We start from the raw sequence: 144,179 nt of genomic DNA on the forward strand, positions 1-144,179 counted from the left end.
TAACCGTTCTTCTGCATGTCCTCCAGCAGACCTGCGCACTGATTTCTCGTGGGTATGTAACCAGGTGTGCAACTGTGACCGCTGCAGCAATTGGGCAACCATGTACTTGACAAAATATATATATTTTTTTCATACTGTGTTTTGTCAAATACATGGTTGCCCAATTTTTTTTAATGCAAGAATTAATGTAGTGTGTGTGGGGAACCCTTGTCTCCATTCTGATGAAAGTTTTGCCAAAGTTCTGGACCTCACCTTAATTTCTTTCTCACTAAGTGTTTATGGACTGCAAAAATTCACAAAGGTAGATGGATACAAATTGGCCGTCACCAAGCATGGGAGGAATTTACAGGGGAGCGGGGTGGTATCCAGAGGTGCCCGTCTCTTTTCTGGTCTCCTGCTGAGATGTGCTGACCTCAGGCCTGTGGTCTTCCAGGCTGAGTCCTGTCCAGCTGTCCAGCCTGCCCCACCCAAGCCTCTTCTTTCCTTCCTCCTTCTTGGCCTGTGCATTTCAGTTTGTTCTCGCTTTCTGGAAGGTTTGTGTTCCAGGAATGAGTTTGCCAACATCTTAATCTTTGTCTCCTGGGACTGAAGTTTCTCCTGGGACTTTGCTGCACTCAAATCAGCAGGGTTGGAAGGTGATAGGCCCATTATCAAGGGGCTGTTTGTTATGTCTGGTTGGGAGCTAACGAGCCGCTGGGACTGGGCTGATTTACAATTAGATTTGGGTAGTGGCAGAAAGATCCCTGTGGTCAGGCCTACTTTCCGCTTTGCTGTGACAATGACAGACGCCACCATGACTTCTTTCTTCTTTGGTTGAGCAGCAGGCCTGCAGTCACATACACAACACTGGCTGCAAAGGCCTCATTAGCCCAGAGCTCAGGGACCGTTAGTGCTCAGAGTCCAGAGGGAGTTGCAAACTCCCATTGGCTTTCCATGCAATGCTGAGTCTCCCTGTCCTGGGGGTCTGGTTCCCACTCCTTAGTTTCCTTCTCTTCCTCCTGTTCTACCCTCTTCTTTGGGGAGCCTGCCTTTATCTCAAGCACCCTCCTGTGTCCACCCTTCAACTCCCTCATGCTGGTATATCTGTCAGCAATTTCCAGAGAACCAGAAACAATAGGAGATATCTGTATCTGTATCTCTATTTAGATAGATACAGCTTGTAATATCACTCAGTTTGAGTCTGAAGGCCTGAGAAACCGGAGAGTAGAGGAGGTAACCACTAGTCCACAGCCAAAGGCCTGAGCACTGAGGGACTGCTGGTGGCAGTCTCAGAGTCGAAGGCCTGAGAACCAGGAGCTCCGATGTCCGAGGGCAAAAAAGACGGATGCTCTTCCTCTACCTTTCCATCTTCTTCAGGCCCTGACAGACAGCATGATGCCTGCCCACACTGGTGAGGCTGTTCTCTACACTCAATCTACCGAGAAACCCAATTTCTCCCAGGAATGACCTCACAGACACAACCAAAAACAAAGTTTTACTAGCTGTCTGGGCATCCCTGAGCCCAGTCAAGTTGACATAAAATATTAACCATCACAATTGGTAAGTATCTTTTTATCCTCAGGTATTTCTAAGGCCAGCCACCAGAGAGAGACCCACAGAGCTCGTGGGAAAGCAGACTGTTGCCCCTTAAAGCACCACTTTGATTTGCGATTATCCTGAAATACTCTTCCCCACCAAGCTTGGGGTTGGTTGAAGTGGGTAAGAGAGTCAGAGAACGCTGGAGACTTCTTTTTTAAAATACTAAGAAAAGTTTAAGGCCAGATTTATCGAGGCATATCGAGGCATGCAAGTAAAATGTATCCTTGTTGGACCTACAGAGGAATGAGTTTTGATGAGTGTATACAGTTGTGTAATTACCACCATGATTGAAATATAAGACATTTCTATCTCTCTAAAGTGTCAGTATAGACTACTCCTTCTTCTAGCTTATAGAGACCCAGAGGGGACTTCAGTGTCCCCAGAGCACTCAGGTTTCTCTGTGGAGCCAGATATTTTGGGGGGAACCCAGTGTCCTTGGAGCAAGCCAGTATCTCTGGTGGATCCTAGTGTCCCTGGTGGATCCCACTGTCTCTGGTGGATCCAGGTGTCCCTAGGACCATGGTATTCCACGGTGGATCCAAATGTTTCCAGGGGATCCTGTTGTTCCTGGTGGTTCCTGGGTCTGTTTCTTATAGCACAGATGCCCCCTAAGAAGGTGACACTAGCGGGTCCTGAATGTTTGGCTGTGGGGATAATCTCCCTTCTAGATGGGAGGCACTGGGGGAGTGCGAGGTGAGGATGGCATGTTTGGTGCTGAGCACAGAACTTAGCCCCAAGGACGAGGTTCTGGTTGGAGTGCCTGGGACTGAGACCTGGGTCCAGAGGAGAAACTGAGAGAAGCACCAATCTCAGGTGTGAACCAGAGCTGGGTGTGGAGGTGGGGGACCAAAGCCAGAAATCACGGTGTAGAACTCAGCATCCAACGTGGAATCCAGTAGGCTCTTCATGCTGGGCCAGTCTTACCATGTCAGCAGTGTCACCTGGCTGAGGGATTATGGGCTCGGATTGAGAGAGAGGGCACAAACGCCACAGGCCCCGGGGGCACCGCACATGGGCTCAGCTCAGGTTGTGTGCACGCGTGTGTATGTGTGTGATGGAAGACTGTGACGACATTTGTACCTGTGAGGCATCTTAGCGAACCCACACTCTCAGCTGTGGAGAAGCATGGAGCCTCTTCTCTTTCCTACACAGGGGAGCCCCCCCCCCCCAATCGCTGCCTCACCAGCAAGCCAGTGCTGCAGCCACAGAGCATGTGCTGGGGGCTGACATCCCGGCCCACGCTCAGCTCACGCGCCGTCCCCGCCGGCTGGGGCAACCGCACATTCTTAGACGCTCTATGTCATGGAAAGAAAGGTGAAGTGCTCCGTCTGCTCTGCGCTCCCAAACATTAGCACTCCGGCAACAAAGGGGGGGGGCGTGGTGCTGAGAGACTTTCTTCTCTTGGCGGGCAGGGAGTCTTTCAGATCCCGGAAACCATGGTGATATTAAGTTTGAGGAATTTTTCAAATCATCGTCCCGCAGAAGCATCTGCTAACCACCCTTCTGCACGTGATTCTGGTGGAGACTCAGCCGGAGGAGAGGGGCACAGCAGGTTGTGTTTTCATGGAACTGTGAGCTGGAGGAGACGGGAGCACGCTTCCTTTCCCATACCTGTTTGCTTTAATTGATGGCCACGTTCAAATACCCAGCCCCTGCTATGTGCCAGGTGTTAGAGAGAGCGCAGGGAGCAAACTCAGCAAGGCCTCTGCCCTTGTGAACCCGTGATCTCACAGATGTGGGCTTCCACCTGGAGCAAGGCCCTGAGGGAGGTGCTGGGAGGGCTCCAGTTGGCCAGTACTGATCAGTTGCTTCTATGGTCCCAATTAATGACTTGTTGTGCCTGTGCCCTTTATGAAATAACCATCGTAGCCTGTTTAGGCTGCTCTAACCCAAATATCATAAACTGAGTGGCTTATAAACAACAAATATTGATTTCCCGCAGTTCTGGAGACCAGATGTCCGAGATCATCGTACTGGTCAACTTGGTTCCTGCTGAGGTCACACTTTGTGGTTCATAGGTGGAAGGGTCCAGGGAGCCCTGTGAGGACTCTTCCATAAGATCACCAAACCCATTCATAAGGCCTCTACCCCCTGTGACCTAAGCACCTCCCAAAGGCCCTAGCTCCTAACACCATCACTTTGGGAGTTAGGTTTCAATACAAGAATTTTGGGGTGGGTCTGTGGGAAACAGACCCAGGAACCACCAGGACACAAACATTAAGATCATAGCAATGACTTTGTAGCTCTGGCCATCACGAAGCGAAGCCTGTTTGCCCGTCCCTGAATCTGGGCTGACCTTGCGACTGGCGTCGGCTGACAGAAAGTGAGGACGTGAGGGGGGTACTTTGTCTGCTCTGCCAGGGCCTCTGCCAGCACCAGTGGGCTACTGAGGTCACTCCACTGGCAGCTGTCGCTCTCCTGGCATTGCTGGTGATCTCAGCAGTGTTGGAGGGACTGCAACTCCTGTCCAAGGTTAGCAGCAGTTTCCTGATCCCGAGGTGACAATTCTTAGCTCCCTCTTGCTCTTTGAAGCCTTCCAACACCTTTATAATCAGTCCCTTGCTTTAATTTACTCTGTTCTTGAAATAATTTAAGTGGCTTCTGGAAGAGACCTGACAAAGCCCCTCAAAGGGAGAAAGCACTCAATCAGTGGGAGCTCAGATAGGTGGGGCAGGTTCCAACCCGTGAGCACCTGTCATGGATCGTGGAGCTCTGGGTTCTGATACTTTTACTGCAACATGGGAAGTTTGTCTTCTGATGGGGAAATGCTGGGCCTGGATGGAATGGAATGGAGAAGAGAGCCCCAGGGTGAACGGGGCAGGGCTAGCCTGTCTCTCTCACTCAGAGATCATTCCTCACCTAGAGAGAGGTTAAGGCTTGTTCTTAACTCCCACCTGGTCCATCTGTTCGAGGATTGGGAGGCCACACATGAAAATGAAAGTCCAGCCCTGGCCAGTTGGCTCAGTGGTAGAGCATCAGCCTGGTGTGCAGGAGTCCCGGGTTCGATTCCCGGCCAGGGCACACAGGAGAAGCACCCATCTGCTTCTCCACCCCTCCCCCTCTCCTTCCTCTCTGTCTCTCTCTTCCCCTCCCGTAGCCAAGGCTCCACTGAAACAAAGTTGGCCCGGGCACTGGGGATGGCTCTGTGGCCTCTACCTCAGGCGCTAGAATGGCTCTGGTTGCAACAGAGTGATGCCCCAGATAGGCAGAGCATCGCCTCCTGGTGGGTATGCTGGGTGGATCCCAGTCGGGCGCATGCAGGAGTCTGACTGCCTCCCTGTTTCCAACTTCAGAAAAAAAAGAAAAAAAAAAAAGAAAGTCCATCTTACTGGCTGGCTACATCCTTGTTGGGTTGTTCAGTCTTGGCCACCTGTTGAGGTGGTGGCTAGCAACCAGGAGGTGGGCAGCATGTGTGTGTGGTTGGCTCAGAGGGTCGGTTTGGAGCAGGGCAGGGACGGTGTGGAAAAAGAGACAGAGCCCATGTGTTTTGAAGGTTTAAATCCATCCCAGTGTATTTTTCTAGTGCATTCTAACTTTTTATGCATTCTAGCCATTCTAGTGCATCTTTTTCCCTTCATTTTAGCATGTAGATCTGTTGATGAGGGAGATATATGAGTGACTAGTGTGTCTTTCAACTTCGCGCTAGTGGTTGTGATGCTAGATTTTGGCTAAGTTTCATGATTTTAGCCTTATTGTGGATTATCTTGGTGTACACAGAGATGAAATGAGGCCCCAGCCCCAGACCTCAGCATTTTGAAATAATTGTCTTCCTCATTCTGCACATCATAATCATGTGGGGAAATTTAAAATATAGTCACACTTAGGCCTAACTCCAGAGACTTTGATTCAATAAGTCAGGCATGGGGTCTGGACTTCAGCATTTAAAGAAACCTATACCTGGGAAATTTTAATGTCCTGTTGGGTAAAAAACCAACCTGTTCAGCTTTAACCCTCATTCTCATTTTAAAAATGGGTGCCTGATGCAGTTTCCCTTGTTTCTGCCTAGAGAGATAGTACTCTTCCTGGAAGAACAGTTTCACCTTCCTTTAATGTTTCAAGCTTCCTAAAATACCTCACCTCCATAAACTCTGCCAAAAGCCCCATGGTGACAATTACAGCAGTACACTATAAAAAGTTATGTGGCTGTACACTCTCTCTCTCTTTCTCTCACAATATCTTCTTGGGCTGTACTCACCTCTTCCATTAAAGGAAACCCTCTATAGCTTCTCTCCGGCATATTCGAATTGCCAGTGTCGCTACTCTCATGCTTTGGGGCCATTCAGTAAAACAAGGGTGACTTGAGCACAAGCACTGTGGTGCCATGATAATTGACTAATAACTGAGCCGGCTACTAGGTGACTAGCAGGTAGGCAGTATATACAACGTGGATACACTGGACAAAAGGGTGACTTATACCTTGGGTGGGAAGGAGCTGGATAGTTCTAGATTTCATCGCAGTACTCAGAATAGTGCACAATTTAAAACACATGAATTGTTTATTTCTGGAATTTTCCATTTAATACTTTTGGACCACAGTTGACCAGGGTCACTGCAGCTGTGGAAAGTGACACTGCAGATAGAGGGGGAACTATTGTAATTTGTTCAGTTGTCTTTATGAGCCCTGCTTGGCTGTGTCATATACTTTCTTGTTCCAGTGTCAGCAGCTCTGACAATGTTGGCCCAAAGCAGGACTCTAAACATTCTTTAAACATTCTTATTACTTCTCTCCACCTGTTTGAAAATCCCATACACTCTTTGTAGAATCTTTTTTTTAATGTTTTAGTGCAAGGAGTAGCAAAATGTTTCTATAAAGGGCCAGATAGTATATATTTCAGGCTGTGTGAGCTACATGTTATATTAGTTTTTTATACTGAGTAATCACTTGTCACAAACTTAGCAGCTTTAAACAACACACATTTATTATCTCACAGATTCAGTTGATCATGGTCTGGGCATGGCTTAGCTGAGCTGTATCCTCAAGGTTTCACAAGGTTATAGTGTAGTGGGTTGCTGGGCTGCATTCTCATCTGGAGGCTGCACGTGGAAAGAAGTCACATCCAAGTGAACATGATTGTTGCAGAATTCAGTTCCTTGTGGTTGTAAGACTGAGGCCCTCAACTCCTGAGATCACCTGCTATTCCTTGCCATGTGGCTCTCTCCATCGGCAATTCACATAATAGCAGTTTTCTTCTTCAAGACCAGAAAGAGAGTCTCTCTCTAGGCAGCTAAGACAGTGTGACATAAAATGACATAATCAAGGGAGTGATATTTCATTACTTTTTGCCAACCACTGATCTTTAGAGTGATGCTTTTGGCCTGCACCAAGGGATTTCTATAAAGATATTATTTGCTGCCCCATTTAATATTCTCTTTATGATAAATCTTGGAATAAGTTATTTTTCTGGTAATTGTGTTTTGTTTTTTTTTTTGAGCAACTGGCTATTTTTAAATTCATGAACACTATGACTTGCAAAAAAATTATTGAAGTAAAATATACTAGCAAGAAATGTGCTGAATACTGAGTTTTGGATTTGACTAGGTTTTCTTCTTCACTTCGGTTGCTAATAACCTCAGAAGCACGGTATAACCATCCATACCAAATACAAAGTACTCCATAGTATACATTTTCTGTATTTGTTTCATTTCTGGCTCCATTTAATGTTCCTATCTTGATTTTTCTTCTTGCATACTGATATAATTCATGTCATCTTGCTGCACTGTGTGTTTAAATCTTAAATCTTTTCTTTATAAGTTAAGAAAAATGTTGTATAAAAAGAATAAAGAACTGTCCTTTCGTGTATGATGTATTATAATAAGAATAACCCCTATCTTCAGGTTGAGGTAAATAGTAATTTAGTGGAAGGACATTCAAGTTCTCCTTTTATGATATTTAACCCAAGGAGAGAGTTGAAAAATTCTTGTACAGGGACTATTGCTGATTTCTTCTCATTTATTCCAAGCTTTGCTGTGGAGGAGAAGACTGACACCAGTTCCTGGACCTTGCAGGCTGTACCCGGCTGCACCAAGGTGGGGCTGGGCCTGGGCGGGGATTCTGGCTCAGTGTCTGACCCATGACATCACAAGCTACATCCTACAAGGGTGCCTTTGTGCCTGGAGCCTCACTGGTGATTTCACTCCATCAATTCTTGCCGCCTGAGGAAGGCAGCTGTAAAATGGTTCTCTAGTGAAATCATCAGACCCAAACTGCAGCTGTCAGCCTCCCTCTGCACAGCCCGGACCCAGCCTCATCTCCTGGGGCGGAGGTGCCAAGGGGTGAGGGGACCGCCTCCGTCAGCAGTGCTGATGCTGGGCTTGTTGGCCCAAGAGGCCTGGCTTAGCTTAGCTCAGGTGTCCTCCCCAGAGAAACCTGGCCTGTCTCATGGATCGGGATAATGAAACAAAGGGCAAAAGACTGAGGCTGCCCTTTTTCCAAGCCGGGGATGCCCTAGACTCTTGGGATTTTTCTTGGGGGTGATGTGCACATTACTGAAATGTGTCTTAAAGAGTCTAGCGCAGTGCTTGGCACATAGTATAAATGAACACCAAAAGAACCTGTTTAGAGAACCATATTTCTTTTATCTAGCAAATGTATACTGATTTGCTTAGAAAGGCAGTATAGCATAATGATTAGGAGCAAGAGGTCTGAAACCTGGCTTCTTGGTTCAAATCTAACCTCTGACACTAACTGGTTGTGTGACCCTGGGCACATTTCCTGACTTTTCTCTGTTTCCTTACATATAAAATGGGGATTAGAACAGATGCTATATCTCTGTTATGTCCCTGCTCTTCCCTGGTTTTCTCTCCCTGGGATAAGCCAGCTGCCATGTCATGGAGATATACTCAAGCGACTGAATGAAGGCATGCAAGTGGTGAAAACTCTGAGGCCTCCTGCTGACAGCCCTGTGAGAGAGCCGTCTTGAAACCCAGTCCCCCAACTGCAGCCTTTGGATGATCACAGCCCAAGATCTCACAAAAGACCCCAAGCTGGAATTACACCATTCACATACTCCTGGTGTCCTGAATTCCAGAAACTGTGTGAGGTAGTAAATGTTGTTTTAAGCCACCAAGTTTGGGGTAATTTGATGTGGTAATAGATAACTAATGCAGACTGTTTTCTGTGTGTAAGACAGACACGGGTTCTGCCATCATGGTGTTAAATTCTAGCAAAGCATAGAAATGAGGAAGCTAAGGAGCACAGTACAATGCGGATGGGGTGTGAGGAGAGCATTTAGAAGAGGTGCTGGAAAAGGCTTGAGGGTGGTGGTCAGCAGGGGGCGATCTACAGTCAATAACATCTAAGTGGTATCTCAAAGGATAAGCATAGCAAGTCAGGCAGGCAAAGGGAATGGGGAAGGGCATTTCAGGAGAAGGAACAGCATAGGCAAAGGCTTGAAGGTAAGAGATGGCAAACAGGAGCAGGGGCTAGAAAGGGGTCAGGTGATACTGGCTTTTGGGCTCCATGATAAAGGAGTTTGGACTTGGAAAGGTTTTAGGCAGCATAGAATTTGCATTTTAGAAATAATAACCTGACTATGGCATGGAGACTAGATTAGAGTAGGGCTAGAAAAACAATGAAAGCTAACAATTTATTTCTATTTATTTGTTTTATGATGACACGACATCACATTATCATATAGACATACATAGATTTATTTTTTTTAAAAAGCAGAAGTCACTGTGAATACACTGAATATACTTACTTTATTTAAAATAATTTTATGATGTGAGGATTTTCTCATGTTCTTATCATTATATAAAGTATAAGATGATGGCATAGGTATTTAAATGTACCACAGTTATTTTAACCAATTTCTTATTGATGGATGGTTAGGTTATTTTTTTTTCACTGTTGTAAATATTGCTCGGGTTGATGTGAGAAGGGTCTGCAAGAATCTTGCACAGTGAGTTTTATCATCTGGTGGTCTTGAGTAAGGGTTGGAAGGGCATGTAGAAGCAGGAGCACGTACAAGAGGTGGTAGACTGAGCCTCAACATCCCGGTGTGTTGGTGGCATCATCTCTGGTAATTTCTGAGATGTTCCTGCCTCACTGGAACCATAGAATTTGGAGGCAGAATTTCTGGAACATTCTGCCTCACTGGGGCCATATACCTTGAGTTTTTGTTTAGAAATATTATCACCCTTCCATGCCATGAACTTCACACTTCAGCAGCATTGACTTGCTTTTCACGTGCCACACCTGCCCCGCTGTTCTCACTTTCCCATCTCTACTTACGCCGAGCGCTCAGCCTGAGATGCCTCCCCCTCCATTTTACCCGTCTACCTCCTTCTTACCATTCTTTGACTTATCTGACACAGAAGGTTTTCCTCCAGAAGGTTTTCCTATTCTTGCCCCACCCCAGGCTGGGTGGGGATCCTTTCCTCCATGCATCCAGAGTGGCCTGTGATGACTTCTTTCACTGAACTAGCATTTTTGGTTCTTACCTACTCAGCCATAGGCTCTTCAAGGGCAAATGATCATGAATTAAACAAACAAACAAACAAACAAACAAACAAGCAAACTCTATTACTTTATATAATGACTAGAATACTTTAGACGTTAAGCAAAATTTTAGTGAGAGTATAAATAAATCAATAGCCCCAGTGAAAAAAGGTCAGTACAGTTGAAATGTCCTAGGGCTAGGGTTTTGCTGGACAAATGTAGCACCTTTGGGCAAGGAAATTGAAATTACTAAGAGGGTTGAAGTGGTAAAACATGGGTATATGCTAGATAGGAGGGAAGTGAAGACAGGAAGGGCTGGTAGGCTAAACAAAGAAGAATCAAGGACCAGAGGACTCTGTGGATTTGAAGGACAGGTGGGTGGTGAGTAATGCCAAGGCTGATAGGTAGCCCTTCTTAAACTCAATTATGCATAAGCATCATCTAGGGAACTTGTTAAAAATGCTGATTTCTGAGAACCTCTCTTAGGAATTCTGAGCCAGGAGGTGGGGCCTAGGGTGTGCATATTTAGGAAACACTTCAGAAAGTTTTCATTCCAAGGGTCTGTGCACCACCCTTGGATAATTTCTGAAATGTAAGGTTTGGTGCAGAAAGCGAGTTCTCTCGCTTTAGAGGTGGAGTCATCCTTCCTGAAGCCCAGGTCCAGATGTGGCCACAGCAATGCATGACTAAATCAGAAGTGCAGTAGAGATAAGTGGAGAAAGGGTCTTGGTATGGAAGAGTTCACCCATGTGACAGTCACCCAGGTTGGTGGTGGAAGGGAATAGAGGGAGGAAGAACTCAGTACCATGTACCAAAGTCTTTTGTGATAAAAGGGGAGTTACCACAGGCACATTCGATGATCCCCATGACTGGGTAGAAACTTTACAAGCTAATCACTACAGTTCTTAGGTGTGAGTGCCCAACTGCACTGTGGTGAGAAGCTTGTCTGTGACTTTTTTTCTTACCACCATTCCCAAGGCTCCATGCTTGCCAGGGGAGGGATGAATCAGGTGACTTCAAAGTGGTTCTAGAGGCTGAAATAGCATCATCATGGGCACAGATAATAAAGAACTTCCAAAGGCCACTTGGCTTTGAGATTAGAGAAGAGGTTCTAGAAGCACCTATGGATCCCAGCATTCAAACAGTGGTATCAACTGGAATCACCCTTGGTCAATAAATCCAAGTATCTCTAGTTGGGCTTCACTGGAGATTTGAGGTGCCTCCCAAAGACTTCTCCCAGCCAGCAGCTGAGAGCAGCAGGATAATAAGACAGGCTCCATCCTGGAGACATGGGACTCCTCTGATGGTCAACTTGCCCTGGAAGCTGCCCTGATAACTTTGCCAAATGGTGCTTAGATGGCTCGGCATTCTAGGACACTTCTACACACCCTCCTTCTTCTCTCCTTCACTCAGGGTCAGACCTGCACTGTGGCCTCACAGTGCTCCCCGCCTTAGCTCATTCCTTTCATGTTTTCTCTTAAAACTATTTCCCTTAATAAGCTTCTTGCGTGTTCAACCCAATTTTGGCGACTGCCTTTTGGAGGACTCCGACAAACACAGCAAATAAAGTAAGAGAACTGTGGTGGGGTAGGACAGTGATGTCTTACTCTGAATCCTGCCTCGGGGGGGGGGCGCCTTTGAAGAACTTCAGGAAAGATAACCAGATCACAGGTGATTAAGAGAGACACTGTTGGCCAGTGAGAATTTACGGAACAGTGATGACGTGTTGGACAGAATGCATTCATTTTCTCGGTAAACCACAGCTTGACAAACCAGAACCTGACACTCAGTGAGGTTCAGCAACTGAACCCCGATCCTGCAGCTAGCAAAGAGGAGCTCCCAGGATGAAAACCCAAGCCCCTCTGGGTACCCGCCTCATGCACTTCCTACCACATCATGCTGCCTGCAGGGACGAGGGGATTCCCAGGATGGAGACACAGCCAGGAGACTGGTCTAGTATCTGTCTTTGGTGGCACCCAGGCCTTTTGGGTCCACTGATGTCTACAAATATCTTTAGAGAAAATTCTCATTTTAGGCCGCTCCTGTTTGAAGTGACTATTGAGCATTTAAAACCAGTTTTTCTAATGTTCTTAACTCAGAGTTAACAGACCTTGTAATGGACGAGATCAAAGTCATGATCAAATGGCCGACTGGTACAAACATTAGGACCTCCTGAAGTTAAAGGCTCTCTTGAATCACATCTAACTAGACAGGTCAGCTTGCTTTGTAAAATATATCCTGAATCTGTCTGCTGTTCTTTGTTCCACTGCTCGCATGCTTGTCCACACACTATCTCCTCTCCCTGGTAGCTGCTGCAGCCTCCTACTGGTTCTCCTTGTTGCCTTTGGCCCCTTCCAGCCCATTCTCCACATACAACCATGGTGATTGCTCTAAAAGTCAAATCAGATCATACTTCTCCTACTTTAAACCCTCATGTGGCTTCTCATTACACTTAGAAGATCTGCACTCCCTCCCATAGCCACAGTGGTCCTCTGAGACCACTGTCTGAGACCTGCCTCTCGCTGCCCGGCCCTCTCTGATCGAAACACCTTTGGCTGCCCCGTCCCATTTGTGTGTCTCTGGAACAGACTGAGTTCTTCCTTACTCCACCGGCCCTTCTGTTGGCCTGCATGCTCACTCCCCTCTTTGCAAGTCTCCTGTCTCCTTACAAGTCAGAGTCTCTATGACCACACGGTCTAAAGCCCACTCCCCTCCATCCCCAGTTGCTTTTTCACACAATCCTGCTTTATTTTCCTCAGACCACTCACCATACCGGAAGTTACGCGATTTACTTGTTCATGTGTTTATTGTCTGTCTTTCCCAAAAGAACGTTGACGCCATGAGAGTAGCTGGCTGACTGCTTTGTTTTGATTCTGTATCCTCAACACTGAGCACAGTGTAGGCATTCAGTACGGATTTATTGACTGGAGTAAAGATCAATCAGGGATGGAAGTAGAGCAGGTCTAAATGAAAATGTAAGTCAACTAAGAAAATGTGAGTCAAGCATTTGTGTTATGTGCAACAATGTATTTTCAATCCATTAGCTCTTAGAAGAAACCTACTTTCTCTTGCCATAAAATTGGACTTACAGGAAAAGTGCATTAAGAAGATTTGAAGGCTTGATTCAGGATGCGAAGGATTTGTTGCCTATGTCTCCGGTTTTCATCAGGGAAATTAGAGCAGAATTGAAGTAGCCGTTGGTGGAGATCTACTCAGGGCTAGCACTGTGCTGAGGACATAAAAATAACAATAGATTGCACTTTGTGGGCTTCTATGGTCATACTAGCCCTGGTAAACATTTGACATCCCTATGTAAAGTAATCCTCACAATGAATGACCTTATGAAGTTGGCGCTATCACGGAACTTATTGTGTAGAACAGGGGTCCCCAAACTATGGCCCGCGGGCCGCATGCGGCCCCCTGAGGCTATTTATCTGGCCCCCGCCGCACTTCTAGAAGGGGCACCTCTTTCATTGGTGGTCAGTGAGAGGAGCACATTGACCATCTCATTAGCCAAAAGCAGGCCCATATTTCCCATTGAAATACTGGTCAGTTTGTTGATTTAAATTTACTTGTTATTTATTTTAAATATTGTATTTGTTCCCATTTTGTTTTTTTTTACTTTAAAATAAGATATGTGCAGTGTGCATAAGGATTTGTTCATAGTTTTTTTTATAGTCTGGCCCTCCAAGGGTCTGAGGGACAGTGAACTGGCCCCCTGTGTAAAAAGTTTGGGGACCCCTGGTGTAGAAGAACTGAGGTCGCAAGATGAGAACTGGCCTGAGAAACCACAGCCAGTAATGACTGGCTCTGAGGTTTTGATCCTATTCTCTTTAATTTCAACGCTCATTGTTATACTGTGTATATAACCCGTATAGCTACCAAAAATTGTTCGTTCACAGGGTGAGGCTCAGTAGTAAGTCTTTAGGTAAAGCTATAGATATCAGCTAGGATCAGAACTCAAAGTTTCTGCTTCTCACATTGGGCCACATAGCCTAATGACTAGACTTGACCATCCTCTACCTTTAGCTTCTGGTTTGTTCTCTTAGGAGCAGATGTCAATATGACTATGTGATTAATTCATCTGTTGCCAACCAACCAAAAACCTGGGAGGGATTTGGCCGATTCATCGGGTGTGATGCTACTCAGCATCGCCATAATATGAGCTGTTTGCAAGGATACCTCAGGTGTTCATTGTAAGCCCATGAATTGTCTGATGTTCACAGTAGTTCTATGGGTCCTGGAGTCAAACAAACTAGGTTCGAATTCTGACTCTATTACTCATCAGCTGTGAGACAAATCCTTTTGAGGCCTCCTTTCCATATCTGTGTGTGCATAAAACATAAGTTACTGCTTTCATAGTTTGTGATTCATTGTGATCATGCGCTCCACAGGGTGCCTAGAACCAGTCCTTGTAGCGTTAGCTATTGGTGATATTTTAATTATCTTTACTGTACCAAACTTGAGGACTGTCCTGGGCCAGAATGTAGAAGAAGACTAGGGACAGGATGTTGGGGAAGGTATTTGTTGTCTTAACTACACAAAGGGGCTTTAGATTAATAAGACCAAAGATCTCAATTGCTTATGGTTTCTACATCTATACAATAGCAATGGTAATACTCTCATGGGTATGAAATTTAAATGAAAACATCTATACAGATAATGAATATAATGGCTAATGTTTATTGAGTCCTTAGTATGCTCGAAGCATTGTTCTAAGAATTTTTTCTTTCTTTCTTTGTATTTTTCTGAAGCTGGAAACGGGGAGGCAGTCAGACAGACTCCTGCATGCACCCGACCAGGATCCACCTGGCACGCCCACCAGGGGGCGATGTTCTGCCCATCTGGGGTATTGCTCTGTTGCAACCAGAGCCATTCTAGCACCTGAGGCAGAGGCCACAGAGCCATCATCATCGCCCGGGCTAACTTTGCTCCACGCCATCATCAGCACCTGGGCCAACTTTGCTCCAATGGAGCCTTGGCTGCGGGAGGGGAAGAGAGAGACAGAGAGGAAGGAGAGGGGGAGGGGTGGAGAAGCAGATGGGCACTTCTCCTGTGTGCCCTGGCCGGAAATCGAACCCGGGACTCCTGCACGCCAGGCCGACGCTCTACCACTGAGCCAACCGGCCAGGGCCTGTTCTAAGAATTTAACATACATTAACTCACAAGTCTACAGAAAACACTCTGGAGTAGGTGCTGTTATGACTCCATTTTAAACATGAGGGACTGGAGGTATGTGCATGTCTGGGATATCACAGGAATTAATTAATATTTATTAGATACTGAGATCTTTCAACAGAAGAGATTTTTCATTTTCTCCAGGGCCCAGTCCACTACCTACTACACAATCGGTGCTCACTGATTTTTATTGTTGAACAAATGAGACAGAGCAGAGGTTGACAAAATTTTTTTCTGTGAAGGGCCCCATAGAAAATATCTTGGGCTCTGTTTTCCATGTGGTCTCGGTCGCATTTTCTCAACTCTCCCATTCTAGTGCAAAAGCAGCCACAGACAAGACAGAAATACATGAGGATGGCTGTGTTCTAATACAGCGTCTCTGAAACAGGTGGCAGCACAGATCTGGCTGCAAGCCATAGTTTGCCTAGCCCTCGTGTCAGTGCTGATGCTGAGAGACAGAACCATTCATTAAATGCATACTCTGTGCCAGGTGCCGTTCTAATACAGTACTTCAAACATTATCTCCCGAGACACCAGCGAGGAAAGTGGGCTCACTTGTCCAGGTCTGTGAGACCACAATGTGTAAACTAAGGGGACAATGTGAAAGATTTTTTAACATTATTTCAATAAAAGTACAAGTTAACTCTAGATCCTACTACTCATAGTCTGACCAACAAACCAATAACAGCTTTAGCATCTGGGAGCTTGTTGGAAATGCAGACTTTTGGGGTCCTCCCAAACCTCACAAATCAGAATTGACATTTTCACAAAAAGTTCTAATGCACATTAAAATTTGAGAAGCAAAACCACAAAACAAGAACCCAAACAATGTTCAATTGCCTGAAACGTCCAATTTTTGGGAATAACTTGGTTAATAATAATAATATGGCTAAACTTTTCATTTATCTTGTGGGTGTAAATCTACTTTCAGAAGGTCAAGAGAGGCAGGAACACTTCTCTTGTGAGAAAAGGTAAGCTTAGATGCCAAATAGAAACTTTATTGTCTAACAAACTTTGAAGACTACTTGGAAAGTGTAGCCAGTGATATAATGATCTTTAACTTAAAGGTAATTTAAAGACATTAGAAGTTATGCAAGGTGAGCTAGTCAGTTTCACAAACTGGGGTTAGAACTTGGTTGTTTACCCAGAGATTAAAACCCAGGTTGAAATTTCTCCCAAGCTCTAAATGGAGCCAAGAATATTGATTGACTTCTTTCTTTGATAGGAACAGAATGGTAGTCCCTGCAAGAGCCTCTTTTTGCTGTGGCTTAATGTGATTGACAATCAGCTTAGCCCACAAAGGGCAGTGAGGAATCACTCTGCTAACAAGCTCCTTGCCCTCCGGTCTCTGTTAGAATGTTGACTGACAGGGGCACAATTAAAAGGGGATTGATTTATTGAACTGGAATGCTCCAGTCCCCCCACCCCCCAATCTCAGCATCTCTCTACTTCATGCAATCACCATTTCCAAACAAGAGTCAGCCTACACAAATGAAACCCTCCTCATCACCAGGGAGCCAAAGACGCTCTTAGTTTAGCAAAGGTAGCTCAGCTTTAGAAGCTCATAAAGAAAAACCGCATAAAAGAAGTCCTTTCCTGCACCAGACCCTGGATAAGGATCTGGAATCCAGCAAAGACTGGTGATCTAAACAAAAAGCAAGCAGTGGTAATGAAAATGGCTAACCTTGACTGCAGGGGGGAAATGGGTTAAGAAGAGTAAATGGGCAAGGAGCCCTATTTTTGTCTCTTATATAATGAAACTGTAAATTTCTGTTCGAAATCAAAGGGTCATCAAGTATCTGGAATGTTGATGGGGATGCCGGTGGGATTCAAGGGAAGAAAAGTCTGTGGATTTGAATTCAATGCTCCCTTTGAACTGTTTCACTGAACTGAGGCGGTCAAATCTCAGCTATGCGTATGCAAATAATTATTTATAATTGTTGGGATTTGAGGAGCATGCCATAAATAGCACCTCTCTTTTTTTTTTTACGGGAGCTATGAACTGATGAAGTAAAACAAAAGACTTGGCAGCTGGAGATCAAATAGTACTATCTTTGTTCCTGATAAAGTGGAACATGTAGTTTGTATTTGTGGACTGGCAGAGTTCTTGCTACTGAGCCCCCAGCCTGAAAAGACTTACTGCCCTGGGTCAAAGTGGCTCTGAACGGGCTCTTGGGACACGTACTGAACATGCTCTTTGCAGACCGGCTCACTCCCAAGAGGAAGTGTAAAGAAAGGGGTGGGCCAAACCTTCTCAATTTCTCTCTCCAAATTTATCAAAATAAAAATACTGTTACTGGAAAGGGGTCAGGGCCTGGATCGGGTTTGCCTAAGGCTGGTTGGTCGATGTGTGGACTCTTGACTTCATGCAGGAAAGATTTCACAACACGAGCCCAGGTGACTTTGAGAGTAGGGTTATAAAAGCTGGGGACAGTGAAACAAGGGAGGCCCTAGGACAGAAAGGCAGCAGGAGAGGGACTGGGCGGGGCTGCTGGCTCTCTAGAAATATTGTGGGAAAGAGGTGAGTTGGGGTGGGGTTGCTCTCAGCTCACTGGGGAGTCCAAGAAAAGGGGGCCTTGGAGACAGGTTCAGGGGTCCAGTCCAGGACGAGTGGCCGCCACCCACTGCACCCCTGGTTGCATGTCTTGTGGGAACTGTTAGGAGTTTAGGAGAAAGAAAATTCAGTAGAAAAAAAATGATTCGGGCGAGTGTGCTCCATGGAGGTTGCACTCTGACTTCTTTGTCTTGAGGGGTTTTATCTGCTTTCCAAAAGTGAGGGTTTCAGCGGATTTTAGGGAGATCTCACTAGAATATTCACCAGCTTCTCCAGGAGTGCTGTTTCAAGGTTGTGGTCCCCTCTGGTTAGGCAGGGGTCTAAACCACATGACCAGAGATACACCAGGGGGGGAAAGGCCACCTTGGGGTTGAGGTCTGGCGGCAGTTTTGCCCATTGCTAGGTGCCCTGGGCTTTCCTCCTGGTGACCTTCTGCATCTGGCCATAAATTGCTCAGCCAACTTGTTCAGTTATCGGTCTCAGTTTCCCCATTCCCCTTGTTAAGGAATCTCCCTAGCTTTCTACTCTCCTGCCTCAGTACTGTCACTCTTTCTTCTCTGAGCATCAGTGAGTGAGGGGACAGAGACAGACCAAGGGTGACATGGAACCTCTTCCACATGGAAGGAATCATCATGGGTGAGGACGAAGTGCCCTCCACCCCGACACAAACAGCTCTCAAATTAATGAATAATAATAACAGAAATAATAATAATAATGAGAAAAGTTACACTTTACTAAGTATTTACCCTGTGCTGGCTCTGGACAGAATACTCTACCTCCTCTAATCTTCACAACCCACTGAAATAATTTTGTTATTATTTCTCTGCAATGGATGAGAAAACAGAGACTACGAGAGGTTGTGTAAGTTGTTCAAGGACACATAGCTAAGAGGTAGGAGAAGTAAAGTACACGCTCATCTTTACCTGGTTCCAGAGCCTGAACTATGGAGCAGGCTCTGTTCTCTCTCTCTTTTTTTTTTTTTTTTTGTATTTTTCTGAAGCTGGAAACAGGGAGAGACAGTCAGACTCCCGCATGCGCCCGACCGGGATCCACCCGGCACGCCCACCAGGGGCGACGCTCTGCCCACCAGGTGGCGATGCTCTGCCCCTCCAGGGCGTCGCTCTGCGGCGACCAGAGCCACTCTAGCACCCGGGGCAGAGGCCACAGAGCCATCCCCAGCGCCCGGGCCATCTTTGCTCCAATGGAGCCTCGGCTGCGGGAGGGGAAGAGAGAGACAGAGAGGAAGGAGGGGGGGAGGGGTGGGCAAGCAAATGGGCGCTTCTCCTATGTGCCCTGGCCGGGAATCAAACCCTGGTCCCCCACCCGCCAGGCTGACGCTGTACCGCTGAGCCAACTGGCCAGGGCCAAGGCTCTGTTCTCTTTGTTTGATCAATAACATGAATGAAGGAGGTGAAATTCGAGGACAATGAGTTGATCAGCACAGGATGGATAATCTATGAGTGTTGCAGATTCAACCTCCTTTCCCCCAGATCAAGGGCTGGTCCCCAGGACTCTTCACCTGGATGTTCTGCCCTACTGTCAGGCCAAGAAATGTCCCACAGGTGGTCTCTGGATCTGGTCCTGTGTCAGAGTGAGCTGTGTAAAGATCACCAGGTGTCCACTTGTCCACTTGGCCAACCCCTTTGGTTGGTCTTTGATTTCATTCTTGATTATCGGAGCAACTGTTCTGATTGGCCTTCCAGATGGCCAGTGGCCTAAACACCTCTGTTCCCAAAGTTAAGCAGGATAAATCCATCTCAGCCCAAGCTAGAAATCAGACTCATGGCTTTGGGAAAACCACAGCTGACTGAGGCCGACACTCAGCTTTCCCTCTCCTGGTGGGAATCTCGCCATCTCCTGAGCATCTGGCCACCACATTTCTAGACACACCTCTCACCACTGGCTATTAAACAAAACCCAGAGCCCCTGATACCTCATTTTCCCTCACTTGTTCTTCACACCTTGCAATTTAGTTTTAATCCTTGGAGCAGCCACAGTTATCTGTATTGGCTTTTCCTCTCTCCAGGAGAGGACCCCTTCCCTTCCCCCAATATTTGTTTTCTACCCATCAGCTCTGTCACCTCACTCTCTTCCCTCATTGGCTGTCACGCCGGCTCTCGCATTGACTTGTATTATCTTAATCTCTTTCTTTGGAAACTCCTGTCACTTCCAATTTTCCCCAGTTTTCTTCCTCTAGCTCAGCCTTTTCTTTTTTCCAGGCCCCCTTTGCCTTCTCAGTTTTCTTTTCAAAGGTGCTGCAGTTCTTTTTCTCCTTATTTGGTCCAATGTGACCTGACAGGGTGACTGAAGCAGCCATACTGGGGATAGAAATATGCACGAGTTTTCCATAGTTGCGTCTTTTTCTTTTTCTTTTCTTTTTTTTTTTAGTGCAGTATTTGCAATCAATTTATGTAGTTAGCTGAAAGGTTAAGAATTTTCCACTTAGGCCCTGGCCAGTTGGCTCAGTAGTAGCACAGAGGCTCAGAGTGTGAATGTCCTGGGTTTGATTCCCAGCCAGGGCACACAGGGGAAGCAACCATCTGCTTCTCCACTCTTCTCCCTCCCCCTTCTCTCTCTCTCTCTCTCTTTCACTTTCCCTCCCTCCCTCCCTCCCTCCCTCTCCCTCTCTCTCTCTTCCCTTCCCACAGACATGGCTTGAATGGTTTGAACAAGTTGGCTCTGGGTGCTGAGGATGGGTCCATGGCCTTGCCTCAGGTGCTGAAATAGCTCAGTTGCTGAGCAACAGAGCAATGGCCCCAAATGGGCAAAGCATCACCCTGTAGGGGGCTTGCTGGGTGGATCCTGATCAGGGTGCATGTGGCAGTCTATCTCTCTGCCTCCCCTTCTCTCGCTTAAAAAAAAAAGAAGAATTTTCCACTTAAAAATCAACCTTCCCAAATGAAAATTTTTGTGTTTCCCTCACTCCACATTGTAGTTAGTTCTCCACATGAACAGAGACTGTCGTAGGAGGACTTCCTGAGGGACATCTGCTGAGTCCGTCACTCTACCCAAGTCTTATGAACATTGGTCTCACAGACAGTGGAGCACATGGCTTTATTTGCCTTCTCTGGAGTTCTGTCTCAGAGAAGTGTTGTCAAAATGAGATGCTTCCAATGGTGCTGCAGGTGGGGATGAGACTAAGGTGGTGTCAGGCTAGAAGTCTGTTTGTATTTGAATCTCTCCAGGATAGATCTCTGTGGAAATAAATGTTCAAAGGAAAAAAACAAAGCAAGGAAGCCCTGAATTATTTGCTGAGAGTCTGACTTCAAACCTTGTTGCAAATTCAAGTAGATCCAGACTCTCCCCCATGGAGGTTTCTTTTTCTAAAGTCAAGTAGCCCTGAGGAGTCTGGAGTGGGTGCTGTTGGTATTACCACCCAGCTCCCTGTTACTAGGGGTGAGCCCATACCATACTCCAGCTGCTCCAGGTGTTGCTTGCCAAGGGCTCACAGCTGCCCCTTTTCTAGAAATTTCTTATCACCCATGGGAGACTCTTCACTTGGGAGAATACCAGTTCTCCAAACTGCCCCCTGCAGCCTCTATCCAACAAGTCACCAACAAGGGATATAAAAGGCTGACTCTCATTTCAAAGTGACATCCACTCTGAGCTACATTTCGTGCTCCAGAGCTCCCTCTGGGATTGGGCTTAAGCTGAGATCACATCTTGCTTAGTTCTTCCCCTCCCTATCTTGCTTTCCTCACTTCCTTATTAAATCATGTGTACTCACATCCTTGTCTCAGGCCCTGCTTCCAGATAGAAAACAGACTACCATGTCATATCAACAAAAGTTCTGCCCCGTCCATGCCCAAACCTGAACCTGGGGTCTTACCACTTCAGGGGGAAGGGTGATCGTTCACATGGAGAGAAGCCAAGGAGACCACTGTGCAGACATTTCCCCCATCTTTGGACCGGAACTGGTGTGGACTCGTCTCATCTTCCTGGAGTTGGGATGCTGGAGGGCGTCACAGGCTTGTTTCACAGCCCTTGGCAGGATCAAGAGAGACCGTGTACCCAGATGGGATGGGGAGTATCAGAGTGAAAGAAAGAGGACCTTCTCTGAAGAGGGTGGGCTCCAGGTTCCTGGGAAGAAACAGCTGCTGAGAGATGGAGGCATGTCTCAGGTTCCTGCCACCGTAGAAGTTAGGGGGACACAGAAGAGACCTCACTTCTGTTTTTGACCATTTAGGCAAGCCCAGCGAAAGCTCTGTTTCATCTAGCATAAATATTTCTCTGCTGTGGGTGTGGGTTTGGGATGAGTGAGAAGGGGTTGGGTTGTAGCTGTGCTGGGGAGGGGTGGAGAAAAGGAGAAGAGAAGCAGTTCTCTCCTCCCAAAGGCTGACATTGACCTACATCTACCTCTCTGCTTTGTCGTACTTCTTCTTTCTATAAAGATCTTATTGATTTGAGAGAGAGAGGGAGTGAGATCCATTTAGTTTTGCTTTAGGTGTTCATCGACTGCTTTCCATATGTGACTTGACCGGGAAAGCCCGGGGCTTCGAACTGGTGATCTCAGCGTCCCAGGTGGATGCTCCCTCCACTGCACCACCACGGGTGAGGTCGTACTTTTTGAATTTCAAATCTTTTGTACTCCTTCTTACTGTGAAGTCTTAGCCAACCTTTTGCTTCTTCCAGCTTCTATCCTGCTTTCTTGCCTGGCCAAATTCTTGGCATTTATTCAACAGACGTTTACTAAGTGTCTACTAGGTGCCAGGTGCTTTTTTAGACATTGAGGAGTTCCTGGGAATAGGTGTTCTTCATTGTTGCCAGTGAGGAAGACACCCGGACAACATGCAAACATCTAAGTGGGATATATCCAGCTAGAACTAAGTGCTATGAGAAAATAAGAGCATCATGTATTCATTATGCTAGTGTTTGTTTTTGCTGTGAATCTGTCCTGTAAAACTGCCGGTGCTTAGAGGGTGGAGTTCTCAGTTGACATTTTGGTTCCTCTAAGAAGGCTGATCTGGTGTTGTACCCATCACAAAAAGTCAACAAAAACTTGTCAATTTTTGGATAGAGATTACACCAAAGACTTTCTTACTTTGGACCAGCCTTAGTTTCAATCCTTTTGTTCTCGGGTTTCTTCCTTTTCACAGTTTGTGTTCAGTGGAGCAGATGTGGCCTTGAGGACCTGTGTCATAAAGTTCTGCTGCTGGCTGGGTGTGACCGACAACAACTGGGGAGATGACAGTGTGTCTCATGGAGGACAGGTGAGACAATCTGCATAATGTTGCCCTTTAGAGGAGGATATTGGCTGATGGGTCAAGTCCTCACTTAGCACCACAGGTGTGGCCAGCCTCAGGAGGATTCAAAGAAGGATATTATGTCAAGACCCAAGACTCCCCTTGGGTAGCTTCCTGGCAGACTTGACCATTTGTTTGGGCTTGACCCAGGTCCTGAGCATAGGCTTTCAGGGGCTGGCCAAGGCCAATGGCAGGAGAATGCTCTTCCCCAGCCTCCCTGCTGCTCCGGACAGCTCATCCTTTCCCTCCTTAAACGGATGTCTCTCTTTCTCTCCTTAATTAGGCTTGAAATCCAGCTTCATCTCGGTTTCCCCTTTCTCTATTCTGTTCCTCTGCTCAGAAGCCAAGTGTCCTGTGTTTCTTTTCCTTGAACTCCCACCATTTCATTTCCTTTGCCCTTTGCTCTGATCGCAGCCCAGCTCCCCCTTTATTTCCTGGTGCCTGGTGTCACTTCCTCAGGGGTGTCTCTGACCCTTGATTCTCTGCATCACAGTCCAGCGGTCATACTTTGTGATCCCACTTCCTAAAAGAAAAATAGTTCAAACCCCTTGTGCTGGCATTTGGAGCTCTCTGCTCTGGGACCACCTCCACTTTCCTCCCTTCTGTCATCAATACGGCAGCCAACCTGCCCACTCACTGCTGCCTGGACACAGCCTGTGTTTTCCCGGCCCTGCGCTTTCACTCCTGCTGCTCCTGCTGGGGAGGATGCCACATTTGCCCTGTCCTCAAGAACCTGCTCAGACACTGTCCCGGATGTCACGACTGGCCGGGAACTTGCCCTCACCTCTGCACATAAATTTCCCTTCTCTTGTACCTTTCCTATGACACTTACATCCTGTGAATGCTCTAGAGACTCATGCACTTTGGTGATGCTACGAGATTTTATTTTCTCAGATTCTGATGTAAGCATCCCTATTGGGTAAAACCCATGTTTGTCGAGAACACGTCTTAGTATGTTCTCTGCAGGGGCAGATGCTGAGCCAGGCAGGTGAAAACACGGGGGACACTTGACATAATGCAGGGGCACAACTGTGGTTGCACCAGGGGGGAACATGGAGAGGCAACTAGACATGTGAGAAAACTAAGTGCTTCACACAATGTTTCCTTTTCCTGGATCCTCCAAATCTTCAGTAAAGATGAAGTTCTAGAGGCAAGAGACATTTCTGTGGGATCAGAGAAGGTATGGCTTCTGGATCCGTGGGGACTTAGGAGTGGGTGGGCCTGACGAGCTCACCTGTCAGCAACCTGCAGGGGCTGTGAAGGTTTGGTCCCCATGAAAGCCAAGGAATGTGGTTTCTGGCTAGATCAAGGCCGTTTTTTGCAAGGTGACTTGGAGGTTGTCAGATGGCATCTGAGAAAAGTTTCTTAACCCATCTGAGAGATTCTTGGGGGCAGAACCCTAAACTCCTCCTTATTTTATTTTAGTGTTTGTTTTTTTTTTTCATTTTTCTGAAGCTGGAAACAGGGAGAGACAGTCAGACAGACTCCCGCATGCGCCCAACCGGGATCCACCCGGCACGCCCACCAGGGGTGACGCTCTGCCCACCAGGGGGCGATGCTCTGCCCCTCCGGGGCGTCGCCATGTTGCGACCAGAGCCACTCTAGCGCCTGGGGCAGAGGCCAAGGAGCCATCCCCAGCGCCCGGGCCATCTTTGCTCCAATGGAGCCTTGGCTGCGGGAGGGGAAGAGAGAGACAGAGAGGAAAGCGCGGCGGAGGGGTGGAGAAGCAAATGGGCGCTTCTCCTGTGTGCCCTGGCCGGGAATCGAACCCGGGTCCTCCGCACGCTAGGCCGACGCTCTACCGCTGAGCCAACCCCGGCCAGGGCTATTTTAGTGTTTTGGTGTCTGCAGTCCAAAGCTGGCAAACAGCTGTGGATTTAAATTGCAATACTAAGAGGTGGATGGTGATTTCTTTGCAGGGAAGTGGGTATGATTGGCCATTTTGTTTCTTTTTCTTCATATGACATAACATGATTTTTCTTTAGTTTTTATAATTGGTTGTGACGTGAACTATTTAAGTTGGAGTTTCATAAATTTTTGGACAGATAACGAAACTGGTTTTCAGAGAAGCAAGTGACTTCCTGAAGACCACACAGCTAGAAAGTGACAGAGCTGGGACGTGAACCCAGAGCTCCTGGTTCTGAGTCCAGGGTTCAATTTTTCTTCTACACCAGGCACCCCCGTGCATTCTCATAATTCAGGTCCAGCTGAACTGGGAGCGTCTGGGAAGCTGGGTTCCAGAGCTTTCTATATTGACCCCTGAAGAAAAATTACATATTTTGGGAGTATGAGTTGATGTCAGGACCCTCTCTTCTTTCTGAAATTATATTGATGAATTGTTTTGCTCATGCATGACTACCAAAGCAATTCCAGGATCCCAAAGCAAGGAAACATCTAGACCACTAAACCAGAGTGTGCCAATCCCTCTGAAATCGGGAGGATTCTCATTCCGGTGTCCACCTCACCTGGAAGACAGCCATCGTTGTTAGTGACGTGTAATCTGATTTTTGTCTTCACTACTGTTTGGTATTTATCCTTATATCACATTCCTCATGGGGCGTGTGAGACTTCCTCCCTGTGACAAATGAGGAAACGAGGCTAAGATTAAACTGCTTGCCCAAGTTCATGCGGTTAGTAATGGAGAGATGGGAAATCCAAACCTATAGTATTTCTTAATCCAGACACTGTGCTCTCAGCTACTAAGCTATTGTGTCTCCAAGTAGACATTTGCTGATTGAATGGAGTTGAATAACAATAGTGGAGTGAGCGTGGCCACATGCCAGGTGGCCAGTACAGGGGGGAGTGCTGGAGGAGTCGGAGGAGAGAGGGTCATCTCTGAGACGGTGTTGGTGCTGCTGTAGAGCTGTCAGGTGGCCTGGCCACTGGGGTGAGCAAGTAGCTGGTGTCCGGGTCCTTCTTGGGCAGCTGGTGAAGAATGAGATCTCACAGGAAAACTGACTTGTGATGAACCATGCCTGAAATGGCCACTCCGTCACCAGCCCCCTCTGAGGTCATATTTCAAAGACTGGCTCAGAGCCACTGGCTGGGCGCACGACTGTGAGATCATGGCTGAGCAATTTGACTTTAAAATATCGAAGGACCAACTTGGGAGTTTTATCGCGTTTCTGCTGCCCAGGCATGAAGTCAGCTGGACCGCGCATGACAGGGAGCGCTCCTCTTGTAATTAGCCGGGGTGGGATTTTTTTTTCTTTTCTCATGTGCTGCCTAAATTCAGTGTGCCGCAAGTGCGTCCGCTCCCTCGCAGCTCCCCCACAGCAGTAGCGGAGGTGAGTCATGGCCATAAAATCTGGAAAGCTCGTGGGGGGGGGGGATGAGAGTGGTGGAGAAATATAAATTATTATCATCACCTTTCAGGCACACTCCAGTTAATTAGGGCACTTTTACCAGCTGCCCTGTGCCTGCGTCAACACCGAGCTAGAAGTGATGGTTTTAGTGGGGACAGATTTGGTCCCCTGCTCAGGCAGAAGCCTGGGAAGCCCTTGTTCTCATGAGGGAGGATGGGGCACGTTCAGTGCCCAGCACCGCCCTCACCAGCTGGGACCTGTGTGGATTTGCTCTGAGACACCTGAGTGTGAGCAGTGTCACGTCACGTTTTCTTTATTTTTCTAAAGCAAATAAATCTGGCATGGTTCTCCACCTGCTGGGCCTGGTGGGAAACCTATTCTCACTTATGGTGTTGAAGCGTTCTTTCTCTCTTCCTTCGGAACATAAGGAAGCCCTGGGAATTAGGTAATTCTGCAAGATTTAAGGGTCAGTTTCTCATCTTGGGTCCATTATAGCAAATCCTTGCTCATGGGTTGCAAGCACCATTTTGAAGGGAACCTCTCATTTCCCTCCAACCCTAATCTTGCCAAGGGGTCTCGACAGAGGGTTCCCAGGCAGACAACCGGGAACCCGGTAGGCACACCCCTCAGTCGTCCCTTCCCCCACATCCAGTGCTGTGGGTCTCCACTCTCAGGGACTTTCAAAGCACTGTCCCTTTCCTAGCCTCAGGAGGACACATCACATGTCAGGCTTAGTCTCCTCTCCTCAGTCTTTCTACCCTCAGAACAGTTCTTCTCTCAGGCCGAGCACTAATCTCATCTCTTTTAGTTGTTCTTTAAAATAAAAAAATCAGAAAAGCAGAAAACCAAGCCGAAGATTCCATCCAAATGGACGTTCACCCATATCGCACATTTAAAGTTGAACAGGCGTCAGAGTTTCCTGGAGGACTTGTGGAAACACAGATTACTGGGCTAACTCCCAAATTTCTGATTCTGGAGCCCTGATAGTTAGCATTTCAAACAAGTTCCCAGGTGAGGCTGATCCCGATCACCATTTTTTTGGGGGGGAAGGACTGTTTTAGATGAATAGTTCTCTCCTGGAGATGGGAGGTAGGTTAGCCATAAGTATTTTAAACAAAATAAAAGCAAAAACAAAATCTCTCTCCTGTACTGAGTTGATTAGCACTCCACCACCCAATCAAAATTCATATCCACCCAGAAACTTTGTGACATTATTTGGAAATAAGATCTTTGCAGATGTGATCAAGTTAAGGTGGTCACACTAGATTAGAGTGGGTCCTAAATCCATTGTGACTGTTGTCCTCCTAAGAAGAGGGAAAATTAGACACACAGGTGCAAAGATGGAGACACACGGGGGAGAATTCCATGTGAAGATGGAAACAGGTTGGAGTGACGTGTCTACCAGCTAAGGCACACCGAGGGTTGCTGGCTACCACCTGAAGCTAGGAGAGATACATGGGACAGGGCCTCCCCAGAACCCCCAGAAGGGACCACCCCGGTTGACACCTTGATTTTGGATTTGCAGTCTCCACAACTGTGAGAGACTAAATTACTCTTGTTTTAAGCCATCTCAGTTTGTGGCAATTTGTTACAATAGCCCTAAGAAACTAAGGTGCCCCTAAAATGCAAAAACAAATACCCTGAATTCAAAATCAGTGATTTTACCTTTTCTTCTTTCACTGAGAAACTTCAGTGAGCATTGGAAACTGCCAGGGGGATCAGAGGGCCCAGGTGAAGCTGTGCGGTGGTTCTTACCTGGAAGGGGGTCCAGCCCACTCAAAGCAGTCCCACCCACTCAGGGGCACCATGCTCGGCAGCTCTACTGGGGGGCAGGTGGAAGCTAAGATCCCCAGGTTCCAGCCCCAGGAGTCTACTTCTGTAGTTTGGATGTGTCCTGGAAATCTGCATTTTAATAAATAATTGGTGGCCAAAGTCTGCATTTAATGAAACAGAGATTGAAGGGGAATGGGGTATGCAATATTTTAAAGTAGGCAAAACCTTTTACTTTCTAAACCAGGAGTTTTTAATTTTTCTTCGGTAATTTGTTGAAGCCTATAGACTTTTCTCAGAATAGAATGTGGTTTCTAAATGCACAAAATAAAATATCTAGGATTACAGAGGAAGCCATTTATATTGAAATAGAGCATTAGAAATGTAAAAAAAAACATCCCAGACTTTTTAATATAGTACTGTAAGTGATTTTTTATTAACATATTATATAACAAGAATTAACAGTAGGTCTAATAAGCACTGAAATGTCAAGGTGGGAATGTGTCTAAATCATATTTTGAAAAGCTGTGACAACTATACAGTAATTTAAAAAATCTGTGATTTCTATTCATAAAAAGTCACAGGAATTGCTTATACTCTGTGGTTTGTGATCCACATTCATAATCGAATACATTTTCTTTAGAATTAGTAGAAATAAACATGAACATTTCCCCCAAGTTTATGGTCCCCCTGAACTGTGTCTACAGATCTTTTGAAACTCCATGGACCTCAAGTTAAGAACTTCTGGAGTCTAGTCCTTCACATTTTCCACTTCTTGGTGGTATCCCTGTCCCCCTGCAAGCCCACAGCAAACCCAGAGTTTCCTCCTCTCAGCCCACGCCCAAACCTGCCCTTAGAGACTACACTGCACAGTTAACCAAACTTGGATTTTACAGCCAGAAGGTTCAGGGGTTCAAGTACCTTCCTCCCCACTTATTAGCTGCATGACTTTAATCCTCTGAGCCCTGGTAGCTGCATTTATAATATCCACTTTGTAAAGCTAGGATTAGAGATGACGCATGTAAAGAGATTGGCACACAGCAAGTGCCTAATGAAGGTTAAATGTCACTTATTACAAGTTATAAGTAACTGATTAAAAATACTTTTTTAGTGTTTCCTCAGTTAGGAGCTATTCAAGTTTTAACGAGGATTCATAGCATTTCAGGCATCTGTTGGAGTAAGAGGACTGGATGGGAAGAATGAGAACCTTCAAATCCCTTCCTGTGGGAGCTGGCTGGATTCATTCATTGAGCAGTCTTTCAGAATGATAGCTGAGCACTGCATCTCTGCGCGTGCACTGTTGGAGCCAGAGGAGCATTGGGGAGATTCCTGGTGGAATCTGGGCCAAGTTTCAGCAGCTCATGCCTCCTGAGGTTTAACCAGCCTGGTTGTTACTGTGGCAATGACAGAGCCAGGTAGAAGGTGGGTGAGGTGCTTGTGGTGGCTTGGCCACTCCTGGAGACACAGGCTGTGCCTTGCCTGGTGTGAGGCCGGAGTGTTGAGAGGACAGGCAGACAGGCTGGTAAACATTCCACCACGCTGTCCCAGCCTGCTCTCGCCAAGGGCCTGTTCCTAATAAAGCCCGCGTGTGTGAGAGAGCCTCTGACAGATGTAATGGGGGCCTCCGCTTGCCAAGTTTGCTCGCTGGCCATGCTCTGGTCTGCTAGGGGACTTGTCTGCAAAGCCACAGGACAAGCCCTCCTGAACCCCCTTTCCCCATCTCTCTGAGATGGGAGCTAGCATTAGAGGTCTCTGGGAGGTACACTTCTTTTTCTGCTGTTCTCCAGGGTCTGGTATAATGGCCAGGCAAACTGCAACAATGTCGGCTGTGGTGGGGGAGATGATGAGTCCATCCCGTGCCCTAACTCATGCCGCTCAAGAGACAAACCCCCTGAAAGGAATACCAGCTTCATCTTCCAGCCTGTCGATGGTGACAGTAATCTTTGTGAAGTAGCATCAAGACACAGGGAAGCAAAAGATTTAAGGTCAAGTATCCTGGATTTAATTCAGTTCTATTTCTATCAACTGCTACTTGTATGATCTTCGCCAAGGCACAGAACCTCTCTGGGCCTCATTCTCTTTACAGAATATAACACAGGTAGAAAGTAGGGCCACCTTGTCAGTAAGGCAGTAAACAAGGAGGCTGAGAGCTGCCCCTCTCCTTCCACAGCCCACAGTAATCTCCTGTGTGTCTGCATTGTGGGCTCTAGCTTCCTCACCCCCAGTTTCTGCTCTGTGCCACGTCACACCCACACGTGACACTTCTGAGTGTTCTAAAGGAACCCGCTCCTAAAGTACCAAGAGTAAGATTAGTAGAATTGGCCAAAGTGTCTTGATTTTGTTGTGTTTGTTTTTATTTCTGTTTTGGTTTTGACAGGGGAAAGAGAGCTGAGGGATTTACATGGCAGAAATTTGATCAGCTTCAAAACATAGCAGGCATTGTTCCACCCATAAGACAGTGTTCAGCAACCCAGCTCACCTCAGAGGGGAGCATCTTGCCTCCCCCCATCCACGTCCTTCTCTCTCTGTGGGTCCTATCACTCCATCCTCTAGTTTCTCTTCTCTTCCCTGATCTCGGCACACTCAACCCCTGGCCTCTTGCCCAAGGTTGAAAGGCTTCTCGCTCCTCTTGTTGTCTGGGTCAATGTGCCTGCCTTCATGATTCAAGCAGCTCATAGAAAATTGCCATGATTATACCTCCAAGTGGTATTTGGGTACTCATTAATAATCCCAACAGTTCACCAGCTTGCATGAAGATTATATGAGATAGTGTAAATGAAAGTATTTTTGAAATGCAAGGTGTTGGACAAATTCATTCATTCATCCATTCATTTATGCAATAAACCTTTGTGAAGACTTTTCCAGGTGTTGGAGATGCTGAAATAAACAAGGGGCTTTCAAGGAGTTCAGAGTCTAATGAGATTTTAAGAATAACTGCAATGAAGTGTGATAAATGCCAAAATTGTGCTACATTTTATGTGTAATGATGGGATAAAGAAGGGAATGATAGGTTCATGTTCCTGCAAATATAATGGATTAGATATTTAAAGTATAATATGGACAAAACAGATGCTCTTCTGAGCACTTTGGAGAAGAGCTTTCTGTGTGATTGACCCAGCTCCTAGAATCATATGGACAGCTATCTACATTCCTGTGTATAGATAAGGTCAGATCTGGGTGCCAGGACTACAACTTTATACCTCGTGTAGATCATTTGACCTCTTAGCTTAGGGTCTCAGTTTTCTCATCTTTCAAATCTGTATGATAATCCCCCATAAGGTGGCCAAAAAAGATGAAGAAATTAATTTACTCATTCATTCCACAAAGCTATGGAGCAACTACAATGTGCTGGATGCTGCTCTGGGCACTGTGATTTTACAAGGAATGAGAAAGTGAATGGGTTCCTGTCTGTCAGAATGAACATCCTCCTGGGGAGGAATACCTGTTGCTGCCCAGCCCTGTTAACTGGCAACTAGAAGCTACGTAGCATTCTTACTCCAGCCTTTCCTTTCCATTGTCTTCATTATTCAATTCTCCGGCACTTGGCCTCAAAATTCTGTCACCTTAGAGTCCTTCAAATAGAAGTTGCATAACGGAACTCCTGGGAGTCTGGGGGTAGGGGGCAACCTCAGACCCCTGGCGCAGGAGCCTGGGTTAGAGAATATCTTAGCTCTGGCTCCCATAGACAGGGTGTCTTAAACCTTTGTTTCTCACAGTTCTGGAGGTCAGGAAGTCCAAGATCAAGGTGCTGACAGGGTTGGTAGATGGTGAGGGTCCATCACTATGATCTCACATGGCAGAGAGAGCAGTCAGCTCTCTTGTGTATCTTAGAGGAACACTAATCCCATTTATTGAAGCTCCACCCTCATGACCTAATTACCTCCCCAACGCCCCACCTCCCAATACCCTCACACTAGAAATTAGGCTTCAATATATGAATTTCAAGGACACAAGCGTTCAGTTCATAGCAGGGAAAAGAGTAGGGAGCCAATCAAAGACGCTGAAACCAACTAGCAAATATCTCTTCTCTGCTTTCTTTTGCCAACAACACTGGAAAGAAACCCAACTTTTTAATGACTTCTCTTTTTTTTCGGTTCAGGATATATTACAAATATACCTCCTTTGTGTCTCCTATAATCATGTCATCGAGTGGCCCAGAGATAAATGTCAACAATGCAGCCCTCTGGCTTGAAAGGGGCCCAGGGAGGCTTGGGCTTGTCATTAAGGAGCCCTGGTGGAGGGGAGCAGACAGGGGCCTGGCAGGCTCTGCAGAGGACACATTCATTACACCGCGGGAGGGTTGGGGAGCCATCCAAGACCGGGTCTGGCAGGGTTTTCAACCGTGGCAGGGAGCAGAGTGCTTTTGTGTCTCAGGAAACCTTCTCGTCAGCCTAGTTTCTGGCTCCTTTGTCAAGCTTGGGATCTTCAGTTTTGACATTTGTTTTTCCTTTTGGATTTTCCCTCTCATTACAAGTATGTGTTGTGAATTTGAGCCCTGGGAGGCACTGCTGCATTTTAGGCATTGAGAGTTGGTGGCGCGTGGGACCTGTGAAAGGAATTCAGTGCCTTGTGCTCACGGAGGCAAGGCTTGAGGTCTTGTGGTGTGTATGCGGTCGGAACGAGGTAGAGAAGTAAAATATTCAGCAATGGGACCGGATTTCTTGACTCCTAAACTGGACTGCCAGCGTCACACAATCCAAAGGGCTCCCGCAGATACAGTGCACGTGGCACCCTCTGGGGTTGTTGTGCAGCACAGCAGTCAACTCTCTACTTTCCACTCCACTTTATCTCTCAGCCTTCCTAGTTTTTAAGTGGTTAGACCAAGTGCCAGTTTCTCTATGAGCTAGCAGGCGATCCAAGGAATGGACGCTAGGTAGACTTCATCAGGAATTCTGCTGTGGAGACAGACGCAGGAAAGCCACAGTCAGATGTTGCCTGTAAGTCTGGAAGAAGGACTGTGCTCAAAAGAACCCTGAGTGGATCCCCTGCTTAAGACTGGGTGGAAGGTTTGGGGAGACCTTTTGCTGTGTTTTAAGGATGGCTTTATCTACCTTTCCCTTTTCTAATGTGCTAGAGTTAGGGTTTTCCACATGCCAGTGTTAGGGCTGCAGAGATGTGTTGTGGTCAGCCATGACGAGTCTAATACGGGGTCTCGAACAGGAAAAGGTATGGGACTGAATAAATGATAGTCAGAGACTTAAAGATATATACATACAGATGGGTTCAGGAGGACTGCACGGAGAACAGTCTCTACTGTTCCTGAGCCATAACATGGCTGCTCCCACAAGCACATCCGTCTTTATTCAGGGGAAAAAAATGGTCCATTAGCAATTCAATTGTTTCCAAGACAACTCAAAGACAACCCCCACCATACCATTCACATCTAACTTTATACCAGTAAGAAAATAGCTTCCAGTCTCTTTTAGAGAACATGCGTGGGACAAGCTAGAATCAGGTATAGCTCTTTGTTAACTAGGCAGGTGAGGTGGGGGTTGGACCCAGCACCTCTGTCCCCAAGATATCCAGATTGTAAAAATACGCTGTTTATATTTTGGTCCCCAACAAAGATGAATCATGACATGAGTTTGGATTAAGACTTAGGTGCACGAACCTCACCATTTCCTCGTCTGTGCCTCTTGACTTCCCCAGGGAGAGATTAGCATTCCCCAGAGACAAACGCTGATGGAAACAAAATATTGCTCAAAAAAAACAAAATAGTTGGGCAAATACTTCATGCCCCTTTCCTCTCTATATTAACCTCTCTCCTGTTGCCATTCAGAGCTTTCTGGTATTTGTACTGGGGTACAAGACAAAGACCTGGAAGCCTTAGTAAGTTTCTTAGTACTGCCCCCAAAGCCAAGATAGATCTGTAGAGGAAGCCTGCTTGTTTAGCCATGGAGGGGCAGATAAGGCAAAGCTGGAACAGAGCTGATATATGTTTTACCCTTGATCATGCGCAGTGACTCTGTACACAGAAATGGTGAAGTCCTGTCCTCAGTATCACAAGCTGGGAGCTGACCTTGACCCTTTTCTCTCTTTCAGTCTCATACCCAACTTTTCACCAAATCCTGTCAATTCCAACTCTAAAACATCTTTCAGCTCCATCTGCTTCTCTCCAACCCCTCTGCCACCTTCTGACGACAACCTCACTTCCAGTGCAGCAACCTCATCATTCTAGATCTCCCCACATCCTCCTCCACTCTACCCTTCACCCGCGGGTCACATTGCTGCCAGGGAAATACCTTGAAAATATCTATCCGGTTAAGTAATTCCCTTATTAAAACCCTTCAAAGTCATCCCTTTGCCCTAGAAAAACGTTTTAAATGTTTCTGATCATTCTGATTATCCCTGCTTACACTCTTTATCTCATCTTTCACTTATCTCAGGGGTAGTCAACCTTTTTATACCTACCGCCCACTTTTGTATCTCTGTTAGTAGTAAAACTTTCTAACCGCCCATCAGTTCCACAGTAATGGTGATTTAAAAGTAGGGAAGAAACTTTACTTTATAAAATTTATAAAGCAGAGTTACAGCAAGTTAAGCACATAATAATAATTACTTACCAATTACTTTATGTTGGATTTTCACTAAGTTTGGCAGAATAAATCTTTATAAAACAACTTACTAGAGTTAAATCTATCTTTTTATTTATGCTTTGGTTGCTCTGCTACCACCCACCGTGAAAGCTGGAATGCCCACTAGTGGGCGGTAGGGACCAGGTTGACTACCACTGACTTATCTGTTCCAGACACCTAAACTGCTTTCCTTTTTCCTCAGATGGGCCATGCTCTTCCTTGCCTTTTCCAATGCTGCTCCTTTTGTCAGGCATTCTCACCCCCACCCCTATCTCCTTTTCACTAACTCCCATGGAATCTTCTTGTTCTTTGTTTAGTTGTCTCTTCACGAGGCAACCTCCCCTCCTTTGTTTGCACTGGTGATCCTCTCACATGTTTCTGCAGCCACCTGTCCCTTTCTGATTATGCCTTATCATTGCCTATTTACTTTCCATTCTTCCTGGCCACTACAGCAACATTTGCCATCAAAAGATGCCCGCTTGACTTGTGCTAGGCTAAGCATGTAGGGTCTCCACACCATGTGGATTTATTTTATCTTTTCATGAGTTTGCCTAAAGCAAAAGAAAAGGGACACTGGCTACCATAATGGATGATGTTCACAATGGCAGTGATTTCTTTTAATACAGAGACATTCCATGCATTATTGGTTGCTTTATTGTTTCTCAACAAAGCCAAGAGTGAAATGAGATGTTAACTATTCAAGTAATGATTCTATTGGGTAATGGGGTTGAGACTGCTTTTTAAGTTGTGTCTGTAAACTCTCGAATGAAACACAGTTTCACCTCTTCTTCTCTTTGCAATGGTGGAAACTTTGGAGAAGACTTGGTAAATCTTCTCTCTCTCTCTCTGAAGTATCATAATTCAGCCAGATTTTGACAGGGGCTATATATCAGATGGTTCTCTGTGGAGCCACTGGGGAGAGTCTGAAATGATGTGTTGCTGATTAGGAGAGAATATGCATATTCAAAATAACAAGATGCTTCTCTTCTTTTCTACAACCAATGTTTCCTGAGCATCTAACCTGTGCCAGGCTCTGCTGAGTGCTGGGGTACAAGGTAATCAGATACATCCCTGCCCTTGAAAACCTCACCTGTCCCTGAGTTCTATAAGAATAGCATGCGTGTGCGTGCGTGCATGCACACACACACACACACACACACAAAATGGTAGGAGTTGAGAGAAGGGAGAGAGTGTACACAGAGACACACCAAATAAAGAGGAATGGGCAAAAATGGTGAGGTCCCAATTATACATGAACACTTTATGTGTGACAGCGTGTAATTGCCTTGGAAAGTGTCCCTCTGATGGTGACAATGCCAAGGATCAATGTAGAATTGGGAAGTTTTAGTATTCCCCCAAATCTCCATTAGCCCCCCATGTTCTTTATAAAATCACCTCTTCTTTAATGATATATAAAATGTTATATACATGCACCCTCAGGTCCCCTTGCCTCCCATCACCAGCTTGTCTCCTAAGCCCAATGTTAAACATTCTGTAGCCATCACTTCCTCCCTCTGGATCCTTGTTAATTGACAAGTTGTTGACAGTTGGTCCTTAGTTGGAAATGGAGGTACACCGGGCTGTGATAGACCTGGGCACAGGCTTATGCAAGCACGCATACACTTTATGTGCAGACATATAATCCCAATGGACCCTGTACCGCCATATTGTCGTCCCTCACGTCATTGGATAAGGATGTCTGCAAACATTCCAGGGACTGAACAAGCTCATGGGTAAGAGACTCTTCCTCCTCCTAGAGACTGGACAGGCTTTTGCAAAGCTGACCTAACAAGGTCCTGGCTGAGAGAGGAGTAGGACAATGAGGATCTCAACATTATTTATGACAGCTTCTCTTTGTATTGTAAGTGACCTCAGTGCCCTGTTTGTGAGGGAAAAGTTTCTGTGCTAAGAAGACAGGAAGATATGTGGGTGTGGCATGATAGATGGGGTTTTGGGGGTGAAGAGTTCAGAGGAGCTAGAGTGAGGGGCCAGGTGCTGATTTTGAGGCTGTTTCTAGTGGTATTAGGACATCTCTGACTAAACCAAGACAGACGAAAATCCTAAGTTTTCATTGTAAATAAGTTTGCCTTAGAAGCAAGAAAATGATGATATTAATAATAATAACTGTCATTTTCAACAGGTAGGTTTTTTGAGGGGGCATAATCATTATCTTTTTTTTATGATTCTAAAACCAAGACAAATAAGACAAATGTTCGAGGTGGATGGGGCCATACTGTCACCTTTATGACAGAAGCAAGCCCTTTGAGTGAGCAATCAACCTGAGAACAAACTGGGGTCTGCAAAGCAATGCATTTCTCTAGGCAGAGAAGAACAGGGAAAAGAGGCCAAATATCCCCTTGGGGATTTTTGATAGTTAGCACCACCCATTAAAGAAATATAGACAATTGTCTCTTGTTTTTCAACCAGGTAACTCATTCTTTCTCTCCAGGGAGAAGTGAGAGGTGAGACAGAGACCAGAGGTGTTCAGGATAAATCCTCTCTCATTGCAGTGAACAACTACAGAGGGGAAAAGTTCATCTCCCTAGAAGAACTTTCCCCATGTTTTTGTCATAGTCAACCCATAGTCAATGTGGATTGTGAGTGTCTTCCTGGTGGAGGTAGGTCCTTTGTCAAGACATCAGGACAGCTCTACTCTTCAGGAAGCTGCCTTTCCCACACAACCCCTGCTCCTTCCAGTGTTCTCCTTGGGCAGCTGGTGGCAAGGGTACACTTTGCCCTCAGAAGGTTCTGAAATGAAGAAAATCATCCATTAATTATATTACCTCCAAGGACATTCTGATCAGGGCTAAAACATTATTCTATTTCCTGCTTCTTATCCCAAATTATGTCTAGCTACTTTGCCTACTGTAGCTCCCAAGAGGTTCTTGTCCAATGGAGAAGCAAGAGTGATGAAGATGATCCGTTAGGACAGAGCCCTGATGGAGAGCCTCTGAGGGGCACGTAGACAGCGGGGGTCACTGAAGGGCACTGGCTGCTTCCTGAGAGGAGCTGCTGGTTTGGACTGTGGGCCAGTGAACTCCATTTGACTCAGGTGTGAGGATACAAATGAGGCAAGATATTTCTCTTTTTCTCTCTATATATCTAAATCTCTCTCCTTTTTCTTTTTCTCTTCCTCTTTCTTCTCCTTTACCCCATAACCTCTCTCTTTTTTCCTCACCCTTCCTGAATTAATAGCTCAACCAGGACTTCCTGAGAAAAACAACCAAGTCAGAAATCACCCCGCCTCTCTGACAGCCAGACCCATCCCTACAAACCCATATCTCATGAGCAGCCACTCCCACGTGTCATCAGGCCACTGAGAAACTTCCTGTTCATTCCACTGTCAGAGACATTAGCACTTTTTGGCAAAGGATCTTGACAATTGCCTTGGGAAGGAAAACAGCACCATGGTTTAGTGGAAAGAATGTGACTTCTGGAGCCAGGCAAAACTGGGCTCCACTCCTAACTCTGCCACTTAATACCTGTGTAACCCTGGGCCAATCACTTAACCTCTCCGACTTTCAATTTCCTTTCCTGCAAAATAAATAATAAAAAGATGATAATAGTGATATTACAGAACTGTTTTGAAAGGTTAGAAATTCCATACATGATCCGTTCCTGCAGGACATATGGCAGATTGGTTTTAATATGTTGGGATGGGCTAATTGCAGTTTTATGGATTTTTTCCTTTTGATAAAAGCAGGACTTATTTGAAGACTCTGAAATTACAGAAATCATGCAACATTTATACTGCACAAGGAAGTTCTTACTAGATAGTCTTCATTAGTCTTCCTAATGAATCACCCTTTATTTTGCTCTAAGTTTGTGCCTATTTCCTTCTTAGTGGTAGCTTCCTGTTAAGGCCATTTTGTAAATTTCCTCCCACAATATCCTTCCAGCTATTTCTTTACTAGAGTGGCCATGGTCTGTAATGAATTGTTTGCATATTGAGGTTGTCTTTATGTGGCCATGGAATTTATAGTGTGGACAGAAAAAGTCTATGGGACACAGGAGTCTGGCTGATCTTTTGGTCCTTGCAGTCTTTGTTATGGGCCAGCCCTGGTAGGTGACTCAAAGTTCCTTCATCCTTCCAGATTTTGGAACTTGGATGAGGCCCAAGCCAGATCAGTCTATCCATAAACCCTGCCCTGAGGCCAAGTGTGTTAGAGAGAACACGTAAATATATCATGAGGATGTTTCCCTAAGAGTATCTTTCAGAATAATTGAGAGCAAGAAACAGATTTTAACAAAAAAAAATACATATATTGAAAAGATATCAGGTAACTTCCAACATCAATGGAAAACTGGAGAACCAAGTTGAGGAAATGCATGCATTGCAAGGTTGGGCCACAGCTGAGGTTTCTTGTTAGCATGCTGCCTCCAGGTGAGCACCGCTGCCCCCGCTGGACCCTGAGGCTTATAGCACTGAACCTCGATGACACTGGATGAAAACCTTCCCTTTGTTCAATATTCACAGACTTGATTGGAACAGCCCATTGACTGACCCTAGGTCAATGTGGCTGGGAGGGAAATTCCTGTTGGTTGATGTTAGATCACATGTCTGGTTCCAGGTATCAGAGAGCAAGGAGTCTTCTTTGACTTTCTTTGTGGGATCACTTAGTAAAAAGTTCCTCCTAGAGTAGGAAGGTGTTTGAGAATTTAATATCTAATAATCTATAAAACTAGGCAGCTTTAATTTATTGTCACAACTTTTGGTCCAATATACAAAAGGCATAATTGAAATGCTGTGCACCCTTAAAACTTGGGTATAGCAGAAAAGTTAACTACCTGCCTTCAATATTTTTGACCCTCCATTTCTTCTTCAATGAAATGAGAATTAGAATAACTATCCTGCATACATCTCTCAAGGTTGTTGTGAAAATCAAATATAATAATATAAATACATAACATGTTAAATGCTTTATCAAAGGAGTAGAGGGTATGAATATCTTCCCATACTGTCTGATAAACCACTGGCAAACAATAATCTCCCTATAGATGGTTCTTGAAAAGAACTAGCACAAACTATGCAATTGCATGCTAGTAAAATTATGTCAAGTCTCTATCCTGTATAAAACTTTCTTCATGTGTGCACATCATCCTTTCATTCAATAAAACGTGCTGTTGCAGTTAGTTTATGACTATGAGCTCTGAGAGGTGAGTACCAGATCTATCTTGTTTACTATGAGATCAGCCATTTTTCATATAGTGCTGTAGAATAAGCAATTGTTGAATAAACGAGTAGATTGATGAGTGAATTACTGGAAGAAGTAAAGTTATCAGGACTTGGGAGTGAATGGATCTGGTAGATTGGGAGAGAGGTGATGTCAGGGATGGCTTTCAGGTTTTTTGAGCTTGAACACCTGGTTGAATGGTGGATACCATTTACTGAGGTAAGAAACATGGGGAGATGAGCAGACTCTGGAAGGAAGATTAGGAGTTTAGTTTTGGACTTGCCAAGTTTGTGTGTCAGTGAGACATGGAAGTGGGGATGTGAGTGGGCAGCTGGATATGGGTCTGGAACTTAGGGGCGATTTTGCAATGGAGATAGAAATTTGGGACTTGTCAGCATCTAGCTAGTAACCGAAGGTAGAAACACAGACATAAGACAAATGATATAAACAGTATATAAAAATATATATAAATCTATAAATATTTAAATAGAAAATTACATATATATGTGTAACCATGCATACAGCAAAATTAAGTACTGGTAATATTCAATGAAGAATACATAATCTCAACCTGAGAAGTGAGCAGGGTTCAGTGGACACCAACATGGCAAAGACCTTTCACTGGAGGTTGAAATCATTGAATTCCAAATTAGTCTGTCTGCTAAGACAATATAAACACACATTAGTGGTGTGTCTGTGTCTCAGAGCTTCTCTTGCTACGTTAGACACAGAATGTTTGATATCTCAAATGGACATTAGTCATGGCATAGACATTTCCTTTGCGTCAAGTCTTAGAACATTCTGCGGGGAAAGCACTAAGTCAGGGCAGTGGGAATGTCAAGCTGAGACAGGACATGGGGCCTTCATAGGGAGTGAGTTTTAGGGACAGGAGACTATGACTAAAGAGAAGACCCCATATCCTTTCTCCTCTCTGGGAAAGGTGTTTTCAAAGGGCAGGGCAGTCAAGGGATTCACATGGACCCTTCTCAGGCTTCCAGCCTGAAAATAGGCTGAGAGCACCTGTGTTACGAGGTCCTTGTACTCTACAGTTCAGCAAATACAGGCCACCCATTCATTGTTACTATTAAGAGCAAGTGTTGTAAATTAACATAGGTGGATTTATAGAGTTCAAACCCCACCTCTGCCACTCATTTGCTGGGAAGCCTTTGATAAATTACTTATTCTCTCTGAACCTCAGTTTCCTGACCCCGCTGAAAGGACAATGGCAGTATAACACACGGGGTACATTGGGGGTAGTGAATAACTAAACAAATTCCTGTTGATAACAAATTTGAATCCTCACTCTGCTACCCTATTAAATGGGTAGCCACTGGTGGATTTGAGACAGAGAGGTGCTAGAATCTGATTTATCATTTAATTTTTTAATTTAGTCATTTTAGAGAGGGGGTAGAGAGACAGGGAGAGAGCGAGAGAGAAAAGGGGAGGAGCAGGAAGCATCAACTCCTATATGTGCCTTGACCAGGCAAGCCAGACGTTTCGAACCAGCAACCTCAACATTCCAGGTCAATCACCACAGGTCAAGCTGATTTATCATTTAAAACAACCCATTATCAAGTGCGCCATCACAGGTCAGTCTGACTTATCATTTAAAACACTCCTAATGTTATATGGGGGATCAATCAGAGTGAACACTGGCTACTGCACTAGTCCAAACATGGAGTGATGATGGTTTGAATCAGTGTAATAGTAAAGTGAGGGTGAGATAATGAATTTCCAAGTTATAAAGACTAGTGTTTAGCAGGAGCTTAATAAATGATAGTTAACATAATAATTATTATTAAGATTATTACTTTTATTCTTAATAACACCAGGCAGTTGCAGAAACATATTTGAAGACATGGCAAAAACATGTACATTATAGTTATTTATCGTGTATGCACTTAAACCTCTATTTAATTGGCACCCTACTAAGAATTTTGCATGCATTAGCTTATTTAATGCTCCTAACCCTTCTAGGACCCCCATTTTACATAAGAGAAAACTGAGGCTCAGAAATGTCCTACAGCTAGTAAGTGTATAGGTTTCAACCCCATATAGTCTTGGTTATATTAAATTTGAAAAAAAAGAAAAAGATGGTTCTTAGAATTAGTTTGGAACCAACTCTGTTTTTATGCCTCTGTAGTAACTGGCTTGGAGTCTCTTGCCCAAGGATTGAACAAAGCTCCTGCACAGAATTCAGCTGGTTCCCCTTATACCCTGGAGCCATAGAGGGCACAGCTTTTTTGATATAATTATATGAACATTGGAACTAGTGGGCATTTGGGTTGAAAGTTTCTTGGAAAACTTCTTGTAGTTCTCTGGGGTGTATGCCTCCACCTCCAATCAAAAATTAATTATGAAACAAAATAAAATTAAAAGACTTAAAAAATTGCCTGCCTGTTGAACTGCCAAGAGCCCAATTAGTCAAAGCAGAGCTTACAATAATACCAAATCAGGGTGAGTGCACACTGGAGGAAGTCTGATAAGAAAACACCGCCTAAGATGATTTTTAATTGGCAGCAAGAAAAGAGCTAGAGAACAATAGCTTGGCGGTGCCAATTCTCTTCACATTTCTCACTACATTAATGTCTTTTCCCATCCAGAATACTTTACCCTCCTCCCCTTGACCCACCCATTTATACAATTACCTCTGGACTTGGCTGAAATCTTAGCTCCCACTAACTGCCTTCCCCACCTAGCATCAATTTGCTTGGACTTGATAGATTGAATCATTAATTTCTCACTCACTCAGTGGGGACCTTCAGGGTATTAGATACTCAACGAACTGCTGAGAATGCGGTAGTGAACTGGGCTCCATTCCTGGCTCCTTGGAGTTCGGAACTTTCTGTGATGCTGGAAACATTCTACATTTGTGTTCTCCAATATAGCAGCCACTAGCTGTGTGTGGCTTTTGGGTGAGCAAATGAAGAACTGAATTTTTAAATGCTATTTAATTTTCATGAGTTTCAATGGAAATAGCCACACAGGAACAAGTCTACAGTGAATGACTAACAATCAAGAAAAGATTGCAGCTCAGTCTTCAGGGTCTGTGATAGAAATTCATAAGAGGTTGAATGAGGCACCTGGGATGGGGCTAGTCGGCTCTCCCAGGCAGAGACAGGGTTGTTCAGGCGAGCAGTTATGCAGAACCTCTGGGTCAGTTATGTGGGCTCAAGCTCAGGTTTTTTCCACCTGTTATCTCTAAAATTCTGTTTTACAAATGAGGAAAGTGAGGCAGAGGTGAGAAGAGCTGGAGAGAAGGCAGATTCAAGATCTGGCCAGTCTCGCCAACAGTCTTCTTATCATGCATGACAGGGCTCATGTACCGTAACTTTATAGGCTATTCTTGCTCTGAGACTCACATTCCAGGTGTCTGTCCACTCACTTGCACGCTCATTCCAAAATAAAATATATTTTTAAAAATCTGATTACAAAACGTATTCTTTCTCATTATTTTGAAAATGCAGACATCATGGAAAATTATAAAGAATAAATCACAAATCTCACCATCTAGAATTTCAGGAATTGTGTAAATATGCAAACATTACTATATAGAGATATATAAATTCCCAGATGTGAGAATATACTATGTATTATGCTCTTTAATTGCTGCTCCTCTCAATAATTTGTTGAGAATATTTTAATATGTTTATGTAGAACTTCATAAACACTTCAATGACTACATAGTATTCCATTGTGCCATTGAGATGGACACTTAGGTTGTTGATAATTTCTCCCCATTCTGAAATATTCTGTGATAATCATATATTCTGATGTGCTTGTGTGATTATCTCCATGGGCTAAGTTCCAAAATGGAAATTTTGGTATCAAATAGTACATTTAAATTTTAATACTTAGCAAGGATTGCATTGAATCTGTAGTGTGTTTTGGGTTGTATGAACATTTTAATAACATTAAATCCTTTAATTCATGAACACAGAATGTTTTCCCATTTATTTGTGTCTTTTATTTCTTTCACCATTCTTTATAGTTCTCAGTGTATGAGTCTTATCTCTTCAGTTATGTTTGTTCTTAAATATTTTATTCTTTTTGTTGCTGCTCTAAATGGGATTGTTTTCTTAATTTCCTTTTTGGACAGTTTGTATATAAAAATACTACTGGTTTTGGTATGTTGATTCTGTATTTTACAACTTCACTGAATTTGTTTTTAGTTCTAACAGTTTTTTGTGCAGTCTTTAGAATTTTCTACATATGTTATCATCTGCAAACAAAGATAATTTTTATCTCTCTTCTTCCTTTTTTATTTGGATGTCCTTCCTTCCTTCCTTCCTTCCTTCCTTCTTTTTGCCTAATTGTTCTGGCTAATTAGGTACTATGTTGAACTGAAATGACGAGAGTGGCTATCTTTGCCTTTTTTTTGTGATCTTAGAGAGAAAGTTTTCAGGTTTCTTAGCTATAGATTTTTAATAAATGGCCTTTATTGTTTTGAGGTAAATTTCACTTTCCAGAAAGTATTTACTAATTTATGCTTCTTTTTATATTTCATGAGAGTACCCCTTTCCCAACCACTTATCCAAAATTACATTGTGTCAATATTATTAATATTCTGTAACCTAATGTATTATAGTGAGCAACTACTATTTTTTTAAACTTATGATTTTTATTATTGTTGAGGTTCACTTTTTTGTTTATTTTCCATTTTTCCTTTTATGCATTGCCTATTACTATCTTTGTAATATTTTTATTATTATGTTCAACTTTTTCTTCATTTTAAGAGCTCTTTACATATTCTTATTTAACCCTTTTCTGAATTATGAATATTAAAAATTTATGTTCTGCTTATTAAAAATAATTTTAAGTATGTTTAATAGTATTAAAATACATATAAGATTGTTTTCAATCAAAAATGCTTTGGAATTATTTAGGAAAGAAAAAATCACTTCAAGAATGTAAGACGGTTGGGTTCTTAACTTTAAGTGTTCTGGAGGCCAACAAAAGAAAGAATATTGATAGTTTTAGATTTTTCATAGTTTAATGGAAGCAAGGATAAAAGAAAAAAGATTTTCTTAATTCTAATTCCTAGACAGACTCTTCTTGAAATAGTTTGTGAGGTGAAGACAAGCTCGTGCCCAACCAGTTCCCCATTTTGCAAAGTGCTTTGCATATGATGGAGGCACATGACCGAGCCAGTACATTCTGTGGTACTACTCCAGGGAGAGCCCTCCGAACACAATGTGACTGGTGCTGACCCCTGGGACACATGAACTAATGACAAAGACCAACAAGGGACATTAGGTTGCTCTCAGGTCATGGGATCACAAATTTTAGAACTGAGACTCAGAAAACATGGGCTCCAGCTTCAGCTTTGCCAATAAATGGCTTTGAAACCTGGGACAGGTCACAACCTCTGTTGGTGAAGTAAGCCAAGTTCTCTGGCCATTTAACCCAGAACCCCTTCTCTTAAAAGAGACCAAATTTAACCTGTACTCTCACCCCTGTTTTTAATTGGTGTCCAAAGTCTCAGCCCTTCTCCACCTACCACCTGTCACTTCCTCCACCTAAGTCTTTGCCTCTGCAGACCTCCTCTTCCCTGCACCTCCCGTGCCTTCTGCTCTGTTCTTGGGAACTTCTTCAAAATTCAACTCTTCGTATTCACATGCTTTACTGAGGTTCACATCCAAAGACTTGCTGCTTCTCAGGACATTCTTCTTTACAGCCCTCGTAAGCGATGGTTCTTTTAATTTCAAATGTACCCCACACCTACCAGGTCTGGAGAGAGTTGTGAAAAATCATGACTCTTTGAGTTTTGTTCAACTTAAGTAAGTTTCTCTCTTCCTCCTTTTTGTTAGCTGCTGTCTTCTTGGACATTCTTCTTTATTCTCTAAACATGTTAGTTAGCTCCTTGTTCAATGTCTTTGTCTTTCCCAAGCCCTGACTCATCTGGAATGACTTCAGCCTTGATATTACAAGTTTCACTGACTTTCTCTCCTGCTCCACCTTAGCTATGTAATTTCTTATTCACACTTTTGATCTAGTTATTACTTGAATATTCTCTAATTCCAAGGTTACTAATTCAAACAGCCTCTTTCCCACTTCAACCTCATATCTTTCTAACTTGCTTATTCAACATTTCCCTTTATATTCTTTATATTATTTGACTTCATTGGCACCTATGGTCCACTAAATCCTTTACATTCTCCTAATTTACCAGCTTTCTTGTTTTTAAAGTTCTTCCCATTGTCAGAAGTTGCCATTTGCCTATACCCTACATTCATTCTTGGCCTCTTCTTAGTTTATAAGTAACAGGTTTTATTGCTTAGTTATAAAGCTAAATTTCCCAGACTACTTGTATCTAGGAGTAGCCAAAGATGTAACAGGAAATTAGTTGTTGGGTGGGGCTTCCAGAAGGGCTCTCAAAAAGCTCAGAACAAACCATGCCCAAATACAGAGACAGATTTAACAGCAGGTGCACTGGGCCAGTGCCTGGGCCCCAATTTCTGAAGGACCCCACAAAAGCCCAACTCTACACTTTTTTCTAATGACACCAAGTTTGTTTTCATATGTGCAATTTTAACAATAATAGTATATAATATTTTTTATTTATTTAAAAAATGTGGTTAACATGTATTTTTATTTTCCTTGTCGCTGTCTTTTTGTTAAGGGGCCCAATATTTTCTTCTGCGCCTTGGGCCTCAACCAACCTTAATCTGCCTCTGCCCAAATATGCCACTTTGATGTATTGATTATTTTGAGAAGTGTAGGCTCCTGAAAAACAGCAAATGCCAAGGGTTGCTTTCTCTGAATGCTCCCTACTGTGTTAAAGACAGATCCTCCCAAAGAAAGTCAATGGTCATAAATTTCCTCCCCGGAAGTTTCATCAACCCAGTATGATGAACTCAAAGACAACTGATTAGTAATTTTATTACATCTTCAAAAACCCTTTTGCTATTTAATGTCCCATAATTGCAGGAGTGGTATTCCATCATATTCACAGGTTCTGCCTACCCACACTGAAAGGGCGGGAAATACAGGGTATTGGAATCTTGTGCACCATCTTGGTATTCTGCCACCAAACAAGTCCTTCACAGCCCTGCCTGGGCTGGCCTCTGCCTCCCTCAATGGTCTCGTCTTGTTCCATTCTTTGCTTTTCTATGTTCTAGCCTTGCCACCCTCTATCTGCTTTCACTTTCCTGAAAATCCCTTCTTCCCTCCTGCCCCAGGGCCTTTGCATACACTCCCTCTATGCCTCTTTCTTCCCCTCCTCAAAACCCTTCCCACATGTCCCCCCTCTTCATTAGTTAAAGCCTAGTCTTCTTTCAGGTCTTAAATCCGAAAAGACCTTGCCACAGGGCTGTCTTCACTAGAGCAGGTCCACCTGAAATATGCTTTTAGTACCCTGTGTGCATCTTTACAAAACTCATTAGTTTGAATTAAATACTCGTATATGTAATTATTCAATCAGTGTCTCTCTCTCCCACTGTACTGCAAGCACCGTGAGGTGAGGGGCTGTGTGTACCTTTGCTCACCACTTGATCCTAACACCTAGCACTTCATCTAGCACATGGTAGGGCTCAAGAAACATAGGTTGACATGTGAATCAGCCTCAGTTTACTTGTCTATGATATGAGGGGGTTAGTTTAGATGACCACTCATTCTCTAGTATTTTGATTATAAGCTCTAGTTAAACCATCTCAATTTATAGTCAAGAAAGTGGTCCAAATAAGAAGTGATTTCCAGATGTTTGAGAGAACAGAGGGGCTGCTGCCCTAACCTCTTCTACACTATGGTTCTGGGCCTCGCTCTGGTAGCCAGTTAGCCATTTACCAGTTTCTTTTCTTTTCCAAATCTTAAGATGCCCGAGTTAAATTCTCCATTTGCGGATTGATTGGCCCCTCAACCACAATGACTGTCCAAGTGTGGACGTACATGGTCTTCAGGTGGTTCTTGCTGCTAACTCAGTGTGACCTACTTGGTGAATAAAGACAATCTGCTTCCCTGTTGGCAGCCAGTTGGGTGGTGCTGTGGGACGAAGGCACTGGCAGCCTCAAGGGTAGACTGCAGTGTCACTTTCTGCACTGGGGTTGTGTTGACCTCCTTGCTGGACAGCTGTTATGGCTCTTTGGCCTGCAATGGACACCGAGTGGCAGACCACTTGAATGGAGGCTTGTTTCCTATTTGCCTGTCGCCACATGGCCTGTCCACCTCAGCTGCGTGAGGAACGCCAGATGTCTGGAAGGAGTGTTTCTCCTCTGGATTATTCTCATTGGCTCTAGGTCACTGATAGAACTTGGAGAGAAACAAAAGATCTGGATGATCTACAGTGTCATGTGACCAATAGCAGAAGATGGAAGAATCAAGGGAGGCACCAAACTTTCAAGAAATGGAAACAACTTTGTAAGGAAGTTATGAAGCACAAAGTCAGGCAGTGGTCCAAGAGAGGGCTGCACACTGGGATGTCCCATGAATCTGACTTCCAATAGCTCTGAACTTTTTAAGGCTAGAAGCAGCAACAAACTGGTATTTTAAAGCTGCCCATAATTATATATTTATCCTGTAAGGATAGAAGCAGAATTCATCTTTGAGGTAAGGCTTGTCTTTCATTTTGTGAAAAACATAGGATGTTAAATTACCTAAAGGTGAAGTTAAAATTACTAAAAGGTGAAGTTACTTTGGAGTGGAGAAGTTAGAGACAAAGAAAGACTTAGCAGAATGGCTAAACTGTTCTGTATAACCATGCAGAATAACCTGAGTTGCAAGCCTGGTAAGTATTACATGCCTGAGGAGAGCTGGGAGCTTGGATTTCAGAACCCTGATGATGGTAGGAGGTGGGCAGATTGTCAATATAATGGAGAGCAGAAAAGTACTGCAGTCAGGGACAGGGTGCTGGCAAGAGGGCATGGTTGATGGACCCAGCAGCAATGATATCTGATAACCACTTTAAAAAGCCTTCTTTTCTCACCCCATATGAGTTAGTGACATTTTTTAAATTGTCACCCTAAAATTTGACACTGTCTACCTGGGAAAATATGTTGGGAGGTTCATAGGATTGGAGGATTAAATAGATAATCAAGAATCAGAAGAGTGAAAAGAAACACAACCCCTGAAATACAGAAGTGGAAGTTTATGTTCCTTTTCAGTTAGATGGGCTCTTCCTGCAACCTGGCACCCTGATTTCTAGTCTGTGTCTCCCTGTTCAAGCTTCAGATTGCCGGGGGACAGAAGCTGATCACTCCAACTTGGTAAGGCATTTCTACTCCCAGGTCAGTTGGCCAGGCTGGAGACAGGGAGTGCCACAGATTTGACTGGTGGGGGATTGTCGTAAAACTGGTAGTGACCTCAATTTGGTTTCCTTATAGAAAATCATTAGAAATTTTGTTAACAACTAACCTCCACCAGTAGTGTGAGAAAATAAGGAAAGATCAAGTGCCTATTGACAAGGGCTCTAAATCTTTAAAATTATATCATTTTACTGTTTTTAGGGTTTCTCTTATAGACTGAAACTGAATTTTAAAAATATGTTTGTAAGTTAATTCACTTATGTGGACAATAGTGCAGGCACATGCCTTATGTTTTGTATTAAATAGTAAGACTTCCATTTTCTCTATTGTTATTGAATCTTTATCAATTCAGTCGTTTATTTTATACTTACTCCACGTCAAGTATGGTTCAGAGTATATTTTATATTAAAAGCTACAATTTTTACATTAGTCAGGACTTTGGGGGGAGGATGTAAGTGACAGAGGCTAAGATTTGGCTTAAACCAAAATCAGAGTCCATTGGTTTACATAAGTGGGAAGTCCGGAAGTAATTGGCTGCAGGTACAGCTAGATCCAGGAACTTAGAAAATGTTATTGGGAATCTGTTTTCCTCTTCATTTCTTGACTCCATGTGCTAGCTTTATTTTGTAGACACTTTCTCATAATGGAGCAGATTGCCACCAAGCAGCCCCCACATAGATCATCTGGTATAGGAACCGCAGTGAAAAAAATAGCTCCTGTATCTCAACATGCATTTATGAATCAAGGGGAACATCTGGATTGGGTCTGGTTCTTGTCCCTGACCAATCACTATTGTAGGAGGGTGGAGTGCTGGAGTCCAGCTCGGGCCACCTGCCTCCGTCAGTGGTGGTAAAAGGTTAGGGGTTGGGTGCCATAAATTGCAATGATTCTCAGCCCATGAGAACCACATGGGAAGGACGGAGTGCCATTCTTGAATGGGAAGGTAGTTCTGGGAAGTCAAAAATGGCAGATTTCTACTTTAGTTATATTCATAACTCCTGAATTGTAGGTTTGGGAAGGATGACAGAAATCACTTGTCAGCATCTGAATTTTAAAAATAAGAAACCAGACCCATAGAATCAAAGAGAGTCTATGTAATCATTCATTAATTCAGCAGTGCTATGCTTTGCAAATATAATTGTGGTCAATACAATCTCTTTCTCCAGGAGATATCTTCCCAGTATGAAAAACACATAGACAAATAAAGAGTTTATTACAATACAAATATGGTAGGTGTTCCTGAAGGAATAAAAATGAGTGCATTATGGGCGCACATAAGGGGGTCCACTAATCCAGTTGAGAGAGCCTCTATGAAGAAGAGATATCCACACCAAGACCCAAAGAATGGGTATATTAGCTAAGATAATGCTAGCTGCTATGACAAACACCTCCATGGTTCAGTGATAACATGATAGAAATTTACTTCTCATCACAAAACTACCAATGCAATTGGTCTAAGTGTGGCCTTCCAGTGATTCAGAGACTCAAATTGCTTCCATCCTACAGTTCCATCACCCCTAGGATCTTGGAGTCCTTTACTTCCAGTTGGCAGATGATGAAATAGGGAGAGAATATACCTGCTTCTTAGCCACTCTGGCTTAGAAGTGACATGCGTGCTTATGTTCCCATTCCACCGGTGAGATCTAATCACGTGGTCCCACCTGGATGCAGAGATGTTTGGAAATATAATTGCTGATGTGGTATGGGCCACAGCCCAGCAATAACTTCACACTATGGAAGGTAAACATGGAGCTTTGGTGTCCCTGACTCAATGAGTTAGCCAAGCAATGACAGAGAAAAAGCTTGGTGTTCTAGCAAAAGGTCTTTAACAAAGACCCAAGATGAACAAAAGCAGGTCCAATGGAGTAGGGTGGCCAAGTTTATGCAGATTTAACAAATAAAAATAGAGAACTTCCAGTCACATCTGAGTTTCAGATAAACAGCAAATAATATTTTCGATAAGTATGTCCCAAATAGTACATGGAACATACACTAAAAATTATTCATTGTCTCTTTGAAATTCACATTAACCCCAGCATCTGGCAATCCCACATTTGGGGAAAGAGCAGATTATTCAGAATGACCAGAGCACCGAGTCTGGGTGGGTGCGAATTGGAGATTATGAAGCTGGAGAAGTAAGCATAAGCTAGGCTCATGATGATCCTTTTAAGCCATGTTAAGAATTTATCCTAATAGCAGAGGGCAGTCATTAAAGAGTTTTAAATGGGGGGAAACGGCATGAAACATGCTCAGATCTGCATTGCAGGAATGTCTAATGATGGTGAAGAGTATGGACTGCAGTAGAGATGACAGAAGAGGGTGGCCAGGGACAAGGAGATGATGGCCAAACCAAGAGCAAACCCAGGGCTTCAAGTCTGAATCCATTTCATGGTTCTTCAGGGTTCTTTGAAGCAGTGTAACAAAGTGGCAACAGTATGGCTAGGAGACCTAGGGTCCACTTCTGAACAGCTGGGTACAGCAATCACTTGGCCTTTCTAAGCATCCCTGTCCCCATCTCTAAATTCCTCTGGAATTCTAGGATTCCACCTAGCTGCAGGACGAGTCTCCCCCACCTCTGCATTCCACACCCGCAAACACTGAATGTCTGAGAGCCTCGCAGCAAAAAGTCAGCCCCTGCCTGGCCCTGGCACGTCTATAACTGTCAGATCTTTACCATGTTTTTCGTCCATCCACAGTTTGGTGCTATCAGCTCCGCTGCCATTAGTGAACCATCGCGTTAAGCTGCAAAAAGTCACACCTGCCAGGCCCAGGCTGTTTATCTCAATAATTTTCCCACATAAAGTAAAAACAGGGGACTATTTATTTTCCTTGCTGACATCCATAAGGCTGTTAAAAGGCTGAGAGCACTGGCAGTTTACATGAAGTTAACCTTAATTGCACACTGGAGTGCCATAAAAGGAAGATCAGCCCTCATTAGCTAGGGACCAATTTTACATTTTTCTCTTCTGACCAAAACTGTTTAAAAAATAAGGGGTACTATCTCCTCCCAGCCAGACATAAATTTCAGTGCTGTCAAAATGCCCTTGCTGAATTCCAGCTTTTCTCAGGCTTGAACATGTCCAGTGTGTCAACTTGGGTTACAGAAATGTTATATCTTCCTTGGCTCCTCCCCTCTTCCCTCACAATGAATGAAAAACTCTCTATGGTTTTTATAGCACAACCTCCATTACACATAGGACATAATCCTGATTAATTTTTTTTAATGATGCAAGTTTAAGCTGAAGTACTTTCAACCTTCCTCATGGAAAATTTCTCTGACTTTCCTACTATTTATGGGGCAGCTATGCTGCACGTGGATAATCAATGCATTATCTCAATATTCACAATTCTCGTCCAAATGCCTACCACCTCAGTATCACTCCCCTGTATAACAGCAAGATGAGCCCAAAGCACTGGCCTCACCCTTTTGCTTCAACCTCCCACCCCCTTCTGATCAGCCAGTGCCTGTTCATCTATTTGGGAAATTCTCCCTCCTCTTCTACTGTGACTGACATTATTAGTTGTGTCAGGTCTTCTTCTGGCTGCTCTCAAAAAGGAGCTGGTTTTTGTCCTTTTGCAAAGTCAAGGAGAAAGACCTTCCCCCAACTCTACACCCTGCTTTGTTGCTGAGCTCCCAAAGCAACTCTACTAGTGCCTAAGCCAGTGGTTCTCAAACTTTTTGAAGTTGGGGTGCATTTAAAATCCTACAAATAATTGTAGACACACTATATACAAATTTCTGAGAAATGTTATAATAATTAAGTCAAATATTAAAGAAAAAAAAGTCCAAGCATGCTTTTATGGTAATTAAATGAAATAAATATGACAAAATTAAATGAATTCTGACATTTAAAAACATTTTTATGTTACATTTTTTGAGTTATGCTTTTTAGAATTTGTAAAAAAGAAGGGTTAAAAAATTAAAAGATGACAAAAATGTTATCCTTTTGTATATATATATATATATAGATACATTCTTAGTAAGATTTAGTAAATTCAGCAGGTCCTGGCATGAATGTGTTGTTTTTTCATTCTTGTGTTTATGAGAAATATGAGCCTGATGTGTCCTAGAGATTTCTTCAATGTTTGGGCATATATTTAGAAGGCAAACTCTCATTTCCTCATCAATACATTGAAGAATTCCTCTTTTTTATTCTTAATTGTGTTGAGTGCAGAAAACCCCTTCCATACATATCATCTTAACTTGACACCAAACAAAGGATAGAAGAAACTTGCCTCCCATCTTTCTGGGGAACATGGGGGGTAGTGTAAACAATCCAGCACCTCAGCTTAACAGCCTTTTGCAACCTAATCAGGCAAGTGAGGTGGGAGTTGGGCAGACTGTCAGCTTACAGCCAATTCCCCACACCTCTGTCCCCCCAAAATCTAAACTACAAAAATCCTGTTGGTTTTTTGGTCCCCAGCAGGCACATATTTCTCTAGAATACCATAAGGCAGACCTAGAAATCTAGGGTATACCAGTGCGCCCTGGCGCACACTTTGAGAACCACTGGCCTAAGGTATCACTAATGCCCCAGCAGCCTCCCCTTTGTCTCTGCTCCCCACTGGATGCCCAGCCCCAAGAATAGACCTGGAATGTGAAGGAAGTTTTCCAGCTTCTCCACACCCCTCCTGTTTCCTCCTTCCTCCTCACTTCCAACAAGATCCTCTTTCCTTCCTTGGGTATATATAAAACTAAAGATATAGAACTGTAGGTCTTTATAGACAGAAACTAAAGCTTCCATCCACACGAATGAACATCACCAATAGCTAACACATCGGTAGAGCGTGACAAGCACTGCTCTAACTGCTTCTTATGTAACAGCTTATTCAGTGCCAGGGGGTAGGGTAGATTGTTATCTCAAATACAGAGGGGAACCCAATGTAGAAAGAGGTAAGTCATACTCCTGGACAGTGTTCGTGCTGACAAACACCGTACTGTAGCGAGACTCAGGCAGTGGTGTGTGTGTGTGTGTGTGTGTGTGTGTGTGTGTGTGTAGTATTATCTACATGTAAATCAAAGCCAGTAGGTCATACCAAAGTTTTCAAGAGAAGTAAGACTATCTCCATTCTATTGATAAAATAACTGAAACACAGGAAGGTTAACCAGCCTCGTCTGAGGCATCCAGGATTCCGTCCTCCTTCAGAGGTTGACTTTGTATGGCCATCACCACTTGCCTGTCAGAAAGTGTTCTAGGTGCCTGCAGTTAATGACCATATGGTATGTAAGGCAAGCGATTCCTTCACTGGGAAGCTAAGATTCTCCAGGTTGCTAGGGGTGGAGAGAAGGACACTAGACTTGGAGCTGAAGGACTGGCTAAGGGATTTCATTTTGATACCTTACTTGCTGGGTGACCTTGGGCAATGCCTTCAGCTCTCAGGTTGTCATTTGTCAAATGGACATGTGTTTATTTGTCAGAGTGTGTGTGTGTGTGTGTGGGGGGGAGTTGGAGAGAGAGAGAGAAAGAAAGAGAAAGGGGGAGAACTGTATGAAATTAAGTACACTCTCAGTCCAACCTTATGGGCTTATGTCTTGGCACTTGTGAGAAAAGCTATGAAATCAAATGTCTTGCAGCCTCAGTTTCTCCATTTGTGACAGGAGGAAGATAACAGGGCCCACCTCAAAGGTTTGGAGTGAGGAGTAACGAGTGCAGTCCAAGCCCTCAGCTCCCAGGGATTGGCCTGGAGTCAGCAGTGGGCAAAGGCAGCGATTTTTTATTAACTCAGCCTCTGCTGGGGGTGGGGCTGCTGCGTGTTAGGCTCTGCACACAGAACACTCACCAAGGTGCACGAGGACACAGTTCTGCCCTGTCAGTCCCCTCCCCCCACCTCTCAGGAGAGCCAAGGGAATCAGCAGGGACCACATTTTACGCAGTGTGGGGCTGCATGGGTGTGAGTGATGGTTCTGCTCTTTGACAAGTCTATGGGTTGAATGCAGGTGTGGAGAAGCGCGGCACCAAGAGTATATTATAAGGAGCACTGGATGGTTTGGCTGCAGTCAGGAATCAGTGACTAGGACGCGGCCCTTCCTTCTCCAAAGCTGCAGTCCTGGCCTCTAAAACCAGGTGGTTGTAGAAGAAAGAATTCCGGAGTCTCTTTTAGCTCTATTCTCTCTGATTTTATGTTATCTCTTTGGCTCAATAATCTTTGAGCACCTGGAATTTGTTTTAGGTAAATCACTAACATAAATGATTATTTTTGTAGTATTTTCTTTTTATCTTTTATGTAGAGGATTGCCCATGAACCTAGGAATTGAGGGCTTCTGACTGGCCGGGGGGGCAGTACACTGAGGTTTTGCTCCGTGTCTGTTGGTACCAGTTCATCTGCGAATGTGACCTAATCTTGGGAGAGGGGATTTAACACTGCCGGGGATTTTTCTTACTTGAGGAGAGATGTGGTCATTAATCCTTTTTGTTATTCCCACTCACATCTTCCAAGCAATTAGTGAGGTCTCGTGCCCTGAGCGCCCTCAGGGGCTAGAAGCTTGCCCTGGTGCCTGCCTGCCGCTCTCCCAGAGCAGCTGCCCGGCCTCAGAGCTCTTCCACAGTAAGTTTGCTCCCTGCAGGCGCAGCTTCAGACTGCTTCTTGAGCCGTCCCTGGCTTTCTGGCCTTTGGATCCTAACTGTTCGATCATGGCTCTGCCTCAGAGAGGGCCTAGACCAGAGGACTGTTTCAGGATCCTTGGGCATGCTCCTTTCTTGCATTTTTTCTTTCTCGTTTTCTGCCTTTCCATCTCTCTGTGCGTCCTTCTCCTTTCCCCACCCCTTTATAGTCAAATTATTTGGTTTCACATCCATAAATATGAACCAACTATGGAGCTGTGAGCCGTCGTCTTTCACATGTATTCTACTTTCTTTTCTGTTTTTAAATCTACAGAGTATAAGGAAATCGGGCGTTGGGAGTCAGAGACCTTGATTCTGAGTTCTGAGAACTGCATGCAGTGTGCAGAGGCGGGTTATGGTCGTTTGAGGCCCTGGGTACAGAAGGAAATATTGGGCCACTTAAAAAAAAAGAGACAGGGAAAATAAAAATACATGTTAACCATATTTTTAAATAAATAAAAAATAGTATGCACTATTAATGTTAAAAGTGCACATATGAAACCAAACTTGGTGTCATTAGAAAAAAGTGTAAAGTTTGGGTTTTGTGTGGCCCTTCAGAAGTTGGGGCCCAGGGCGCGTGCCTGCCATTAAAGCCACCTCTGGCTGTGTGACCCTGGTCAAGTAACGTAACTTCTCAGAACTTCAGTTTCCCCAGCACAAATGTGACATCACCTACATTTGCACTGTGATTATTGCCTTCTAGTTCGCCCTCCTCCAAGCCACTTTCCTGGGGCAGATGGCTAGAGCTTTCAAAGACATAAAGCAAATCTTTTCATGCCTCTGTCCCTATCCATCTGGGCTTCCCAAAACCTTTAGAGGCCCCTTGTTGAGATCAACAAAGCCCAGCATGGCCCCTCCCTGTACCACGCTGCCATCACACACCAGGTTACCCCCACCGTTGTTACTGCTCTACGGCCCTTGCACGTGCTGTTCCTTCTGTGCAGAACAGCCCCCCTCTACTCTTCACCTAGTTGACCCTTCTGATATCCAGGTCTTGGTTTAAATGCCACCTCCTGAACTAGACCTTGATTTCTTCCCCAGTGAATGGCCAGTAGTCGCCACCATCATTGCCATGCACATGCAGGTTCCCATAGAATTTGGGCAGACAGCAAAGAAACAGTGGAGCCAAAAAATGGTGAGCCATCCTTTATTGAAGTCTTGCACCAGCTCTAGAGCAAACACCAAGGGGAAAACACTTCCCTCTTCAATCATTCAGAGCTCATAAAGCCACTGACACATTATCTGGTTCCACAACCAGGAGTATTTTCTCCGGTCTCTCCTAGAATCAAGGGCCCCATTAGTCTCAGCAGAACTCGCAAAGCTCCTCAGCTTTGTTCTCCCTCTCCTTCTGTCTGCACAAACTCATCTTCTTCAGCACCCTGCATTCTCTCTGCTCTCACTCTGCAAATATGGCTTCTCTCTCCTCCAGCAAACATTAGCAAGACAATGGCCCTTCCCCAGCAGGAAGATGATTTGCAATCTCACAGATCACATACCTGGCACTGCCCAGTGCCATTTTGTAACACTAAAAGTGAGCAAACTCAAAAAATACAAACTTTACAAACTCATTTGCCCAACACCCAGTATAATTTGAGACCTTTGCATATGCATATGCATATATATATATATATATATATATATATATATATATATATATATATGTTAAGCCTAATCTGGAGGGACCCAAAACATTGAAGACACGAACAAAGTCCGTCGATTACACATCAAAGCTTTATTGTCTAGCTTGGCCAAGCGGCGGCAACTCCGACAGAGGTCTGAGGGAGAGTGCACTGGCCCTTTGTTTTACCTAGTTTTTATAGTTTTGTAAGTGGAAAGTACAGAAGGAAAAATTGTAATTAGGAGTCCCTTACCACTATTGGTTATAGTCATATGTCCTTTAACATGATAGGACCACGTTCAATTTGCAAGCCATACGTTATTTTGGAGAAAACAAAATTTACAAGTCAACACAATGGTAGAAAGATGTCTTTTTACATATTAAAAGGCATTCCTATATTATCTAGTGTTTATCTGCCATCTCTCTGTCCAGAGTCACACGTGTTAATCACATTCATTTACATAGGAGAGGTAGTTTCTGTGGGGACAAATGCCCGCAAATGGCTCATTGCTATAAGAAAAGGTTTATTTTGGCTTTTCTCTTCCTGCACCTGGCTAGCCATTCACCCCTTTCCCCACAGGCATGGTGGAATGTCTGGGAATTCATGTTTTCTTCCCCTTTGCATTTACAATACAATGCCAAGGGCCATCCTGGTCATGCCAATCACACAGTACAGGGACTATTTCTCACAATTTCTCTGCACACCTTAACCCAAATTAATAAAATGTTCTTCAAGCCTCCCAAAATATTAATATTAATTCTGTAGCTTTTGGTACTTTACAACACCTGCGGGTGAGGTGGCACAGTGGATCCATATATATATATATATATTTTAATTTTTAAAATGGGAAACGATAACAAAATTTACTATCTCAACCATTTTTAAGTGTGTAGCTCAGTGGATTAAATATCTTCATATTCTTGTACAACCATCATCCATCTCCAAACTTTTTTATCTTCCAAAATTGAAACTCTGTATTTATTAAACAATAACTCCTCACACTCTTCTCCCCCACCCCTAATAACCATTATTCTTTTTTTCTGTCTCTAAGCATTTGACTTCAAGTCAGATCAGACAGTATTTGTCCTTTTGTGACTGGCTTATTTTAGCATAATATCTTCAAGGTTCATCCATGTTTAAGTATGTGTCAAAATTTCCTTCCATTTTTTTCTTTATTTTTTAATTTTATTTTTAATTGAATTTATTGAGGTGACATTGGCTAATAAAATGATATAGATTCAGGTGTACAGTTCTATAATAAATCATCTGTACCCTGTATCGTGTGTTTACACCCCAAGTCAAATCTCCCTTCATCACCATTTACCCCCTTTTACCCTTCTTTACCTCTTCCCACAGGTTATATTCTTTTATAGCATCTTGTACTTTTTTTTTTAGATCTTATGTGTTTCCTCATTTATTCTCTTAATCCTCTAATAAAAGTTAAGCTATGTGAGAGCAGGGTCTGCTGCCTGTTTTGTTTACTGTGATAGATTGACTGTCTTCACAGCATCTGGCACAAGGGATTACGACGTGGACTCCAGCACCAGCCTGTCTGTGTTCATATTTTGTCTCTACCACTTACTAGCTGTGTGACCATAAGCAAATGACTTCATTTTTTTGTGCCTCGGTTTTCTTACCTATAACATGAAGATAAGGAGGGTACTTGCCTCCTAGAGTTATTGGAAAGGATATGTATGAAGGGCTTAGAAGAGAGTCTGATCAACAGTAAATGCTCAATTAATGTGTGCTGTTATCATCACAGTAGATATTCAAATATTTATTGAGTCACTATGTTAAACAAGTGAGATGACATTGAAGAGGAATCTATTTGTTTCCCTCATAACCTCTGTCTTTCATATGCATTTCATTTTCCTGCTCCTCACAGCAGGGGCAGATGCTAATGGAAGGCAATGTTCCTGTATCTTGGATGCTCATTGGTCGACTTTTACCAGGGCCTCTCTCTGAAGCTCTGGTTCTCAGCCTCCCTGCGCCTCAGAATGACCTGGGGAGCTTCAAAAAGTCCTGATGCCCAGGCTGCACCTAGACTAATTAAATCAGAAACTCTAGAGGTAAGACCCAAACTTTAGTATGTTTAAAGCCCAGGGTCATCGCAATGTGCAGCCAAGGCTGAAAACCATTGATCTGGGTAAAGCTTGGGGTCTGATGGGTAACTTCTTGGGCTCAGCTTTTCAGAATCTAAGCATCCCAAATTTGGGGGAAGTTTCTATAATCTTAAAGAGCAGACCTCTCATTCACAAAAGAACCACACATGGCTGAGAGTGAAATGAAAACACCTTCAGTCTCACTAGAAAATCAAAGAAGGGCAGATTACAAAGACTGGGTGACTATTTACTCGTTTCCCACCAAATTGGTAGAGATTTAAAAAGAGGTTTTCGTTTATAGGGAATTGGGCCCTGCTGTGCACAGCTGGTGAGAGTATAGTTGCAACAATCCATGTGAGCTGAAGGACATTAAATATCAAAGTCTTTATAGGTTTTCATATCTGATCTACTATGTACAGAAAAAAAACCACTTGGCTTGAATTGAAAAAAAATTGTATTACTTTTACTGATTATATAATTTATATATGTTTATTATAAATAAAAAGATATTAAAATGACCCATAAACCTACCAACATAACATAGGCTAACATTTTGCTGTGTATTTTTCAGATATTTTACTTTTAAAATTTTTTTATAAATTTCAATTTATTGTGTTAACATGGATTCAAGTGTCCCACTCAATATAAATCCCTCACCCTCACCCCCTTATTCACCATTATACCCCATTGTGCCCCTCCCCAAACTTCCTCCCCCCCTTCCCTCTGGGATTTACTGTCTTCTTATCTGTATCTCTGTGTTATGTATATATAATTTCACTAATCCCTTCACCTTCTCTGACCCATCCCTTCATCCCCCTTCCCTCTAACAGCTCCCTGTGACCCCGCCTCTACCTCTATTTCGTTCCTCAGTTCACTTTGTTCATTAGATTCCACATATAAGTGAGATCATATGATATTTTTCTCTCTCTGCCTGGCTTACTTCACTTAGCATAATAATCTCCAGGTCCATCCATGCCATTGCAAAAAGTAAGATTTCCTTCTTTTCATGGCTGCATAGTATTCCATTGTGTATATATGTACCACAGCTTTTTAATCCACTTGTCCACTGATGGACACTTGGGCTGTTTCCAGATCTTGGCTATTGTAAACAATGCTGCAATAAACATGGGGGTGCATTTCTTCTTTTGAATCAGTGATTTGGTATTCTTAGGATATATTCCTAAAAGTGAGATGGCTGGGTCAAAAGGCAGTTCCAGTTTTAATTTTTTGAGGAATCTTCATACTGTTTTCCACAGTGGCTGCACCAGTCTGCATTCCCACCAGCAGTGCAGGAGGGTTGTTTTCTCCACACCCTCTCCAGCACTTATTGTGTGTTGATTTGTTAATGAACACCATTTTGACAGGTGTGATATAATAACTCATTGTGGTTTTAATTTGCATTTCTCTGATGATTAGTAATGTTGAACATTTTTTCATATGCCAATTGGCCATCTGTATGTCCTCTTTGGAGAAGTGTCTATTCAGTTCCTTTGCCCATTTTATTTGTTTGTTTGTTTGTTTGTTTGTTTATTGTATTTTTCTGAAGTGAGAAGTGGGGGAGCAAAGAGACTGATTGCCACATGTGCCCACCAAGATACACCAGGCAAGACCACTCAGGGGCAATGTTCTACCCATCTGGGGTGTTGCTCCGCTGCAACCAGAGCCATTCTAGTGCCTGAGGTGGAGGCCATGGAGCCATCCTCAGTGCCCAGGCCAACTTTGCTCCAGTGGAGCCTTGGCTGTAGGAGGGGAAGAGAGAGACAGAGAGGAAGGAGAGGGGGAAGGGTGGAGAAGCAGATGGGCACTTCTCCTGTGTGCCCAGGCTGGAAATCAGACCTGGGACTGCCACAAGCTGGACTGATGCTCTATCACTGAGCCAACTGGCCAGGGCAGTTCTTTTGCCCATTTTTTAATTGGATTGTTTACCTTCCTGGTGTTGAGTTTTAGAAGTTCTTTATAAATCTTGATTATTAACTCCTTTTCAGATGTAATAGCAAATATGTTCTCCCATTGTGTGGGTTGTCTTTTTATTTTGTAAATGGTGTTTTTTGCTGTGCAAAAACTTTTTAGTTTGATATAGTCCCATATGTTTATTTTGTCCTTTATTTCACTTGATTATGGAGATAAATTGGCAAAAACATTGCTACGAGAGATATTGGAGAGTTTACTGCCTGTTTTCTTCCAAGATGTTTATGGTTTCACAAATTACATTTAAGTTTTTTATCCATTTTGAGTTTATTTTTGTGAATGGTGTAAGTTGACGGTCTAGTTTCACTTTTTTGCATGTACCTATCTAATTTTCCCAACACCATTTATTAAAGATACTGCCTGTACTCCACTGTATGCTCTTACCTCCTTTGTCAAATATCAATTGACCATAACATGTGGGTTTATTTCTAGATTCTCTGTTAGTGTCCCATTGATCTGTATGTCTGTTCTTATGCCAGTACCAGGCTGTTTTGATTACTATGGCCTTGTAGTATAACTTGATGTTAGGAAGTGTGATACCTCCCACTTTATTCTTCATTTTTAAGATTGCTGAGGCTATTCATGTTCTTTTTTGGTTCCATATAAATTTTTGGAATATTTGTTCTATATCTTTGAAGTATGCCATTGGTATTTGAATAGGAATTGCATTGAATTTATAGATTGCTTTGGGTAATATAGACATTTAAATGATGTTTATTCTTCCTATCCATAAACAACAGTATATGCTTCCACTTGTTTGTATCATCCTTGATTTTTTTTTTCAATGTCTTACAACTTTCCAAGTACAAGTCTTTTACCTCCTTGGTTAAATTTACTCCTAGGTACTTTATTTTTTTTGTTGCAATAGTGAAGGGGATTGTTTCCTTAATTTCTCTTTCAGACTGTTTATTGTTGGTGTATAAAAATGCCACTGATTTCTGAATATTAATTTTATATCCTGCCACCTTGCTGAATTCATTTATTAGGTCTGGTAGTGCTTTGACTGAGATGTTAGGGTTTTCTGTGTACAGTATCATATCATCAGCAAGTGATGATAATTTTACTTTTTCTTTTTCAATTTGGATGACTTTTATTTCTTCTTGTCTGATTTCTGTGGCTAGGACTTCCAGAACTATGTTGAATAAGAGTGGTGAAAGGGGGCACCCCTGCCTTGTTCCTGATTTCAAGGGGATTGTTTTTAATTTTTGTCCATTGAGGATGATGTTGTTGGCTGTTGGTTTGTCTTAGATGGCTTTAATTATGTTGAGGTATGTTCTCTGTATTTCCACTTTGCTGAGAGTTTTGATCATAAGTGGGTGCTGGATTTTCTCAAATGCTTTTTATGCATCTATTGATATAATCATGTGATTTTTATCCTTTGTTTTGTTTATGTGATGAATCACATTGATTGATTTGCAAATACTGTACCAGCCTTGCCTCCCTGGAATAAATCACACTTGATCATAATGTATGACTTTTTAATATATTGCTAGATCTGGTTTGCTAATATTATGTTGAGAATTTTAGCATCTATGCTCACCAGAGATTGTCTATAGTTTTCTTTCTTTGTAGTGTCTTTACCTGGTTTTGGAATGAGGATAATGTTTGCCTCATAAAAGGAGCTTGGAAGTCTTTCTTCCTTCCTCTTGAATTTTTTGAAATAGCTTGAGAAGGATAGGTGTTAGTTCTTCTTTGAGTATTTGGTAAAATTTGCCTGTGAAGCCATCCTGTCCAGGACTTTTGTTTGTTGGGAGTTTTTTGATAACTGTTTCAATTCCATTTCTTCTAATTGGTCTGTTTAGGTTTTATGATTCTTCCAGATTGAGTTTTGGAAGATAGTATGTTTCTAGGAATTTATCTATTTCACTTAGGTTGTCCAATTTTTTGGCATATAGATCTTCATAGTATTTTCTTATAATTCTTTGTATTTCTGTGGTGTCAGTAGTTACTTCTTCATTTTCATTTCTAATATTATTTATTTGAATCCTCTCTCTTTTTTTCTTGGTGAGTTTGGTTAAAGGTTTATCTTTTCAAAGAACCAGCTGTTGGTTTCATTGATCTTTGTATTGTGTTTTTTTTTAGCCTCTGTGTCATTTATTTTTGCTCTAATCTTTATTATTTCCTTCCTTTTATTTCCTCTGGGCTTTATTTGTTGTTCTTTTTCTAGCTCTTTTAGATGCAGGATTATTTGCATCTCAAGTTGTTTATTTGAGCTTTTTTTTGCTTCTTAAGGTATGCCTGTAATGCTATGAACTTCCCTCTCAGGACTTCTTTAGCTGTGCCCATAAATTTTGAGTTGTTGTATGTTCATTTTAATTTGTTTCAAGGAAATTTGATTTCTTTCTTAATCTCATTGTTAACCCATTTGTTATTTAATAACATGCTGTTTAGTCTCCAAGTGTTTGAATGTTTTTCAGTTTTTCTATAGTAGTTGATTTCTAGTTTCATGCTTTTGTGATCAGAGAAGATGCTTGATATAATTTCAATCTTCTTAAATTTATTGATACTTGTTTTGTGTCCTAACATGTGGTCTGTCCTAAAGAATATACCATGAACACTTGAAAAGAATGTATATTCTGCTGCTTTGGGGTGAAAGGTTCTGAAGATATCTATTAAATCCAGTTGATCTAGTGTGTCTTTAAGGCTGCTGTTTCTTTGTTAATTTTCTGTCTGGAGTATTTATCTATTGATGTTAATGGGGTATTAAAATCCCCTACTATTGTAGTATTGCTATTGATCTTGCCCTTTATGTCCATCAAAATCTGCTTTATATATTTAAGTGCTCCTATATTAGATTCATAAATATTTACAATGGTTATATCCTCCTGTTGGATTTCTCCCTTTATCATTATGTAGTGACATTTTTTTATCCCTTACTATAATCTTTGTTTTAAAATCTATTTTGTCAGACATAAGTATTGCTACCCCAGCTAGTTTTTTTTCATTTCCATTTGCATAAAATACTTTTTGCCATCCCTTCACTTTCAGTCTATGTTTATCTTTTGTTCTGAGGTGGGTCTCTTGTAGACAGCATATGTATGGGTTCTGTTTTCTTATCCATGCAGCTACCTTATGTCTTTTGATTGGAGCATTTAATCCATTTACATTTAAGGTTATTATTGATATGTAGTTATTTATTGCAATTTTATTCTTTAAATCAACAATCCTCTTTTTCTAGATTTATTTTTTTCCTTTGCTCTTTTTACAACAGGCCCCTTAACATTTCTTGCAGTACTAGGATGGTTGTAATAAATTCCTTGAGTTGGTTTTTTTTTTTGTTTTTTGTTTTGTCTTGGAGGCTTTTTATTTCTCCTTCAATTTTAAACAATAGCCTTGCTGGATAAAGAAGTCTTGGTTATATGTCCTTGTTTTGCATCACTTTAAATATTTATTGCCAATTCCTTATGGGGGCTCCTCTGTAGGTAATTAACTGCTCTTTTCTTACAGCTTTTAGTATCCTTTCTTTGTCTCTCAACTTTGGCACTTTAATTATGATGTGTCTCACTATAGGCCTCCTTCAGTTCCTCTTTAGTGGGCTCTCTGTGCTTCTTAAACTTGCATGACTTTTTTCTTCATCAATTTAAGGAAGTTTTCAGCTATGATTTCTTCAAACAGGTTCTCTACCCCTTGTTTATTTTCTTCTTCTCCAGGAACCCCTATGATGTGAATGTTGTTTCTCTCCATGTTGTCACAGAGGTCTCTTAGAGTTTCCTCAGTTTTTTTTTTTTTTTTTTTTTTTCATTTTTCTGAAGCTGGAAACAGGGAGAGACAGTCAGACAGATTCCCGCATGCGCCCAACCAGGATCCACCCGGCACGCCCACCAGGGGCGGTGCTCTGCCCCCCAGGGGGCGATGCTCTGCCCATCCTGGGCGTCGCCATATTGCGACCAGAGCCACTCTAGCGCCTGAGGCGGAGGCCACAGAGCCATGCCCAGCGCCCGGGCCATCTTTGCTCCAATGGAGCCTTGGCTGCGGGAGGGGAAGAGAGAGACAGAGAGGAAAGCGCGGCAGAGGGGTGGAGAAGCAAATGGGCGCTTCTCCTATGTGCCCTGGCTGGGAATCGAACCCGGGTCCTCCGCACGCTAGGCCGACGCTCTACCGCTGAGCCAACCGGCCAGGGCTGTTTCCTCAGTTTTTTTAAGCCTTTTCTTTTTGCTGCTCTGCTTTCATGCCTTTATTTTTATCTTGTCCTCCAAATTACTGAAGCAATCCTCTGCTTCATTCTGCCTGCTGTTGATTCCTTCTAATGCAGTCTTCATTTCTGATATCATACTTGTCATTTCTGAATGGTTCCTTTTTATGATTTCAATGTCCTTTTTGATGGTTGCTATCTCTTTATTTAGGTGCTCATTATGTCCATCCATTGTTGCTCTAAGATCCTTGAGCATCCTAAAAATCATTATTTTGAACTCTGCATCTAGTAGTTCCATTTCATTTAGTTCTTTTTCTGGGGATCCCTCTTGCTGATTCCTTTGGGTTGCATTTTCCTATCTGCCCGCTTTGTCTATGTATTATGTAGTGCTGTCTGACTTTGAAATTTTTGTGGCGCCTTTATGAAGAAGATGGGCTCAGTGGTACTGACCTCCCAGTCACCTATTTTCCTTGTTCTAGGAATGCTTCTTGAGGGTACTATTTTTCTTTCTTGTTGTATGTAAGTATTGAATGCAGTTGGTCCTTTCATGGGTATAGTTGTCCCTTCAGACTGGCTGACTCTAAGGGTCAACCTTGATCATGTGTATTACACACTGTGCCATGTCTGTCCTGTTGGGCATATTTATTCTCCACAGTGTCTGGTGCCTGCTAGACTCCTCCTTAGGGTGTGCTGCTTGTGTAGCTAGCTGAGTCTAGGGTTGGGGTTTCTGCCACCCACTACCAGTTATATTGGCTCTAGAGCTTCTTGGGTTGGTGTCAGCTGTTGTTTGTAACCTGATGTAGGCTACCTGTCTGCAGATACTGCACTTTTTGCTGTTTGTGTCTGCATTTTCTGTGCCTGGGTAGTGTGGGAGAGGCCAACCTGTGTATAAGGATCAGCTTCCTCTTGCTTAGAGATGACAGTAGCTCCATAAATGCCCCAAGCTCTGTAAGATTTGTCTTCATTTTTCAGCTGCTCCTCCTCCTCTTGCAGCTGCCCGGTCCTCCCATAGAGTCTTCTGTAGAAAGACTGTAGTGTGGGCTCAGACTGGCCTCACCCAACCAACCCTTCTACAGGTTTTACGCTTGGTGGTTTAGGGCAGCTGAAGTTGTGAATACAATGTTTGTGGGACCCCCTACTTCAGGGGTCTCTTGGTCAAGAGCTAAGTCTGGGGAATGTGGCCCCTACTCTAGAGCTTAGTCCCTTAGTCACTACTGGATACTCAAATTTTATTTGTCCCCAACAAGGTGAGCAGCAGTTTCAGACCAAGTGTGGCTGACAGTCCCCTCTGCAGAAGTTCTTTTAGCTGGTGAGACCCTGGTCTAAGGTAGAAAGACTGAGAGAGTCCTCTCCTGGGGCTGACTGTGCCCCCCCCCCCCGGAGGTAGCTAAGCTCCTCAACCAGATTCAACAATAAGCTCATAGGGACCCACATGTGAAATGTTCTTGGTCCAAGCCTCTCTCCCTTCCCCTTGTGGGATCTAGCCCAGCAGTGCAGTATATCCAGTACCCAGGCCAGCTGACTATGAAGCTCCACTCTATTCAATGTACATGAGCTGCTGTGCTGGTGCTGATCACAGAGAGCAGAACTTGCCTCACCTAGGCCAGGTGTGAGGAACCCTTCCTTAGGCTTCCACTGTAGCAAGGGTTGTTAGGTCCTGAACCGATGCTTTCCACAGCTGTAGCTAGCACCTGGATGTGCCAGCCCTGGGCCTTGCCGGCAGGAACCCAGTGCAGACCAGTGGGAAACACTACCTGTGACTGGCCCTCAGCAACCTTCTTGGAGCTACAAGCAATCCAGAGTTTGTGGCTTCCTCTGCTAGGCCCAGGTGCACATGGAAATACCAAGCTGCACACCTAGCTTTTACCTACACTGGTCCTGGGGAAAGGTCCGCTTAAAAAGCCAAGGTTCCCTGAATCCCATCTCCTACAGCTTCTTTCTGCTGGCTGTTTGTTGGGCCTGGCCACTGAAAAAACCTCTGTTAGAATCTAGAGCCTGAAGCTATTCAGTGATTAGGTTGGTGTAGCTCCGCCCCTTAGCTTTAGGTGTCAGCCTGTCCAAACTTTTTTGTCAGATCTCAGTAGAATGTGGCCCCAGGAACCTTGTGGTTGTGGCCTCTGAGACCCAGAGGTGTGGTCTGCCCGCTCTCTGGACAGTTTCTACTGAGTTTCCGGTAATGTGGAAGTAAGTACCAGTCTTAGAGTCAGGACTGTGTGAGGGAAAGCTTCAGCCTCAGCTTCAGAAAACTGAGTCACTGACACCCCCCCTGTTTCCTCGCCTCTCAGACCAGACTGTTGCCATAACTAGGGTAGGAGAGATTCCTGAGGGCAGAGCAGTTGCTTTTCCCCAGGCTGATGCCGCTCAGAGGGGATGCTCTGCTCAAGAAAAATGGCAACTGCAGTATAGGAGAATGTCTCAGCACAGGGGTTCCAGTGGCCATCTTCCCACAGTGTCTTTCTCTGGGCCTCCAACTTGACACTCTCCTCACACAACTCTAGTCCTCTCAGCTCTCCCTCCACCAGAGCCCTGGGTAAGTGACTGTGAATGAGGTTTTCTGCACGGGCCCTTTAAGACGGAGCCTTGGTCTCCGAGAGCTTCGTCTCTTTCTCGCAGACAGAAACCCGGCTCTTTTCACTGCCAAATGCTGTGTGGGCACCTCTTCTAGGCTCTAGTCTGGGGCTCTGGGCGTGGGGCTGAGGACCCTCCCTTCTCAGGGTGACTGTCCCCGTGGTGAGAGTCCCTGTGGACCCTCAGCCTCCACTTGCTCCTGGGAGCGGGGCAGCCCTTTCAGGGTCTCCACCCTTTCTACCAGTCTTGGTGTGGCTTCTTCTTTGATCCTTGGTTATAGACTCCTTTTTGTTTAGTCTGAAGTTGGTTTTTCAAGATAATTGTTCTTAAATTAATTTGTAATCCAATTTGGTCCTGGGAAGTGGCAGTTGGAATGTCCATCTACTCTGTCACCATCTTGTAATGCTCAGACATTTTAATACATATATTTATACATTTTTAAAAAGCCACAAGCATATTATAACTTTATAAACTGCTGTCTTTTTTTCCACTTTGTTTATCATAGTTCATGCATTGTTAGTGCCAAATAAATGTTTCTTGTCTGCTTAAATGAATTAATATTCTCCAAGAAATTAATTTTTAATAGCTCAAGATTTGAGTTTTATGATGTACCATGATTTAACTAATGCTGTACTGTTAGATATTTCTGTTATAAATTACTTTGCAATTAATACTCAAGCAGCTATAACAAAATATCATAGACTAAGTGACTTATAAACAACATAAATTTGTTTCTTATCTTTCTGGAGGCTGGAAGTTTGAGATGGGAATGCCAGTACGATAGGTTCTGGTGAGAGCCCCGTTTGGGTTGCAGGTGGCTGACACGTTCAGTCCTCACATGGGAGATGGGGGCACGGGCGCTCTCTCAGGGCTCCTGCATAAGGGCACTAATTCCATCCTGAGGTTTCTACTCTAACCCCCTCCCAGAGGCCCCACCTTCTAATACCATGTATTGAGGACTAGGTTTCAACATACAAACTTGGGGAGGACATAAACATTTAGTCTATAGCAGTACTCTTATATGCTCAGTTATAGTCTTAGTATATAAATTCTTAATATAAACTGGAATTATTAGGATAAAGAAAACATACCTTTATAAGGCCTGTTTCCCTTTACCTCTAGGTGTGCTAAGTGACTAGTAGTGATTGTCCATGATATCAGTAAGTTGTAAACAAAAGTGGCAAAGGAGGCAGATACAGGCACTATGTATATATACACCTGCATGTATGTGTGTGCGCACATGTGCACACATGCTTGTGAGCGTGTATGTCCTGCTGACTCCCCCACAATCCTCTCTTCTATGTTGGCTCCTTTCTCGGTTCCAACCCACCCTTCTGCCCTTATTCTCCTGGCTGATTTGCAGAACCCTACTCCATACCCTGGCTTCTGACAGTGGGTTTTGTTTCCCCACCTTGGACTCTGCATTTCCATGATGGCCAGTGGAGTTAGCAAGTCAGTTAGGAGCCTGGAGTTTGGGCTGGAGATGAGGATCGCTCTCCGCCAGCACTGGCTTTCAGGAGCTCTGCCCCGCTGAGCTTCTTTCTGGCTCCTCTTCTTCCCCCATGAGGCTACTGGGAGTCCCCGGAAGATCACAGTCTGAGGTGGGGTGGGGCACCTGCACCTGTCTGCAACAAAGAGGGAAATGTTTCTTCTTCTCATTAGTAGGCTTTCAAATGCTTTCTGGAAGCATTTTTACCTCCCTCCCTCCATCTTTTTATTCTTCATCTTCCTCTTCAAACTGAAGCAAGAAAACAAGAAAATAAGGAATTATATGTGAAGAAGGAAACAAAAACAAGGATAGAAATAACAACATGCAGCAGAAAGTTTCCGATGCTCTTATAACATTTATTTTCTGGGCAACAGAGAGAGAGGCTGTGTTTGTAGCTAATCGTAATCTTCAGAAGTTGCTGAGGAGTCAGAACCTAGAATTCGGAGATGCACACAGGGCACTTTGGAAGAAAGCTGAAATCTAAGTGGCAGCTCCAGCCATAATTACTCACAAAAAGCTTGATACAATGACAAATTATTTGATTTTTCATCTAAAAAAGGCCTCCTCTAGGTTAGCTGGTTTGGAGCCGAGTGATAAAGCTGGCTTTCTTGTAGTAGGACTGTGAAAACACGCAAGGAAAACCACACCATTCGAACCTGGAGGCTGATTGCAAGGGCCTTTATCAAAATGTTATTCTTTCCCAAAAAGGCATTCATCATTTTCAACAGGGCTTCCTCCTGCTGTTGGTGTCGGAAAGTGAAGTCTTGCCTCGGGCAGGTTAAACTAGCAGCATTCAGGGAAAAAATAATCCTTCTGCCTGTATCCAGGGAGCTGTCAGGATGATTAATTAGCCTTGACAGTCCCAGGTGGGTGATAAGGCCCAAAGCATTCTCGCCTACTATTTGTACTTAGTGACATAGGCGTGGGCTCAAGTCCCCTGCATGTCATCCCATCCTCAGTCTGCAGAAATACCGACCCTCAGCCTGATCTTAGGGAAGTGCGTGGGCAGGTTAAGTTGAAAATCTAGAGAGGTGGAAGTCTAGACGGCTCTGTGCTTCATTTGCTTGGTACCCTGGAGCAAGGTTCCTGGTAGCCTTGGAGCTCAGTTTTCTTAAACAGGGCTCGCAATGCCCCCTCATTATCTGGCCATTGTCTGCCTCTACAACACTCCAGTCTCACTGGGCTTTTAGCTTTTTCAACTTTTTCTTCTTCCTCTTGCCTCTAGCCATTACCCAGCCCTGTCCAGAGACCTCTTTGATCAGCTCATTCCTGCATAGCGTTTAAGCCAGAGCTGAAATGAAACTCTCTTTGCAAAGTCTTGCTGAGTTGAGCTTTGACTCCTTTGACTAGTTAGGCTCACCTAACGCTTACCATTCATGTTGTGGGGGCTCATTCATGGCTGTCCCAGCTGGCCTTTGGCTTCTTGAAGTCAGGGAGAGTGTCTATCTTTTTCGTCACTGTAGGTACATCACTAAGTACAGGGTCTGGCACATGGAAGAGGCTCAACAAATGATAAGGAATAAAGATAGTGTTAATCCAAATTCGGAGGAACCCGAAATATGGAAGACAGGAGCAAGGTCTGTCGTTTACACATCAAAGCTTTATTGTCTAGCTTGGCCAAGCGGCGGAACTCCAACAGAAATCTGACGGAGAGCGCGCCGGCCCTTTGTTCTACTTAGTTTTTATAGTTTTGTAAGTGGAAAGTATAGAAGCAAAATTGCAATTAGGAGCCCCTTACCGCTATTGGTTATAGTCATATGTCCTTTAACATGATAGGATCACATTCAATTTGCAAACCATACATCATTTTGGAGAAAACAAAATTTACAAGCCAACACAATGGTAGAAAGATGTCTCTTTACATATTAAAGGCTTTCCTATATTATCTAGTGTTTATCTGCTATCTCTCTGTCCAAAGTCACACACGCATTTACATGGGAGAGGTAGTTTCGGTGGGGACAAATGCCCGCAAATGGCTCATTGCTATAAGAAAAGGTTTATTTTGGCTTTTCTCTCCCTGTACCTGGCTAGCCATTCACCCTTTTCCCCACAGGCATTGGTGGAATGTCTGGGAATCCATGTTTTCCTCCCCTTGCATTTACAATACAATGCCAAGGCCATCCTGGTTATGCCAATCACACAGCACAGAGACTATTTCTCACAATTTCTCTGCACACCTTAACCCAAATTAATAAAATGTTCTCCAAGCCTCCTAAAATATTAATATTAATTCTGTAGCCTTTGGTACTTTACAACACCTGTGGGTGAAATGGCTCAGTGGCTCCTCAACAGGAGATAAAAGAAGGGGAAACATATTAAATGAATGGCACAAATGTTTTGCATTCAAAAATACTCTATCTTTATAGCCTAAAATTTGCCTTGTTATCCTCACTGTCATCTCCACACACAGGTATAACTGTTGCTGGGCATTTGACAGCCATTTATTGAGAATTAGAAAATGACAAAAGTCACTATGAATTAGCATTGTCATTAAATTAAATTGTATTTTATTAATGACTGTACCACCACCGTACATTTGAAAATACTCATCCATGCAAGCAGTAGAATACTCTGTCAGAAACTGAAATTTGTGTTTTAAAAATTAATTTTTAGTTTGAGAAGTGTCATAATATTGCTTTTGGAATCATTGAAGGTGGTACCGTTCCTTGCCCCCAATTCTCCCAGCTGGAGGGGGTATACAAATTTTACAATCACTTGGAAAATTCTCTAGAAGAATCAATCACTTTTGAGTCACCAACAAATTTACTATTATTATTATAAGTAGTAGTAATAGTGTCATATTATTATTACTCATGTAGAAGGATGATATGTAGCCACATAATATGTTTTTTAATGCTTTTTAGAATTCAACTGTTTATATTTGAATTTCTTTTTATAATTGTTTGGTATTTATATAATAATCTTATATTGTGTGACCTTCATTCACTTATTTAAGAGTTGTTTTGTAGATTTCTTACAATTTTCTACATGTCCAGTGCAATCTGTAAATAGACATAGTTTTACTTCTTGCTTTCTGAGCTTTATGCATTTGATTTTTTTCTGGCCTTTTCACAATGGGTAGGACTTCCAGTATAGTGGTTCAGTATAAATGAAGAGAGAGACAGTCTTTTCTTTTATGAATATCAGAGAACAAGTGTTCACAATTTTACTGTGAGGTGATTTCTTTATTTATTTTAATTAAGTGAGAGGTAGGGAGGCAGGTAGGCAGAGAGACAGACTCCTGCATGCACCCCAACTGGAATCCACCTGGCAAGCCCACTAGGGGGCGATGCTCTGCCCATCTGAGGGCTCTGCTGTGTTGTTCAGAACTGAGCCATTTCAGTGCCTGAGGCCATGGAGCTATCCTCAGTGCCCCGGGGGCCAAACTGCTGCTTGTTTGAGCCATGGCTGCAGGAGGGGGAGTAGAGAAAGAGAGAGAGAGAGAGAGAGAGAGAGAGAGAGAGAGAGAGAGAGAAAGAGAGAGACAGAGAAGGGAAAGGGGTGGAGAAGCATATAGTTGTTTCTCCTGTGTGCTGGGACTGGAAATCAAACCTGAGACTTACACATGCCAGGCCAACGCTCTACAACTGAGCCAACCAGGCCCCTGTGAAGTGATTTTTTTGTTGGTTTGTTTTTTTATTTTATTTTTTTTAGTGAGGGGAGGAGAGTCACTCAGTGCTAGCGTCTGCTGGGGGCCAATTTGAGCCTTGGCTGCAGGAGGGGAAGAGAAGAGGAAGAGAGAGAGAGAGAGAGAGAAAGAGAAAGAGAGAAGGGGAGGGGGAGAAGTAGAGAAGCAGATGGTCACTTCTCTTGTATGCTCTGACCAGTAATTGAACCCGAGACTTCCACATGCCGGGCTGACACTGTACCACAGTGGCCAGGGCCAGTAAGGTAATTTTTGCTATCAGTTTCTTATAAGTGCCCTTATGAGACTGAGCCAAGGAGAGATGTGGAATTTTGTCAATTGCTTTGACTCTATTAAAAAATCATACAGGATTTTTAAAAAATCTTTTATTCTTTTAATATGTTAAAATACATTCATTACTTTTTAAATGTTAAAACCTTGCATTTCCAGGATAAATTCCACTTTTATCTTTTATCTATACATTGCTGAGTTCAATCTGATAATATTTTGTTAGGAATTTTGCATCTATGTTTCTGATAATTTTATGAAAAGGTTTGTATATGGCCTGACCTGTGGTGGCGCAGTGGGATAAAGCGTCGACCTGGAACACTGAGGTCGCTGGTTCGAAACCTTGGGCCTTGCCTGGTCAAGGCACATATGGGAGTTGATGCTTCTTGCTCCTCCCCCTTCTCTCTCTCTCTGTCTCTCTCTCTCACTCCTCTCTCTCTAAAAAATCAATAATAAAAAAAAAGATTAGTAGGTTATTTTCCCTCTTAACAATCTGATGGAAGGCATCATTGAAAGCATGGACCTGGAGTTTTGTTTGTTGGAAGTTCTCTGATAATGAATTTAATTTCTTTAATAGGTCTGTGACTGCAGATTTTTTTTCTTGTATCAATTTTGTTGTATTTTTTAAAGAAATTTGTTCATTTCATTTATCAAATTGAGATAATGTTCCTTATAAAATTTTATTCCTTTATCATTTTTATGCTTGTGATATCTGTAATGCTAATTCACTTTGCATATCTAATATTAATATTTAGGGTTATTTTACTCTTTTTCCCAGTCGGTCTTGCTAGGATTTTATAGATTTTTATTTTAACTTTGTCAAAAGCCAACTTTTGGCTTTCTCAATTTTCCCTATTGTTTGTCTATTTCTTTTCATGGATTTCTTTTTTATCTTTATTATTTCTTTTCTCCAATTATTTTTATTAATATTTTTCTCTCCTTTTAAAATATTTTTCTCTTTATTCTTCATATTGAGATTATTTCCATTGATCTATTTTTATATTGATTGCCCACTGATAATCATATCCAGAGAGGTTTTTTTATTTCTGGTATTCTATGTTTCAATTTCCCAATTTCTGTTTGTTTTTGTTATGTTTTCTCTTCCTGTGCTGAGATTTACTCTCTTCTTATCCATTATGGTGCATTTTTTTCTCATATTCTTAGCTATAGTTAGCTGCTTTAAAAACCTGTGCTAACACTAATATCTTTGTCATCTCTAGGTAGTCTTCATGGATTGCCTTTTCTCTTGAAAATACATTACATTTTTCTGATCAATTTTGGATCATATCTGGACTCTGAATCCTATACTGTAAAGAATTTGAATCTGATTACAGTCTTCTAAACAGTGGATTTAGTTGCTGTTTTCCTTGTGGGCACTAAACATGGCTGGAATCTGAATACAAACATTGCTTCCTCTGCAGCAGGTGTCAGCTCTAATCTCAGTTGAAGCTTGTTCTTTTCTGGTTTGCTTGGAGTTGGCTTCAAGTCGTCATGATTCAGGCTCAGTGAGAGATTGGGAGATGGCTTATACACAGAATTTAGGAGTCCTTCTTTCTGGCTCTCTTCTTCCTGGGCTACGACATTTTCCAGTGGAATTGCCCCAAACTCTGTTCTTCAGTTCCTTCAAGCCAGTAAGCCTAGGTGTTCTATAGGAATTTTAGCCCGTTCTTAATATCAACTCCTCTGCTTGCAGTATCATTTTTGCTGTTAATTACTTTGTATTGCCTTCGAGTGTTTGTTTTAAAATTTTTCCCCCAGAGATGTCAGTTGTATTCTGTGAAGGAGTTAGTGCCAAAGGAGCTACTTGGCTTTATTATAGGCTAGACTTGAGTTTGATTCTCAGGTCTGCCACTTATTAACTAACAAATTGATTAATTTCTAGGACACTCACCATCCTTATCTATAAAATAAAAATGATGATGATGACGATGATGCTGCTAAATCACATAAAGTTAGTCTGAGGATTAAATGAGATTATGTAAAGTGCTTGCCAAGTTCCTGGTACATAGTAAATGCTCAATAAATAGTAGTTGTTATTAATAATTATTAGTGCAAGTGCACTAATAAATAGTGGAAGAAAGAAAGGTTGGTTGGATAGGAGGCTAAGAAATTTGAATTTTATTTGAAAACTGTGATCACCTATGGAATGATGAGTTTTTAGACATATATAATTAATTTCTTGAGAGTTAAGAACCCTATTTAACTTCAGATGTGATCTTGCTCTTTGTTAAATTTGCATGGAAGTAATGAAATTTGCATGGATCTGATTTTATACATCTCTTCTTATTTACACAAGCAATGGTATCTTTAAGATTTGTCTCTGCTGTATAGGCAACTTTTTCTTCTGTCTTCAAGGATGACATATACATTGGCATACCTGTTCTGCCCTAGGGTTCCAGGCTGAGTGGGTAGAAGATTTAGTGTATGTTGAAGAACACAAAGTTTCCAAAGGATGTACTACATCCATGGCCTGGAGGCCTCCTTGGAGCTTTCTGTTCCAATCTTCATGCTCACCAAAGAAACTCAGCATCCATGCTGTGAGAAATAGAAAATCAAGAAAGGCTGTCCACATCCAGTGAGTCACCAGATTATGACAACTCCATGTTCTAAATATTTCTCAAATCTTGTTCTTTCTTTCCATCTGGGTACTGATTTTAATCTAGTACAGGTCTCAACACTATCAGGCCACTTTCACTAGCCTTTATTATTCTTTCTTCTAGACTTTCATTCCTCCATTTTCCTTCCACATTACTATTATGAATGTCTCTATGTATGCTACTCCCTTGCTCAAAAAACAGAACATTAGAGACTATAAAATAGCAAAGTCCTAAGCACTGAACTCAAGGTCTTTCATGGTCTAGTCACTTTATTGCCCATTTACTAATTTACAAATCAGAGTCTCTTCCTGTGTAATGTCTCCCTGTGTCAATTCTTCACTTTACTTAATAGTGATAATATAATAGCAATAATTTCTTTAATATTCAAGTGTTACCTATAATGAGATTCACTGTCAATTTAATAATAGCTTTTTCAGGAAGAAAAAAGAATACTATGACACTAAGTAAATGGACACTTTAATTGTAAGATACCTTGCAATTCCAGACACATTTAAAATGTGAAGAAGTTTTAGGTCTGGGAGCTGAAAACACATCTCAATAGGAACTATTTATTAAATGTCAGTAAAAGGCTCAGCACTGATTAAGCTAAAGAATCTTTTCTTGCTTATTCTACCTCCAAGGAGCTCTTAACCATGCAGTCCTACGCCTCTGCATATGACTTTCTGGATTATTTTGTGCTAAAATAAAACTTCACTTGGTCTAAGTTTGTTGAGTCTGCACAGAGAATAAGTAATTTGTTTACTCACTGTATAAAACTTGCTATACTTTCAGGGAAAAATTATAGTTGAAAATAGGACTCTAATAAGTCCCAAAGTATTTGTTATATTTGGCTGGTGGCTGAGGATTATCATATTTTTTGTTCCATAAAATGCACCTGACCATAAAACACACCTAGGGTTTTAGGAGGAAAATAAGAAAAAAAAAATTCTGAACCAAATGGTGTGTTAAAATGTTTCATAAAATACGGTATTTCTGCTTTCTGGGAAGGGTGTAGGGAGTCAAAGCAGGGGGTTCTCTCTTTTTTTGGTCACACGATGTCATCTTCTCTTTTGAAGTTATTACCGATGCAGTTATTCAATCAAGGCAAATTAAATACTTGGGTCTCAGGCTGGGGTTTCCCTCCATCTCTTTCTCTACCACTTTTGGCCTCTAAACATTTGACCAGAGTTGAAGCTGGAATTAAGCCATCACAGATCTTGATTTGATAAGGAGGAAAGGAATTAAAATTAACAAAGAGAAGTGAGGCTAATTAGCATTTCCAAGTAATTTTTTTTCCCTTTGAATTGGCCAAGGAAAATGTCATGAGGGAGGGGGTATTTGCTTTCTCCTAGCAGGCTTCATCGTGTGCCCCTGGGGCCAGGCCTCACCCTCACCAGCCTCTTGGTGCGCCATTCTTAGGATATAAGTGAGCTGGGCTTTGTTGTGAAAGTCTATACACAATTAATGAGATTTCTGTTGTCTGTGCTCAGAGGATTCCAGACACTCCACTATAGTTAATTTGGAATTCATTCATCGTGGGCAGTTCTCCAGGCTTAATGGCCGAAGGGTCCTTTTAAAAGGGGAAAGAGTTCAGGGGCACAATTCCATAAAGCTTAGTATGAAAACGAATTCTTCATAAAACTCTGAAAAGTTTTCTCCGAAGTCCAGACACAAAACCTATTGTGGACCTCAGGATTTCATCTCTGCTCTCCTTGCTTGGGGCCTATGGACCGTAAGCAATGAATGTGCATTGGTAAATAAGGCATAACTTCATGACAGTTTAATGGGGCTGGGGAAAATAATTGCTTTTCTTTTTTTTTTTTTAAAGTGGTTCTTCTTATCGTGTCCTGCTATGGTGAACTGTGATGGTGAATTTGCTAGAGATAAGATTCTTAAACTGAGACTAAAATAAACACAAAGATAATCTTATTCCATTTCTGGGCTTAGATTGTCTACCAAAGAGAAGCACGTTCATTGTAAAAATGAACAGGATTCCTGGCCAAGCAGTCTGAGGGGAGGAGGAGTGGGAGCCTGGCAAGAGGGGACAAGAGAAGCAAGCAGCTGGGAGCCCTTATTGGCATGGCCCCTCTGACCTTGGTAGCCCCCTCACTGTCCACTCATTCATCCCTACATAGTGATTACTCCCTTTGTTTCAGTTTCATTCAAGCTCAGGTTCATCCTCAATGCTATCATTTTAAATTTGCCTATAGGGCCCTGGCTGGTTGGCTCAGTGGTAGAGTGTCAGCCCAGTTTGTGGAAGTCCCAGGTTTGATTCCCAGCCAGGGCACACAGGAGAAGCGCCCATCTGCTTTTCCACTCCTCCCCCTTTCCTTCCTCTCTGTCTCTCTCTTCCCCTCCTGCAGCCAAGGCTCCATGGGAGCAAAGTTGGCCCAGGCACTGAGGATGCCTCCATGGCCTCTGCCTCAGGCGCTAGAGTGGCTCTGGTTGCAGTGGAGCAACACTCCAGATGGGCTGAGCATTGCCCCCTGGTGGGCATGCCGGGTGGATCCTGGTTGGGCGCATGCGGGTGTCTGTCTGTCTGCTGCCCCCTGCTTCATACTTCGGAAAAGTACAAAAAATTTTTTTTTGCCTATGAGCTTACCCATCCCCTTTCTCCTCTCTGCTTTTCTAACCCCTACCCATTCTTGCAGGGTCATCTCTCAGCGAAGTCTCCCAGTGTCTTCGTTCTCTCCTAGCACTTCCCTCCCTGTGCTGTCTGTGCTTATTGGCAGCATTGATAGCCTTCTTTACCTGTTTGCATCAGAGCCTCTTCCCCTAGATTCTGAGCCAAGTGTTCATTCATTTGTTCACTCTCTCGTGTAATCATTGAATCAGTACTTGGCCAGCACATACTCTGTGCTGGAGATACAAGGGAGAACATAACCATCATGTCCACTGTTTCAGTCTAGTGAGGGTGATACAAAACAGAGGATCCAAAATCAAAGCTATGGATGAAATGCACCAGGTGCTGAGATAAAGAAATGGAGAGATGACTACCTTATCAAGTGGGTCCTTGAGGAAGTTTCCTTGAGGATGTGGTATCTAAGTTAAGACCCAAGGAAGTAAGGTTTAGCTTTAGGACAGAGCATATTGACTGTTCCATGATCAATTGAAAGAATAATTCTAAATGAAAGGTCTTTATGGTTTGCCATAGTCAATTAAAAATACTGCTGAGAATAATGTCAATGAGTATTTCCTAAGGCAGTGTTGAGAGGTTTTTCAGGTGCTATCTCTGATCTAGTGGCAAAGGCTACTGGGAACACAGCTTTGAGGAGCATTGTGATTGGATGAAGCTCAGTGGGAAAGAGTGCCATGATCAAGGTGTGAGGTCAGCCTAGGTGTGCAAGTGACAGTGACTATAGAATAGAGTATTGGAGTATATAGATTCCGGTTGAATAGAATAATTGGCTCAGCAACTATGTCTCAGTTCTTACTTTTTCTAATTTTTTCTTTTTTGCTCTTTGATTCTTCTCCCAAAATCTTATCCCAGTTAATCAGCTTATATCTTCATAAAATTTAAGATTTCCCCAACTGTATTTGTGTGCGTATCCCCAAATATAGTGCACCACACACAAGCACACACATATAAAAATAAATGCATGTGCACGCATATATATACATATATAAGTCATATTCACACTGACACCCACACATGTTCCCAGTCTCACTGTGTACAAATGTGAACATGACCCCATCCAGTACACAAATTATTCACTCTAGTATTAAATTTTAAAGAAGAGTAAATATTTTACCTTATCTGTCTACAGCTGCTTCAAGCAGCCTGGTGAACCCTAAGAAAAAAAGATTTAGATTTGAAAGACCAGGATCTAATTTCTGCTCTTCCACTTATTAGCAATAACTTTCCAAGCTTTAAATGTATAAAATGGATTTAATAATAATAATAGGTTTTACATGCTCCTTACAAAAACGTTGGCAGGTCAAATGAGAACACATGTGAGTGCATTTGGAAAACTTGTACAGTGGTACCTTGAGATACGAGTTTAATTCATTCTGTAACTGAGCTCATAAGTCAGTCAACTCGTATATCAAACAAATTTCTCCCATTTACAATAACTGAAATAGATTTAATCTGTTTTAGCCCTATGAAACATCCCCAAACCATCCTAAATTATGAAAAAAAGATGTTTTTAATTAAGAAACACACATGTATACTTTACCAATGCATAACAATATATATGAAATAAAAGAAAAAGTGTTATTTAGTACTGCATTCTTACCTTGGAGACAGACGAGTGTGGCTAACGGAGGTGAATGGTGGAGGAGGAGGGAGGGAGGAAGGGATGCAGGCACTGTAGAGATGTAAACTAAAACTGCACTTTCTTAACACTAAATGTAAACTAAAACTGCATTTTCTTTACTTTAAACAAACTGAAACTGAACTTTCTTTACTTAAAATTAAACCACAAAAACTTAATTGTAAAAAATGCACTTTCTTAACTTTAAACTTAACCTAAGCTTAACATTACATATTTTTCATTTAATCACCACCTGTTTTTGCCTTTTGGCTACACTTTCAGCACTTTCACTTGCAGGACTTTTAATAAAAATCTATCCAAAGAGGTTTGCTTTCGCCTGCCTTTTAAAATGTTATGGAAATGTGACAAACAAGTGTTATTAAAAAGTGCTGAAGCACGACCAGTTGAAACTTTTTCTGGGTGTTTCTTTTCAATGAATCTTAAAAGCTTCTCCCACATTACCAGCATGTCTTTAATTTCACTTGTAGAAATCACTTCCTCCGACTCTACCTCCTCCTCACTACTAATCTCTTGCAGAAGCTCTGTATGTTGCATCATCTGTAGCTCCTTCAACTCCTCAGTTGAGAGTTACTTCTCATATTCCTCGATGAGCTCGTTTACGTCACCCTCATCTACCTCCAGGCCCATCAACTTTCCGAGAGATACAATCTCCTCCAACGCTTCTACCTTGGTCTCGGTCTGTGGTTCAAATCCTTCGAAGTCCCTGTCTGCAACAACATCAGGCCATAACTTTTTCCGTGCTGAGTTCAAGGTTCTTCTTGTAACCTCTTGCCATTCCAAGTCAATAATGCGTAAACATATCACGATGTTGTAGTGATCTTTCTAAAACTCTCGAAGGGTTAGATTTGTATTCTCAGTCACCTCAAAGCAGCGGCGGAACAATTGCTTTGTGTAAAGCTTTTTAAAGTTGAAAATGACCCGCTGATCCATAGGTTGCAAGATTGAAATCATGTTGGGTGGGAGGGTAGAGGACTTTCACAAATTTGAACTCATTGAGAATGTCATCTTCAAGACCAGATGGGTAGGTTGGAGCATTTTCAAGGATTAGTAATGCTTTCATTGGGAGTTTATTTTCTTGAAGATATTTCTTCACTGTAGGACCAAAGACAAGATTTACTCATTCAATAAAAAACTGCCACGTAACCCATGCCCTAGCATTGGCGCGCCACATAACCTGCAGTTTTTCTTTAAGAATCTTGTGATTCTTAAAAACTCGAGGATTTTTAGAATGATACACTAGCAGTGGCTTTACTTTACAGTCACCGCTTGCATTTGCACACAATGCAAGGATCAGACAGACCTTCATGGGTTTATGGCCTGGCAGCTTCTTCTCTGGGGTGATGAAAGTCCTCCAGGGCATTTTTTCCCCCAAAACAATCCTGTTTCATCACAGTTGAACACTTGTTGGGAGATGTAGCCTTCCTTTACAATAAGCGCAGCAAAACGTGCGATGTACTCCTCAGCTGCCTCAACGTCAGCACTCGCAGCTTCACCATGCCTCACCACCGAGTGGATGCCAGATCTCTTCTTAAAATTTTCAAACCAGCCGTGACTTATCTTAAACTTATCTTCTGCTGCCTTTTTTGAGGTTGATGGTTCTTTTTTCTTCAAGACGCTGTAAATAATACGTGCCTTTTCGCATATTACAGTCTCCGTCACTGTATCTCCTGCCAGCTCTTTCTCTTTCACTCACCTCAGCAGAAGCTTCTCCATTTCTTCATGGATATTTGTCCTTAATTGGGACAGAACTGTAGTTCCTTTTGCTGGATTTGCGCTTTTGATGGCATCCTTTTGTTTAAGGATGGTACAAATTGTAGATGTATTGCGGTTGTACAGCCTTGCCAGTTCAATCTCTCGTACACCTTGCTCATGTTTTTCTATTATTTCTTGCTTTACTTATATCAACATCATTCTCTTCTTCTTCCCACTACTGTCTTTTACACTTGCTTTCTTCGGCCCCATGATAGCACACAAAAATAGTTAGTAAAAAATGCAAAAATGATGCAAGAATGAGTACAGTTCACGAGATTAGACTTGATTCTGCAGGTAACATGAGAAAGAATGAGATGCTGGTGTTGTGCTGCTGATACTGGACCCGTGCGCCAGCACGCCAACTAGAGGCAGCTTCCTGAATCACGACTCGTATCTCGGAATTTTGCTCTGATCTCGAACAAACATACAGACCAAGTTGCAGCTCATATCTAAAAAAAAAATGTGTATGTTGGTCTGCTTGTATCTCAAGGTACCACTGTACAGAGATTTACAAATGTATTATTCCATGAGCATGTTCCAATGACCATATTCCACATTCACCTCTTTGTCCCTGGTACTTGTGTATATGAGAACTCAAGTGATTTAGAAAATCATTATGCGTGAATTGTGGTTTATTAAGTGAATTCTGACACAAATAAAAGCAGCTCCGTGCACATTTACCTTTCCTCTTGGTTACTAAAGAAATAAAATTTCACATGGTTTTAAAATGATTTGTTTTGCTGGTTTTCACAGTAAAATTCCATTAGACTGAAGTTCCTCTCCTGCTAGGTCCCTTTTAACAGCATCTAGTATTTTCATGTACAGAAGAGACAGTGCATCACATTTTAAAGCTACTGTTAAGTCAGTACAAATTAAATACATACTTTAAAATCAGGTCTTGTTGCAAAGGGAAGTAGGCTAAAGGGGACCATGGCACCTGGGGCTCACAAAGCATGGTCCTTTCTGAGCCAATTCTCTACACCAATGCCTTTTTGTCATCTTCTCTTCCTTCTCCTCCTCCTCCTTCTTTCCCTCCTTCCTCATGATAGCTAAAATGTACTGATGACCTATTGTGTTCTAAGAACCAAGCTAAATTATCTTATACATTATTCTGTTTAATCCTCATAACAAGTCTGCCTTGTCAAGTCGACTTCACAAATGAGGAAAACAAGATTCATTGAGCTTCTGCCCTCACCCAAGCAGCTCGGTCATCTCCAGAGCCCGCTCGGCAGTCCTCTGTCTTACAACATTCACTGCCTGCACATCCCTTTGTGGACTTCGTGCAAATCAGAGTCGTTTCCAAGTAAAATTCACACATGCACTTACACATAAAACTGCATTTGCTTTTTTCTCCCTGTCTCTCCTGTCATCCCTTAAAGGCCTGGTTCTTGTCTTCGTCATGTCTGTGTCTGCCCAGAACAGGAACTCCAAGAAGCACCGTGATTGGCTGAACTAAGGAGGTTTGGCGTTCCTATGGTGAGACTGATGAAAAACAAACAAGTAGCTGATCAACAGTCTGAGGTTATTTACAAAACTGAAAAATAAACTGGATCAGGCCCAGCTATTGGGACCAAACTAAGCAAGAATGCAAGGTGCAAAAGAATCTTGCACCTCGTGTTCATGCTGCACACGTACCCACCCCCCCAGCCCCGGGTCCTACTGCAAAAGTGGAGGTAAATTTCTAACTGCTCTAAACAGCTGAGGGGAGAAATGTAAACTGATTTTTCATGCCATTGATGGGGCCAAGACAACCGAAACTGAAATGAGAATTTTGCAAACATGAAGAGGTTTATTAGTCTGGGCAGAAAGTCAAAAGCACTAAATTTTCCTGCAGATATGTTTTGCGCCTCATTCCTGATGTCTTGGACTCTGAAGAGCACTGGCCTGCGTCGTGGGTGAGAGAGTCATCAGTTCAGTTTTGCACGATGGAAATAGTGGCTCCCTGCACGTTGGCTTGTACTGGGCATGTTTTGGGGGCGTCATGGCCTCATTCCCTCCAAAATGTAGCTGCTGCCATACACTTGCCCTCTTCCCATCCAAAGCTGTACACTTGTGGATGACTGAGGAACCCTGGCACCGTACAAATGATCCATTCAGACTGTCAAGTGTCTTTTGTTTGGAAGGAAAAGAGATGTGACAAATGTAAACACTAGAGAATGGGACCCGCTGCAGAGGACAGATGCCATGTCAGACCCGATAAAAGCTGATGTGCATTCCTTTACTGTTAGTCAGCAGCTGCTCTCTCTCCAGCCTCCCAGACTTCGTTTTTTTGCTATAATATTTTCTTTCATTCTGACCCCTAAGGCATGCCCTGGAAGCAAGATTCTGATTAGCACAAAACTGCCCACCTTATGTTTTCATTTTCATCCATGTTTCTAGTTTGCTGCTCGGACGCAGGATGCAGATACAGATCAAAGTTGATGAAGGCCACTTGTATCCCCAAACAGGAGGCAGAGAAGATTCTTTTCTGTCACTCAGAGTGGCAGGGCCATCTGGTTCAAATGCAGATGGAGGCTGTGCCTTCAATTATCAAGGTTCCAATATCATAAAATTTCCTGAGGCAGAGGTGGAGGGCTGAAGGCCTGGAGAACAGTCAACAAAAAGGAATTGACCCCGGAAAATTCTGAAAACCAAATCAGTGTTTCAGTGTTTTATTCTAGGGCTGTGAGTGGACGCCCTAGACTTTATTTTACAACAATTTTACTACTGCCCAGCCCATTCCTGAGACATGGCTGAATTAGCTTCTAGCATGCTTAACGGTGCACTGAAGTTGAAATTGGCACCTTTCAGGGAGGCTGTCCAGGTTGGCAAGCTCAAAGCAGAAGCTGCAAACAGCAGCTGCTAGCTGGGCCTTTTCTGGCCAACAAGGGCACATTTCTTCTCCATCTGCATAGCTATTGTCTCAGGTAAACCACAGATAGTACAGAGCAGCAATTTTCAACCTTTTCATCTCATGGCACATATATATTAATTATTAAAATTCTGCAGTACACCAAAAAATATATTTTTTGCCAACCTGACAAAAAAAATAGAGGTATAATTTTGATTCATTTACATGCACAGAAAAGTTGGCCACTGATGGCTCAAGTCATAGTTATTCATCTTACACGACCAGAATTCCAGAGGGAGGCAGGCCAGGGCCATCACCTTGGCTTGGAGATGCCACTGTGGGCCGGTTCATTTCAGCTTCCTGTTCTGTATCCTTAAGGGGTTGTCATGGAACAAAAATATAACCCCAAAGATCTCAATGGAATGCAGTTTATTTTCAGGAAAGGATACAACGATGGTGAGATAAACAAGCAAAATCACTCAGTGTATCTCAGGATTCCCAGGAGAGATGCTGCTCTCAGTTTGAGCTAGCAGCTTCTCTGAGTTCCCCAGCAGAGGTTCCACGGGGCGAAGCTCTCCAAAATGCCCTCCTGGGTCTTGTCAACTAGCAAGCACATATGCAGCACACATCAATTATGTCTTGTCTTTTTTTTATGCTCACTTATTTAAGAATGCTTCAGCTGTGAATGGACACCCTCTAGACTTTATTTTACAACAATTTTACTACTGCCCAGCCATGACCCTGAGCCACAGTGGGTTAGAGGGGGGCCAGAATGAGGGCAGTGGCGATGGGTTTAGAGAAGAAAGAATCTGTGAGTGAGACACTCTTTCCTGGTGGAGAGTGATTGGATGTGGAGGGGTCTAAGTTCGTGGTGGGTTCTTCAAATGGAGGTGCTGGCACAGTGGTGAAGCCGTGAATAGGAATCAGGAAGTCAAGAGGAGGAATCTGAGAAGTTCAGTTTAGGACACACAGGGTTTCTGGGGTTGAATAGAGGCATATCCAGGGAATATATTCAAGGCGCAGCTGGAAATCCAGGCATAGAACTCAAGAGAGAGGATTGATAAAGTTTAAATATAATAACTATTTAATGATATTAATGAGAGAAGATATTTTTTTAAATTAATTTTTGACTAAAATGGCGTAGTAGTTATAAGCATCCATCCTGTGGATGAACTGAACCCACAAGTTGAGGAATATGAAGTCTGCAATTATCTGGTGAATATGATCTTTGTGGAGAGTCCGTGGAGGGGGGAACACAAACCTCTGGTTCCCCATAAGTGCAGGGGAAGTGGGCAAGGGTGATTATTTCTGATTTCACGGGAATAAATATTTCCTTGGGTTATAAAATTTTTAAAGGCTTTTTCACAATTTATTTGATATTCACAAGAACCATACAAAGAATGCAAGGGAGAGCTTCCTTTCAATGTTGATGAATGAAGAAAGAGGGATCCAATTGAGCCCCTGGTGTATCCAGAATCTGGACTGACTGAGCCCATGATGGAGACCAGAACTGGAACCAGCTGGCCCAGGGCTTGGAGTGGCTGCCAGCTCCTCCCTCCTATTAAAGTACCTTTCCCACCCAAGTACGAGTGCTTCAAAGCTTTTACAATACCACCTCCACTCTTTGATGACTTCATAGTGAGTTAAATAAATGATTCTTAAATGTCAGTATGCTTGTAAGATACAATTTTGAGCTTCACCCCAAAAGATTCAGTTTCAGTATGTGCATTAGGGTTCTCCAGAGCAATAGAAACAATAGGAAAAAAAAGTATGGCTCACATGAATATGGAGGCTAAAAAGTCCCACAATTTACCATATACAAGCTGGAGACCCAGGAAGCCAGTGATATGGTTCTAGCCTGAGTTCAAAGGCCTGAGAACTAAGAGCGCCAAAGGCGTATATCTCCATGGGAGAAAATTGATGTCCTCTCAGGCGGAGAAAGAATTCTCCCTTCCTCTGCCTTTTTCTTCTATTCAGGCCCTCAATTGGATGATGCTCACTCACACTGGGGAGGTCCATCTGCTTTGTTCAGGAATACAAATGCTAGTCTCTTGTAGAAACAGCTTCATAGCTGCACCGAGAGATAATGATTAACCAGATATCTGAACATCCGTGGCCCAGTCAAGATGATATATAAAATGAACCATTACAGTAAATTTGCCAGGAATGTACATTTTAGCAAATATCCCAAGTGAGTCTGATAGTGGATGGTTCACCTACCACATTTTGAGAATCACTGAAGTAAGGGGGTCTGGGGGTTGGGAGAGGATGTCTAAGTCCCTTTCGTTGCCTTTCCTGCCCTTCCCTCATCTTTTGTACATGAGGACTTCTTATCTCATTGGCTAGATTCTGGGACATAAACCAGGCTGCATTTACTAATGGACATAATCATTATATTTTCAATGTCAAATAGTTATAGTTTCTACCTTCTTTCTCCTTCTTGCTGCTGTTTTGATGTGACATCACTAAGCAGAGCCAGATCCTGCATTCCAGGGGACTTCATCCTATCTTTTTTTTTTTTTTTTTGCATGCTTTCTGAAATGATGTCATGAAAACTGTGACCCAGCCAGAAGGTGATAACACCCAAAATTGCATTTGGGAGGTAGGGAATTCAACTAGGTTGCAAGTGGCCCTCAGTCTTACCAGAGTTCCATTTTGAATATGTCATCATTGGTTTCAATAAAAATAAAGTTTTACCTTGTGTTTATTCAGTCTTATCTCATATGCATATAGCATCTTCAAGACTCCTAGCTAGCATTTATTGATGCATACTATGTGCCAAACAGTGAGTGTTTTGCATAAAGCAGCTCATTTAATCTTTATAACAGTTCTATGAGAAGATGCTATTATTATTCCTTTTCTTTTTTTCAGATGAAAAATTAACCCAACGTGTTCTCACTGATGAAAAAGCAAGATTTGAATCTAGTCTTTTAATTACATATACAGTACTTCATACATCTGATTCTACTCTTATCTACTATATCATCTTAGGAACTTCCTGGGGGAAGAGCTGGCTGATAATGGTAGAATGTTGGAATGCTCAGGTCCCCTGCACATATACCATCTTTGTATCATCCAAACTCTGAAACTCTGCTTAGAACCCCAGCAGAGGCCAACTCAATGGCAAAAGAACACAGGAATGCAAAGCCATTATCTGGCTAATTATAGCCACAACTCTATTTTGAGTTGCATTAACTAGATAGATTTCTTTTGTCCAATAGCTTGTTGACTCTCTCCTGAATGAGTACTCAGTTTGGCCCCTTTTTGCTGTGTTGAAATTTCTGTAACCTCAGTGGTTCTAAAATCAACAGATGATGAAACTTTTTAACAAATCTATTTTCTGAGCCAGTTGACGAGAACAGGGCTGGTGTTCCCTATCTGAGAACAAACTATTCACCAGAAAGGAAGGCCACAACCATAAATTGACATAAACTGGGTATAACCTTCTCCAAATGACTTTGTCCTGCCAACCTTCTCCGAATGACTTGTCCTGCCAAAAGTGTTCTTAGCTTTATAACGTTGGTTGTCACTGGCCCTAGCCCAGCAGTTTCCAGTTTTTCTTTATGGGGGTGAATAGACTAAACTCAGCACTTTCTCAGTTTTTCAAATAAATGCACTGACATCATTTGGAAATTATAAGAATCCACATATCAGGCCAAATTCCACTCTGGGTTCAACATCCGCTGCTTCCCCGCCCCCACCCTGAAATCAACCCCCAAGAGTATAATTAAGTAAGGGTAGAACTTGGCCGGAAGCTTGTTATTTTTGCAGTTTTAATTACACATACCTCATTCATTTGCCCAAATTAGGAGAGTTTTAAGGAGGGAACCTTTGCCTATTGGCTTGCCTCAATGTCTGGTTATTCTAGTTCTTAACTTGGGAATTTCAAGAAAATAGTCAAGAATTGACATTATAAATCTTGGGGGCTGGAAAGAACTTAAATCACAAATATCTTATCCAAACCCCATGGTTTTATAGACCAAAACACAAAAACAAAAACAAAATCCTATGAGGTTTAGAGAAGAAAAGTGCTCAAAGTCATATAAAAGGTATGATGAGCCAGACCAAAAAAAAAAAAAAAAAAAGAAGCCAGGAACCTGTCTCCCTGTTTACCATGCTTTCTGCCACCCCCTAGAAAGGGTAATTCATCACAATGATTTGTCCTGCTGCTTTTGGTAGTGCGAAGAACCCGGGATTTAGAGCCATGGAGAGGTAAGAGTAAATCCAAGTTCAACTACATCTTCATCATGCGTGCTTAGTTTCTTACCTTCTTTGGGTTTTAGTTTTTGTAGTTATCAAATAAAGAAGACCGATACATGCTTCCTAAGAATGGGGTGACAGTTAAGTGAAATGATAGTCTCCGGGCAAGTGAGACACGGTAACTGTTTGATCCTCTTCTTTTTAGGACCCTTGGGTTACAAATGATGGAAACTCAGACTGGCTTGAGCATAAAAGGGAATTTCTTAGGACATGTGATGTTGAGTAGATTTTGGTTCAAGAGAGGCTGGTTCTACAGGCCTACGTGTCATCATTAGAAATTACAGCTTTCTTCTGCACTAGTGACATTCTCAGGCCAGCTCCCTCTTGGTGTGACAAGATGGCTGTCCACGGCTCCAGGCCTCTCTCCTATAAGGTTACAATTCAGAAAACAGAAAACTTTTCTTATTTAATACCTCCAATGAAGACTCTAGAATTAAGTCACATTGGTCTAGTTCTGATGAAAGATAAAATGGTAAAAATCAGGAACAGAACAAACCATTGTGCCGTAAAGCTGGGTAACAGATCAGAAGGTCAGGTTGATCTGCTATGTCCCCTCCTGGAGCTTGCGGGAGGTGGCGAGAGAGGGGAGGCTGAGTGTCCAGGAGCACACAGGTTGAGGGTGCAGCAGGGTTAGTTCTCTGTGGAGCCACCTGTGTGCTCTTAATCTCTGAGCATTCGCTTCCTTCTCCTTTCTCCTTGCCCTGGGTTTGTCAACACGCAGAAGGCTGTTTGTTCTCTCAGAATTATTGTATATGCTATCTGCGCAAGGAGGAACTAAGTGACACTGAAGTTAGTGCCTTTGGTCTGAGTAATGAGACTTCAGTGGTTAAGAAGAAAGAATCGGTTAGAATATTTTTCCATTCAGCTATGCTTTATCTTTCCTTATAAAATAAAAACATCACACTATATTAAAATAGACAAATAATACCTGCAAACCAGGATAGAAAATGCCACCTGTTGTTAAAAATGAGTCATCACAGTCTATAGCACAATATCCTACTTGGATGTAATATTACATATTTAAAACAAAAATTATTTGTTAAGCATTTACTGTGTGCTAGGTACTGAAATTGAGTTAAGTGCTGATAACAAGAACTTTAAAAATAGTTTTAACAGGAATCTATCTTAAGATTCAGTAAATGCAAAAATATTTATTGAGGCCCAGCCATGTGTTGACCCTCTTTCTAGGCAGCGCAGGAAGTGAAAAATTAAAAGCCAGACGAACATAGTGGTTAAGTGCATTGGGGCTTTGAAGAGAGATGGATCTGTGGTCGAAACTTGGCTTCATCACAGACCCACTCCATGACCTTGAGAAACTTGCCATGGAACTCAGGTGCTGTGAAATGAGCATAAGAATTGCATTTATTTTTTCAGGGTAATTGTGAGGTTTAAAATTCATAATGTATCTTAAATTATTTGGCTCATGTCACAAAGTAGGTTATAAAATGGTAGGTGGTGTGGCAATTTTTGCACTAATATCCTACCACCCACCTATAAGCCCCAATGTACACATGTACACACACACACACACACACACACACACACACACACACACACACACACGGCCACGGACATAACAAAAGCAAGGGCTACATATATATGCTGTGATCAAACTGGGCCAGAACCTGCGAGCAGAACTCTGCTTGTTGCAGAGTATCTCTTCTGACATTCCCAGTCCCCCTATGGCACACTTTTGTGGTTGTCCCACAGTTCTTGGATATGCTCATCAGTGTTTTTGAGTCTTTTTTTTTTTTTTTTACTTTCTTCTATTTGCTTTCAGTTTGGGAAGTTTCTGTTGACATATCCTCAAACTCAGAGACCCTTTTCTCGGCCATGTCCAGCCTACTTATCAAAGGCAGTCTTTATTTCTGTCATAGTGTTCTTGATCTCTAATATTTCTTTTTCTTTCTTTCTTAGAGTTTTTGAATTGCTGCTTACATTGTCCATCTGTTCTGGCATGCTGCCTACCTAATTATAATTGTTTTAAATTCATGGTCACGTAATTCCAATTTCACTGCCCTATTTGGTTCTGGTTCTGATGTGTATTGTTTGTTTGCTTGTTTTGTTTTGTCTTTTAGTATGCCTTGTACTTTTCTGTTGAAATTGGGACATGATGCAGTGGGTGGAAGAAACTATGGTAAATAGGCCTTTGCTAATGTAGCGGTAAACCATGGGGTGAGGAGATGTATTCCATTGTTTTCTGATGGAAGTCTCAGTCTTTGGGTGGGGCTGTGCCCGTGGACTGTGAACATCCCCCATGCCTCTCAGTTGTTTCCCCCTCTAAGTGCGACAAGATGGCTGCTGGGATCTGGACTTGAGTATGCTCTTCCACCACGTAGGCGAGGCTTTGATATAACCCAGCAGGTTAGGCTCTGGTGAATAGTGTTTCCTGAGGGCAGGCATTGTTGAGAAGGACAAAATGCTCTGGTATATGCAAATGGTTCTTTTCCCACCCCTGGGGACATTTTTCTCCAATATTCCCTTGAAGAACCTGGTAGAGTTCCAGGAGGTAAAACTCAAGTAGTGTGAGGGCTGTTCTATGACTGGGTTGCCCTGGAGTTTTTTATAATTTGGGTGGGTTATCTATACTGAGCCTCCAGCAATTCATCAATTGCAGTTTTTCTTTGAGGCACTGTTGTCACGGAAGCTTCTGTTCCAACGAGTATCTGTCTGTCTGCCTCTCTAATTTTGTTGTGGCATTTTGTCCCATGACTTCACTTCTCTGAAAGATCTAAGAAGATGTTGATTTTTTAGTTTGTTCAGCTTTATACTGATTGTTAGGATAAAGACTGGTAAGCTTTTTACTGCTGAACTAGAAACCAGGAGTCTGCATCGAGTTTTGAATTCTTATCCTACAATCCACCTGTCACTTTCACTCCCAAAACATTGGCCAAAACTAGTCACATGACCCTGCCTATCAGAAGAGGCCCATGAAGTATTCTCCAATCCTGTGCCCAGAAGGGGAAGAAGAGGAAATATTTTGTATACAGCACTAATATCTACCATAGAGGTCAACGTTCAACAATGTAGAATGATCCTGTTTAGATATGGAGATGCAACAGGAGTTCAATACTTTTTGCAAGTGTCTAACTTGCCCTTGTAGCCACTGACTGGCATAGCCGGACAACCATAGCTCTCTGTCCCCAGGATGCTAGGGGACCAGGGCATATTCTCTCCACAGCAGATCAGAAAAGAGAAAACCCAGAGGCTGAGAGTCTCATGCCTACTTTTTCTCATTGTTGTTACCTCTCCACCTTCCTTGATGATAAACAAGAGAGAAGAGGATGATGGGTAAGGGCAAGAATATTACTCTGTAGACCAGTGGTTCTCAACCTTTCTAATGCTGTGACCCCGCAATACAGTTCCTCATGTTGCGGTGACCCCAAACCAAAAAATAATTTTGGTGGCTACTTCATAACTATAATTTTGCTACAGTTATGATTCAGAATGTAAATATCTGATATGCATTTTGTATTTTCTGATGGCTTTAGGTGACCCCGCTAGGGTTGCGACCCACAGGTTGAGAACCGCTGCTATAGACACTTCTCCACAGAGGACATATAGATGGTTAATAAGCATATGAAAAAATGTTCAATATCACTAATCATCAAAGAAATGCAAATTAAAACCACAATGGGATGCCACCTCAGACTTATCAGAATGGCGCTCATTAACAAAAGAACACACAATAAGTGCTGGCAAGGGTGTGGGAACCCTCCTGCACTGCTGGTGGGAATGCAGACTTGTGCAGCCACTGTGGAAAACAGTATGGAGATTCCTCAAAAAATTAAAACTGGAACTGCCTTTTGACCCAGCTTATTTCTCACTTTTAGGAATATACCCTAAGAACACCAAAATACTGATTCAAAAGAAGATATGCACCCCCATGTTTATTGCATCATTGTTAACAGTAGCCAAGATCTGGAAACAGCCCAAGTGTCCGTCAGTGGACAAGTGGATTAAAAAGCAGTGGTACATATACATGATGGAATACTACGTGACTGTGAAAAAGAAGGAAATCTTAGTTTTTGCAATGGCATGGATGGACCTGGAGATTATTATGCTAAGCGAAATAAGCCAGGCAGAGAAATAAAAATATCATATGATCTCACTTATATGTGGAATCTAATGAACAAGGTGAACTGAGGAATGGAATAGAGGCAGAGGCAGGGTCGCAGGGAGCAAAGGGACAGCTGTCAGAGGGAAGGGGGATGAGGGGATGGGTCAGAGAAGGTGAAGGGATTAGTGAAATTATATATTCATAACACATAGATACAGATAAGAAGACAGCAAATCCTAGAGGGAAGGGGGAGGGAATTAGGGGGAGGGGGGAAAGGGGATAATAGGGAACACGGGGTAGGGGGGTGAGCGTGTTATATTGAATGAGACACCTGAATCCATGTTAACATAATAAATTAATATTAATAAAGAAAAAAAGAAATATTAGTCTGTTAGGAGTTCCCTCATTAAAAATAACCTTGGCAGTCCCCCTCATCTGTCTCTTGCTTCAACAGTGTTTGAACGGAACAGACCCAGGGATGCCCCTTCTTTCGAACACCCTCCAATCTCTTTCCCAGTCATCACCTGTGGAACTACCTCAGCCAGTCTTAGCCTGGAGACCAACCAACACTATTTTTTTTTTTTTTACCTTAACTCCTTATTGCTAAACAACCATGAGCTCTCAAATTCATCAGAATTATTCTACCAAGATAGAGGCTGCCATCAACCACCTAATCAACCTGCATCTGCGGGCCTCCTACACCTACTTTTTTTTGGGCTTCTATTTCACCTGCAATGATGTGGCTCTGGAGAGAGCGTGGGCCACTTCTTCCCAGGATTGTCCAAAGAGAAGTACAAGGACACTAAGCATCTCTTAAGGTGCAAAACCAGTGAGGTGAATGCATTGCATTCTCTTCTAGGACGTGCTGAAGCCTTCTCAAGATAAGTGGGGTAAAACTCAGGATGCCATGGATGCCACCATGGTCATGGAGAAGAACCTGAATCAGGCCCTTTCAGATCTGCATGCCCTGGGTTCTACCCACACAGCCCCTCATCCCTGTAACTTCCTGGAGAGCCACTTCCTGGATGAGGAGGAGACGCACCAAGAAAATGGTTGACCACTTGACCAACCTCAGCAGGCTGGTGGCCCCTGTCTGGGCTGGGGCAAGTATCTCTTTCAAAGTCCCACCTTCAATCATGACTAGGAGCCTTTGGAGCCCAGAGGACTTTGAGGGGTGCCCCTGTATTCCCTGATGCCTGGCTTTTGCCTGAAGCTCTCCCTGATACCACTAAGTATCCTTTTAACCACCCTGGAGCCCTCTCCCATGTGTTGAACCAAATAGAAACAATAAAGAAAAAAAATATATATATAATGACCCTGTTTTTTTTCACCAAGAACTGTAGCTTCTTAGAAACCATTATAGAAACTCTGTGTTGTATTGATTGTACTTGTGCCCATGGCCGAGTGCCTTTGAACTAAAGCACCATCCAGAACATGGCAGATCCCACCTCAATGCTTCACATTACTCAGAACTGAGCACTTCAGCTTTCTCACGAATAACCTTCAAACAGCACACTCTGGGCTACCTGATGGGGAGATCACAGGGGTGGGGATTGCTTTGAGAAGATACATGACAGGAAAAGAACTAACATAATTTGAAGGCCTGACATGAATCAGTCTTTGACATATTTTCATCCAATAATATAACTCTTTATTCAATGCTTACTATTTTCTAGGTATCTCTTTTAACCCTGAAACATGTGGACAAATTGGACAGTTGGCTGTAATGCATTGGTTAACACTGTGGGCCTGACTATCAGTAGTTTGATCTGGCTCTGTCGGTTGTAGATAACTTACTGTCCTGTGACTCAGTGTCCTCGGCTATAAAATGAAGACAGTGATAGCTCCCCCTCATAGGCTTCTTTGAAGGATGAAATGAATGAATATATGGCAAATAGAAAGTACTCTGTCGATATTGGCTCTTGCTACTATTATTAGCCTCTTATTACAGATCAGAAAACTAAAGCTTGACGAGCTGTGTCTAGAGCCACAGCCAGGAGATTGTCGACTTGAGGCGAAGGGGAAAGACTGGAAGGGAAATTTGACTTGGATGAGCAGACACAGCAGGGAGCACAGAGTGCCAGAAGAGGATCAGATGCTAGAACCTCGCACAGAGGGGAGCTTAGATATTGGAAGTGTGGTGAGGATACCTCCCCCATGGAGGTATCTACAGCTTGCTTTTTACTGGTGATCCCAGATATGATCTCCTGGGAAGGTAAATGGGGAAGAGAACCCCCAAGCACAAATGATGAGTCACGGCCTATTTTGGTTCAGGTTAGAAGGGTAACCTGGTAAAATTCCAAGGCTGGTTGGTGGGAAAAGTTTTCCTTTTTTGCCTTCCTTAGCAGGGCTAGTTTTTGTAAACAGAGTTTCCCAGGCAGGAAGAGGAAATCTGTTTCCAGTGAAAACAAGTCACTTGAGGAGAGACAGGAAGGAAGTTGTGTGGATTCGCAGGGCTACTCGCTTCAGTTCTGGATGGTCTTTTAGTCCCTTACTTGTGGCCAGTGGATCTAATCAGCACTTTGGAATGGAGCCGAGAAGGAAGAACACTGCAGGCTTCTAGAAGCCCACCACTGATGCTACCCCATCATGCCCACAGCCTCCATGTTTGCTGTGCGTGCCACCCAAGGCATTTTAAGCCCGTTTTTGGTGTTCAGGTTTCATATGATGTTTGATTTCTTGAAAGCCTTCTGTAACTGTTGTCTCAAGGATACACAACAACCGTTCTGAGGTGGGTGGGATGAAGGTGATTATTCTCATTTTGCAGAGGAGAAACCAGGGTCTAGGAGAATGTGTTTCCTGCCTGAGGTCGCAGAGCTGGTGAAGGTTAGCATCAGGTTGAACTCAGGCTTGTCTGGAAGCCCACTGGACTGGGAAGGTATGTGCGTGAGCGGCGCGAGCAGGCACAGATCTGACAGGTGAGGCTGGGCTGGGATGTGGGAGTGGAGGCTCAGTTTTCTGCACCTTCGCATCCTGCTGCCTGGACCTGTGCCTGCCTGTCTCAAGAGGTCTCAGATATTGGTTAAAATGCATTGAAAGGAAACCTCCAGAAGCCAGGGCTGGCTTAGGGCAGGGGGCTGCTGAGCCTTTAGGTAGCAGGAGCAGGAGTCCTTGCTGGAAACAGGACATGGGGGTCTGATGCACAGTAAGTTTTTAATTAAAAAATTGCCCCAAAATGTGCTTTAAAATTGTACAGTACATTAACAAAATATGTTGCTTTCCCTTGTTTCGGTCAGAAGGAAGAGCCAGGGACCAGGGAATAGAATGAGATGCTTTTCTCTGCCCCCATGTGGCCCCCGAGCCGGCCCCTTCTGTGTCTTTCATGCCTGAGTCATCTCCCTTGCCTCTGCCCAATACCCTGGTTGCTCAATGAACACCATTATTTTCCAAGCCCCAACATGAAGCTCCTTGGACCCAGTTGAAGAAAGACTGAAAACAGCGCAGAAAGACAGGGCACCTTTACAGTCAGGAAGCCTTGGGTTCTCCTACATCAAGGTCACCCACATCCATCCCAGGCCTTACAGTGGCTGCCCGCTCCTTTGCCCTCTGCCATGGCTCAAACCACAGGCTCAGGTGTGTGGTGTGGATGAGTCTTATTTGGCTCTTTGGAGAGCACACAAGGACAGCAGTCTGCTCTTGGGATCCTGAGAGAGTGCCCCGAAAAAGCTCATTAGGTGTGGAAGCCCAGGCAGCATCCTCGACTGTCAAAGAGGGTGCTTTGTTCTTCCCCCTCCGCCTGGCTTTCTGGTGGGTGTCCTTTGCTCATTCATGTCGAGGAATGTCGGCTTCTCAGCTGTCTTGTACAGCTGCCAGACTTTCACTAAGGGACATCATTGCTGTTTCTGCAAGTGTGCATAGTTATGTTTCTGAGAAGACTTCTTTTGGTTTTTAATAGTTATTCTGGCTTGGGAGAGCCTAACCTACGAGCCTATCTGCTATGCTGAATAAATCCCAGTGGATAATCGCAGTTGTTATGATGGTAATAGCAATGGTGAGCTTTAATCAAACACATACTACATAAGTGAGGTTGATTTGAGGGGCATACATGCTCCTTTACCTCCCTGTCTTGGGCTGTGTCTGTCAAGTCTATGAACTTTTATCAGCATGCTCTGGGGACCTCTAATTTTACCTCCCGCCATCCTTCTACATTTTTAGTTCTTGTGTTCTGTTCTCACTGACATCCTCACTGTTCCTCAAACACATCAAACATCCCCCTGTCTCAGGGACTTTGTGCTTCCTGGTCTGTCATTCTGGAATGTTCTTCACTCTAATAACTTCTGAGTTCACATCCTCATTTCACTTAAGTCTGCTCAAATATCTACCGATTGTATATACAGAAGCTTCCTCTTCTTCCCCCATTATTCTGGGCCTCCCTGCTTCTCGCTGTGTTATTCCTCTTCAGAGCTCTCACCATCACCTGGCACAGTGTACAAACAGATGCTTGGCCAGTGTTGTTTCCTGCTGTGTCCTCTGCATTTAAAACACTGTGTGTCCTATGATATACTTAGTAAATAGTTGTTGAATGACAATATTGGTGAATGAAATGGTCCAGGCACACCAGTCCAGAGTATGAAGCCAATTGCACATACTGCACATTATAACTTAAGGTATATGTTGACATAACAAGATAGAAGCTGATTAAAAAATTTAACAGTTGAAAATAGCACAGAGATTTTAGAAAGAAAATAATAAGAATGTTTTTGTTATGCTCATATACGGATCATGTGATTGTGACTATTATGTGAAAAGTTAGAATTTTGGACTTGGTCCCAGCTAACAGTTCTATAATTTCCATGCAGAAATCATGTGTGCCTTCTACATGAAGTCTCCTAGCCTTCCCAGTAAAAATTAATACCTATGTCGTTGGAAATTCCAGAACACTTTAGCTGTACCTCTCTAATGAACAGGCAGCTAAGCCAAAGGGAGTCATACAAACACTGGACTTGAAGTCTAGCAAATAAAAGTCAAACCCTTCTTAGGACATTCTATAACTAGTGACTGGATAACCCATATAACTACTCTCAACTTCTGTTTCTACATTTGTAAAACGAGGGCACAGTAATGTGGCCAATTTTTCTTTCATTCAGCAAATATTTCTTAAATATTTTTTATGTGCCAGGTACTTTCTATATGTTTTGTGACACATCCTAGGACAAAACCTACAAAAGATCCCTGAGTTCATGGAGTTTATATTTAAGTGATAATGAGTGTGAAAAGAATTTAAATACCATCAAATGCCAAGTTAACATTAAATAGTCTAACATGTTATTTATTGTCCTGACATCTATCCTCCCTTTTTCTGAGTTCCAGAGCCTCAATTATGTTTTGACATCTATGTCTACCACATGGAGCACATTCATAGCCTCAGGAGCAGATCCTCACCATGAGGACTGATACCCATTTGGCCAGTGGTTAGAGTAGGGGTGGAAATGAGCCCCAGATCTGAACAATGAGATGGGAGAGAAAATTTAGGTGAAAGAAAACAGAAAAGATAGCTTCATTTTTGCCTGTAGATATTATTAATTCTAGATGTTACAGCTGAAACTGGCACAAAGGAATTGAGCAACTTCCTAACTGAGGAAGAGGACAACACTGAAAATGCAGAGCAGAGAAATGGAAGGAATCTGGTTTTTCAATAAATTATCAGCTGTGAGCTCACTCAACTCTAATCTTTACCCCACCATTGGACTTGGTGCTATGTTTCTAAATTATTGAGGTCTGTCTTAATTAACATTTTTTCTTACTTGAGTCCAAAGACACTATACTTGATATGAATTATTCTTATGGTATTATTCTCCCTTATCAGTGAGATCATTGGGAGTTGGGTCTGTTTTATGTTCATGTTTGTATTTGACTCGCGGGCACACATAGCACCATGTTTGATGTAGGGTGAGTAATGAATGCCGATTTCAGTGAAAATGTATCTACAGCCATATGTTTATGACTTTGTATGTATATGATTGTTTTCAGGGCTCAAGTCCAGTGCTTTATACAGTTGTATAAGAGAATAATAAATATCAACTGACTTCTAAATGTTTGGATATAACAGATCCAAAAATTTTAAAAGAATCTTCAGAGTCAGTATGTCTGAGGTGGGTTTACTTGAAGCAATGGCCAATAATATAAGTCAACACCAATATATTTTAAATAAAACCTTAAGAGTGTGGCTGAGGCTGCAACTCTACTGAATGAGCGAGGACAGTAAGCCCTGCTGCCCGCTCTGTGCTCAGGCCAGTGAGCTAGAGTGAAGGTGCTGTCTACTCTGCCCCATAATTACGTTCAGTGAAGTCATGGGAACTAGATGCTGCTTTCCAGAGGGTACCTACCTCCCTACAAAACTGGCCCTTCAATTCAGTTCTGCTTACTGATCAACATCTATTCCATGTTTGACACTATGAAGGATAAAAGGCAAGAAATAAGCAATCTTTCTTCAAGAGACTAACCTTCTAGTAGGAGAGTATGCCAAGTATATAACTCACTCATTCATGTTTGTTCATTCCTTCATTCACTCCTTCATTCCCTCACTCATTCAACCAATTTCTAGGAACCTGAAATAAAGCAATGAATAATGCAGACCTGGTCTCTGCCCCTAGTGTTTGTATTCTAACAGAGAAGACATTTATTAAATGTTAACTACCTAATCAATGACTTAACTACATTTGTGATATGTACCACTGAAGCTGAGGGTCCTTATAACTTTGATTAAATTTAATTAGAAATCATATCTTTTTTTCCCTTCACCTTATTCCTCCCTCAGAGATCTACCTTTGTCCCTGATAATCAGCAACCTGTGAACCAGCAGAAGACAGTAACCCACACCTACTAATGGTGACATGTTCCAAAACTCTGGCTGGCTAAAGATAACATCTTGACTTAAGCTTTACTTCCTAAGCACTAATGTAGAATAACCCCCTGGTTACTTTCCCATGAGGCTAGACAGAAGACAGAAGGACACCAGAAAAAAACTCAGAACTGTCTTCAAGACCTCAGGAAATTACTCATTACCCTAACCTCACTTCACACCAATCAACTTCCAGCACAACTCCAAACTCCAACCCACAAGGTCTTGTGATTTTTGCCTTATATACTCTGTAATGTACACACTACCGGGTAGTCCAGACTTTAGCATTAGTTCCCTGTCTTTGGATTGGCCAATTCAGTATTAAACTATTTTTCTTTCTGTACGGTAGATTCCTGCTCATGTATTTCTTTGGGCCAGTGAGCACAGGCCCATGGACTCAAGGAAAAACTCTAGAGTTCTGATAACATCATAAAGGAAAGAAGTACTGGATACCATGAATGCACTGACAGGGGACCTGACCCAAATTGGGGTCCTAGTATCTTCATTTCACAGATGAGGAACTAAGTAATGTGCTCCAGGCCCCAGTTAAGTGTGAACCAGTCAGATTGTCTCTGCACAGAGTTCTTAACCACCATGCTCTGCGAGGAGAAGTCATGACTCCCTTTGCCATGGAGCCTGCAGTTAGATAGATCAGTCTGGACCCTGCAGGAGGCATCTGGGCAGGGGTTGTTACACAAATGAGAACACAGCGTGTGTCAGCAGAGAAGCACAGTGGCCTGCAGAGGAACATTAGGGAGAGACTGCATCTATTTGACAGATCATACATGGGTTCTTGGGGAGGGTGCCATTTAGACACTGAAAGAAACATGGAAGAGTTTCACAGGGAGAAAGAAAGATCGGGGTAAAAAGAGCATCCAGGCAGAGAGAAGGCTGTGTGGAACAAGGTGTTGGTGGAGGCAGGGAGCTTACTTAAGAGAACCTTGCCAGCTCCTTCTCCTGCTTTGCCAATTTTTTCCTGACAAGTGCACTTGCAGGCATGTGAGCATGCACAGAATTGTAGCTATTTGTTGAATATTCATGAGGGCCTCCATTTCTACAATCCTTGAGCAGCAAAGAAACCATATTCAATATCTACCTCAACAAGGGACCAGTGTGTCTCCACTGGCCTCCTGCCCCATTCCTAGTTCAATCTGAGGAATGAGATTTTGGAAAGGGACTTAATTTAAGAAATAGGTGTCTAACACAAATCTAAAGGCAGGGACAGAATCTATATATATTATCCCCAGGAATTCAGGAAATGCTCAGCCCACTGTGATCTCTGACTAACACATTCTGAGACCTTTAGAGCTGGAAGGGACCCAAACTCATGCAGCCAAAGCTCTCATTTTACTTCCTATGAACTGAGGCTCAAGTTGGGAAGTGACCACCCAGAGTCTCTTTCTACCTCCATCCAACTCAAGTAGCTCCAGTCGGATTCATTACCTCAAGGTGTGGCTTTGTAACGTGCATCTCATGCTCCCTACCTTGTCCTTCACCTTTGGTTTCTGTATGTTTGTTTTGATGCATTTAATTTTGTTGTTGCCAATTTATTGAGCATTGCTATGAGACTAAGGACTTTCTTAATCTATTTATATACATCATCATTTGTAATCCTACCATCATCTTGTAAAGTATAGGTATTTTTGTGCCCTTTTTACAGATGAAAAGAAACAGAGACAATGGAAGATTAAAGTGCTCTTCTCCAACCCGTACAGCTGCTATTTTGTTGATCCAGGATTTCAGCCTATATCTACCTGACTCTGAACACATATCCACAATGCCTCTTGTTCACAGCTTTTGCCATTTGGAAGCCTGGCTGCTTATAGATTAGAAGGATTGATTGGCCACCAGTCTTTATTCTCTTTGAGACACGGGTGTCCCCAATAACAGGCTTCCTCTTTTAAAAGTATATTTTAACAACAGCTGTCATTTTTAGTCAAGACTGAAGTGGAAATTTATGCTTGTTGTAATGGTTTCTTTACATTAGTATGACTTTTAATATTACTTTTTGTTACTTTCCAAAAAAAGTTATCTTATACTATTACTTCCTGTTGACTTATTTTCTAAAAATGTTACCTAATCATTAGCACTTTGAAAGAGAGAGAAAGCATTGCTAATCTTGACTGTCTTAATTTTGAAAAATCACTTAATGTCCACAGTCCATATATGCTTCTTTGAGAAAGATAGAATCAATTTATCAGGTACCCAAGAAGATATAATGCCACATCTTATGGTCTTTTATAACTTTCTGACAGTGTGTCAGCAATGGTGGTTGTTCTGAATTCATGTAGCCTGGCCCAGAACCAGAGAACATTATCTCCCTTCCCAGAATGCTCTTGGATGAGGCTACATGTCAAATTACCATTCATTACCCAGGAACGCCAGGCCTCTTGCAGCTTACTGTGAATTTACAGTTCTTCATCTTCTTCCAAACTCCAAGCATTTCTTTTGATGTGAAAAAGCAATTTGAAAATGTATCATATCTAATATAACACATGGACATATTCACCACACACATTCTTTTAATTAAAAGAATCGGTACATGGCCTTCTGCTGACAGTTAGCACCAACGCTTTAATGCCATTTCTAGTATTGATTTATGAGGTGCATACTCAAAGCAAATTAGGGAATAAATCATTGATGACATTGATTTGCTTACCAGCTCTCCCATAAATGTGTATAATTAATTGTGGGTGTGCTACCTGTCTCTGCTACTTGAGACCTTCCCACAGTCCTTGGCCTCTCCTCTCTGTTCCACAGCTTGGATTAATGGAGAGGATGGGTAGTGAACCTGAAGGTGTACTGTGGGTCAGAGCTTAAGCCATCGGTACATCTGATACGCTGAGGTGGAAAAGAATTTTTGCACATTCCCTGAGAGAGGGAATGAGGAGACAGGAGGGGAAGGAGTTTCTGCATGAGTGAGGCAGCTCATTATTTCAAAAGATTTGCAGGGTTCTCAGTAATACCTCTGGAACCAGTTATTTCTCAGTCAGGGTGTCTGTAGAAACAAGTGGTTTTTGCTTTTATGGTTATGCTAGAGAAAGGTTTTGGTCTGTGAGGGCCAGGGAAGAGGAACAGGTGGCATGCTTTTGTTCGATGGGTCAAAAAATCTGCTCTTAAAGGAGCAAGTGCCTCTTTTAAATGCAAGAGGGGAGTTCAGTATCGTCCAAGGGGCAGGGGCAGCGGGTGTGGTGGGTGGGTGTACTTCCTCAAGAGCCAGCTTGGTTCAGATTCTAGCCACTGTCACGTACTCTCACACATTACTGTGAACTTTGGCAAGTTCATTAACTTCTTAGTCTCAGTTCCTTTGTCTACAAAGAAGAAAATAACCATAGTAGCTAGCTCTTAAGGTTGCTCTAAAGATTAAATGAGCATCTGTGTAAAGTGTATAGAATAGAGCCTGGCAATTGCTTAGCATTATATAGTCAACATTAATATTTATTATTTTAGACTCCATGGATGGGCTTTTGTGTGTCTGTAACTCCGAAGAGCTGTGTGTATATACATATTTCTGAGGAGTAGATCTGTGATATTTATCTGAGTCTCAGAGGAGTCCCAGACCTGCTAAGAGTCAAAGGCTCTCTGGCCAAAGGGGTCTCCTTCCTGTTTGTGGAGCTCTCCTAACTGGGCTCTGCTCTCTGCTTTGAATGTTTTGTTCCATCTGAGTGGAATATACTGTCCCAAGCCCTTCTCCCTTCTTTTTAGTAGTAATAATACTAACAATGATAATAATAGCAGTTAATATTTATAGAGCACCTACTATGTAGCAGGTCTCAACCTATTTAAGTTACTAATTTTTCATTGAGCCCCTGTTTTACATCTTGTAGGATTGTTGTAAAAATTAAATGAGATAATATGGACAGAGGAGCTGATGATCAATTAGTATACAGAGACAATCAATACAGACTCTTACTTTATTACTGTTGCATCTCTTCTAGAATCAATCCAGAAGGTCTTTATTAATCACTCTCTCTATGGTATGCACTTATCTAGGTCAAGTGAAAAATATTTGGTGATAATAATAACATGTATGTAGTATTTCACCAAGCTCTGTCCCACATACTGGCTAATGCCACAAAGTATAAGAAGCTCATTTATGAACTAATTCCTCTCAATTCAGGACCCACCATTGTACAGCACCATGCTAGGGACTCGATCTCTGCCCTCAAGGAGCTTGTTGTAATGAGGGATTCTGCAAAGCAAGTGCATAATTGATGGCATCCCTGACCTGAGGCATTTAATCAGAGTGGGGTGTCAGAGGTTTTCTGGAAGGAGGTGACAGTTGAGTGAGCTGAGTTGAGAAAGAGAGGGGAGAGCACCTCAGTGCAGGTCCAAACTCTGAAGGGCTTGACATCTTTGGAAGCTCATGTGCGCTTTGTTTGCTAAGATAAATTTAGAGATAAAATAAACTAAGCTGAAATAACTCTTTGCCTTGGCCTATAAGTTGTGACAATGTCTGGCCTCTGCCTGCGTTGAACGACACCTTTTCTATTACTTTCTTCCCCACACACTATGGTCCAGACACAGGCCCTTTTCTAGCTCCTCGGGCGCTGAGACTGTTTCTTTTTTTCTTTTTTTTCTTTTTTTTTTTTGTATTTTTCTGAAGCTGGAAACAGGGAAAGACAGTCAGACAGATTCCCGCATGCGTCCGACAGGGATCCACCTGGCACGCCCACCAGGGGCGAAGCTCTGCCCACCAGGGGGCAATGCTCTGCCGCGACCAGAGCCACTCTAGCGCCTGGGGCAGAGGCCAAGGAGCCATCCCCAGCGCCTGGGCTATCTTTGCTCCAATGGAGCCTTGGCTGCGGGAGGGGAAGAGAGAGACAGAGAGGAAAGGGGGGGGTGGAGAAGCAAATGGGCGCTTCTCCTATGTGCCCTGGCCGGGAATCGAACCCGGGTCCCCCGCATGCCAGGCTGACGCTCTACCGCTGAGCCAACCGGCCAGGGCGAGACTGTTTCTAATACAAAGCATTGGCTTGGCTCTGCTGGTCTTTCCTAAAGTGTGTGCCACCAGATCTGCCCCAGGCGGCCTCGTTCTCACAGTCTGTCTCAGTTCAACAGTCACCGTCTCAGAGAGGCCTCCTTGACCACCCAATCAGAATCACCCGTCCCCAGTATACTCTTTATACCCTCCTGACACTCTATCTGAACTCTGCCTGCCCTCCATAGCAGCATGGAACTCCTATCAGCCTGAGGTCCCAACTTAGGGCTTTGTGATCAGAGCATTCCACCAATCCTCAGCAGATAGAAAGCAGGAGGAGCTAAGCTTTTGTTATCTAAGGCATGAAGTTCTTGGGTCTGTGTGTTACTGCGATGTAATGTAGCCCATTCTGACAGATTTATTGCTCTATCCTCCCGTACCCAGGCTATTTAGGCACATGATTAAATACTCAATAATTATATATCGGCCAGCTGAAGGAAAGAAAGAAGGAAAAAAGGGTGGGAAGAAGAGGGAAGCAAAAAAAAGTTGGAGAGAGTTAGGATGAGGCTAATGACTCATAATGTGTGTCATCTTCTCTAGGGTGATGGCCTAAAACAATAAAAATTCTTCCATCTAGAAAAAATAAAGACATTACAAAACTTCCGAAAGACAGATATAATGATAGAGGGCAGGCACATTTCGGATCAGTGATGGGGCCCAGGAGTCCGGAGCATCCATCCCGCTCTTTTTCAGGTGGTCGTCAGGTATTTCCCTGAATGTGGTATCATCAGTCCCCCGTGGTGTCTGTGGTCTCTGGAGAAGAACAGATGGTAGGAATGTTCTTTCAGAAAGATCATTTTGCCTCTAGGGCCTCAAATCATGCCATAATTGTGATCTTGATCCTTCAGGCCATCATCTCTGTGATGCCGTCTGGCCCCGAAGCCTCTTGCTGTGATGCACACAGGGTCTCAGCGTACTCCCGGCTGACTGCATGGTCCCATAGAAATAAAGAATAAAACTGATTGGAAACAGATGGCCAGCACCACCATCAAGACTCCTCTCCTGCGTCCACCCTCCTGAAGACTTGGGGTGCCGGTCCTCAGAGCTCGGGAGGACCCCGGCTCTGATACAGCAGGGTGAGGGACTGCCGAATTGTTGGCATTCTTTTGTTCTGAGGAGAATAAACTAGTTTTAGCTAAAATAAGAACCAGATTGCCCCCAAAATGTAAAAGTCTTGGGACTCACTGGTTAAAAAACAATGTTTGAATGAGAACTTTTCCCAAGGATTGCTTCGGTGGAGGGGGAGAGGCTGCCAGATACTGCATCATTAACGAAATACGACAGAAAATGGCTCTTGGTTTTATTGCTGTGTGTGTTAAACTATGGAGAACAAGAAATTGGAAAGCCCAGTTGTAGTCAAAGAATGAAGAACAAAATGCCCCAGCTGTTCTGTTCAGGGAAGGATAATTCATAAACAGAGAAACAGGCAACACATTTTTGGATCCGGCTGAGCAACTAGCTGGAAGCCATCACGCTGGCAGAAGGCGTTTGGCCAGAGCACCCTTCCCCACCTTCTCCCCTCAGAAGTGTCTGAAGCCATGTCTCAATCCCATCCTGGACAAAGTCAAACAGCATGCGTGCCACTGCTTGTCAAATCACCTCAGTCCTTTGGGTGACCATTTCTTGCTTATGTGAGGCTTGCAGACCAATGTACAAGCTGACACAATATCAGGGCAGCTATTGTTGCTCCTAAGTGTGGATTTAAAAAGAGAAAAAGGAAGAGAGAAAGTGGCAAAAGTGTGACAACCCTGCCCCCCCCCCCCCCACCACCACCTCCCACTGTCTCTTGTTAGAGTTCTATTAGAGCTTCCATTCAAGTCTGGAAAAATTCATCTGATGACATCTGCTCGACCTCCTGGGAAATGGAAGAGGGGTGGGGCTTGCCAACAAGAAAGCTTCCTCCTCCACTTCCTGCAGCCTCCACTCCAGCAGCGCCCATGGCTGCCTTCCAGCTGAGACCCTGACTGCTGCTATCACGCACCCCACCCTGCACGTTCGTGCCTGCATCTGGAAGCCCTGCGGCCTCTGGCTGTGGGCCTACTAGAGCAAGGCAGACTTTCTCAGCCCTGCGAAGGCGTTGGCTCTGGAGATAAGAGCTCAGAGAATACTCGAGTAGCCCATGGCTATGGAATGCAAGGTCTTTGTGGAGCTCCCAGTGAAAACTGGGGGTCAATACTTACTTTTTCTGAAAGAGTTCATCCTTCAGGAAGGTTGAATTCTGTTCTTCTCTTTGAGCAGTTCATGAACTAGGATAAGCAAAGTCCATTCATTCTATTTTGTTTGTAGATTCACTATTCAGCTGTTTTTAAGCTACCAAACCATTTTCATATGGTTCTCTCTACTTCATTATTTTAGCACTGTGCTGGGCACTAAAGATAAAAGAAAAATACAATAAGAAGACATCCTTTAGGGAACACGGCATCCAATAAGGGAGATAAGCATTTAAGTAGATGATTCCAGAACATTGTGAATAGTGTAATTGTAGAGGGTGTGGCAAATTCTGCTTATCCAGCATAGAGGAGATTACCAGGATCAGTTCTTTTTTTTTTTTTTTAAATAAATTTTTATTAATGGTAATGGGATGACATTAATAAATCAGGGTACATATATTCAAAGAAAACATGTCTAGGTTATTTTGTCATTAAGTTATGTTGCATACCCCTCACCCAAAGTCAGATTGTCCTCCACCACCCTCTATCTAGTTCTCTGTGCCCCTCCCCCTCCCCCTAACTCTCTCCCTCCCTCCCTCCCATGTCCTCCCTCCCCCCACCCCTGGTAGCCACCACACTCTTGTCCATGTCTCTTAGTCTCGTTTTTATGTTCCACCAATATATGGAATCATATAGTTCTTGTTTTTTTCTGATTTCCTTATTTCACTCCTTATAATGTTATCAAGTTCCCACCATTTTGCTGTAAATGATCTGATGTCATCATTTCTTATGGCTGAGTAGTATTCCATAGTGTATATGTGCCACATCTTCTTTATCCAGTCTTCTATTGAAGGGCTTTTTGGTTGTTTCCATGTCTTGGCCACTGTGAACAGTGCTGCAATGAACATGGGGCTACATGTGTCTTCTCATATCAATGTTTCTGAGGTTTTGGGGTATATACCCAGTAGAGGGATTGCTGGGTCATAAGGTAGTTCTATTTGCAGTTTTTTGAGGAACCACCATACTTTCCTCCATAATGGTTGTACTACTTTACAGTCCCACCAACAGTGAATGAGGGTTCCTTTTTCTCCACAGCCTCTCCAACATTTGCTATTACCCGTCTTGTTGATAATAGCTAATCTAACAGGAGTGAGGTGGTATCTCATTGTAGTTTTGATTTGCATTTCTCTAATAACTAATGAATCTGAGCATCTTTTCATATATCTGTTGGCCATTTGTATCTCTTCCTGGGAGAAGTGTCTGTTCATGTCCTCTTCCCATTTTTTTATTGGATTTTTTGTTTGTTTGTTGTTGAGTTTTATGAGTTCTTTGTAAATTTTGGATATTAGGCCCTTATCTGAGCTGTTGTTTGAAAATATCATTTCCCATTTAGTTGGCTGTCTATTTATTTTGATATCAGTTTCTCTTGCTGAGCAAAAACTTTTTATTCTGATGTAGTCCCATTCATTTATCTTTGCCTTCACTTCTCTTGCCATTGGAGTCAAGTTCATAAAATGTTCTTTAAACCCCAGGTCCATGATTTTAGTACTTATGTCTTCTTCTATGTACTTTATTGTTTCAGGTCTTATATTTAGGTCTTTGACAGGATCAGTTCTTAGTCACTGCACACACATGAACTTCTTTGCTTAAGACTAGTTACTTTCTACCAACAGTTAAAGCAGGGAGAAGAGGCATATAGTATTCTTTCATAATTCAACTTAAAAAAAAAAATTTTAGTTGTGGCCTGACCAGGCAGTGGCACAATGGATAGAGTATTGGACTGGGATGCAGAGGACCCAGGTTCAAAACACTGAGGTTGCTGGTTTGAGTGTGGGCTCACCAACTTGAGTGAGGGGTCAATGGCTTGAGCATGGGATCATAGACATGACCCCATGGTCGCTGGCTTGAGCCCAAAGGTTGCTGGATTTAAACCCAAGGTTGCTGACTTGAGCCCAAGGTCACTGGTTTGAGCAAGGGGTCACTTGCTCTGCTGTAGTCCCCCAGTCAAGTTACAAATGAGAAAGCAGTCAATGAACAGCTAAGGAGCTGCAACAAAGAATTGATGCTTCTCATCTCTCTTCCTTCCTGTCTGTCAGTCCCTATCTGTCCCTCTCTCTATCTCTCTCACTGTCTCTGTAACAAAGATATTAATAATAATAATTATTATTATTATTATTATTTTAGGTGTGTAGAAACATTGCAAAGCTGTACAAAGAGTTCCCATATACCCATCATCCAGTTTCTCCTAATATCTTACATTGCCTTGGTACTTTAGTCAAAACCGAGAAATTAGCATTTGGTATACTACTATTAACCAAACTCTAGGCTTTATTTGATGCCACAAATTTTCCACATTTCACTTAAGTGCAGTGGTTTTAAAATGCATTTTACAACTTTTTTTGATACTCCTCCCATGGAAAATAGGGTCTATGTCACCTTGCCTTGAAACTGGACAGGCTTTGGCAACTGTTTTGGCCAATAAAGTACAAAGGAAGTGACAATATGTGATTTTCTGAGTTGAGATCACAAGTGGTGATTCATTTTGAATCCTCCAGACTTGAGTAAGTGGTTTAACTGCCCTGAGCCCACCATGCCTGAAGGGAGCCCACACTAGCCTGGGAGACAGACAACGTGGAGAGGACTTGAGACCACATGGAGAGAAATGCTGAGCCACGCTCCAGCCTCCTGGTCCACAATTGCTCCAAACCCATGCTGTTCTGCGCTTAACTACTTTCAGACTGTAACCACGGGAGAGATCCTGCTCCAGAGCTTCCCAGCTAAGTATTCCCTGAATTCCTAATTCCCAGACACTGGGGGAGGTATTACAATGATTGCTGTTGTTTTAAGCTACTATGTAGTGGGGCGTTTTGTTACACAGAAGTATCAATAAATAAATGGAATAATATGGCTTCACCAGCAGGTCAGACATAGGATATGAAGCTCATTCTCATGTAATAACCTTACAGACATTCCACTGTTTCAATCTTCACACATTTCATTGAGTATCTATTTGTCAGGTACCAGAGGGAGGAGGTGACTAAGGTAGTTCTTGACATTGAAAAGTTTATAAATCAGAAAGAAAAGCAACTAAACAAATGGCCATATATAATATGTTAAAACCAAGTAAGATGGAAAAAAGGAAAAAGTTTCCTGGGAGAGGTGCTGCACACACTTTGAGCCAAGACATGTAGGGTGGGTTAGGGTTTTCCACTGGGGATGGGAGGGGAGTGCACAGTGTGTTTGAGGAGCCTCGGTGGCTCTGTGTAGCTGGAAACACTGAGCTTATTTGCATGAGTGGGTGTCTGGGGCTGGGGTGGGGTCAGGCACAGCACAGGAAGTAAAAGTGGGAAAAAACCCACTTCTCTCACAGCCAGCCTTCATTCTCTCCTCATCCCCACCAGCAAAAGATGGCTGACGATCCAGAAGTTACCCTGGGCTTTCAGGAACTCTGACTTAGGAACATCACTGAAAAAGGGAATGTCACCTGTTCTCATCGCTCATGTCATTTCCTGTAGAAATATAGAGAGGACACACCTCTCAGTTGCCATTCAAGTCAAGTGCATTAGTCTGCTCATCTGCTATGATGAGCTATCAGAGATTGGGTGGCTTAAACAACAGACGTTTCTCTTCCCCCAGTTTTGGAGGCTGGAAGTTTACAATCAGCATGCCAGCATGGTCAGGTTCTGGGGAGGCCCTCTTCCTACCTGTACAAACGCCTTCTCGCTTTGTCTTCACGTGGGCTTTGTGTGTGTACATGTGTGTATATATAATCTCTTTTTTTTCCCCATCTTTTTCTAAAGCCACCATCCCATCAGATCAGTTTTCATACTTAGGACCTCATGCAATCTTAATTACCTCTTACAAGCTCCATCTCTAAATATTGGGGGAAGTATTATGGCTTCAGGATATGAATTTGGGGAGATGTGATACAGTCCATAGCAGCAAGACTGCAATGTCACAGATTGGGGAGCTGAAGCTCAAGGTTGTCTTTGTGTCAATTTCTTATAGCAAGGAAATAGCCAAGGTGGAATTTGAGACCAGGTGTCTGATTCCAAAATCTATGATCTCCATTCCTGGAAATTTAACGCATTCTTATCATGACTGATGATAAAACAGTACAATTAACTATTACTGAGGGCTCATACATGCTAGGCACTGCTCTAGCACTTACAGTTATTAACTAATTTTGTCTTTGTGACAATCCTGTGCTATACTTCAGAGATGGCAAACGCAAATGCAAAAGTAACCAGTCTTCAGAGCAGGTGGCTTTCACTTTGGCTTCTCCTCTTACTGTCTCCTTCAGCCCTTTCTTGCATTGTGCTTGTACTTGAGAGGAGTTTGGTGATGCTTGTTTGGGTAAGAAGTGGGGCTGGGGGAGTCTGGGTCCTCTGATAAATATTTGTGATTTGCTTTCTTGCACCCCTTCTGATTCCATGGCATCTGAACACACCCTTCTCATTTCTTAGAGTTCCTGGCTGGGGGAGGGGCTTTTCCATTCGGGTCTCATTTCCCCACCTCCCTTCCTGCCTCCTCCTGGCCAAGACTGATCTGTCTCTTTGACAGCTGGACACCTGCTGCCAAGAGAAATAATACCCATGTGTAGAGGGTGTTACCGAAGGGAACAGGGTGGAGGGAGAAGGGAAGGGCTTCCTGCCAGCAGCCCAGTGGGCAAGAAAGAGAAGCAGGAAGGCCATAGTGGGCCCAGAGGGAAGGGCATATGTGAGCAGGGAAAAGACCTGTCTAGGGGAGGGGTGTGGACTCCAGGCGCAGCTGGGAAATAACAAGGGAAGGGAGAAGCCAGGAGACAGAGGGCTTAGGAAGGAGGGAGTGTCTGGAGGCTGAGGACACCACAGGGTGGTCACAGCAACTTACCTTTGTGCCACATGTCACAGCTCCCACAGTATTTTGGCCTATGTTATCCTACCAGGAGGCTTCCTGAGGCTACCCATTTGGCTGAGAAATAAGCTGAGGCTCAAGTCATAAGTGGTTGATAATGTTTATTGGGCAATACTTATATGTTGGATAAGGCCCCAGGTGCTTTGATATCTGTGAATCGAGGTCATCTTTCAGGGCCAATTGCAGGAGGAAGGTAGAAATAGTTACCCTTTAATCAATTGAGAAACAGAATATAGTTAACGCCTGTCCTTGAGAAATTCATACTGGCCAGTGCTACTTCCCGGGTGCCACACAGAGGCTGGAAGTGAAACTAGTGCAAGTACTTTCCCTGGGTCTGGATGGCCACGGGGGTTTTGCACGTGCGATTTTTACAATCAAGAGATGAGCACACTATTATCATCATTTTTCTTTCTTTTCTTTCTTTCTTTCTTTCTTTCTTTCTTTCTTTCTTTCTTTCTTTCTTTCTTTCTTCCCTCCCTCCCTCCTTCCCTCCCTCCCTCCTTCCCTCCCTCCCTCCCTCCCTCCCTCCCTCCCTCCTCCTTCCTTCCTTCCTTCCTTCCTTCCTTCCTTCCTTCCTTCCTTCCTTCCTCCCTCCCTCCCTCCCTCCCTCCTTCCCTCCTTCCTTCCTTCCTTCCTTTCTTTCTTTCTTTCTTTCTTTCTTTCTTTCTTTCTTTCTTTCTTTCTTTCTTTCTTTCTTTCTATCTCTCCCTCTCTCTCCCTCCCTCCCTCTCTTTCTTTTCTTTCTTTCTTTCTTTCTTTCTTTCTTTCTTTCTTTCTTTCTTTCTTTCTTTCTTTCTTTCTTTCTTTCTTTCTTTCTTTCTTTCCAGATGAAGAAACGAGGTTGTAGAAAGGCAGAGGGGTAAGCTACGAGTGGGATTTGAACCAAGGCAGTGTTGTTCTAGAGCTAAGGTTTGTCTCCCATGCTCTACAGCAGTGAGTAAAAGAATTGTGGCTTGGTTCTTAATTTCAAGTGAGTAACTCCAACTTCTGTATACTTCCCACTAACCCAGACTGCCTCTCTGGCTTAATGAAGGAACAGTTGCATGTCTTAAACATAGTACAAGTGGTGGTCATGTACCACACACCTGTTGAGCTGCTAGATGATTAAATAGAAGGGTCCAGGGCTTTGGAACAGCATTAAGAAACTGATTATTATTATCCTTGATCATAAGGGTCTAATATTTTTTTTGAGAAAAGGTAATAATTAAAGAAAAAACCTCACTTTCTTTTGAAAAAAATATTTTATACAATATTATCTTGAATGACATATTTTTTTAGTTGAAGAGGAAAGGGAAGGAGGACAAAAAGAGGGAAGGAAGAATGGAGGGAGAGAGGGAAGAGAGAAAGATTCAAAATTAGAACGACAATGGACCCTGTCACAATCTCATATTCCTCACTCTATACTATCCTATCCTTTCTCTGCCCCACCCCTTGCTCCAATCCATTTATAAATTCTGTTGGACACTTGTTTTTTGTGAAGAAGTGGTCTAGTTAAATGGTTCCTGTATAGTCAGTAAGTTTAAGATTAAAATGTAACTTAATTACAAATGTCTAAATATGGCAACTGATATTTATAGAGAAAAGGGAAAGTGAGTTCCTAACAGAAAAGCTAACTACAGGGTATGCTTACTTTCCCCCCACAGCCTTCTGAACTAGTTTTCAACAATGTCAACTTCTGAAGGGTTTCCACTTCTATGAGTCATCTAAGACATCTTCTGTGGACCCAGCTCCTCCCAGGACCCTGCATTCCAAGCAGAAATTTGGGGACAGGAATGTTTGTTTGTGTCTGTGCTTATGTTTCAAAAGCCAAAGGGAATTTTGTGACTTCTTTTTTCTATCCTGAAAACTTATACTCACTTTGGCTCTTTGAAATGATAGTCAGCGGTAGAATTCCAAGGCAATCCCTTTTCCAATTTCTTTAGTTGCTTTGTTTCTTAATGTCAGTCCATACTAAGGAATGGATGAATTTCTGATCATGGCAACTAAAATGATTCCTAATCAGGACTTGATCAGAATCCTTTCCTCATTCTTCATCCTTGACCTGTACTGTCTCCTGAGCTGCATTAACTTCCTTTAATGGTCTGCACCCCATGCCACACTCTAGTTTTGTAGGCCATTGGCTGAGTTATTCAGCATCTGCTGTAGGGTCTTCCACAGAGCAAAAGTTTTTAATTTTGATGAAGTCCAAATTATTAATTTTTTCTTTTAGGGACCATGCTTTTGGTGTCAATCCAAGAACACTTCTCCAAGCCCTCAGTCCTGAAGATTTTCTCCTATGTGTTCTTCTAACAGTTTTACACTTTGATCTTTTACATTGATCTTTTACATATGATCCTGTTTAAGTTAGTTTTTCTGTCATTTGTGAGGCCTAGGTGGAGCTTCATTTTTACTTGTGGATATCCAACTGCTCCAGCCCCATGATTTGAAGGTGATCCCTCTTCCATGAAACTGCTTTTGTACCTTTGTTAAAGATCAGTTGGGTGGGTATGCATTTAGGATAGTTCTGTCTTCTTTGTGCTTAACCCTCTTATCATTATGTAATGTCCCTGGTCATTTTCTTTATTCCAAAGAGTTATTTTATCTTTCTGTAATCGAGCCAATCAAAATAGAAATGAACAGCATTGCCAATTACATAGCTTTGGGACAGTTGACAGACTGTTGCAAGAATACAGAAAATTTGAAAGTAAGAGAATAGAAAAATATATCCAATCTAAACACTAACCTAAAGGAGACCTTAAGGCAAATAACATTGTTAGATGTAAAAAAAGAATATATATATATATATATATATATATATATATATATATTTTTTTTTTTTTTTTTTTTTTTTTTTTTTTTTGCATTTTTCCGAAGCTGGAAACAGGGAGGCAGTCAGACAGACTCCCACATCCGCCCGACCGGGATCCACCCGGCATGCCCACCAGGGGGCGATGCTCTGCCCATCTGGGGCGTCGCTCTGTTGCATCCAGAGCCATCCTAGCACCTGAGGCAGAGGCCACAGAGCCATCCTTAGCGCCTGGGCCATCTTTGCTCCAATGGAGCCTTGGCTGCGGGAGGGAAAGAGAGAGCCAGAGAGGAAGGAGAGGGGGAGGGGTGGAGAAGCAGATGGGCGCTTCTCCTGCGTGCCCTGGCCGGAATTGAACCAGGGACTCCTGCACGCCAGGCTGATGCTCTACCACTGAGCCAACTGGCCAGGGCCTATTTTTTTTTTTTTTTTGTATTTTTCTGAAGCTGGAAATGGGGAGAGACAGTCAGACAGACTCCCGCATGCGCCCGACCGGGATCCACCCCGCACGCCCACCAGGGGGCGATGCTCTGCCCCTCCAGGGCGTCGCTCTGCCGCGACCAGAGCCACTCTAGCGCCTGGGGCAGAGGCCAAGGAGCCATCCCCAGCGCCCGGGCCATCTTTGCTGCAAAGGAGCCTTGGCTGCGGGAGGGGAAGAGAGAGACAGAGAGGAAGGAGGGGGTGGGGGTGGAGAAGCAAATGGGCGCTTCTCCTATGTGCCCTGGCCGGGAATCGAACCCGGGTCCCCCGCACGCCAGTCCGACACTCTACCGCTGAGCCAACCGGCCAGGGCCCCAGGGCCTATTTTTAATAATAAAAGGTTTATTTTACTTGAACTATATAATGATTCTAACTTTAAGTGTATTTAATAACAGAGTATCACAAAATAAAGCAAACATTGTTAGACCTAGAAGGAAAAATAGATTAATCTACAATCAATTAATTAGAGAGTTAACATCTCTGGTAGCAACTGATAGAAGAAGACCCCCCCCCCAAAAAATCACTAATATATAGAAGATTTAAACATGATTAACAAACATCATATATAGGATACTGTACTTCAAAACCAAAGAACATTTTTTAAAAAATACACATGAAACATTTACCATTTGCTGAGCTATAAAGAATGGCTTATAAAGTTGAAAGAATTCAAATTATCTAGGGAATTTTTTCTGACCACACTAAAAAAAATAAGGTAGAAATTTCAAGGTACCCAGTATACTCTAAAATAACCCATGGGTCAAATTTTTAAAAATGAGGTTAAGATTTAAAAAATGTTTCAAATTAAATGATGATATATGGAATGTCCATCTGTCCTTCATTTGTTCATTGGATGTTTCCTCTAGTGACTTGTAAAACCTTCCACCCAGAGGAGGAGTGTCTAGCTAGACCCAGAAAGCAGGTTTGCACGGAGATCCTCAACTCAGAAGGTCAGGGGGTGAACAGAGAGGGCTGGCGGGATGCTGCAGCAGGGCCTTGGGGCGACGGGGCCTTGGGGAGCAGAGCTCCAAGAGCATTTCCACCATGAAAAGAATGCCTCTTCACCTTTCTCTCTAGAAGAAACTTTGTTTGGGATATTGTTAGTAGAGAAAAATGAAGCCTTAAATACATATAAAAGAAGAAAAGACAAAAATCAATGCTTAAATATCTATCAAAAAAGTTGGCAAAAGAATAGCAAATTAAATCCAAAGAAAGTAAAAGGAAGGAAATAATAAAGATAAGAGCAGAAATTAACAAAATAAAAAAATAAACATTCAAAAGAAAATAATCAGCAAGACCAAAATTTGTTTTCTTGAATAGACTAATAAAATTGATAACCCCCCCAAAAATAATTAAAAGAAAGAGAAAGAGAAAGCACAAATAACCAGTATAAATGAGAGGACAGACATTAAAGAGATAATTATAGGTTATTATAAACATTTTTTATGAATAAACTTGTCAACTGAGATAAAATGGAAAAATTCCTAGAAAAACACAAGAGGATATAAACATTTAAATAATTCCATATCTATTCAAAACAGTAAATCTATAATTTAAATCTTCCTATAAAAAAAATCTAGGCCCAGATGGTTTTAGTAATGAATTCTTCCAAATACTTAAGGAAGAAATAACACAAATCTTATATAGACTTTCTCACACAAAGAATACTTCTCAACTCTTATTAGACCAGCAAACCTAGATACCTGAAAAATATTACAAAAAAAATTCAGTTTTTCTCATGAATATTCATGATATTTTTAACAAAAATTATATAAATAAGATATATAAGGTCTACCAGAAAGTTCTGTCCATTTCTATCACAACAAGTTTCGACATGTAAGCACATGTTTATTTGGCGCATGTGTGCCTCTCTATTTTTATCACTTAATGTATACATACTGATGTAGCAAATTAACTAAAACAAAGTTGATTCACATTAGTCTTATGTGTGAAGCTGTAGTGTACCCATGGCTACTGATAAAGTTTACTTATGCCACTGTAATTTGTACGAATTTCAACAAAGAAGAAATGCTACAGAAACATGTTTGTCACATCCACCATATTCCCTGAACTTAGCACCCTCTGACTATCACTTGTTTTTGTCTTTACAAAATTTTTTGAAGGGCAAAAAATTTCAAAACTGAAGAAGATATCAAACAAGCACTGGTTCAATTTTTCACATCAAAAGATAAAACATTTTTCAAAAATGGGATATACAAATTGCCCTCACGCTGGCAAGAAATCATTAATAATAATGGCAATTATATTATTTAATAAAGTTTATTGACAGTAAGAAAAATTTGTATTTTGTTTTATTCCAAAAATGGACAGAACTTTCCAGTAGACCTTATACAAAAAGAGTATACATTGTGACCAAGTCAGGTTTTTTTCTCCAACAAAGCACAGTTGATTTAACATTAGAAAATCGCCACTATAATTCAATACATTAATAAAAAAAGAAAAACTAAGTAATCATATCAATAGTTGTGAAAAATATTTAACAAAATTCAATATCCGTACATGGCATAAAATAATCATGGAAAACTAGAAATATAGGGAACTTTCTTAATTTTAAAAAAATTATAAAACCTTATAGCAAACTTGATATTTAATGATGAACTATCATAAAATTTTTTTTCTGAGATTGAGGTTGAGAAAGAAATGGACACTCACTATTGTATTACCACTATCAGCATTGTATTGGAGGGCCTAGCATTTGCATAAGGATTGACAATCCAAAATAATCTACAAATAATACATTAGTATTAGTAAGAGACTCAAGCAAAACTAAAAATATTATAAGAAAAACTAAACAAGATATAAATAAAGATAGAAATATACCATGGATTCTCCCCAAAATACTCTATAGAGTTAATTTTATCTTAACCAAAATTTAGTAGCTTCTATTAGATATTATCAAGTTGACTTAAAATTTTTCACAGAAATGCAATAGCCTCCCAGTTACAAAAGAGGAAGAACAAGTTTGGACCTCCTATACTACTGGGTATTATAGTTATATAGCTATAATAATTAAAACATCATGGTATTATCGGGACAACAACAGACAAACCAATGGAGCAAAATATAGTCTAGATAGAGAACCAAAAATATATGAACACTTGATTCATGACAAAGGAGCATAACAAAGCAGTGAAGAGAGGATAATCTTTTCAATAAAATGTCTGGTCAAGTGGAAGAATTATATTAACCCCTGTTTTCACACCATACTCTTAAAAATGTAATTCCAGATGGACTGTGAGTCTCAGTGTAAAAGAAAAAACCCCCACCAATACTGTTTGTGGAAGATAATGTAGAGAATATCATCATGATATAAGTTGGGCAAAGATTTCTGAAACAGGATATAAAATCACTAAACATAATGGAATTGGTTGATAAACTGGAGTATATTCCAACTGAGAACTTGTGTTTCTCAAAGGCACTATTCAGAGAGTGAAGATGCAAACCACACTTAAGAGATGGTTTGTATACATGTAATCAACAAAAGACTTATATTCACTCTTACAAGTCAAGATTTTTAAAAAGACACTTGTCTTTTTTATGCCATATGGGCTGAGGACTTGAATAAACATTTCTCCCAAGATCACACAGATGGCCAAGAGATGCATAAAAAGATGCTCAGCACCACTAATCACTAGGAAAATGCAAATTAGAACCACGCTGAGATATAACTTGTCAAAATGGCTGTCATCAATAAAACAAGTGTTGGTGAAGATGTGGAGAAAAGGGAACCCTCCTGCACTGTTGGTGGGATTGTATATTGGTGTAGCCACTATAGAAAACAGTGTGGAGGCTTCTCAAAAATTAAAAATAGAACTACCATATGACCCAGCAATTTCGCTTCTGAGTATTTGTCTGAAGAAATCCAAAATGCTAATTTGAAAAGACATATGCACCCTTGTGTTTATTGCAGTATTATTTACAGTACCAAGATATGGAAACAGCCCAAGTGTCCACTGATAGGTGAATGGAGAAGTGGTGTATATATATAATAGAGTATTATTTATAAAAAGAAGGAAATCTTGTTTTTTGTGACAACATGGATGAACCTAGAGGGTATCATGTTAAATGAAGTAAGTCAAAAACAGAGAAAGACAAACACCATATAATTTTACTTATATGTGGACTCTCAAAAACAAAATAAATGAACCAACAAAATCGAAACAAGCTAACAGATACAAAGAATAAATTGATGGTTGCCAGATGGGAGGGGAGTTTGGGGATGGATGCAAAAAGGGGAGGGATTAAGATATATAAATTGCCAGTTATAAAAAAGACAAACAAACCAATTTAAAAATGCACAAAAGAAGAAGCATTTCACATCTAAATGTTAAATGATCAATAAGCACATGAAAAGGTCCTTGAGATCATCAGAAGGCAAATTAAAATCACAGTCTGATACAATTACAAACCAAGTAGAATAACAATTTTAAATGTTGACAAATGTGGCACCCCATTGGTATTCAGATACTGCAGGTAAGAGCGTAAATTGGTACAACTACTTGGGAAAACTGAGCATTTGTACAAACTTTGATCCAGCAATTCTATTGCAGGTATGTACCCAAGAAAAATGCTTGTGTCTGTTCACCAAAAATGCCTACAGAAGATGTGATGCCATACGGCATACACAGCATTGCCAGTGACAAATTTTGCCCAAAATATTTAACCTGAATCTATCCAAGCATTTAAATCTAACTTCCAGTTTACAGTAAATGCAAGGTAAAGAGAAACCATGATACCACAAGAAAATACTCAGATAAATCCAAAATACTGGATACTGTATCAAATGACCTGAGCCCTATAAAGTCACTGCTAAGGAGGAACAAAACAAAACAAAGGTGAGAAACCCCCCCACACACACACACACACAAATTCAGCACATCAACCAGGGCTGGATAGTGGTTGAAAAAATAAGAAAACAACACACACAAAAAATCTTCCACGTGACAATCTTGTGACAGCTGGGGAAATCTGAAGGCTTGATATCAGATGTTATTATAAAATTATTGCTATTTTTTTCATTGTGTGAAATGATATAGAGGTATATTTTCATCCCCAAGAGGTACATGATTTTATGTTTAGGGGAAGTGTTATGATGTCTATAATATATTTTCAAATATTTAGCAAAAACAGGTATAGATAGATGACAGATGAATGGATGTAGACATAGGTCTTTCTATATGTTGAGGAGTAAGGTAAATATAGCAGTAGGTTACAAGTTGTTTCATTTAGGCAGTGAATATTTATTTTAGTGTTTATTATGCTAGTCTTTCAACTGGTCTATATGTTTAAAATTTTAATTAAGAAAATTTTAATGGAATTTTACACCTAGACTTCTTCAGAAGGGCAATCAATTTCTATTCTAAGAAAATAGAAAATAGAAACCCTAAAATGTATATTATGGGTGTAGTCTATGTTAGAGATTATTGTTGGAACTCCAATTAGAAAACTTTTTAAAAGCCAAAGAAAATGTCTGGGTTCTACATCAAAAGTCTGGTTCATGATGTACACTGATATGTTTTATGTTTAAATAAAATGGTTAATGGATGTGCACATCACCTTTTAATAATTACCATCCAACACAAAAGCAGGGCTGCTTACCATCTTGTTGCACCAGGAGAGTCTTCTCTCATCCTATTTATTTTTCCAGAAGGCCCAACAGCATTAATGAAAGGTTATACCAATCTAAGGAATGTGGGATGAAATTCTGAAGATGTATGTATGACCTTGGGAAAGTCACTTAACCAATAGGAGCCCAGTTTTTTTTCACATGAAAGGTGAGACTTACCTCATAGAATTTTTGCAGGGGTGAAATGAGACAATGTCTCTATAGAAACTCTATAATAAAGATGCACAACAAATAAATTAGTCTGTGGTGGCGTTATGTATAGGGATGTCTGGCAAGAGGAAGAGGGTAATGATATACCAGCTGAGGCATTAACTATTGCTGAAGTCACATAGGAAATGGAGGCTCTGCTTTCAATAAAAATCCTTAAGGGAGAAAATTTACCAAAGGGGTAAATTTACCAAAGGTGCTTCAAAGGACCTGATTCTCATAAAAAGGTTGAACAGAAGTTCTTGATAAATACTGTGTGATTAAATAGGCAAATCAGCAACATATTGATCCATTACTCTTATAGAGGGGGCAGAGAGGTAGGACTGATTTCTGCCCTTCCTTACATACCCCTTAGGCTGCAAGGTGCCCTTCCTTTTTCTTTTTGCTACTGTCCTTAGGTTCACTACTACTTGATTTGGCTGCAAGAATTTACCAAGACTAGAAAAAGGTGAGACCGCCCTGGCTGGTTGGCGCAGTGGTAGAGCATCAAACCGGCATGTGGAAGTCCCAGGTTCGATTCCTGGATAGGGCACACAGGAGAAGCACCCATCTGCTTCTCTACCCTTCTCCCTCTCCTTTCTGTCTATCTCTCTCTTTCCCTCCCACAACTAAGACTCCATTGGAGCAAAGTTGGCCCAGGCACTGAAGATGGCTCCATGTCCTCTGCCTCAGGCACTAGAATGGCTCTAGTTGCAATGGAACAATGCCCCAGATGGGCAGAGCATCGCCTCCTAGTGGGCATGCCAGGTAGATCCTGGTCAGGCACATGCAGGAGTCTATCTCTCTGCCTCCCTGCTTCTCATGTCAGCAAAAAATACAGAAAAAAAGAAAAAGAAAAAGATGGGACCCTGGACCTCTGCTGCCTGAGAAATCCTGGCCAGGAAGCTGGCTTTATCTAGAGCAGTGGTTCTCATTGTGTCTGCTCTTTAGAATGACCTGAGGCTCAGCCCGCACTCTCGACAAATTAAGATTCATCACTAGAATTGAGATTCAGATATTGTCATTTTTCAAGATTTTGTTATATAGCAAAGTTGGGGACCACTGGCAAGCAGTAAATATAGACAGCTCTAAAAAATCCCAGTGTTGAATACAAAAGGTAGAAAACAATTTACAACATAATATCATCTAAGGATAAATTTTAGCATACACACAAAACAAAGCTATATGTTTTCACATATGCACACACACAAAAATTCTAAAGACCTATACCAAATCTCAGGTAGGGGGAGAAGGGAGGGGACTAGGAGTGATGTTAGAGAATAAATGGGGTAAAATAAAATTAATCAATATAGAGGCCTTACACAGACCTTAAAGCTAGATACTAAGGAGTGTGGCCCCTACAAGTCCAATCCCAGTAGTTAATATGAATAGAACACTTACGAACGTCAGACACAGTGGCATTACTTTACATCCCTCATCTCTGTCAATTTTCATAACAGTGATGAGGTAGATATTATTTTGAATAATTTTTCATATGAGAAAACTAAGGCTTAAGAGTTCAAGAATATTAACTAAGGTTGTACAACTAGTAAGTGGCAGAGCTGGATATAAGCCTTATTATCTGCTTGACCAGAGTTGAGGCTGTCTTTTCTCCGTTCATGGCCTGCTTTGGGTCTTCTTGAGCATCTGCTAGAAAGAAAGCTGCCTTCTCCCAGCTTCGCACTTCATTCCGTTCCTTACCAAGGGTGACGTTGAGACTGATCGTCCAATGCTCTGTGCCCAAGGCAGAGGAAGGAGCCCGATGTACAATGTTCTTGACACAGAAACATCCAAGACCGGTCTCAAGTTCCTCGTGAGGACCAGCAACATCTGTTGGTTTCAAACAGCAGAAAGAAGCCTCATATGGTAGACTTGAGAAAAAGGATGGTAGTGGCTAAGGTGGAGAAAAGGGACCTCAGGGCTCTTTCAATATATTTTATTTGTTTTAATTTAACATATTTAATAACACTAAGTATATCCTTTCCCTTACAGTTGACTCAGCTTGTGGAAGACTTATGTGTATCTTTATATCCACTATTCACAACACCTATTTCTGAGGACAGGATCTTCACCCCAATCTCGGGACCTTTAGAAATGAATTATAATAATAATAATGTATTTATTGAGTCGGGCAAAAATATTTGTCCCCATTTGCCTCAGAGAAAACAGAGGGGCAACTTTATTTCTCAGCTAGAAAGTGATGAGGCAGAAGAAACCATTAAGTGTACTCTATTTGTCATCTGGGTTGGCGCCCTCTAGAGGTGAGTTGTGCCTTTCTCGCCTCCCAAGTGGATATCCAATTATCTAAGTAGATTTCTTTATCCCAGAAGCCGGCCCTCCACCAGGCTGTGCTCTACCCTTGGGGTGCACTCATAGGGTTAGAACAGAGTAGGCTGGCCCTTTGTTTTGGATGCATGTGCCTCTGCTTTGGTGGTGGTGGGAGTATCTAGAAGGACTGAAAACCCTCTTCTCCCACTGAAAAGTATTTCCCTTGCTGCCCTGCCACATTATCTGAAGTCATCCCATTAGATTATGGAATTAAAAACTTTTGTTAAAATATAAATCTCTAATATGAAGGGTGTGAAAAAATAAGGAAACCTTTTCAAAAATTTCTGTGCCTAATATGCCACTTGAAAATTTATCGAAACTGCAGATTTTGAGCAAAGATTTTGATTCAACAGGTACAGTGGGGCCTGGAAATCTGAAATTTTAATGGCACTTCTGGTTGTTCCGAAGATGGAGTTCCCTGAACCTCACTTTGAGAAATACTATGTTAATATGAACACTTTGGCTTTAATGAGTTCATCAGACGCTTGGCCCAGCGGTCAGCTCAAACTATGACCACAGCTCTAATGAGACAGGAACAGGAGGTACAACTGCTTCTTCTCCGATCAGGTCTCTGTGCAGTTCAGAGTATGTCTCAGCTCATGGCTGGGAGAGGTCATTCAGGGCCTTAACTTAGACCCAAACTCAGCCCTAGTTCCCAGACTCACCAGGCTTTGCCTCACCCACGTTCGGGGGGATGATGATAAAGGCCTTGTGATACAGCAAGACCTCAGGCAGTAGTAGTTCTCCACTTTTCGGGACCACCCAAGAAGTAAAGGTGCAAAGAAGAAAGTGATATTTTGAATTGTGATGACACTGTTTTTAAACATATTCTTACATCCTCTGAAAGTTTTGGATGGTATTACAAAAGAGTGTCACACGAGGGCACTCTAGAGAATCAACAAGAGCAAAGGCCATAGGAAATGGGGAGAGGGGGGGTGCAATAATGAATAGTTTTCACTTTTTAGTCTGGTTGAGCCTCCCTAGCCTAGAAGAATCCATAGAGCTTCCAGCTGTGTGTGCATGGCCGTTCATGGTGTGTGTGTATGTATGTATGTGTGTGTATGTATGTATGTGTGTGTGTGTGTATGTGTGTGTGTATATGTGTGTGTGTATGTATGTGTGTGTGTGTGTGTGTTGCACACATAGGGTGGTGGTGGTAATAAAGAGTAGAAATTGATGAGGGACCAAAGGGATAGAAAACTAAAATAATGAGCCTTCACAGATCACCTTTGCTGTGATTGGAGAGACAGTTTTTTGCACCGTCCTTAAAATGTCCCCATCCTTTCCTGTTAAGGGAAAAATATCATTTCCCACACAGAGTCCCTGAGAAGAGGCAGCACATGGAAAACATGCCAGAAGAAAATGCAAACAGAGGGAGGCTCGTGGGCGCAGGCGCACCTCCCTGGGTCTGCTTTTGCTGGGACCCCGTGGGCCCCCCTCGCCAGCAGCCCTCACCGGCAGACAACAGGGGACCTGGGCTCTCTCCGGCAGCTGCCCGTGCAAGGCTTCGGCCCCAGAAAAAGCAGCTCCAGTTACACATTAGTCACTAAAATAACAGCGATCAAAGGGAGCAGAAGGCATGAAACGGCTTCATTTTCCCGATTTAATTACAGGACTGGAAGACCCATTTAGACCTGGAAGGAACCTGATTTTAATTTGTTATAAAACAGTTGAGTAAGGTCCTGGTTATTATTGTCATTTCCCTGCTTCCCCAGCTTTTCTCCCCTTGCCTTCCCTCCACACCTTCAGTGCAAACTTTTCCTGGGCCCTTGGGCCCTTTTCAGCCTCTTCCACAGGCCCATGATGAGAAATATCAATGAAAACCCACATCTGCCCTCTTTTCACCTGGGAAGGCTGAGTCAAGAGGCTGAAGGGCCCAGTCAGAGCCCATAGGGAAGGCCCTGTAGACTGTCCTGGGCCCCGAAAGGGATGACGTCAGGTGAGGGATGAAGGGACCTCCCCTTCAGGGCAAGTGCCCTGAGTGGTCTCATTGTGAAGGTATTTGGTCATCTGAAAAAAGGGGCCCATGGCTGCTGGATCAGATGACAGTGCTCCAAATGCTTTCTGAGTTACAAGTTGTTTTACGAGGCAGTGGAAGACGTGATCAAAGCAGCGTTGCAGGCACCTGTGATTGACTTTCTGCTCCCTTGAACACACACGCGTACACGTACACATGCATGCATGCGCATATGAATCCTGCTGCCCTAAAGCCAGGCTTTGCCCTTCGAAAGGCTGGACGACAAAAACAGCCCAGGGAATATGTTGTCATCTTAGAAGCTGGCTGGTTTTTATACTTGTGAAATGGCAAAGTATAATGAGGTCGTTGCTTCATGAAGATAAGGCCACCAGGTTATTGGGAAGGGGGCAATGATGAGATACTTCTTGTTGGGTTTTTCATTATACATAAAGCATTCAGTAGTGGGCAAAACTGTCTGAAGCTGGGATTGGCCACACAGACAGGTGGGGGCTGGAAGTCAGGGTGGTAGTGCAGTTTCCAGACCAGTTCTGCCACTGCCCAGCTGGGTGAATTTGGGAGGGGCGCCCTCTGGGGTTCATGCTCTTTCTCTGTGCTCATAGATTGTTCTCCCTGGGCCCCTTCAGCTCCAAGTCTTCTTTGAGGCTCAAACACCTGTGCACACCCTGCATAGGAGGCCGCTGCTCTTTTCATGTACGCTGCATTGGGATTGGTTTGGAATTTTACTTATTCTCCACAAGGTTCAAGTTGAATGCAAGGTGTGTGTCTTTCTCCTACCTCCCAGGAATTAACACACAATGGAAATTACAGACAGAAAGTAGCTGAAGCAGATAAAGATGGAAGGTTTTGACTTCTCTTTCTCTTCCTTTTTCTTTGGACCTCTTTGTCCATATTGAAGCCCAACTCTGGTTTTCTCCCTCCACGCTCCTGTTTACCAGTGACACAGGACAGGGATTTTTCTGCAAATCTTACTTGGTCCTCATTTAAAATTTGGATTGAGCTCTTCCTTGTGAAATGGATCCACTTTTCTTTTTCTTTTTTTTACATGCTGAAGATAAAAAGCAATTAGGATAGAATCTGTACAACAAAGCAAAATTTCATTGATATCTTCTCTTAATCAAAAGTAACAAGTTTATTTACAAATCATATATGTTCAGATAACACATGGAAGCCAGCTCAATGCTGATTTCACATTGAGGTTGAAATGTGTGCACTCCAAACTGATAAGAAGTCATACATGGAGAAATTATATTCTGTGTAATGTGCTTGGCAATGTAAATAACCTCGTCTGAAGGCCTGTGATAGGCTCTGGCAAAGGGTGGAAAGGCAAGAAAGGGTGGAAAGAATTTTAACTTTAGAATTCCTTGTCTGTGACTATTTAGGACCCTGATTGTAAGATAGATACACAAGGGTTTTTTTGTTTAAATAACTTAATGTTTATTAAGGGCTTAAATAAAAGTTTTTATAACATTTATTTATCTTTCCCCAAAGGGCCAAAGAGTAGGCAAGAGGTTTTAATCTTCCTAGGCCAGTGAGATTGCACTTTAAGGAACACTGGTTTCATATTTATTCAATTTTGTCCAGTTAGAATTTTTCAATTTTTATTTTGGCTACTTTGTACACTGAAAGGCTTAGGTGTATTGTTCTACCTAAACTTGTTTGATTGCATTCTATAGATCACCAGACACACGAGGGAGAGGCTATGTCTCATTCTTCTTCTCTCTCATTCTGGAACTCAGTACACTGCCTGAAGTACAGTCGACTTTAAAAAGATGTTCACACAGCTCACTGAGTCAGAGCCTCAGCTGTGATAGAAACTAGCTATAGAACATAGATAGCCTCAGGCTCTGAAAGACAAAACATAAACGTTATTTGACCTCCAAAGTGGCCACTCTTTGCATCTTTGCACTAATTCATACCATCAGCCGTAGATTTTTGCATTATCATTCAGCTAGAGTCCGTACTAAGCTTGCTCGTCTTGTCTTCTTGCTTAAAGGAAATGAAGGGGCATTGGAGGCGGGACCTCAACAGATTTTCCTTCACTTGTCATTGCCCAGGCCCCACGTTCTCCTGCTGGGGATGCTTCCTCCTACTCTCTACTTGTCTGAAACCTGGTCACCAGTCAAGGGTTAGCCCAGGCCTCACCAGAAAGCCCACTCTCCTCATTGGTACCTTCTCTTCTGATCTTCCACAACACTTGTGTGTCTAGCAGCTCTTCTGAACCAGTCTTCACGCTGGCCAAGCCAAGTCTGTTGCCTTTGCACCCCTCACCTTACTGATTCTGGTTAGAGCTAGAATCCTAATTTTCTTTCACCACGTTTTTCTTCCTACATTCCTGAGATCTGCAGTAGAAAACCACAGCATAGTGTTGAACATCTTTAGTTTGTATTGCCTAATTAGTGACTCAGACACATCCTGCTGTTGGTTCTTATTTGTCTTCTCAAATATATCCAATCCATTATGGATCCTGTTACTTTTAACTCCAAAAAGTCTCACAAATCCATCCAGCTTTCTCCATCTCCACTGCCATCTCTCTAACTAGTCCAGGCTGGCATCTTTTCTCACTTAGGGTTTGGCTCTAATTTCCTGCTTGGGCCTGACCTGTGGTGGCACAGTGGATAAAGCACTGACCTGGAATGCTGAGGTCGCAGGTTCAAAACCCTGGGCTTATCTGGTCATGGCACATATAGGATGTTCATGCTTCCTGCTCTTCCCCCTCTCTCCTTTCTCTAAAATGAATAAAAATATTTCCTGCTTGGTGTTCCCATATCTCATCTGTTCTATACCCTGTAGCCAGAGTGATCCCAAAGTACAAAATGGTCTTCTCTCTCCCTGGCTTAAATGCAGCATTAGTCTCCCACTGCTTTTAAGAAGATAAAACTTCTCAACATGAACTACAAGGTATATTCTGGTGTGTCTCCTGCCTACCTCTCCAACCTCATCCTCCAACAAGCTCGCCTTGATCTCTCAGCTCCAGAACAGCCTTCTTTCAGTTTCTGTATTTTCCAGATTTCTTTCTGCCATAAGACCTTTGCATACACAATTCCCTCTGCTTGATTTTTCCTCTCCTCTTCCTCCAAGTAACTGCTATTCAGAGTGCAAAACTGAGCTCTAATCCTTCCCTGATATCCCTAGCTAGGTCAAACCTCATTCTCATGATCCCATAGATCTTCCTTCAAAACACTTAGTTCAGTTTTCACTGTACAGGTATTGCTGTGTTTGCTTGATTAGTATCTGTTTCTATAATTGGCTGCAAGCTTCATGAGGATAGAGGTCATATGTGATTCTGTTCACCATTGTGTCTCAATTATTTAGCCCAATTCTTGTCAAATTTCAGGTACTCAAATATTTATTGAATATTTATCGAATGGTGAATACTTAATAAATTTATTTAATAACACTAAAAACATCATTGGGGATGTGAATGTACATTAGATATTGCCCTTTATATACAGAATCTCACCCTCTAATGGGGAAGACAGACTTGAAAGTTTTTACTTTGAGGAGTATAATAGAGAGATGACCATAGAGCTTGGGAACCAAAGGAGAGAGCAAATGAATCCACCCCAAAGAATCTATAGAAATTTCCCAAAGAATGTAATATTTCAGTTATGTCTCAAAAGAAAAATGAGTTTTACAAATGGAAAAACATCCTAAACAGAAAGAAAACATATGGAAATGCCTAGAGTTATACAGTAACTGGGTGGCAGGTATATAGAGTTCTAGATTAATGTTGGGTTGGGGTGATGGGGCATGGATGAGGAATGGGTGGCAGGTTGAGGTGAAAGGTCTTGCTAAGGACATTGGACTATAAGAACCAAAGTCAATGGAAGTATAGGTGAAATATGTAGATTTAAGGATGCTTGCATTTTGGGAAGGTCATTTAAACTGGAGTAAGGAATTGTGGGAGGGGAAGAGAGAAGAGTTAGGGAGAACAAAGAAGAAGCAACTTCAATAATTCAGATGAGAAAAAAAAAACAAAAACACCAAGGGCCTACATAAGGCAGTGCTAGCAGAGAAGGGGCAGTTAAATTTGAGAGATGTTTTAGAGGAAGAATCAACAAGACTTGATGATCAATGAGATGCGGGGATTGAGGAAGAGGGGGAAGTGTAAGAATCCAACTAAACTACTGAAATGGCAGAATTATTAATCTGCATATGAAATACTGCTGGAAGAACAGGTTTGGGGACAAGGGAAGAGAGAAATTACTCCGTTTGAACCAAACTGAGTATTAGGTGCTTTTGGAGACTCTACGTAGAAATGTTCAGGAAAGGTTTGGACCATCACAGGGCTAACTATCAGTGGGTTTCTTTGACTACCTATTACTTGATTTTTTCTCTGACATTGGTGGTGACCTATAAGAATACATCAGTACCATGTGCCTTTAAAAAGACAATAGGCAGCATCTGCCATGTGCCTGGAGCCAGGTACGTCATCACCAGGACAATGTACCACTCAATCAATAGCTCAATTGAGGGAAGGTCATCATATGCTATCTCAATAATTGAAAAGACACCTCCCGTTTTCAAATAAAGCTTTAGTTTGGAATTAGTAACAACAGATGGATGACCGCTAGGTAACTGAATAGAATAGAACTCTTTTTAAGAGTTAGTATTATAGTAGGGCACAAAAAAATCTACAAAAGATTATTACATATAATTGTATTATCTTCATCTATGGAAGCCACTCAGTGTCTTCTGGTTTGGCCTGAGGAAGGGTAAACATCTCTTTTGAACTCCCTTTGACTCCAAATCACTCGCTGACCTTTTCTTCCATGTCATAGTTGGAGCATTTAGGTTCAAAACCTCTTGGCAAGTGATAAAAACACCAGCTTCAGTTCTTGCTCTTGGTTAAATGCATGAGTCCTAGTGCTAGAGAGCTTGGGGTTCAGATCTTGGCTCTACCAGTTCTTAACTACATGGTTAATTTTTTTTTTTTGTCTCAGTCTCATCTTCTGTAAAATAGAGATAATTGTAACTGTCTTAGGGATTTGTAATGATTAAATAACTCAGTATATGTGAATACTCCAGGGGAGTGTCTGCCATTTAGGAAGTGCCCAATAAATGTTTGTTTGATTACTGGATCTTGAAGTTCAGATATTACAAACTAGAGTGTTTTGCTTGATAATCAGTGTCTTAAAAGTGAATGTAAATGGCTTTAGAGGAGCAGTCCCCACTTAGGCCCCACTAATCTTCATGGCCTTCATACTCATCCCATTCACACATTTTTATTAGCCTCCTGTACCCTGTATAGTTGGAGTTTTTAACAGCCCAATATAACCCAATTTAAGAGTGTACATCAGATCATATCCTAACAATGGAAGGAAGGACAATTTTTCTTATCTTCACAAATAAGAACAGTTTGTCCTTCACAAAGGCAGAGTAACCATTTGTTAGCTGGTTTGATTAGAAAGGTTTTTAAAAATCTCATTGGAATTCTTTTGGGTGAAGTACCACAGGATTGAAAATATTCAGAAATGCAGGGGCTAGTAAGGCCAATTTCAGATATGAATGGCAGTCTGATATCTTGAGCCTATGGACTGCTGACCCAGATTTAAAAATTGAATTGGGAGATGACGTCAGAGTAATGGCGGAGTAGGAAGCAATACCGATAAATCTCCCCCAAAACTCAACAAGATCTTCAACCAGAAACAGAAAAACCTATACTTGGAGCCTCCAGATGCTTCACAATACACCCGAAGGTATGGTCGAGTGAAAAATTGGCTAAATATATAACCAAATCCTGAAGGAAATAGGGAGTAAGAAATGCTCCGCCTTCCTCACTAACCTAAACAGGGCGGCGTTCTCTGATAACTGTGAATATAGAAACTGAGGCGGGCAAAGGGGGTGAATACATCCAGGCCGCGCACAAAAGGCCGAACCAGGCTGTGGCACGGAGATCCTAGCGGAGGAAAAACTGTTCCTGTAGCAAGCCGGGCAATACAAGCTAACACTCGCGCCAAACCCAAACAAAGAAAGACAAGCGGGGCAGCCATTTTACCCGTTCTCCTGGTTGGTGCGCAGTTAGTGGGCGAGAGATCTCTTCCTAAGCCCCAGAAGTGGGTGTCCGTGTTGCCCCACAGAGAGGCAGGGTCAGAGGCCTTTCTGTGGGCTGAAAGCAGAATCTCTGGGCAGCCCCAGCACCCTGGGAAAGCCGCGCACGGGAGGGAGCGAGAACTAATTCCAACGGTGGAAATTTTCCGTGCTGGTGAGGGTTTCACTCAGGGAAACGCGGCCGGCCTCATATCCTGGTGTGTGCGCGCAGATAGGTAGTGAGCGATTCCTCCGAGTGCCTCGGCAGGGCGCGCCCGTGTTATCGCACAGAGGGGCAGAGTCAGGGGCCTTTGTGTGGGCAAAAGGGGAATCTCGGGCCGCCCCAGCGCCTTGCAAAAGCCGCGCACAGGGACGGAGCGAGAGCGAATTCCAGCACTGCAAATTTCCATGCGGTTGGGGGTTTCACTCAGAGCGTGAGACTACTGGCCGGATATCCTGGTCTGCGCACGCAGATAGTGAATGAGAGTTTCCTCCAAGCACCCCGGAAGTGGGTGCCCGCCTGTGTTACCGGACAGAGTGGCAGAGCCAGAGGTCTTTGAGTGGGCGGAAAGCCCGCCTGATTATGCTAGCAGCTCTGACTGACTGAGCCTTACCCAGAGCCCTGTGCTGAGTGGAAATAGAGTGGGGAGTTGCCAGCTCTTTGAACCTCTTACTATCCAGGCAGAGGCAGCAACAACCCCATAGCTGGATTATCAGGCTACTAATTGAGGAAGGAAAGACTAGGAGAAAGGCTCCAGGAACACGGACTCTCTCACTGTTGGAGCCTATGAAAGCTAATGAGCCTTGACTCCCAACGAGACTAAAGCACAATACATGACATTGCCATAGAGACTTATCAACTGCAAACCTCTACCTGAGCGTGCCAAAGGGGCAGAACCTGGGGTACAGAGTCACCGACCAGGAAGAGGGAGAGAAAAGAAAAAACAAGAAGATAACCTCTCAAAATCAAGAATAATCTGCAGACTTTATAACCTATCCCATTTTATTATATTTGTTCGTTTATTTCTCTTATCTTCATTCTTGATACTTTTTTTCCTCCTCCAATTTGGCCGATTAACTCTCTGCCGGTCTTACTCTCTCCTCTCCTTGAACTACACTACCCATAAGTGTTACATCTCCCATTATCTTTTTTCTCCTCTTCCTTTCTCTCTATGAGGGTTGCACTCCAAAACCCTTAACTCTCTCTCTCTCTCCTTTCTTTTTTCTTCTTTTACTGGTTCCCTCTTTTTTTCTCTCTCTCTCTTTCTTTTCTCCCTCTATATTAGTTTCTTCCTTTCTCCTTTACATCTCCTCTCATTCAAACCTCAATAACAAACAAATTATCTTATCTGGGACTCAAACTTATGTTTGTGGCATTTTGGGGGTTTTTTACTTCACCTTTTTAACTCACTAGCAGTGCTCCCATCCCTGGCTCTCCATTTTATCTAGTTCTTGTTCCACTAAATACAATAGTATTTTTTTAATTTGTCCCCCCATTTTTCTGTTCTCTTATTCCTCTCATCATAACTCTTAGACAACACCAACACCTAAAAGCAAATCATTTTATTCTTGACCCAAATTTTTTCCTTATTTGCTTTTTGTGGGTCCATACCACCCCTCCCTTTTTTTTTTTTCCTTTTTTTTTCTTATTTTTTTTTTGCCCCTTTATTACTTTTTCCCAATTCAGGACCTCCATCACAGGCATTGTTTGTTATAATTCACAGTTCACCACAATATTTTCTCAAGAAAAAGGGGAGAGGAGAGGAAAAAAGGAGGGGGGGAATAATTTCCTTTTTTTAAAAATTATTATTTTATTTTTCTTTATTTCATTATTAATTTTTTTTAAAAAAAACAACTCTTTTTGATGTTTTATTTTTTTTAACTTTTTATTCTTTATTAAATCTCATTAATACTATCAACAAAACCACCCTCAGATGCCATTAAGGAAGAGAAAATCGAATATCATGGATACAAAAGAAAGAGAGGTAACACAGCTAGATGAGGAAAAATCTATGGAGAAAAAATTTAATATATTGGAAACCTTGGAGCTAAATGACAGAGAATTCAAGATAGAAATCCTAAAAATCCTCCGAGATATACAAGAAAACACAGAAAGGCAATTTAGGGAGCTCAGAAAACAACTCAATGAACACAAAGAATATATGTCCAAAGAAATTGAAACTATAAAAACAAATCAAACAGAGATGAAAAACTCAATTCACGAGCTGAAAAACGAAGTAACAAGCTTAGCTAATAGAACAGGTCAGATAGAAGAGAGGATTAGTGAAATAGAAGACAAGCAACTTGAGGCACAACAGAGAGAAGAAGAAAGAGACTCAAAAATTTAAAAAAATGAGATAGCTCTACAAGAATTATCTGACTCCATCAAAAAGAATAACATAAGAATAATAGGTATATCAGAGGGAGAAGAGAGAAAAAATGGAATGGAGAACATACTCAAACAAATAATAGATGAGAACTTCCCAAGCCTGTGGAAAGAACTAAAGCCTCAAATTCAAGAAGCAAACAGAACACCGAGTTTTCTTAACCCCAACAAACCTACTCCAAGGCATATCATAATGAAATTGACGCAAACCAAAAGCAAAGAAAAAATTCTCAAGGCAGCCAGGGAAAAGAAGAATACAACATATAAAGAAAGGCCCATTAGATTATCATCAGATTTCTCAGCAGAAACTCTACAAGCTAGAAGAGAGTGGACCCCAATATTTAAAGTCCTGAAAGAGAGGAACTTTCAGCCACGAATACTATACCCATCAAAGCTATCCTTCAAATATGAAGGAGAAATAAAAACATTCACAGATACAGAAAAGATGAGGGAATTTATCATCAGAAAACCCCCACTCCAGGAATTACTAAAGGGGGTTCTCCAATCAGATACAAAGAACAAAAAAAAAAACAGAGCCACAAATAAAAGCTCCAAGAAGAACACAATAAAACCAAATTTAAACTGTGACAACAACAAAAAGAAAGAGGGGGAGAAGATGGAGATTAACAGTAGCAAAGGACGATGGAGTGCAAAAGTACTCACAAAATAGTTCGCTACAATGAACAGGGTAGGGACCCTTTTCATTACTCAAAGGTAAGCACCATTGAAAAAACCACCACAGAAGCACATGAGATAAAAAAGATAGCAACAGAGGAAAGATGTATGGAATACAACCAAATAAAAACAAAAGATAGAAAAACGAAAGAGAAGGATCAAACAAGACACAAAACTAACAGAAAGCAAGATATAAAATGGCAATAGGGAACTCACAAGTATCAATAATTACACTAAATGTAAACGGATTAAACTCACCAATAAAAAGGCACAGAGTAGCAGAATGGATTAAAAAAGAAAATCCAACTATATGCTGCCTACAGGAAACTCATCTAAGTAACAAGGATAAAAACAAATTCAAAGTGAAAGGCTGGAAAACAATACTCCAAGCAAATAACATCCAAAAAAAAGCAAGTGTAGCAATACTTATATCGGATAATGCTGACTACAAGACAGGAAAAGTACTCAGAGATAAAAATGGCCATTTCATAATGGCTAAGGGGACACTGAATCAAGAAGACATAACAATTCTTAATATATATGCACCAAACCAAGGAGCACCAAAATATATAAGACAGCTACTTATTGACCTTAAAACAAAAACTGACAAAAATACAATCATACTTGGAGACCTCAATACACCGCTGACGGCTCTAGATCGGTCATCCAAACAGAGAATCAACAAAGACATAGTGGCCTTAAACAAAACACTAGAGCACCTGGATATGATAGACATCTACAGGACATTTCATCCCAAAGTGACTGAGTATACATTTTTCTCCAGTGTACATGGATCATTCTCAAGAATTGACCATATGTTGGGCCACAAAAACAACATCAGCAAATTCAGAAAAATTGAAGTTGTACCAAGCATATTTTCTGATCATAAAGCCTTGAAACTAGAATTCAACTGCAAAAAAGAGGAAAAAAATCCCACAAAAATGTGGAAACTAAACAACATACTTTTAAAAAATGAATGGGTCAAAGAAGAAATAAGTGCAGAGATCAAAAGATTTATACAGACAAATGAAAATGACAATACGACATATCAGAATCTATGGGATGCAGCAAAAGCAGTGATAAGAGGGAAGTTCATATCACTTCAGGCATATATGAACAAACAAGAGAGAGCCCAAGTGAACCACTTAACTTCCCACCTTAAGGAACTAGAAAAAGAAGAACAAAGACAACCCAAAAGCAGCCGAAGAAAGGAGATAATAAAAATCAGAGCAGAAATAAATGAATTAGAGAACAGAAAAACTATAGAAAAAATTAATAGAACAAGGAGCTGGTTCTTTGAAAAGATCAACAAAATTGACAAACCCTTGGCAAGACTTACCAAGGAAAAAAGAGAAAGAACTCATATAAACAAAATCCAAAATGAAAGAGGAGAAATCACCACGGACACCGTAGATATACAAAGAATTATTGTAGAATACTATGAAAAACTTTATGCCACTAAATTCAACAACCTAGAAGAAATGGATAAATTCCTAGAACAATACAACCTTCCTAGACTGAGTCAAGAAGAAGCAGAAAGCCTAAACAGACCTATCAGTAGAGAAGAAATAGAAAAAACCATTAAAAACCTCCCCAAAAATAAAAGTCCAGGCCCTGACGGCTATACCAGCGAATTTTATCAAACATTCAAAGAAGACTTGGTTCCTATTCTACTCAAAGTCTTCCAAAAAATTGAAGAAGAAGCAATACTTCCAAACACATTTTATGAGGCCAACATAACCCTCATCCCAAAACCAGGCAAGGATGGCACAAAGAAAGAAAACTACAGACCAATATCTCTAATGAATACAGATGCTAAAATACTAAACAAAATACTAGCAAATCGAATACAACAACATATTAAAAAAATAATACATCATGATCAAGTGGGATTCATCCCAGAATCTCAAGGATGGTTCAACATACGTAAAACGGTTAACGTAATACACCATATCAACAAAACAAAGAACAAAAACCATATGATCTTATCAATAGATGCAGAAAAGGCTTTTGATAAAATACAACACAATTTTATGTTTAAGACTCTCAACAAAATGGGTATAGAAGGAAAATATCTCAACATGATAAAGGCCATATATGATAAACCATCAGCTAACATCATATTAAATGGCACTAAACTGAAGGCTTTCCCCCTTAAATCAGGAACAAGACAGGGTTGTCCACTCTCTCCACTCTTATTTAATGTGGTAGTAGAGGTTCTCGCCACAGCAATCAGACAAGACAAAGAAATAAAAGGCATCCATATCGGAAAAGAAGAAGTAAAGGTATCACTTTTTGCAGATGATATGATCCTATACATCGAAAACCCCAAAGAATCCACAAAAAGACTACTAGAAACAATAAGCCAATACAGTAAGGTCGCAGGATACAAAATTAACATTCAGAAGTCAATAGCCTTTCTATATGCCAACAATGAAACAACTGAGAAGGAACTCAAAAGAATAATCCCCTTCACGATTGCAACAAAAAAAATAAAATACTTAGGAATAAACATAACAAAGAATGTAAAGGACTTATAATGAAAACTATAAACCATTGTTAAGGGAAATTGAAAAAGATATAATGAGATGGAAGAATATACCTTGTTCTTGGCTAGGAAGAATAAATATAATCAAGATGGCTATATTACTCAAAGCAATATACAAATTCAATGCAATTCCCATCAAACTTCCAATGACGTTTTTTAAAGAAATAGAGCAAAAAATCATCAGATTTATATGGAACTATAAAAAACCCCGAATAGCCAAAGCAATCTTAAAGAAAAAGAATGAAGCTGGGGGCATTACAATACCTGACTTCAAACTCTATTATAGGGCCACGACAATCAAAACAGCATGGTATTGGCAGAAAAATAGACACTCAGACCAATGGAACAGAATAGAAAGTCCAGAAATAAAACCACATATATATAGTCAAATAATTTTTGATAAAGGGGCCAACAACACACAATGGAGAAAAGAAAGCCTCTTCAATAAATGGTGCTGGGAAAACTGGAAAGCCACATGCAAAAGAATGAAACTGGACTACAGTCTCTCCCCCTGTACAAAAATTAACTCAAAATGGATCAAAGATCTAAACATAAGACCTGAAACAATTAAGTACATAGAAGAAGACATAGGTACTCAACTCATGGACCTGGGTTTTAAAGAGCATTTTATGAATTTGACTCCAATGGCAAGAGAAGTGAAGGCAAAAATTAATGAATGGGACTACATCAGACTAAGAAGTTTTTGCTCAGCAAGAGAAACTGATAACAAAATAAACAGAAAGCCAACTAAATGGGAAATGATATTTTCAAACAACAGCTCAGATAAGGGCCTAATATCCAAAATATACAAAGAACTCATAAAACTCAACAACAAACAAACAAACAATCCCATAAAAAAATGGGAAGAGGATATGAACAGACACTTCTCCCAGGAAGAAATACAAATGGCCAACAGATATATGAAAAGATGCTCATCTTCTTTAGCTATTAGAGAAATGCAAATCAAAACAGCAATGAGATACTACCTCACACCTGTTCGATTAGCTATTATTAGCAAGACAGGTAATAGCAAATGTTGGAGAGGCTGTGGAGAAAAAGGAACCCTCATACACTGTTGGTGGGAATGTAAAGTAGTACAACCATTATGGAAGAAAGTATGGTGGTTCCTCAAAAAACTGAAAATAGAACTACCTTATGACCCAGCAATCCCTCTACTGGGTATATACCTCAAAAACTCAGAAACATTGATACGTAAAGACACATGCAGCCCCATGTTTATTGCAGCATTGTTCACAGTGGCCAGGACATGGAAACAACCAAAAAGCCCGTCAATAGATGACTGGATAAAGAAGATGTGGCACATATACACTATGGAATACTACTCAGCCATAAGAAATGATGACATCGGAACATTTACAGCAAAATGGTGGGATCTAGATAACATGATACGAAGCGAAATAAGTAAATCAGAAAAAACCAGGAACTGCATTATTCCATACGTAGGTGGGACATAAAAGTGAAACTAAGAGACATTGATAAGAGTGTGGTGGTTACGGGGGGGAGGGGGGAATGGGAGAGGGAAAGGGGGAGGGGGAGGGGCACAAAGAAAACAAGATAGAAGGTGACAGAGGACAATCTGACTTTGGGTGACGGGTATGCATCATAATTGAACGACAAGATACCCTGGTCTTGTTATCTTTGAATATATGTATCCTGATTTATTGATGTCACCCCATTAAAAAAATAAAATTATTTAAAAAAAAAATTAAAAAAAAAAATTGAATTGGTGTTTGAGTCTGGTAGAAGATGAGTCTTCATTTAAATTATGTGCGGTCCTCAAGTGGGCTTTCAGTGGGCCGGAGCTTTTTCTGTGAATCAGACAACTTACATGATGCTTTATCGTAGGAGCCTCTTTTTCCTAAGCCACTTTGTGTTTGTCATAGTTGACCCTGGAAAAGCATGAGACTGGAGGGTAGGCAGAGGGGACAATGAATTCCCCCACCCCATAATTCCCAAGCTGGTTTATTTCCATACCAGAAAACAGGAGACACAAAAATAAATTCACGAATGAGTCTAGTTGTATTCAATGGCAAAGTGAGCACCAAGCTGTTTTGAAACATAAATTCAGTTATTCAGGTCACACAACTGATTTCGGCAGCAAAGGCCAGGAGTTCTCTGAAGGCCACTCACAGCTGTTCCAATTCATTGCTGCCCCTCCTGGAAAATTCCACACGGAGAACATATTACCCGGATACTGCCTGACTTATCCAGGGTCCTGATGTTTATCCCTGGAGAAAACACTTCAGTGCATTCAATGACAAAGCTGTCACCAAGCTGTTCTAAGTTAAACTTTATTCACTTAGAGTCTATTCGTTGCCCACAGCTTTTGAACTTAAAAAATATCTGTGTGGCCCATTAAAAATCAGGCTCATTATCTTTTGTTTGTTGCTTTTTTATTTTTGTTTTTGCTTTCTTTTATAGAGACATAACTAAAGAAGTAAAGGAAATATGCCTTCACCACTCTCTCTTTCCTTTTTTTTTTTTGTACTTTTTTGGCTCTTTGAATAGAGCAACATCCAATGGACTAGATCCTTAGCTACTAATGATAGAACTACTAGTTGATTGAACTGGAGAATTTTATGAAAGTACTCATTATTTTGGGGCCATATCTGCACCACTGATGAACTGGAGAGTTGCTCCTATTGATCCAACACCAATTAATATGTCATTGATCTCTCTGCTGAACCCCTTGCCTGAGAATAGGGTTAACTAATGCAGAGACCTTGCTATAGCAACTTTCCGTACCTGTGCCCAATGCAAACTTCACTAATAAATTCTGCCCCTCTTTCTGAGCCCAGACTCAGACTCATGGCTCCTTTTAACACATCACCTAAGTAGCCAATGAAATGGAGTTATACTCAAGTAGAACACCATTTGCCATCCTTTCTCTGTAACCCTTCTATCCTCTCTCTCTCATCAAAGCATAATTGCTCATGTTTATGCAGCTATATTCCCCTTCTAACTTTAAGATAGTAAGATAAGACACACCGATATTCAATGCTTCTTTGAGTAGAGGCAGTCTATGTGCCTATCATTGTATAGCTGACCTTATATATTCTTATTGAAATAAAGGTACTAGTACTAAACTTGACACATGCTACTATCTATACCTTCCACTCATTGTCACCTTTTTGTCAGTTCTTCAAAGTTTGAAGAACTGTGCATTGTTGTGTCCTGGGCCACATGAACCACTGGACTAGTAGTCAAGATTCAGTTACCCAGTGGGGCATATCTGGGGAGTAAACACATTTGTCTGAATGAGGCTTATTTGTATCTGATGTTGCTATAGGTACATAATAAGGTAGTTAGAATAATTGGTTGGGGAAAGGAGTTTGGGGGAATCAGAATAGGAGGCATCAAATATGGTACGAATCAAGAGACCCTGGAGTTCAGTTTGTAATGTAAGCAAAGTAGCAGTTATAAAGAGTATTTCAAGACTATGGTCAGATCTAAGTAAGGTAACAAAAAAGAAAAAAATATATAGTGGGCCCCATGGCTCTATTCTTATCAAAATATGCATTTAGACATCAACTATAAGCAGAACAACAACAGAATTTATTGTCTAAACCAGGGCAAGTGTGAGAGTGAAAGAGACACTATTAATAATTGCAATGAGACAACAGGTGTAAGCTAGGATACATGATCACTGCAACCATAGCCCTTCCTTTGCGGTAATTCTGAGTGTGTCAGTAAGAAGAGAGTAAATGAGTAAAATACATTTGATAGAAGAACAAAGTCTTTGAGCACTGCTTTTCTTCCCATTGAGGGGCATAGGCAAAAGAGCAAAGGTCAGATAAAGACACGGGGAGAATATTTAAAATATGTAGTTTTCTTACCAATATGTTGTTCATAATATGTTTTTGTTTCTAAGTAAGGATGAATTAGGAGGAAAAAATCCATTTAAAAATAAAATGTTGTATCGCTTATAGCTCCAGATAGGTTGCTAATGGCAGTGTCTTATAGTGGTTTCCACCAAAGTCCCTCCCAAGAGGCGCAGAACAAACATGCCTTGTGGCCTGCTTAGACAACATCAGAGCAGTGAAATAAGCCAGTTGGAGAAAGACAAGTGTCATATGATTTCACTCATAATGAACGAAATGAACTAAGAAGCAAAATAGAGACAGATTTATAGAAAGCAGGCTGACAGCTGTCAGGGCATTTGGAGGGTTGAGTGGGGAGGTGGAAAGCTTGAGCAAAGAATAAAAATAATAAAGAGAAAAATCTCATGGTCACAGACAACAATGTGGTGATCGCTGAGGCAAGGAGGAGTGGGAGGAGGTGGAAGAGGATATCAGGGGATAAATGGTGATGGAAGGAGACTCGACTTGGGGCAGTGAACACACAGTGCAGTGTACAGATGATGTGTTGTGGTATTATGCACCGGAAACCTGTATAATTTTGCTAGCCAGTATCACCACAATATAGTCAATAAAAAATAAATAAATTTTTACATTCCTGGAAGAGAATTCATCGTAAAGAATAAGAAATCTCAATTGCACAGTTTTAAGAGAGTTATGTAGCTCTAATAATCAAGCATTTCTGTCTGGCCCCATGGAAGTCACCTGCCTGTGTTTAGAACACTGCAGAATGTTGCCACAAGGATTGCGTGGCTGCATTAACTCAGATTTCCTAGAAGAAGAAACTAACACTTCTCATATTATTTAACCTCACAAAAATTCTGAGTATTTTACAGATTTATCATTTTAAAAATACAAGAGTGGCGTTTAGAGGTTATTTACCCAAGGTTACCTTGTTAGACTGAGATTTGAACTTACTAGGTTTGACTTTCCTCCCATTGTCTAAGTTAAAGGCATCAAACAAAACCAGTGAAATATTTCCTGAGGGCCTACAGTGTGTTCTATGTACTAGGTTACAGGGACAAACTGAAATTGTCCCTTGTGATGCTTATATTCTGGTATGGAAAGCAGGCAGAGAATTTCTGGCAGAGGGAGCTACACTTGCAAAGGCCATGCAGAGAAGCATCCTCAACTGTTAAAGGAACATCGAGGACAGCAGTCTTACCATGGAACAGTGAGGAGAGCAGCTAGGGGAGAGAACCAAGAAACAGCGTGGGTGGAGTCATGTGAGGACTTTGGCTTCCAAATAAGATGGGAAATCAGAGAAACAAAGTGATCGTATTTACAACGGTGTGAAGCCTGAACCACAGGAGGCAAGATGGGAAGCAGAACAACCACAGGGGAGGCAACCACAGTCTTCCAGGCTAGAGAGGGTGTGTCTTTCCTTTTGTTTTGCTTTTTAAAAGAAATTTATTTAGAAAATTAGCAGGGCGACATTGATCAATAAGAGTACATAGGTTTTAGGTAAACATTTCTATAGCATTTGAACTACTGATTATTGTAAGGCCAGGGACCACCACTACCGTGGCCATGCACATGCAGGTTCCCATTGGATTCGGACAGACGGTATAGAATCAATGGAGCCAAAAAATGGTGGACCATTCCTCTTTATTCAAGTCTCATACTGGCCGACAAGCAAACACACAGGGAAAAACACTTCCTTTGCACTCAGAGCTCACAAAGCCACTGACACATTCTCCAATTCTGCAACCAGAAGAATCTTCTCCATTTTTTCCTAGAATCAAAGGCCCCACCAGTCTCAGTGGAGCTCGCAAAAGCTCCTCATCTCTGCTTCCCCATCTGCCAACAAGGCTTCTTACTCTGCAAAACTGGCTTCTCTCTCAGCACTCTGCATCCTCTCTGCTCTCACTATCCAAAAATGTCTTTCCTCTTCTCCTTCTCCTTCTTTTTAAAACTTTTCTGGCGTGAAGACCTCTCCCCCAGAAAATATTAGCATAACAATGGTCCTTCCCAAGCAGGAAGGTAATTAGCAATTTCTCAGATCACATACCTGGCACTGCCCAGTGCCATTTTTTAACACTAAAAGTGAGCAAACTCAAAAGATACAAATTTTACAAACTCATTTGCCCAACAATTATGTTGTATACCCATCACCCAAAGTCAAATCATTGATGAGGGCAGCACCAATGGAGTGGTAAAAAGCAGATCAGGCAAGGATCAGGTCTGAAGTTCAAGTGATTTGCTGATAGATTTGCTGATGTATTCTGTGCTGGCCTTGGGAGCAGAAGAGGCACCTGTTAGTGGAACCACAATCTGAGGTTGAGAGCAAGGAAAGATGAAGCTGGGAAAATGGGCAGGGCTTCATTTCTCTTCAGATGAAAGGATTCAGGATGTTCCTGAAACTTTTGGTCTTGAAAGATCTCTTAGACAATCCTTTGGAGAGTTCTAAGGGAAGAAGAAAAATCATTCCACTTTTGTTTTGGAAAGATCACATTATGGCAGTGTTTAGAACAGATTATGGAAAGGCCAGTGAAGAAAGGGAAGGCAGTTGGGATGTTAATTGCCAAGTTAGGTAAGGGATCAGGAAGGCTTGAATCAAGGCATTGGCAAGGGAGGTAAAGACAAGAGGTGACACTTGAGAAATATTTAGGGGTGGGGGAGTTTATTAGAAAAACAATGACTTATTAGATGTAATAAAACTCTGTGCACCACAATTAAGCATAGCCATCATGAATATGACTTTTTAACATACAGTCCATCCCAATGTGTTGTCTCTGCTCATGGGATCATGTTCAGAGTTTGTGTATAGTCTAACTGTAAGGATGCTGCCCACATTGGTGCCAACATTTCTGTTCTTTTTAAGTCAAGCTATAAATTGTCTAAGAGTGTAGGCTTCATTATTTTGACTTCCCTGTCCTTAATTTTGACATAAAATGGAAACACACATTTCAATTGCCCACTTGACTCACATGATTTAGCCACCTATACTTTTGGTTGTTTACTGAAAGTAGCTCAGTGGTCAAAGGATGGAAATTTCCCCCACTGAAGATATGTAAAATTATGTGCTATAGGATTCTAAAGCCATGCATAACCACTATACACTCTTTCCTCTAAGACACTGTGGTTCTCTCCGGGGTCTGTGCCTTTGGGCACACTGCTTCTGCCACCTCGTCCTCCCTCCCACCTGTATTTGCACAACCTACC

At 42.2% G+C, this 144,179-nt stretch overlaps 1 protein-coding gene across 1 annotated transcript; it reads left to right on the top strand.

The window, feature by feature from the left end:
• The first annotated feature begins 21,607 nt into the window (after positions 1 to 21,607).
• LOC136319279 (uncharacterized) lies at positions 21,608 to 94,398 on the top strand. Its single transcript, XM_066252602.1, has 4 exons — positions 21,608 to 21,860; positions 22,195 to 22,301; positions 22,847 to 22,960; positions 94,085 to 94,398. Exons 1-4 carry the CDS (start codon positions 21,608 to 21,610, stop codon positions 94,280 to 94,282), a joined length of 672 nt encoding a protein of 223 aa, XP_066108699.1. The 3' UTR covers positions 94,283 to 94,398.
• The last annotated feature ends 49,781 nt before the right edge of the window (positions 94,399 to 144,179 follow it).

The sequence above is a fragment of the Saccopteryx bilineata genome, chromosome 1 (genome assembly GCF_036850765.1).
Source record: "Saccopteryx bilineata isolate mSacBil1 chromosome 1, mSacBil1_pri_phased_curated, whole genome shotgun sequence".
In the NCBI taxonomy this organism is placed as follows: domain Eukaryota; kingdom Metazoa; phylum Chordata; class Mammalia; order Chiroptera; family Emballonuridae; genus Saccopteryx; species Saccopteryx bilineata.

Coding starts and splice junctions, on each gene's coding strand:
- LOC136319279 (XM_066252602.1), top strand. CDS start 21,608: ATGGAGAGAAGCCAAGGAGACCACTGTGCAGACATTTCCCCCATCTTT. Junction 22,302..22,846: donor CCTCCACTGCACCACCACGG/GTGAGGTCGTAC, acceptor TCCTTTTCACAG/TTTGTGTTCAGTGGAGCAGA. Junction 22,961..94,084: donor GTGTGTCTCATGGAGGACAG/GTGAGACAATCT, acceptor ATTCTCTTCTAG/GACGTGCTGAAGCCTTCTCA.